The sequence below is a fragment of the Podarcis melisellensis genome, assembly GCF_964234715.1.
Source record: "Podarcis melisellensis genome assembly, chromosome: 3".
In the NCBI taxonomy this organism is placed as follows: Eukaryota; Metazoa; Chordata; class Lepidosauria; order Squamata; family Lacertidae; genus Podarcis; species Podarcis melisellensis.
In genome coordinates, this window is record NC_138530.1 from 32,687,000 (window position 1) to 32,823,278 (window position 136,279).

At 43.3% G+C, this 136,279-nt stretch overlaps 1 protein-coding gene and 2 long non-coding RNA genes across 5 annotated transcripts; 2 read left to right on the plus strand and 1 right to left on the minus strand.

Annotated features, from left to right (window-relative positions):
- Nucleotides 1-5,612: 5,612 nt before the first annotated feature.
- CAPN13 (calpain 13) lies at nucleotides 5,613-90,792 on the plus strand. Of its 3 annotated transcripts, XM_081903984.1 has the most exons (23): nucleotides 5,613-5,989; nucleotides 15,153-15,407; nucleotides 27,587-27,662; nucleotides 29,712-29,830; nucleotides 37,984-38,117; nucleotides 42,471-42,645; nucleotides 44,506-44,574; nucleotides 49,818-49,903; nucleotides 54,877-54,951; nucleotides 55,631-55,779; nucleotides 58,736-58,890; nucleotides 66,583-66,746; nucleotides 67,972-68,008; nucleotides 71,206-71,262; nucleotides 72,896-72,958; nucleotides 74,743-74,800; nucleotides 75,548-75,621; nucleotides 78,830-78,898; nucleotides 79,179-79,257; nucleotides 82,250-82,366; nucleotides 86,199-86,254; nucleotides 89,537-89,590; nucleotides 90,374-90,792. In XM_081903984.1, the coding sequence occupies exons 1-22, from the start codon at nucleotides 5,951-5,953 to the stop codon at nucleotides 89,561-89,563; spliced, it is 2,133 nt and encodes a 710-aa protein (XP_081760110.1). In that variant the 5' UTR covers nucleotides 5,613-5,950; the 3' UTR covers nucleotides 89,564-89,590; nucleotides 90,374-90,792. The 3 variants fall into 3 exon arrangements, 2 of the variants coding, with proteins under 2 accessions (XP_081760110.1, XP_081760111.1); XM_081903985.1 differs by lacking the exon at nucleotides 15,153-15,407; XR_014166244.1 differs by lacking the exons at nucleotides 78,830-78,898; nucleotides 79,179-79,257; nucleotides 82,250-82,366; ... (1 more) ...; nucleotides 89,537-89,590; nucleotides 90,374-90,792 and adding an exon at nucleotides 77,037-77,906 and having other exon boundaries at nucleotides 75,548-75,712.
- A 150-nt stretch (nucleotides 90,793-90,942) lies between these two features.
- LOC309366116 lies at nucleotides 90,943-98,796 on the minus strand. Its single transcript, XR_014166519.1, has 3 exons — nucleotides 98,751-98,796; nucleotides 95,538-95,655; nucleotides 90,943-91,631 (listed from the first exon to the last, which is right to left on the minus strand). It is a non-coding gene; the product is annotated as an uncharacterized lncRNA (long non-coding RNA).
- A 21,649-nt stretch (nucleotides 98,797-120,445) lies between these two features.
- LOC309366236 lies at nucleotides 120,446-123,889 on the plus strand. The gene is made up of 2 exons (XR_014166600.1): nucleotides 120,446-120,649; nucleotides 123,553-123,889. It is a non-coding gene; the product is annotated as an uncharacterized lncRNA (long non-coding RNA).
- Nucleotides 123,890-136,279: the final 12,390 nt, after the last annotated feature.

The following is a 136,279-nucleotide window of genomic DNA, read 5'->3' on the forward strand; positions in this document are numbered from 1 at the left end:
TAAAGAATTCAGCCGGTGCCTGAACAGATAGGCACATACCTCAAGACGGGCTAGAATTACAACAGTGGTAGCAGACGCCGGTTGCTGTTTTCATCGACCTCTGCATCAAGAAGTGGCCTCCATGGAAGCCTGAGGTGAGAAGGCTGATTCTCTGCAGCCAGAAGCTGACCAGAAGAATCTGAAAGCCAAGCAACGGAGCCCAGGTATGAGTTTTTCGGGCTTAGAAGTGTGAATGCAGATTGAGTTATTCTCTGCTTCGAGGGAGAAACGTTTGGCAAAACAGCTCCAGTCAAAAGAGAAACCGCATTCCAAACATTCCTGTGGTTAATCCTGTCCAAGGGATGGAATGCACTGTTGCTAAGCGACGCCCTTCAGTGAAGGCCATGCCTCAGAGAGGAGAAGTGAAAGTTAAAATGGAATGTTTTGACTACATAGTCTAAAGAGCTCTTGGAATATTCCAACGCAGCCAGCGTTGAGAGCTGCCAGGTGCACAGAGTGTAAACAAGCCAGCTTTTGGATTTTAGAGGCTTGTGTTTGAGAGTCAATGCAAGGACTCAAAATGGATGCCAAGAGGGGGGGAGGCCTGCCTACTCCAGACCTTTTGACCAGTGACAATTATGCATCCTGGTCTATTAAGATGAAGGCCCTGCTGCAGAATCAGAGACTGTTTGGGGTGATTGAAAACCCCATTCCAGCAGCACCAACGCGTGCTTGGGAGTCACAGGATGTGAAGGCCAGAACTGCTATAATTCTGTGCGTGTCAGATTCGCAGTTGATCCACATACAAGATTTACTCCACGCGAAAGACATTTGGGACACGCTGAGACGGACACATCAGAGAGATGCAGGTTCTTCAGCGTTGCTGTATTTTGAGAAGCTGACCAACCTAAGGCTTGCACCTGATGGAGATGTTCAAGCGCACCTGACGGAAATGAAATTTCTGCGTCAGCAGATGGTGGAACGTAATTTCCGTCTGGATGAGGAAGTGTTTTGCTTCATGGTGATCAACAGCCTGAATCGGACTTACAGAACAGTTGCCAGTCAGCTGGGGTCTCTCCCAGCAGCGGATCTCACTTCGGAGAGGGTCTTTGCCGTCGTGTTGAATGAACATGACAGACTTGCCGCCCTGGAAGTCAAGGACAAGGGGAGCAAAGAACGGAGTTCTAACGCCCCTACTGCTGTTGCTACTGGAGGAGACGCTGTAGCTTTAAACGTTGTCCGATGCTACAATTGTGACCAGACTGGGCATCTTCAGCGGTACTGCAAGAAGCCACGTAAGAACAGAGGAGCTAAGGCGAGCTCCGCAAAGTCTGAGGCATCAGACAAAGGTCACACCAAGCCAAAGGTAAAGACTGCAAAAGCTTTGATGTCGCTAAAAGCCACACCAGAGGTGGGAAACTTCTTTGTCCTAGACACGGGCGCCACGGTTCACATGACAGGACACAGAGGACTATTTTCTACGTTTGAGAAACAAAGCTTCGCGGTACAACTAGCCAACGGTCAAAAGCTGGAAGCGACCGGAATTGGGACTGTGTATCTTAAAAGTCTGAACTTGACTATAAGCAATGTTTATTTGGTTCCAGAGTTGAAGTACAATCTGCTCAGCGTTTCGCAGATTGCCAAGAAGGGACTAAAACTGTCCTATGATGCTGAGAACTGCGAGATCTACAAAGATGGAGAGTTGTATCTTTCTGCCAAAGAGAAAGATGGACTGTATTTGTTGACTTTTGATCAAAGTGATTACATGAAATGTAATTCTTGTGATTCTAACATGATCTCTTTTACAGGTGTAGCCAAGGAAAATGCCAAGCAGGTCACCTCGAGGGTCGACAGGGCATTTCAGCGGGTGTATGCTGATGTGATTGGTCCTTTAGCACCATCTAGAGGCAATGCAAAGTATTACCTAATATGTGTTGATTCTTTCACAGGTTTTGTCTGGATTTATCTTTTGGAGAGACCGAAAGAAGCCTTAGAAAGGTTTAAAGAGTTTTGTGACAAGGTTAAAAACATGCATGATGCTGACATAGATTGTCTTTGCACAGATGAGAAGCCAATTTTTCTTTTACAGGAGTTCCAGAGGTTCCTGAAGAAAAAAGGGATAAGACACAAAACTGCTAGTTCCGAACAAGCTTGGAACAAATGTGTTTGTGTTAGGGTGAACAAAGAATTGCAAAAGGGAATGCATGCGCAATTGCTTAGTTCACATCTGCCACATGAGTACTGGGCTGAATCGCTAATGTCATATTGTTACACGTGGTTGAGAAAGTTTTCAAAAGAGTTGGGATGTTCTCCTTTTGAGAAACTGTTCCACAGAAAACCTTCTGTTGCCCATTTCAAGGTTTTTGGGTCTCATGTGAGGACAGAAGCTCCAGGTGGAGTAAAGAATGCCAGAGGCATTTTTGTGGGTTATGAAAAGGGTCTCTACAGAGTAATTTTGTCTGAATCTGGAAAGGTGATTCTCACAAAATTTCTAGAGAGTGCTCCTGAACAGGAGAGAGTGATTGTTCAAACATTTCCCACAGGTGATGATGATTCTGATGATGATGATGATGAGTTTGATCTTATTGAGTTCAGTAGTACTGATGATGACAGCGATAGCTCAGACAGCTCAGTTGTCACAGTCATTGAGAGGAAATCTCACATAATGACTAGACCCTCAGAAGAGGAGGATGAACCACTGATTAAGCTTAGTACTGGTTCTCCAGAGAGTCCAAAGGCTGAACCAGAAAGTAGAGAAGAGCAGCACCTCTTACGTAGGTCTGAGAGAGCAACGAAGGGTGTACCACCCAAGAGGTATTCGCAAGAGTTTGCTAACTTAGCTGTTGCTGTTGTAAACGACCAAGGTCAGATTGAAGCTGTGTCTGAGTCAGAGACAAAGGCACAACAGAGAGTTGTTAACCAAGGTAATGCAGATGCACTCATTCCTTGGAAGTCACACAACCAGAGAGGTACATTGGTAAAACCACTGGCGGGTAGTTCCAAGGGTGGAACTGAAACAACAGGGGAGTGTTATAAGTATAACAACTGTTTGTTTTCTTCTCTGGATGACGCTTTGCCCGCTGCACGCATTGATACTTTAGGGGGAGTATGTTATTCTAAAGCAGCAATGCGACAGCAAGCAAAGGCTATAGCAGCCAAGTCTGCTGCTTGTGGCTGGAAAGCCAAACAGGAAGTTTGTGACTGTTGCCATGGGAACAAAGGGGCAGTCCATTCTGTACTGAGCACCGGATGTTAGCTCAGTGGGTTTGTCATATGACCTGTGCTGGAAGGACATGGGTGGAGTTTATTCTAACTGCTGATGAGTGCAGACATGTTTTCTCTGTACTGAAGAAAAAGACAGGAATAAAAGATGTAAATAGATTTCTGTCTGCTTCTTTCCCCTCCCTGGGGACACCAAAGGGGAGGAGGAGCAGTTGGTGTGTTTTCCTCACAGCCTGAGGAAAATCGCCGGAACGGACCTCGCGTATGTTTTATCCTGCCGGGAGTCGCCGGAGGGAGGTCTAAAGAATTCAGCCGGTGCCTGAACAGATAGGCACATACCTCAAGACGGGCTAGAATTCCAACAATTGCAACATTTGAGGAAGGGGTGGGCTTCAGGACATATTTTGGCCCTCCAAAAGTTCCCCCTTCACCCCCAAACTCAAACTGTGAGTGGCAGCCCTAGTACTTTTAAACCACCATGTAAACGGACACATCTGTATGGACCATCTATGGAGATGCTGACAATCACAAAATGGAGTCATGCTGTACTAAGTGAATCCCCTGCCAGGCTGCTGATGGGGCTTTCTAATCAACTTTGCAATGAATATTTCTTAAATCATGTTAATCCACCGTTTAAGCAGAGATATCGGTTCCAGACAATGAATCACAGCACCTGGAGGGGAATATACCTGCCATTTCCCCAGAGAGCCAGTGATTAACAGAGCGCACATGCTGTCAAGATGAGCTGGCAGCAGCTCTGGTGTTTATCACCTCAGAGCTCCTTGCTTGGAATGAAGGAGGCCTGGCTTTCACGCTCCTGGTGCAATCAGCTTTTATTTATGTTGCATTCGCGTGAAACAGCTCTCTGCAGGAGTGTGGGGGAGAAACACCTGGTTTAACCCTGGGGGCCCAAATCTGCTTTTCAGATATAGGCCCCCCTAGAACCAAGCAAACGCTTAATAGACACTACAGTGTTGAGGAAGAATCCAGCTCACCAAAGGTAATTCACATGTAATAAATTTGAGCTTGGGGAAAGGTTGGCATATTTATTACCAGTTGACACTCCTGTGCCTTTCATGGAAGGGAGGAATTGAACAGAAGCAACTACTCTAAGCAGAGCGCTGCAGCAGTGCTGGGAGATGCACTGCCAAAATGCTGCCTCTCTCTTAAGGCACAGGTGTTCTGTCCCTTGATGCACCTGGAAGCCTTAACAGGATGGTTTCTGGTCAACTTGGAAGACTAAGGAAGTTGCTTATATTAGTTCAAGCCAAGCACTTTCTACTCTGGTTGGTTATTGTGAACCGCCCAGAGATCATATGATGAAGGGTGGTAAGTTAATAATAATAATAATAGGTGGATATCACCAGCTGTCCAATTCCTTCCTTCTTTCCTAATATAAGGTCATGACAGGAATTGAACCAGGGACCTTCTACGTGCAAGACATATGCATGCTGTTTATTTATTAACTTACATTTGTATTGTTATCTCATATTTCCTCCCAGGAGCTCAATGAGGCATGCATTTTATCCTCACATCAATTTTTGAGGTAGGTTAGGCTGGAAGACTGTGACTGGTTCTAGGTGCCCCAGTGAGCACTGGTCTCCTAGGTCCTAGTCTTTTTGTTTCTTTGTCAGAACTGTCAGGAGTTCATCCTACACTCAAGTAGGACCCTGGCAGAGACACATGCCTGACTGGCATGTTCCCTCCCTCCTGGTCGATCGTTCGGGAGTTTCAAAAGCTTTCTTCAGCCCGAACATCACAGCAACCGATGCCAACCAGCACAGGCACACTTAGGGATCCGCAGAGTTTGCACAATTTGCATGTGACAGACCTCAGCAACTCAGCATTTTGGCTAATCTGCTTTATTTACATATAAACACACATGGAGCACTGTAACATGACTCCCTCTCTCTCTCTAGCATCAGACAGCAAAGAAAAACAAACCAAAGGACAATAATCCTACGTCACAGAACACAGTAACACAAACATCCTGTTTCTGTCATTTCCCACTCTGAGAAGTCAAAACATATACCGCCATGTGAAAGACAACAATCCTATGATGGCAATCATAGATCAGGAATTCTAACATGAACATGTCTATTTATGAAGTGTATTTGGCGGAATCAGGGGGTTGTTTCTTGTGGGTTCTTTTGTCCAATGACATGATAAATCCATTGTTTAGTGTACAGATTCATAAATATTTCTTCATTTCCTGGTAGAGCTTTGAGAGAACCATGAAAACGAATATGAAACAAAGGCTGGTGTTTGCTAACAACATCTTAAACTCACAAAATATTGTGAGTGGTGAAACATTAACCACCGCAGGATAGGAGGGGCGAGCTACCTGTGGAAATCAGGTAAGATAACACCTGAGAGAAGCAGGAAGTTGTATACTGTTGGTCCCAGGCTTGGCTCTGACTTCATGTTCAATCCGGCAGGTGTTTACTTAAGGGGGTGCAGCATGCCTGCTGAAATACAAATCAATATAAGAAAGCTGAAGTCATCTCGTTGGATTTAGCTAGCAAATATTCATTTGACAGGGTTTTTATAGGGGGAAAAACCAGTTTGCCCTTCTGCCTCTGAAGAGATAACAGCATAAAAAATCAGAAGCACGGATACTGGAAGATCACCTTCACAGAAGCACTGGAAGTGTTTGGCTTTGAAAGAGGACAGGCCGTTGGGAACTGTGCTGCCTGGAGAGACTTTGAGTACAGAAAAGGAGAAGAAGCAATGACTTGTTGGGATCTAGATGGGGCTAGCCTGCTGTAAAGAACCTTCCCATGTAATGGTAAGTTTTCAGAAGTAACTGGGCATTGCTGAAGAAATGGGAAGGGATACAACTCTCTGTATGTGCATGTAGAGGAGGGAAAGCAATAGGGAATGTTGGACGGTCTGGTACTTCCATCTATCTAGCTTCCCTTTCTGTTTCAAACAGCATAAGAAGAGAAGAGAACTGTGGCCAATCACCAGTTTTCCTAGGACATGTGTTAGGCTAACTGGCCTGTAATTTCCAGGGTGCCCATTGGATCCCTTAAAAATACAGTAAAATAAAATTGGTGTTGCATTTGCTACTTTCCAGTCTTCAGGTATGGAAGCTGGTGTGAGACAAGTTACCTACTTCCGAGTTATTTGAAAGCTCTTGTGCGGATGCCAGCTGGACTCGGCAATTTGTCGGTTTTTACTTTGTTTATTAGGCCTAGAATTTCATCTCTCGTCACCACTATCTGCTTCAGTTCCTCAGACCCACCTCCTGCAGAGGTTGGTTCAGGCCCTGAGATCTGCCCCGCATCTTCTATTGTGAAAATAGATGCAAAGAATTAATTCAGTTTCTCCACAATCTCCTTACCCTTCTTTAGTATTATTTTGATTTCGTTGTCATCCGAGGGTTCAAACATCCCCCTTGATGGTCTCCTGCTACTAATATATGCAAATAACTTTTGGTTGTTAGTTTTAATGTTTTGAACAATGTGCTTCTCGAAATCTTTTTTTCAGCATCACTTATTGTCTGCTTGCACTTCTTTTTTTGCCGAACTTTGTGTGTGTGTGTGTGGGGGGGGAGTTTGTTTTGTTTGTTCTCTTCAGTTTTTTGAAGGAAGCCCTCTGCTCATGAACAACCCTGGCATTCTCTTGGTACTCATGGTGCCTTTTCTGTCTGATCTGTGTTATACACTCCTTTTGAGTTTCTAATGTGGTTTTAAACAATTTCTAAGAATTTCAACATCCTTCTTACCTCATTTTGAGGATGTTTCCTCTTTTGAAACCAAATGGGACAGTATTGAATTTTCTTGGCATTTGCTTGCAAAAATATGAACATTAGTCAATACTGCATACAAAAAAATGTGTTTGGGGAAATTTGTACAACAATGCTGAAAGATTTTCATGAAGATGCTTTGATTTTTTAAAAAATTGCAAATTGCTACAGAAATGTGTACAGCTGAATTTGAGATTTTAAAAAAAATGAGAAATAGGGAGAACTGAATTTGACAGATTCCTCCTTCCCTAGTGGGCATATGGAGATATGTGAGAAAGTCCTGTGTTTGCCATCCGCAAATGGCTTCTATGGGGACATAATATAACACACAACGGCTATATAACACACAATGTGTGACGGGGTGTGTAAAGCATCTAAAAAAGCAGAAAAAGAGACAGGACCAGTGGTTTTTTTTTCTGGGGATGGAAACGGGAGAAGAAACTATTTTTAAAAAAAAAAAAAAAAAGTTTCTTCTGTAGCACAGTGAATTGTCAGTTCTGTTGCTACCCCTGATGGTGGCCTCATAGAAGATACTGGAAGTTACATGATGTCGGCGGATACTGTGTTGGACACCTCTATTATAAACAAAATAAAAAGCACTGGAGGCCCAAATGAATTAACGTTCTAAGACAATTATTGAATCTTTCAGTTAAATGCTGTGAGGAAAGGTAACTGTTTTGCATATGAAATGGAGCAAGCAACATCTAATGAATAAAAATCAGGAGAAAATCCCTTCTAAATTAATAGGATTAAAACCATGAACTGCTGAAGTGGGGTGCATGGCAGCAACGCAGCCACATCTTTTGCTTGATCTTGATCTCCTGAGGCATTAATGAAGTGGTAATTGTAGGAGCAGTGGGTTATTTACAGCTTTCACCAAATAATAGATAATTAGGTGAAATAGCATAGCCTTAACAAACAAAATAGACATTAAAACTGAAAATTAGAACTAAGATTGTTTTTAAAACAGGGTGTGACAGAACCAAAGTACAAAAATGTTGCATCAAGCTTTAATGAACATCTCTCCAGGATTATTTAGAACATATAACTTATATGAACTTCCTTACTAACTGTGCTAAACAAGCACCTGAAGAGTCCAATAATAACCATGCTTATTGGAGATGTTCAGTTAATTTGAATGGGCATTAATTCAAGTAATTATGCTTAGGAATTATAACTTAAATTGAAGCAGAACTGTTTTCTCCTTAAGTTTGTTTTTTAAGTCAATGGGCTATGGCTGTAATCCTGTATCTTGGGGGCTGCCAACCCAGTGCCCACAAAGGCCTCCATTGGTGCCCCCAGTCAGAGTTTCTTTCTTCTCTTTTCTTTTTAAGTAAGTCTCTAGCTGCCCTAGAAATAAAGTTATGAGGCAAAATGTACAGGTATCCTTCTGAGCCTTTTCTGTGAAATGAGTCAGCCTGGCTACTTCAGCCTGTCAGTGAAGTCAGATATGTGATTGAAAAGTGAGTTCTTTGGACACCAGGCAATAGGAATCCCACAGGTACTAAATAGGTGCTGTTTTCTTCTCTTGTTTGGTGCACTTTTCCTGCTTGTGTCTTGTTTTCTAGTAGTCCTTGGCATCTCCATAGTTTGCCCTTTTTTACCCTATGAACCAGGGTGCATCTTTCCTTTGGTAGGTTTGTCTGAGGTCAGGTACTCCCTAGAAGCTATTTTCTGCAAATATTACTACACACTAAGTGCAGGTGCATGACAAGGTGTTGCGGGCAGGGTGGGGCAGGGGAGAGAATTCGGTTCCTTGTCAGTGGATCAATAGGAACTGTTCAAGGGAGGACTCAGAGATGTATTTTTTATTGAAAAATCTAGAATTTAAATTTAAAAATTCCTCCCTGCTTTGGCCCTACTTAAATCCAGTGTGTCTATAAGCCACTACAGTGATACCTCGGGTTAAGAACTTAATTCATTCTGGAGGTCCGTTCTTAACCTGAAACTGTTCTTAACCTGAGGTACCACTTTAGCTAATGGAGCCTCCTGCTGCCGCCACTGCCCGATTTCTGTTCTCATCCTGAAGCAAAGCTCTTAATCTGAGGTACTATTTCTGGGTTAGTGGAGTCTGTAACCTGAAGCGTCTGTAACCTGAAGCATCTGTAACCCAAGGTACCACTGTATAATAGTGGTATTATAATAGTGGTATTTCTTCCATCCTCTAGGCAGCTTTTATTTTCCACCTCAGTGAAATTATTTTGCAAAGCATTGTAATTTCTCTCTTTCTGTCTCTGCCTTCTCATCAACTTTTCACCCTCTTCCTTTTGAAACTGAAGCCTAGCCCATTAACAGGCTGGAGATAAACTTCTTGTATGCCACTTTTCCTGCAAGGAATGTATAAGGGCATTCATGATTCTCCTCTTCCCCATACTTCCTTCACAACACTCCATTGTAGAAGGTTAGGCAGAGAAACCGTCACTGGTCCAAAGTCACCCAGGAATTTCAACCCTTGTTTGCTAGGTCATAGTCCACTTAATACCATTTCAGCTTATTCTACAACAGGCCATTTGTGGGAATAGTGTACCCCCACCCTCTGTGTGTGTGTGGGGGGGAGCCTATTAGTTCCCTTGTTAACAGTTCTGTGTGGCACCTTTAAGACTAATCAGTTTAGGGTGCAAACTTACACATGCTTACCAGGATCATGAAGTAATTCCAATGAAATTCATTGGGACCTACTTCTGAGTGAACTTGGGTAGGATAGTACAATTACTGTGGCATCAATCTGCCCCTGCCCATATAATGTTATGTCAAACTAAACACAATTCAGTGTGTTTGTTAGTTGTTTGCAGTTATTGCAAGACACTTGTTTTTCAGTCACAATTTTAATATCAACCCTTAATGGAGCTGTCTCCAAAGATTCTTTCATCGCTTTTAGCTCTGATGATAGTTACAGAACTTAAGTGTCTGCTCCATCGTTGTCCTTCAGCCGCGTTTGATTTCTGCCCAGCAGAGTTTTTGCATCAAACTCTCCAGTTTATAATTGCGATTTCCAGATGTCTTCTGAAATTTATCTGCTGCTCTCCACAGGATTTCCTAGCCATACAGATCTGCTGACTTGCACTTTGGGTTGCAATAAACAAACAAAGATTTTTACAACTGGGCATCTCTTTTCATTTATTTCGGCTATAATGGCTTTTTTTTTAGATTGGCTACAGTTTTGTTAGAGTAATATAGACGAGGCTAGGGTGAGCAGCTAGGAACGGGAATGGGGGAGGGGAGGACCACTTCAATATACAATTTGAAGAACCATCAGAAGAATTTTGTCAAAGTGATGGAAAGGGGATTGAGCTGTATAACTATAATTATAGAAACAAGTTCTCAGTCTTTGTTTGCTGTACATTTCCACTGCCACGTCGAAAATGAACTGAACAATCCATTGGATATATAGCAGATGGCTCCCTGGTACCTGCAAAAACTGCTATAGCAGAATGAAAAGGCTGTGGGGAGGGAGGGATGGCATATGGGTGATGATGGGCTCAGTTGTGCGTGTCTGCACATACGTATACACGTAAGGTGCCCTGGTTCACGCTCACGCTATTCAGTACAAAAGATGGATGTTAAAAGCAATCACCTACAAATAGGATTGTTGCCTAATTTGCAACTTGGGGGTTCTACCTTATTCCCCTGTTGTGTTTTGAGTCATAGGGAAAGGAGTATATGACAGGACTGGGGTGAGAAAACAGATGGGAATTGCCTCCTCTGCCAATTCAGCTGCAGATCTCAAAGTGGGATGCTCCAAGAGGCCATAGCTCCTTGGGAGAGCATCTGCTTTGTACGCAGATGGTCCCAGGTTCAATCCCTGGCATCTTCAGATAAGGGTGGGGGAGACCTCTGCCTGAAAGCCTGGAGAGCCACTGCCAGTCAGTGTAGACAATACTGAGCTAAGCAAGAGTCACCCTGGATAGCTCAGTTGGTTAGAGCATGGTGCTGATAACAGCAAGGTTGCAAGTTTGATCTCCGCACTGGGCAGCTGCATATTCCTTCTGTTGCCAGAGGTTGGACTCGATGATCCTTAAGGTCCCTTCCAACTGTACAATTCTAGCATCCTATGACTCAGTCTAAGACAGGTGCCTATGATCTTATCAAGCCTTCCTGCAGGTTGCAACCCATGAGTGACTGTGCTCATTGCATACTGAGGCAAAGGGTGTGTTGGTGTATTTATTCATTTTCTTTTTTTATATTACTTTTTTTCCTCCCCCCCCATCAATTTTTTATTTGATTTTTCAAATGTAGAATTATAACATAACCAAATACATACCCCTATCTAGAGATTTCTCCAAATCTCTAGACTTTCCACCTTCCTCTCCACGGATCCTATTATCCACCTTTTCAACTGCATATTATTTCATCATCCAGGTTTTACATCTCTCCATTTTGTTCATAGTAATTTTTACATTACAAGTGTTATTGCAATCCTGCTAATGTTTTCATCTGCTTACAGTGGTCTCTCAAGTAAATTGTAAATTTCCCCCATTCTTTATTAAAGTTTTGGTCTTCTTGGTTCCTGAGCTTTCTGGTAAGTTTTGCCATTTCGGCATAGTCCAACAGCTTAGTTTGCCATTCTTCTCTGGTAGGGACTTTGTCTTCTTTCTATCTCTGGATATCTTACCTTTTTTTCCATTGTGGCACCCAAGGCTGTGTACATGTGGTCCCCAGGCTGTCTCCCATCTAGTCGCTGACCAGGCATCCTTAGTTTTAGCAAGCTGGTGGCCTCCTGTGCCCTCACACGATGCCTGGGCACTCAGGCTTCAACTTTCGTATGACTTTATAGGATTCCCTGTGTGATAACAGACAGCAGAAGCACTGAGCATGTTGAAATGTGCAATCCCTGGGAACCGGTTGCTTTTTCTCCCAGCTTAAGCCGCTGATCTGTACATAACACAATATAATCTCTCCCGTTTGTGTTCTCCAAATTTACTTTGGCATCTTAAAACACACACCCATTTGAACAATATGTTGACCTGTGCAGTGTTCAAATATTCCTTATCTGGTAGCATAGATGGTGGGCTTTCTTAACCAACTCCTTTATTCAGGTAACACCGCACAAGATTAATTTTGCATATGTTATAGCAATTGTTCTGATCTCAGACATGATTGTGTGTGTGTGTGTGTGGACTCTGACAACCAGTTCCCTGGCACACACCAAGCGCTGGTTTTAAGATGCTGTTATTTCCATGGTGAAAACCCTTTTATCAGTTCCAGTATTATGAGCTCTGCTGAAATTTTGAGGTAGGCCTTGTTGCTCATTGGATCTCTTCAGACCATCTACTTCTACTTATTCTTCAACACAGGGCTTTTTTTTTTCAGCTGGAGCTCAGGTGGGAGCCTGAGTGGTAAAATAAGGCACAGCAAAGGCACTGTGTGCTAGTAGCATCCCACTGAGCTAAATCTCATAGTTTATCTGGTTAGCCCCTGTGAGAACAGGATGCTGGACTAGACGTTGCCTTTGGTCTGATCCAGTGGGGCTCTTCTTATGTTTGTTGCCTTCTCGGTTTCTGTTGACAGGTGTCCACCTTAAAACAAGACACTCAATTATACATATAAAATATATAATTCAGAAAGGGGCAGTGCAGTAGACAATGGGAAAGAACCTCTGCCTGTGACCAGAGGGAAGTGGTGGCAATTCTGGGCTAGGCAGACAAATCTAAGTCAGCTTCCTATGAGCCTAAGTCATAGCTGTCAACATTTCGCTTTTTTTAAAGGAAATTCCCTTATTCCGAATAGGATTCCTCGCAAGAAAAGGGAAAAGTTGACAGCTATGACCTAAGTGCAAGTAGCACAAGAGAACGTATTGCTCTGATGTTCAAGCACACACTTTGCGGAGCATATCTCTCCCGCTAGCAGTGAATTTTAATCATGCATAACAACTGCTTTTACATTTGTCCGTGTACATACCCAGACACCATTCTGATGAAGCTGACGAAGCTGTTCTGTGGAAGGGAGGAGAGCTAAGTGCCTTATTTTCTTCACTCCACTTGCTAAATTATTCCCAATGTGTTAAACAATGTAATTAAACACACACGCTCACATGATAAAAACTCTTTGCTGTTCCCCATCAGCGCAGGGGGTGAGAGGGAGAGGGAGGGAGAGAGAAGAACGAACACATGTGTCAGTCCCAGCCTTCAAGCTCTGCTAGTTTTAATTTGAGTTGTGGAATTAGTAATCAGTTTTGCTGGAACACTGTTGCAGGAAATAGATCCTTGCATGTGGCGGGCTTGAGCACTGTTGCAAATGAGTATTTGTTAAGGGGAAACCATTCCCTTGTCATGTTATGCTACATTACGTAAGATTTATTTCCTTTGTGCAGAGAAATGGAAGCCAAAAAGGAACGCTCGCTCTTCGTGTCAGTGGAAGGTTATTTCTGAATTTCATCTGATTCCCTCTTTAAAAAGAAACAGTCTCTCTTAATTAAACAGCATGTGCAGAAATGCTCTTGGTTTATAGGGTTTGTTATTAAAATGAGAAGCAAGGCCAGGAGCTAGGAAAAGGGAGAAATTCAGTCCAGGCCACAGAATATGCAAACTGAAAATGTAGCCTTTCTTCAAAAATGCGCACAGCTCTGAACTTTGCAAACAAAAAAGAAAAGTGTACAAAAATGTATGTATTCTGGGAATGTGTGCATAAAAATGCACATATTTTGATGAAAAGACCAGAAAAATGCATCTTTTTAGGAAAAATTGCATACAGAAATGCGAACACCAGTAGAAATGTACACCAAAGCACTGACAATTCCTTTTTGAGGAGCCTTTGAAAAATCATAAACTGATGCTGAAATGCATGACTAACACACTTTTTGTATGGAAAAAAAGAGAAACTAGGAAGAATGGAAATAAGTAGCCCTCTGAAATTGGGGCGGTTAAGCAGTATGCACCTCTGTAGGCAGAGAGTTCCACAGCTGTGGGTAGAAATATGATGGGAGGATTTAAGACTGTGAGAAAGTATCACACGTCAATGTGAAAATGCAAACATGTTTCACAGTCAGTTATATTTTTATGTTTTTATATCCTTTTGTAATTATCATTTTACAACCCAAAGGTGAAGGAGCAGGGTATTACATCGTTCCATATACAAAGCAAACAAACAATAAAGAATAAGAGAAATAAATGGTAACACCCTAATCTAAATCAAGGCATCCATATTTCCCAAGATGGCATAGATGGGCATCTAAGTTCGAAGCATAAGAAATAAAATCCCAATAAAATAAAATTTAGAACTGTGAAATAAAATTTAGAATTGTGTGCTCCGTGCTTGTCACGCATCCCAACGCCTTTCCCCTTATTGGCCAGAACATTAAAAAGGTGGAGCTGGCTTGAGCCTTATGGAGCAATTGAACAGGATACCTCTTACTGTCTCTACAGCTGAAATATCTGCAACCATAGAAGCCATCAAACTTTGCTCTCTTCCTCCTTCTGGGCTTGCATGCCAGCCTTTCCTCCAATGGCACACTACCATCAAGCCCTTCTCCAGTTGGCAGATTATTCTAGCTCAAAGGAGGAGCAGGAGGGTTCCTCTGAGCTGTATGGCAGTCCACACTCACACCAAGTGGGATCACACTCTCCTTTGTCTAATTCTTTTCAATGGGAGTTAAGCTCCATGGAAGGAACCTGGAATATACAAAGGCTCCACCGCTTTGTGTTTAATCAGTCCCTTTGATGTTGACAATCAGAATTACAGGATTGTGGTGTGACTGCAGTTGGCAAGAGGTGACCAGTTTTCTTATAAAATGTGAGGAAGGAACTGGAAAGCAAATGTTCTCATAAATCTCAGGCACACTTTTAATAATAGCCTCCTATATTGAATTTTGGGCCTTGGCTATCTCATAGATCAACACAATGTTCTGTGAAGTTACTGAAATCAGCAGTGTCAAGAGGGCTTTGTCTGGAAACTTGGGAGATTATCAGTGGAAATAACGAGGAACAGAGCCATGAGAGATTTTAATATGCCTTGAGACAGCAAGAGTGAGGAGCAGCTCAGTAGCTCAGTGAGCCTTTGTTAATTTTTTGCTCCGGGAAGGTTTAAATTTGGGGGCACAAATACATTGGTAGCACTTGTGGAATTCCAGACATCTCCACATAACTTTCCAGATAATGAGGTTTCACTCACTGCCCTGTGGTTTGGGAGTTCTACCTTCTTGGGCTCCAGTCCTCAGACATGGTGGTTAATGATATTCCTCACCATTATCATTTCTTCATTTCAGGAAAGGAATAGGAACCCAGCTCCTGAGATGTACTCGAGGAATCCTGCGCCAGATGTGCCAAAGTCAGAGAGAGCAGGAAATGTGACTTCCACTGTGAAATTTAAGAACCAGGACTTTGTTCAGTTGAGAGACCACTGCCTGAATCATGGTGTTCTTTTTCAAGATGAGACATTCCCCGTAAACCTCAGTTCCATCGGACCCTTGCCCTTTCTAAAGAAGCCATATATGCCGGTAATTGAGTGGCGGAGACCAACTGTGAGTAGCTACCAAGTGTTAGCAGACCTTGCAGCTTTCGTAAATTAGAGTGGAATAACCATCTATAGTTTCTGGAGTTCAAAGGCTTTATTCATGCAGGAACTATTTCCAGGATGAGCAGAGATGAAAAGAGAGAAATAGCAGACATCTTGTCTCAACAATAAACAGTAAACAAATTTTTGCTCAGTTTTTAGAGGTGACATTACCTTAGACAGAGAGCTACAAACAAGTGCTGGCTGGCTAGCTACACAAACAGTGCCCTCTGGTAGTTCAAAGCAATGCATGCCTCAATTATGAACTCAAGAGAAGGAAATATATTTGCCTTTCACCAACACCAAGTTTTACAGCAGACTATTGGCTTCATGTTCCTAGTAAAGTAGTTTAACTCAACATTTAACTCCAAGCTCTGGTGTGATTAGCCCTTGTCAAGCATTCTTTTAAAAAGTGGAGTGGAAAAAGAAGATTGTGTATGTTGTTTCTACTTCCAGCTGTGACAAATTCATTTGAAAGTTAGAACAGTACCTATGTGCATACAACAGTATGCACATTAGAATGTAAGAGCCGACCGGATCAGGCCAGTGGTCAGTCTAGTCCATCATCCTGTTCTCACAAAAGCCAATCAGATGCCTATGGGAAGTCCATAAGCAGGCTCTGAAAGCAACAGCGATCTCTCCTGTGGTTTCCAGTAGATGATATTCAGAAGTACACTGCTTCCAGCAGTAGAAGTAGAACATAGCCATAAGGGCTAATAGTAGCCTTAAAGGTAAAGGTAAAGGGACCCCTGACCATTAGGTCCAGTCATGACCAACTCTGGGGTTGTGTGCTCATCTCGCTCTATAGGTCGAGGGAGCCGGCGTACGGCTTCTGGGTCATGTGGCCAGCATGACTAAGCCGCTTCTGGCGAACCAGAGCAGCGCACGGAAATGCTGTTTACCTTCCCGCCGGAGTGGTACCTATTTATCTACTTGCACTTTGACATGCTTTCGAACTGCTAGGTTGGCAGGAGCAGGGACTGAGCAACAGGAGCTCACCCCATTGCGGGGATTCGAACCGCCGACCTTCTGATTGGCAAGACCTAGGCTCTGTGGTTTAACCCACAGCGCCACCCGCGTCCCTTTAGTAGCCTTACCTTCCATGAATTTGTCTAATCCTCTACGTTGGTGGCTATCATAGAGTTCTGATCATGCAGACAGATCTATATTTGTGGACATGATAGACCCTGTTCCAATTTTCAAATGGAAATTTGAGGTCATATCATCATACATTGAAAGAATCATACATTGAAAGGAGCTTTCATTAATTCTGAATCAGAAAGGGGCATTTCCTCCTCCTCCTCAGGTTGCCCAGTGTTCCTCGGAGGAGAGAATAAGAAGGAGGAGAGGGAAGAGGGAAAGAGAGGAAGACCCCTTGCCACCATGTCTCAGCACTGGTCACAGAAGATGAGGAGGGGGGAAGGGAAAATAATAAATACAGTGGAACCTTGGGTTATGTACTGTTCTCCTTACGAACGCTTTGAGTAACAAGCTTCTCTAACCTGGAAGTAGGTGTTCTGGGTAGCAAACTTTGCCCCGGGATGCGAGCGGAAGTCGTGCACTGGCAGTGCGGTGGCAGCAGAAAGCCCCATTAGCGAAAGCGTGCCTCAGGTTAAGAACGGTTTTGGGTTAAGAATGGACCTCCAGAACGAATTAAGTTCGCAAACAGAAATACCACTGTACTGCTGAGCTATGGTCCTTCCTCTGTATGCATTTAAAGGCTTTATCCTCAGACAACATTGTGAGGCAGGTTACTATCAAGCTTCATGGATGAGTGGGGATTTGAGCCCTAGCCTCAAGAGTCCTAATCCACTGCTCTAACCAGTACACAACACTGATTAGACATGGAATACCTTCTCCCTCTCCTTAGCCCAAGTTGTTGACATCACTGAAATGTGTGCTACTGAAGGCAGGGTGGGGATTTTTTTTAAAGGGTGTAAGAGTCATTTCCCCTTTGTTTTATAGTGTAACTATGAGTGTGGGGTATGCTTGTTTTTTGAAGTTTAGTAACAGTCAAGGGACTATGTCACATTTCAAAGGCTATGCATGTAAATCTATACAAATTAGCAATATCTTGAAATTAATTTTAATTGCAAGCCCCAATAAGCAATTTAATGAGCCCACTTTTGTGAGACTAACACTTTTGCCTTATGGCTATATCTTTTCTTAGCTGCCCCCCCCCCCAATTTTGCCAGTCATTAATGGTTGGTTTAGCAAACTGACAGTAAAGAAAAATTGCACCTCAATCCAAGATGTCTCTGCTTGTTTTGCATCTTCTGAGTCATGCAGTATCTGGTTATTTAAGTGACAGATAACTCCCCCCCCCCCCGCTGTCACCATTCCAGTTCCAATATAGCAGCTGAGGAGTGAAGCAGGCTTCAATTTTATCTCAGGCATCAACAAGAGAATTGCCAATTACGTTCAGAGTCTGGGATCTTTATAGCTGGTGGTAATGCATAAAGCAGAGAGAACACAGCTTGATTTGCAGATGCCAGGCAGTGCTGACAGCTAGAAACAACTTGTTTTGACTTGTAAAGTGAGCCAATTTGATAACGGGAGTCCCTGAAGGGGAACAGGGTTGGAGCACAAAACTGTCATTTTTGATGCCCTTCTTGAACCTGACATCCATGCCCTTTACCACTTGATGCAAATTACTGAATGCATTGTTGCTGAATTTACTGAAATCCCACTCTTTCTTTTTTAGAATGGCTTTTCTGAGGCTCTCAGAGCAATCCTAGCCAGGTGATGATGAGCAGTTCCACACTTATTAACTTCCATGGCACTCCTTGAGCTTCTGGTCAGTCTTCATGGTAGGGGTGTGGAACCTGTGGTCCTCCAGATGTTGTTCGACTACAGCTCCCCTGATCCCACCTCACCATTGGCCATGCTGACTCTGGATAATGGGAACTGGAGTCTGACAACATGTACAGGACTACAGGTTAGCCTCTTCTGCAGTATGGTTTGGGAATATAGGGCTAGGAGAGGTAGGGGTTGCCAGCTTTCTACTGGCTCCTATTCCAGCTTGATCTGTTGATGTTAGCAGATGATAATATTGAAATTTATGCCATGGGAAGTTTCGCCTCTATATCTATAGATTAAATCACAGTTAAAGGTACAGGAGCAGCTTTCATTCTGATCAACCAGACACTCTGCCTGAAGCTCATCCAGTCCATTTGTCTCCCATTTGTGCCAGAAGAGCTCGCAAGCAAGGCCAACTCAAGCAATCTTTTGGTTATGCCTCTTAGTTAGGTTCTCAAAAGGAAGCAAGAGCAAAGTCTGTAGATCTCTATGGATCTGGAGTCTAAGATCTTGCACATAAGCAGGCACCATATACATTGGGGGGGGTGAACCTGTGGCTCGCCAGATGTTGTTGGACCTATATCCAACAAGCCAGGGATGATGCAGCAATAAACAAATGACGACACCTTCCCTGTCCCTGATGCACCATCCTTAATGTTGCTATCAAAGGGTTAAAAGAGTAGCAGAAACGCTCTAATCACTGAGCAGCTGGAGGTCATTAGGCTTCCAGGAACATGAGTCTGTATAAATAGTCCCCCTGTTTGTTTGTTCTCCCCCTTCTCCCTTTTGGGTGTGTGTTTTTGCTGAGATGTGTGATTCGTCGCCAGGATTGTTTTTTGGTGTCTTGTAAATAAACCTTATTTTTTGATTTACAAACCGCATGCTCCAGGACTCCTTTTTGGGAAGATGCTGCCTCTCCTGCCCTTCTTAGCTGCTGCGCGAAATCCTCTGCCGTGGTGAGACTTTTAAAGAAGGAAGTGCACTGGGCATTTACATTAAACTAATTAAAGTTTAATGGGACAGGTTATGGACAGGTTATGGGTGTTTGTACGTCAAGAAGGAGATAAGGAGAGCAGTTCAGAGTGATTTATGCAAGGACTGGAGTGAAGACAGAAGCGGTTGCCGACAACGAAAGCCTCCAAAGCAGCTTGAGTCCTGCAACGTGCCTAGAAAAGTTTTAAAGAGGCACTGCGCAGTTTGTACTCGCTGGAAGACGTCTGATTCCTCAAGGAGCCACCTCAGCAGCTGGGAGACGGTCTACAGGTGTGTGAGTATCGTTCCTAAGCCCCAGGGAGGATGGCAGAGTCCCAGGAAAGTTTTACTGTCCCGTTTACGCGACTCAATGGGAAAAATTGGCAAGATTGGAAGGCTAGAGTAAGGGTTTGGTTGCAAGCAAAAGAGTTGTGGAGCTGTACTGAAGCACCGCCTTTACAGGCAGCTGCAGACGCGTCTGCAGAAGCCAAAGCAGCAGCAGCAGCTTCACAGAAACGCGACAGGAAAGCCCAAGGTCTACTAGTTTTGGCAGTGGGACCAGAGCAAATGCCTTATGTTTCTGAGTTAAAGAACACGCATGAGGTCTGGACGGTTCTGCAGCGGTTAAATTCCAGAAACACTGCGGGGGCCAAGATCCATGCTACAAGATGTTTGTTTGATTTACGTCTCCAACCGGGAGCGTGTGTGAAAGAACATATTGCCAAAATGGTGTCTGCCTTTAATCAACTAAGGCAGCTGGGCATTCCTTTCTCTATGGAGCAGCAGTCATACATATTGTTGTCTTCTCTTGATAAAAGCTATGAGACTCTAGCTCTAACTTTGGAAGCTATGCCTTCAACTGAATTAACCCTTGAATACATTTCTTCTCGGCTTGCGGATGAACAGGATAAAAGGCAAAGAGAAAGAGGTTTGTCTTTAAAGGGGAGTTATGCTGTGCCTAAGAGTGTTGATGCTGAGTTTGAGCACACAGTAAATGCTTTTGCAGCTAGACACTGTTTTCGCTGTGGTTCCCCTTCCCACCTAATCAGGAATTGCACACGTGAACCTGGTCAAGACAGCAACAAGGCCGTTACCCCTAGTTACCAGACAAGGAGTTCCAGGGGACGTCGAAGAAGAGGAGGAGGTCGTGGCTACTCCCACAGCACACAGCACATGGCTTCAGCAATGGCGTTGATGCAAGGGCGTGGCCAAGGCAGCAATCTACGCTGGTTGATCGACAGTGGTGCATCTCACCACCTGGTGGCGCCATCTAGTGTACGTTTGCAGAATTGCAGACATTTGCAAACCCCTAAAGTTGTGACAATGGCAGATTCAACTAAACGTTCCTTAGAGACTGTAGGCACAGTGTTCTTAAATTGTTTGCAAACAGAAATTGATGCCTACGTGCTAAAGGGACTGAAGGGGTGTATTTTGTCTGTGTCAGAACTTGATAGAAATGGGTTTAAAACTGTGTTTGAAAATGGGGTTTGCACTATTTCAAAGAATAACGTATCTCTTTTGCAGGTGGAATGCAGAAATGGGTTATATTATTTTGAGACAAGTCCAGATGAAGTTGAACAGGTTCATGCTGGTTGTGTGAACACGCCTACCCATAATTCTTGTGTTCATTTATGGCACCGCCGTTTAGGGCATATTAATTTTCAGTATGTTAAAAGGCAACCTGAATTATCAGAAGGGTGCAAATTGAACAAATGTACTAAGTATTTGGATTGTACTGCATGCAAAAGTGCGAAGGTTCATAGATGCAGCTATCCCAGTTCAGATAGGAAACCTGACAAAGTATTCCAACTTGTGCATATGGACCTGTGTGGCCCAATGCCTGTTGCTAGCATGGGAGGTTCAAAGTATGCACTGTGTCTCTCGGATGACAAAACAAAGGTTACATGGTTTTTTCCTCTCAAAACAAAAGCAGATACTGCAGAAACAGTTAAAAATTGGGTTCATGCGGTAGAACTTGAATTCGGTACTAGAGTACTTGCTTTTCAGACAGACAGAGGGTCAGAATTTACCGGGTCTGTGTTGCAGAATTTCTTTAAGAAAAAGGGAATTAAGCATCGTCTGTCTACACCTTATTCCCCCCAAGAAGGAGGCGTGGCCGAACGTAAAAATAGGGTTCTGCAAGAGTTGGCAAACTCTATGTTGTTTGATGCTAAACTTCCTCAGAGTTACTGGGCGGAAGCCTGGCAGGCGGCTACTCATATTCTGAACCGAGTATATAATTCGGTAATTGATACTACGCCTTATTTTGCTTTATATGGGAAGAAGCCCAAAGTTAATTACTTTCGGGTGTTTGGATCTCAAGCCTATGTACTTATCCCAAAAGCGTTAAGGAAAAAGGGAAGTCCAAGGGCTAGGAAACTCATCTTTTGCGGGTACGAACCACATGCCAAATCTTGGAGGTTTGTGGACCCAGGTGGGGATACTACAAGAGTGGTCCTCAGTAGGAGCGCTGATTTTTGTGAGCAGTCCGGATGGACTCACTTACACGCTAACCCTGACATTTTGAGAGATGATTTAGGCATTCATGCTGAGAAAGAAAGTCCAGAGAGTGATGAGCCAGAAGGGGATGGTGCACATGGTTCAGATGCAGATTCTGATCACGCACGAGGTTCTTCTCCTAAGGTAGAAAAGCCAGAATCTCGGAGTGTCCCAACTTCGCCAGTCAGTAGGCCTAGCAGACAGCAAAAGCAAAGCAGGTCACCTGCAACACCAAGCCCAAGGGAGGTATCTAAACGGAGGTCTTTATCCCTAGAGGCACGTCCAGATATAAAGTCTGAGACAGATTCTGACAGCCAACGGTCAGAGGGGGCACAAGAGGAGCAATTGCGCAGGTCAAGTCGTGCAACGAAGGGCAAGCCGCCAGAGCGGTTTAAGGTGACAAGTGTATACGTAAATATGGCACAGTGTGAGCCAGAAAGCTATATGGAAGTACAACAGCTTCCAAGCTCAGAAGCCGTAAAGTGGCAGGAAGCAATGGAAAAAGAGATGGCTTCAATGAAGTCTCTCGGTGTGTTTACAAGTACAGAGCTTCCGAAAGGGCAACAAGCTGTAGGTTGTCGATGGGTATATCGTTTAAAGCCCACAACTACTGAAGAGTTGCAATATAAAGCCCGGCTAGTTGCAAAAGGGTTTTCGCAGCGCAAAGGTGTTCACTATTCTCAAATCTATGCCCCTACTTCAAGATCGGAGTCATTAAGAATGCTTCTAGCCTCTTCAGCTAAGAAGGGAAATAAGCTGTTTCATTTTGATGTCAATGTGGCTTATTTAAATGCAGACTTACAGGAGGAAGTCTATATGACACCACCACCAGGTTTTGAAGGAGACAAGCCAAACCAGGTCTGGCGCCTACACAAATCCATTTATGGGTTGAAACAGTCCGCCCGTAATTGGAATTCCTGCTTAAACGATGCTCTAGAGAGCATGGGGTTCAGAAAGAGCGCAGCAGATGCGTGTCTTTATCTAAAAGGCTCGGGATGTGAACAAGAAGCAGTTTTGATATTTGTTGACGATTTATTATACAGTGGAAAGGATGATAAACTTGCACAACAATTTGCCACAAAGCTTGGAGAAAGGTTTCAGATAAAATCACTAGGCAATGTATCTGTTTATCTAGGAGTTAAAATTCAGCAAGATGAAAATGGTAACTATTGGCTTAGCCAAGAAGCTAAAATCCAGCAGTTGCTGGAAAGGTTTAAAATGAACAACTGTGCTGGTGTTAAAACCCCAATGGAGTTAAGTTACACAAAGGATGCTCAAACTGAGCAAAAGGCAGAGTTCTGTAATCCCGGGGTTTACCAGTCAGCGATAGGCAGTCTACTCCACATTGCACAGTGGACTCGGCCCGATATAACATATGCTGTCAACATGCTGTGTAGACAAGCTGAAAAACCATCAATGCATGCTTGGCAAGGAGTAAAAAGAGTTTTAAGGTATCTCCAAACTACCAAAAGCTTTCGCTTAAAACTATCAGCAGAGGGCAGCACACAACTTGAATGTTGGGCCGACAGCAGTTGGGCAGATGCTGGACCAGATAGAAAATCAGTGTCAGGAATGGCGATAAAATTTGGAAATGCACTAATTGGTTGGAGATCAAGAAAGCAATCACTTATAGCTTTAAGTTCAACTGAATCTGAGTTCAATGCGTTATCAGATATATGTAGAGAACTGGAATTTTATAAGCAACTGGTACAAGAATTGTTTGGAGAATGTTCCCTACCTATCAGAGTGTGGGAAGACAATCAACCTTGTATTAAACTAGCTAAATCAGGTCAATTCAAGGCGCACACAAAACACTTGGATATCCGTTATCAAAATGTATGCCAAAGTGTAAAACAAGGTTTAATTGAACTAAAGTATTGTCCAAGCCAAGAAAATCTCGCAGACGGTTTTACAAAAGCTTTGAGTCCGCAATCTCATAAATGTTTCTGTTCAGGTTTAAATTTGTATTAAGGTTGGTACAGCTCAGTGTTACGAGCGAGAGGGGGTGTTGCTATCAAAGGGTTAAAAGAGTAGCAGAAACGCTCTAATCACTGAGCAGCTGGAGGTCATTAGGCTTCCAGGAACATGAGTCTGTATAAATAGTCCCCCTGTTTGTTTGTTCTCCCCCTTCTCCCTTTTGGGTGTGTGTTTTTGCTGAGATGTGTGATTCGTCGCCAGGATTGTTTTTTGGTGTTTTGTAAATAAACCTTATTTTTTGATTTACAAACCGCATGCTCCAGGACTCCTTTTTGGGAAGATGCTGCCTCTCCTGCCCTTCTTAGCTGCTGCGCGAAATCCTCTGCCGTGGTGAGACTTTTAAAGAAGGAAGTGCACTGGGCATTTACATTAAACTAATTAAAGTTTAATGGGACACTTAACAATGTAGCAGAGACCACCCAGATGTCTAAAAAAAACACCAAAAGAACAGGAACATGCACCATACCAGACAAAACAAAGAGATTTAACAATGATGCTCCAGTTGGTTCAGTCAAGATTGCTGTGCTGCATATTGTAGGGAAAGGTTAACAAAATCACAAGAGATTTTCTGACAATCAAACCTAAGGGAGAAGTTTCTACTTTCTTTGGATTATGCCTTAGGAAAGGAAAACCAGCTCCAGTGCAGTGAGTCATGCCCTTTCCTAAAGGTCTTGTGCCACAGACGCAGAACTCGTGCAAATGGTAACTAATGTTGCTTCTCCTTGGCACACATCAATTACTGCCGAAATCTACATCTAATTCAATCAGTTGACTAGGCAGTGACACTTCTCTTATTAAGCAGTCACAGGCAGGAAATGCTGTTTCCATTTCATTAAGCTGATTGAATACAAGCAAACAAATGGACTTTTTTCCAGTAATACTGAGCGAGGGAGGACCTTAGGGTTCAAATCTCCAGCGACCTCCATAAAAACACATCCAGTCTACTTGCCAACACTGACAAGAGGAAAAGCAGCTTCCTGTGGTGTTGAGAAATAGCAACTTGGGGTGCCAAAGAGCTGTGAATCACGCAGAGTAGTTATTATTAGCCCAGTCTTCAGATTCCTTGCACAATGTTCTCAAGTGTAATCACTGAGATCCCAGGGCATGGCTTGAAGGCATAGGAGGCCACCACCTTGCTTAAAGGTTATGCCCAAGGGATGGATGGGGTGATCCCCTGGGAGGTATGTCACCTTGGATTCCAAGAGGGAAGAAGGCAGCATGGAAATGTAATAACAGGAAAAGAAGAAGGATATTGACAAGCTGGAATGGGTGGAGAGGAGGGTAACCAAGATGACCAAGGTTCTGGAAACCAAGGCTGTCACATGGAAGATGGAGCACGGCTGTTTTCTGCTGCTCTGGAAGGTAGGACCCAAACCAATGGATTCAAGTTACAAGAAAGGTGATTCAGACTAACTATTAGGAAGAACCTCTTCTGATAGTAAGAGGTGTTCAGCAGTGGAAAGAACCTCAGATGGTGGTTGGCAGGTCCTTCATTGGAGGTTTTTAAGCAGAAGTTGGACAGCCGTCTGCCAGGGATTCTCAAGCTGTGATTCTTGCCTTGCATGGGGTTGCACAAGATGAGTCTTTGGTTCCCTTCCAACTCTACAATCCTATTATTATTATTATTTAATCTAAAGAACAGAATAGATATTGTCCAAGTGGAGTTTTCTGCCCTGTGCTATTTATAACACTAGGGCATAAATAGAAGAGTTTAGGCTGGTGCATATGGCTGTTCTACCTGTGGCAATTATTCCCCCTCTAGGAAGGACCATAGCCCAGTGGTAAGGCATTAAAATATTTTTTTTCCTGGGGGTGAGGGGATGAGGATAAGGTTTGTTTGCTTTTTTAAAAAAAGCAGATTGACATTTGCCATGGCTGCTGTACATAAAGAATTTCCTGCCTTAGAGAACAGGGCTGGATAACCCCAGAAGTCTCTTTCAGTTCTGATAAACTGAGTTGTTAAGAGACATGCAAAGCACTACTTTTTCTGATATAGTGAAATGACCTTAAAACAGAACTTGGGCTTTTCTGATTCTCAGTTGCATCCTCCTCCTCCTCCTAAATTGGACTGTACATGTCACTGGAGAAAAGAATATGGCCAAAAGCATGCCAGTCGCAAAACACCTGGGCTACAGAATTTCCCTGGAATATGCAGCTCGCTGACATCTCTGTAGGGTGTTTGGTCTCAAATCAGTCTCTGCAGACAATCAGACCATGCATGCATCTAAATGTCTTCGAAGCTTTAAAGCCATATTTCAACATCAGCTTGTGTATACAGTATGAAAATGAAAAGAGTGACAAGTTATCAGTCAAACCTGTGAAGGAGACCGCAAAATCAATGTGTGCAAGAAAAATGCATTAAGGAGTTGGTTCCCAAATTTCCTGATGTGTTTTGAACCTTCCTCAGAGAAAATGACACATCTAAATTAAAAGGAAAAAGAACAAGATTCTGATTAAATTCAATCTCCTACAGGTTACATCAGAGGAAAAGAACTTTGTAAAAAACAACAACAACAATACATTCTTCTCTTGAGTTTACTGGCCACAAAGGAATTGTTGCTCTCCAGAGTTTCATTCAAAGTGGGTTGGGAAATTTGGAAGCTTGATTTTAATAAAATTTACTTGTCGCTCATTGGTCTTGACTTCTTGTTATTCTGTGCAGCCCTCTTTCTGGCTGCAATTTGCTATATCTAGCAACAGTAGTAATTACTTTGTTTTCTAAGCTTGGGACCATGTTACGGTTCATGGCAAAAAATAGAGGCACAAAACCACAGGTGGACTTGCATTTTCACTTTCTGATGTGAATTCTAATATGCAAAAGCAGAATGTGAACTTAGGGATAGGGGAGGATGAGACTTTGTCTGCATTTTAGTGATGAAACAACCTGACTTGCACTTCTCAGGCCAGTGCAAAATTATCCTTTGAAATCCACACTTTTCTGCATTTTATTACACAATTATTCAACCGAGTGTACAAAAATCTCCAAGAAAGTGTGCATAAAATGCATATAACCAGCACTATCTTCCTAGAAAAGGAGGTGCTGGAACTCACCATGAACACCTCCCTCATTCTCTTAAAATGGCAATGGAGCCCTCCTGAGAGGTGAAGGAACTGAGTTCCAGCGAGTTCTGGGTGGAAAAAAGCATTGTATAACATACAGAAAAGCGTCATTAGGAAAAGTCATTAGTAAAAACATGTACTTTCGTCAAAACTGAATCCAAAGTGTGTATCGGAAAAATCTGCAGTAAAACGCTAGCAAATTTTCTTTAATATAATATTCAAGAAAATTTACGCTGTTATTTAAAAAAATGCAAAATTCTGCAGAAATGTGGAGAACTGAATTTAAGACTGGGAAAATGAGAAACCAAAAGAAACTGAAATGGACAGATTCATTCATTTCTGTCCTCACTTTTCATAGGAGCAATGGATGAGCTCTTCCTCAATCTGTGATGGTATATTTTTATAGAAGGAAAGCGCACATGTCCCCTTTAGCTCATTATGGTGAAAAGTGGAAGCATTTGTCCACATGTATATTGGCTTCGATCCTAAGTTAGCCACCCAGAAACAGATATTTGCAGACAGGGTGAAAATGTTTAGTATTTTTCATTTGAGCAAAGCAAGTTCAGGCCATGCATAGGAGCTGCCACATTCCTACTGAAGGCTGCAGATCTAAATGCACCTACTCAAAACTAAGGCTGCAATTCTAATTCCATTTACATGGGAGCCAGTTCAATTGCATTCAGCTGGAGTTATAGGGGAGCAGACATACAGAGTAACATGAGTACAAGGACGGAGGTGTCAAGTAAAGTTAATCAAACGGTATAAAGAAATGAACGTAATTAGCAGCTATTCATCAGCATTCTATTAAGTAACAGAAATGTGTTTTATTCTCTTTTAAAGGAGATCCTCTCATACCAGAGGCCGCTTTTGGTTGTGGATTCTGTGAGCAGATTTGATATTCTTCAAGGCCCTATAGGTAAGATCCAAATTCTACGTTAGCACTTGGGAGTTTGCAGGCCTGCAAACCAAGAGTGCACCTGTTACAATAGCCTAACAACATCTACTTATTTTATTGCAATGCTATAGAAATCATTGTTTTCTGCATTAATTGTTTAAGGGGCTATCTGTGTCTTGAGATAGCCTGTTTCTACCTTATCTGTGGGGAGAACCATTTCTCTTATATTTTTCATGGAAATGAGACATTCTCCAACAGTTCATTGCGGGGTGGAGCTCACTATGAGCAGTGGCCGAAGCATAAGCCCCCCCTCACCTGTTTTCGTTTGTTTGTTTGTTGTCTGTGAGGCTGTTTTGCATCCTGCGCATGATGCACACCTTGTATAGCTGTGGGGCATTGTGGGAGAAAAATGGCAGCCAACAACACCCCCAAAACAATGGTTGAAACTGTTCATAGAAAATACTGTAAAGTGACCTTTTTCCAGGGACAGGGATGAGAAAAAGAAAAATATCTGAAATGGTCTCGGAGAAATAAAAAGCCTGCTGAGAAATTTCAGCTCAGCTCTAATTATAACAGGCTTGTGAAGAGCAGAGGTTGAGAGGAGAGAAGTAAGTTGGGATGAGGGAACAGATAAAGTTAATGCAGTTGCCTTAAGAGAAAACAGGTGAGCCAGGGCCCTGCAAAGTGATGCTGACTGAGTCAGTGCAGAGACTGAAAGTAAGGGGTCATTTGGTCACTGTGATGGAAGAGAAAATTATTGCAACAGATGGAGGAGAGAAACTAGTGAGCAGAAAATGGAGTAAGTCTACATGAGAGATGACCTGGATATGCAAAAGGTTTTTAGCAACCGATTCCGAAAAGAAAAGGCAATTTTTGTACAGGCTGCAAATGAAGGAGTGAGTTGAATGATTTAACAGCAGCCTGGATTTGGGAAGAAAATGAAAAAGAGTAGCCAAAGATGGCCCCACAGTTGTGCTCGGTGAAGGTAGGGGAGATAATAGGATTTTTCAACAGTGACAGAAAAGTGTGGCAGAGAGGGAAGGTCTGGATAAGAAGGCAGAGAGTTCAGTTTGACACATTGCTGAGATGCTCAGGCGGAAATGTCAGCGAGGGAGCTAGTGATTAAAAAAGATTGTCCAGAAGGGAATGAAAAATAAACCTGTGAATCATCAGGTGGTGATCTGCAGCCTGTCTGTGCTGGTTCCCTTATTTTACATGTATGGGAGAGTGATATCTGGCTCTTTTGTGCATAGGAAGAGATGGGGATGTGCTTCTTTTCCCTTCACTATATGTTTAATCAGTTTTAAATCCTATTTAAACATGCAGGATGCAGGCTGCAAACCTGGGTGGTTTGAAATCAAGCCACGCAGGGAAAGACACAGGCAGGGTCGTAGGAAGGGGGTGGGGGTGCGCGGTTGCACCGGGTGTCATCCTTGAGGGGGTGACCAAATGGCACACCACAGGAGGCGGCACTTACTGTGGGGCCTGGCCTACAGTGCTCATGAGCCACACGTCTCTCCTGGGAGTGACGAGGTGACTCAGGGCCCTGCGCTGCCCAAAATGGCAGTATGGGGCTTGCGCCCACCAGGCAGCTCGGTGTGGCACCCCCCTGGGCAGATCACCATGCTGCCCCCGTGCGCGGATCGCCCCACCCCCGCTACTCCAGGTGCTGGAGCAGTTAGCTATGCCGCTAGACACAGGAGTTTTTAGGCACTGCCAATTGGTTGATCAAACCCTTCTTTTTGGCAAGGAACCGTGTCCTTACTTGCCCCATGGTGGACTTCATCTATGACAACAGGCATAGGGCAGGAGGACATGGCTTTGGGAAAACAGCCTCATGGACTAAAATTAGGATATCTTCTGGGCCTAATTAGACCTGAATAGAACTCCTGTGAATAACATTTGAGGGAAATGTTTCTCAGTTAACAAATATAGACAACCATTTCAAGTTGTACAATTTATGTTCTAAACCAAGTAATTATGAACTTTGGAAAAATCAATGCCTGCTAGGAGAGGGTGTAGTTGATTGATTGTGGAATTAATTACAATCCCCGTCTTATCTTTTCCAAGGTGATTGTTGGGTTCTAGCAGCTCTTGGTTCGTTGACCTTACAACCAAGGTTCCTGGAAAACGTGATTCCAAGAGAACAAGGATTCCAACACAATTATGCAGGGATTTTTCATTTTCGGGTATGTAAAAGAGTATGTTGCTGTTGTGTCATTTTGTATTATGTTTTCAGATGAAACTCCAGAACCTAGAGCTGCTCGTGGTTAAAAGTAGTGTTTTATTTCATGCTTGCTACATTTTGCCTTAAAATATGGCTTTGCCATATACTGAAAAAATGTTTGTTTTTTTACCACTCCCACTCCACTCTCCATCAATTAATGAGGAAAAAGTTGCAGTAGAAAATTATCAGAGAAAGAGCAACAACAATGAAGTTCTGATAGGCTTGCTGCAGAATTTTAACTGAGCCTTCCCCACTTTCAAGATGGCTGAGCATTTTAGTAAATGCCCTTTTCTTTCATGCAACAAGACCTCTCCTGGTGGGCTTACCAGTAAGCACAGGAAAACAGAGTCTGCCTGCCTTGTGCCTGACAGCTATTTGTTATTCCTGCATTTCTTTAATGTGAAATCTTGTTACTTTCATTACAATCAGTGTAGAAAGGTGTTTTTTTAGGTGCAAAAGGAGTTCCTTCAAAAACAAAATCAGTGAGTGCAGCACTCTCAGGCAGTTGGTATCTGGCACCCTGTGCTAGGTAAAGCAAGACATCATGATGCAATAGTGGTCTTTTCAGATCAGGAAGACTGAGCAGCCAGGGAGGCTGCAGGGCAGTTGAGAAATGTTTGATGCAGGTGTGGGAACCTTTAGCCCTCCAGATGTTGCTGAACTACAGCTCCCATCAGCCACAGTCAGCATGACCAATAGCCAGGGATGGTGTGAATTGTAATTCAGCATCCTTTGGCGGGCCAATGTTCCTCACACCTGGTTTAATGTAAATTAAAAGGCACACACATGCACCATCTTTGACTACCTCACAATGATAAGGTGCATTCCACTCACCAAAATAATTATTAAATTCTAAAACACCCTGTGAATGAGGCAGAACCACAACAACTTTTTTATTTGTACCCTGCCCGTCTGACTGGGTTGCCCCAGCCACTCTGGGCAGCTTCCAACATATAGTAAGTAGCCTCTCTTGGGAGGAAATAAAAACTTTTGAGAAACCAGAGGTTTCAGCACAACACGACTTTGAATTACTCTCTCCAATAAAGGTTTAAAATAGACTCTGGAATTACTTCATGAAAAGCTTGTACGCATTATTTAAGAGCATTCCAGTCTTCTTATTAAGAAGCAGAATTTATTATGGTATTTGAAAATATTTCCCACTACCCTCTTATCAGGAACTCAGTACACCTGCATCTACTTTTCTTCTGACAAGAAGATCAAGCTAAACCAAACAAAGACCAACCCAAACACTCCTACCCCTGAATCAAACATCTTTGTCCATAATGTTCTTAAATTATCTCTTCAAAGTTGCTGCTAGCGCAGCACAGCTTGATAATTAGTTTTTATGCAACTTGGTAAAGAATGCACCATTTCCTCCCACAAAGAGATAAAAAAGCCTATTTTCTATTTCAGTCATAGTGCCAGCCATTTCTATATTACTTCAAAGGACTTTGAGAAATTGGAAAGCACTGATTTAACATCCCCATCCACAGAGATTAGTCATAAAGCACCTGATGTATTTTCATGCGTATCTTCGGCGGGTGGCAGTGAGGCGCAGACGGGGTCGCATTGCTCACCTGGCTTCCCAACCCTAAGTGTAGATGCAAGTTACTGAGAGGGAAAGAGGTAAGGTGCAGGGAACTCAACCTGGTGGAGACATGGCAGCAAGGTCAACAAAATGCCCCTGCTGTGCTAGCCCTTCTCACCTGGGGATGTGGAGGGAGAGAGATCTGGCCCACTGAACCAAAGAATTCCCCCAGCCCTGCCTTAGGGGCAAAGCCATTGCTTAGCTTGGTTTCATTGTTCTTGCTTGTAGTTCATTATGCCCGGCCAGGAGCTGAAAGAAGCCTAGCCTATCAAATTCTCAACCCCTCTTCCTCTGGGGTTTTGTGGAATTGTAGCAATTTTATTGGTTCACCCTTTTCATTAGATCACATGGCGTGCTTTTGAAAAAACAAGAAAGAATGGTAGTGGCAAGTTTTGCAATTAACCAATTAAACAAAATTGTGTAGCTCAAGGGATCCTAACAGCTTCACAGCAGGGTTTTCCTTTCCTTTGTGCGAAACAGGAGAGCTTGAATTAATCACCAAATAAAAGGGGGATTTCTGCTTTATTGTGAACTTTACTCTTGATCCTTGGAAATCTTCCAATATCCAGATAAAATGGCTGCAATCTCTTGAAAGACGCCTTCTTGTTTGCACTTTAGCCCCTCTGCTTTCTGCGGTGTTTGAACAAAGGTGCATTGCAGTTTCAACCTTAAACCTTCATAGTCAATAGGCCAGCAGCCTCGTGCTACTAGGTGTTTGGCATGAGCTTTTGACTGACGAAAGGGAAAAAAAGCCCGCCAGCATCAAAGAGCCTGGAAAGATGGTACTCCAAGTGTCTCCATGCATTTGTTCTCTGCCAATCAGCAACAATGATTAAAGGTAAAACAAATTGGATTGTTTTTCCTGGCTTGAAGCTGTGCTTTCACTTTGATGGTTCAGATAAATGCAAGTTGCATCCAAAACCTTTCTCGCTCTTGTTATGCAAAATTTAAACTTGGCTACCTTGATCACCGTTTCAAGCTGAAAAAATAATTTGGGAGGCATAGAAGGTTGGAGAGACATCAAATGCTGCCTTTTGTTTCAAACTTCAACCACTCATTTTTGGTAGATGATTCTGGAGAATATTAAATCAAAAGAGCATACAGGCAAGAATAGAATTCTTACTATTCAATAGGGTTTCCCACACTACATTTAAATCAGATACCCTAGGCAGTATGTCAGGCAGTGGGCACCCCTTAGATCAGGGCCCTTGGCCAGTGACACCAGCCATAACTATATTCTTGCAAGCCACCCCAATCACCAATGGTGTGAGATTCCAGGAGTTCCAGGCATGTACCCAGAATCCGGCTTGCTTTGAATGAGGAAAATAATAATAATAATAATAATAATAATAATAATAATAATAATTTATTATTTATACCCCGCCCATCTGGCTGGGCATCCCCAGCCACTCAGGGCGGCTTCCATAGAAACCAAAAATACACTAAAATATCACACGTTAAAAACTTCCCTGAACAGGGCTGCCTTAAGATGTCTTCTGAATGTCAGGTAGTTGTTTATCGCTTTGACATCTGCTGGAAGGACGTTCCACAGGGCGGGCGCCACTACCGAGAAGGCCCTCTGCCTGGTTCCCTGTAGCTTTGCTGTTCCAGCTCCTGCCAACCTAGCAGTTTGAAAGCACACCAGTGCAAGCAGATAAACGGCATTTCTATGTGCTCTGGCTTCCATCATGGTGTTCCATTGTGCCAGAGGTGGTTTAGTCATGCTGGCCACATCACCCAGAAAGCTGTCTGCAGACAAACACCTGCTCCCTCGACCTGAAAGCGAGATGAGTGTCGTAACCCTATAGTTGCCTTTGACTGGACCTAACCATCCAGGGGTCCTTTACCTATCCAGATCTACCTGGAGAAACTGGACACTGAACCGGTGACCGTTTGTCTTCATGTACTACCTACACATACTACCACTGAGCTATGGCCACTTTCTCCAAAATTACATTTTAACAGGGAGCAGAGGAAGGGGAAAGAAGATAATGCTACAAAACACTGAGTATAAGGAGTGGAAATTATTACTCAGCATCAACATTAATAACAGATGTGGATTCAAAACCAAAACAACTCCAATGATCTACCCTGGGAAGCTTACAATCCCGTTTTTCTTTGTACTTCGGAAACAGCCCGGTACTAGAACCATGATTTTAGGATGAGTTGGATATTGTGGCAAATATTCACAAAACTGCATTTTATTCAGATGATCTCTGCTTAGGAACATGGTGTTAAGCAAAGAAGGAATGAAGCATCTGACAGGATTGCCCCAGTATTCCTCATTTCCCTGTCATGTTGAAACATGGCCATGTTCTGTTCACCCTTGTTCCTTTCCTTGGAAGTTATAGCCACAACTGTGACAAATTTATCCCAGACACATCAATTTATATCTTGATACTGCAACTATGGAGATTTTGTCCCATGCTGTTAGCAAAGGCATGACACACTACATTAACCTGCTAATGATTGCAAAAATGGATCTTTTGGTTTGTCCCCAGCGAACTCTATCTTTGCTTTCTTTCTTGAAACACTTCAGCAAATTCATTCACATGAATTTGCTAGAAGCGCACCTGTACTATCCAGCTGCTTAAGTGGCCAGCAGACTCCTTTCCAACAGATAGAGGATAGCTTACTACAGCAATCTTATTTTACAGTAGATATCATTATTTGATGGGCTTTTGTTCTCTTTTCTTATTTAAAAAAAACTGAACAGGAATATTGTCCCCCCCCCCCAATAATTTCAAAAAAGCAACCTTTGGAAGCTAAGGCCCGAAAAAGACCCAATATGGAAGCCTATTGGCCAAAATATTGGGAACTGTTAGAAAAAGACGGAGATAATTGGAAATTGCAGAGTATGGAGAAAATGAAAGATAAAGTGCGAGACTGGTTACACTACGCTCAGATTAAAGAAATTTTTAAAAGTGATAAAAAGCTAGGGTTCCAGGTGGAGAAATCGAAGTTGGAAACAGAATTGTTAGAACCTAAGACTAAGGTACTTTCAAGAATGTATAACTTGCTGTTGAAATGGAATACACAAGACGAAATGGTTAAGTCGGCTATGATAAAATGGGCACAGGATATTGGGCATAACATTATGTTTGAAGACTGGGAAAGGTTGTGGACCACTGGGTTGAACTTTACTGCATGTAATGCTTTGAAAGAAAATGTAATGAAAATGATATACAGATGGTACATGACCCCAGTTAAACTTGCCAAAATATACCATTTGTCTGATAATAAATGTTGGAAATGTAAAGAAAATGAAGGAACATTCTTTCACCTCTGGTGGACCTGCCCTAAAGTGAAGGTCTTCTGGGAAATGATATATAATGAGTTGAAAAAGGTATTTAAGTATACCTTCACCAAGAAACCAGAGGCCTTTCTTCTGGGCATTGTCGACCAGAAGGTGTTAAAGAAGGATAGAACATTTTTCATGTATGCAACAACAGCAGCAAGGATACTACTCGCTAAGAACTGGAAAACTCAAGATCTACCCACACTGGAAGAATGGCAGATGCAACTGATGGACTATAAGCAACTGGCGGAGATGACTGGCAGAATCCGAGACCTGGGAGAAGAAAGGATCGAAGAAGATTGGAAGAAATTTAAGATTTATTTACAGAAACATTGCGATTTAGTGGAATACTAAGAAGGATGCTTGGTTATAAATAATTGGCCATCACTAAATTGGATTAGAATTTGATGATAAGAGAGATCAAGAGAAACAAAATTTGTAGGAGAATTATTTTATTGTATTTAAATAAGTGGTTATAAAATTGAAAATAAGATGATAATTTGCTTGACAAAAACTTATTAATGATGTAAGTGGGAGCGGGGGATGTGAGGAAGTCTAAAGATGTTATGAAATTTTGTAAAAACAAAGTAACGCTGTTTATTATTTCTGTATTTCTTTCATTAAAAACTCCAATAAACATTTATATAAAAAAAAAAATTTCAAAAAAGCAAAGGAAATCAGAAAGCAAATTATATGTAATCAGTAGTTAATTGCAATGGAGGATCAACAGAGAACTGGGTGGCAATTGACCTTATTGTGTGAAAATAGTTTGTCTCCAGCCTTCTCTGAGAACTTGTGTATTATTGGAACATTACAGCTAAGTAAATTATACCTGTGAATTCAGATGCACAACATCCCTATGATGTCAGGGACTGTGCTGAGGAGGAGTGCACTGAAGATGAATGGTAGGAGCCGCTCCCTCCCCATGACCTTGAATCTTCCCAGGAGCAGGAGAACAGTAAAGATTTTAAACAGTGGCTTGTAGAGGGGCATAGTTCAGAAGGCAGAAGCTAGGAAATACTGGGTGGGGGACAGCTAGCAGAAGAAACACTGGAAGAGAGAGAATTAACAGATTCACAGTCTCTGGACAGCATTCCCCTTCTCCCACCCCCAAAGAGCTCAGAAATCATTAGAACAGAAAGCGTAGAGGGTACAAGCTCAGATTACAAGACATAGGAGTGACGTAGATTAATAGGGACGGGAGGGTGTGTGAGCCTTAATTGGGAGCACCGCCATTCTAGGGAGCCGCTTTCTTTTGTCTCTCGCTGTGTTTATTAAAGAAACTAACTGGTAAGACTTTCATTTGATCTGCTTATTTACTGACACGACACGGGGGAGGAAGCCGATTTCCCGAAGCCTGACATACGAGGTGGCTTAGACTAAGAGAGGCTGCTTCCCCTTTCTCCTCAGCCTGTAGGAATTATTCCTGCTATGAGACAGTTGAGGGAAAGTGGAACCTGATGGAAGAGGTCTTGCAGCAGAGCAGATGGGGCAACCTTACTCCTTTCTGTCTCTAAGGAAGCATGGTTTTGCAGAACCAGTAAAAAAGGGGATATTTCCATTTTGTTTTCTTTCTATTAGTGTTTTATTCTTCCAGACAGATGTCATAATTCTGAATCTATCTGAGTAAAGAAATCTGGCAATTTCAAATACCTTGCCTCCTGCCACCTAGTTGGCAGAGGGACAGTCCCCTTAAGCTCATTTTTCCTTTTAATTTTCATTGCTTCTTACAAATCAATGAAATGCTCCACAAAAATAGTAATTTTAATTGCAATTAGAAGAGCTTATTGACAGGTGGAAAAAAACCCCAGTTTAAAGAATGAAAATGGTATGGCACTTTCAAAGCTACACAAGCTCAAACAAGCATTCCAGTATTGAAAATAACATCACAATTTGTCAACTGCTTCTCTGTCCGTAGGAGGCTGAGAAACAGACTTTCTGAGCTGGTTGTGGTTTGTGTGGAGGCTGAACTGGATCCAAAGAGGCAGCTATAACACACCATTTGAGGCAAATGGCACATGGGGCATAAAGGGCCCCATGGAGGAAGGTTGCAATTCAGTGGCAGAACGGATGCTTTGCATAGAAAATGTCCCATGTTCAAGTCCTGCAATCTTCAGGTAGGGCTGAGAAAGAACCCTGTCTGAGATTGTGAAGAGTCATTGCCAAGGGATGGAGAACCTGTGACTCTCCAGATGTTGGCCATGCTGACTGTTTGATGGGTGCTAGAGTTCAATAACATCTTGAGCACCAAATGTTCCCCATCCATAGACCAGGAGTAGCCAACAATGTGGCCTCCAATTGCGGATTACAACTCCTGAGCCACCATAGCCAATGGTAGGTGAAGTGTAGGTGGGTTCCCACAAGGCAAGACACAGTGATAACAGCAAGAACCTTTACTGAACTAAGAGAACTGGACAGCAGGGTCAAAACAACTGCTTATATACATTTCTGAAGGCCTGGGCCACTCCTACTTCCAATGTGATTGGCTGTCTAAACTTCCAAGCTGCGAATCATGACTCAGAGTTTAAGGGCCAATGGCAGAGGCCGAAATCCTGAAATGTTCTGTGGTTGGATATCATGTATCGAATCAGAACACAGGGGCTCAGAATCTGTACTCCAGACTCAAGCTCAGGCAAACACAGACCACTCAATACATAACACCAGGGGTGATGGAGGTGCTAGTCCACAGGATCAGGAGAATACCAGGTTGACTACCTCTGAGGTAGACAATATTGAGTGGGAAGAACCAATGGTCTAGTAGAACACAGTTTACTGTGTACTTATTGGATTGGCATGTAGAGTTCTCAGTCAGAAAGCTTTCCTGTGCTGGGAAAGTGCTAGCTGTGGACACCCCACACATGCTGTAAGGGTAGCTTAACTGTACGGCACTTTTTTCTAGGATAATAAAATTAAATAATAAATTTATTTCTTATACCCTGCCCACCTGACGGGCTGCCCCAGCCACTCTGGGAGGCTTCCAACAAATATACAAATCAAACAAACAAAATCAAACATTAAACGTATGGGGAACCATTGGCCCTCCAGGTGCTGCTGATTACAACTCCCATCAGTCTCAGCAAGCATAGTGAATGGCCAGGGATGATGAGAGTTGTAGTCCAGCAACATCTGAGGGACCAAAGGTTCTCCACACCTGGCCTAGAAGGAATTCATCTTCTTAATAAAAGAAGCTTAACCTTCTTCTATTTTTGTTTTTGTTTCATTCCCCAAGTTCTGGTGCCTTGGAGACTGGCTGGATGTGGTGATAGATGACCGACTGCCTTTTGTCAACGGAGAATACTTATCCGTTCATCCCCGGAGCAGAAATGAATTCTGGCCGCCACTGCTTGAAAAAGCCTATGCCAAGTAAATACTCATAGAACCTTTCTCTCTTTCATGCTCTGTTTAATGATTGCGACCTCCCAGCGATGGATGCTTTAGGTAAAAGGAACCTGCCTCAATGTGCCATGCTTGAGGAGGATCACAGACAACTATTCTGTGGTTCGTATAAGTAACAAACACTCGCAAAGTATATCTGCAGTGGCAGAAGGTGTAGTCAAATGTTAGCTCCACATGTTGTTGGTGTAGTCTAGTTGTCTACATGTATATTGAGTTCAATGGGGTTTAATCTCAGGTTATGTGAGCATAGGACTATAGCCTTAGTTACTGGAATGGGGATGAAAAACCTTTCTTCTGGTTATATAACCACCTAATCCCTTTCTTGAAATCTATGCCTGTATTTCTTCTCCATCTCCTATCTTTGCCAACTCTGGTGCTCTCCGGAGGTTTTGGATTACAACTCCAATTAGCCCATCCCTGCAAAACAACAAAGCAGGGAGTGTGGCAGCAGCACAAAAGGTCAGGTAATGAGCTGGTCTTAAAGTGCTGATTTTGAGAGACCGAAGCATTCTTTAGAAAGAGTTGACTCAGGTACCACTTTGCTGAGCAGCGTTTTCATTCCAGATCGCTATTTCATTAAGATGGCAAGAGATGCTGTTTATGAGATTTTCAGCAACAAGGTTTCCCCCTGTGTATACTGTAAATGCCTTTCTTGTCAGTCTAGGTTGAGAACATTATTTTAAAATACAATTAGCCATGGATTTCATTTTCCGAGTCTCTGTGTTACTCAGATAGTGTGCTTACTGTGAGTTTAATGCCATGTACTCTTGTTATTTACAGTCGCTTCTGATTTGTCTTTTTCCTTTCCTTCCCTTTTTCTTTCTTTTGTTCTTTTGTTCTTTTTTTGCATTCACAATCAAAAGCCCAAGATAAGACAACAAGGCTTGAAAGATGCCTTCTGGTAGCCAGTCTTGTTACTATCTGATGAACGCTCAATGACCTGAACAACAACAACAGGGAAAGGAATCTGAGATTTGTGTTCATGTTGTACATATATCTGCCGTGCTTAATTTCAAACGTTGCTCGTATGCTTTCTCATCTCTATCAGATCTCCTTGCAACAGTGGCAAATTGTTTTCGAAGTTAGAAGATTGCAAATATGCCACCAGGGTGGTTGCTTCAGAATGCGGCATGCAATGGGGAGTTTGTGTGCAAAATTTCAGTACAAAGCCTGCCTAGGGATGAATTCAAGATTAAACTGCAGAACAAAACACAAAAGTATCCCCAAACACAGTGTATCTTAGGACCATTTTTATGATGCTTTCTTTATCTTTCTTCATGCTTCATGAAATTAGTGTTATATAACCATAGGACCAGGTTCCCATTTTTCAGAATTGTTATTTTATAACAGTTAGAAAGAAAGAGATCGGGTTTTTTATAGTTATCACAGATTATCTGTGTCACTTTCCCATGTGTCCATTCATAAATCCGTCCCGTCCCAGTTTCTACATTTATCTGCTTTTTTAAAATTCTCATTTAAATGCATGTTTTAACGTACTTTCTCAAAAAATATACATCTGTAAATGTATTTTGTCTTATACATATTTTAGCTCAAAATATGCGTTTTGCTGCTAAAGCATCGCAAAATTCAATTAAGTGTGAGATCTGAAGGATATCTATGTTCTGATTTGTACATTTGTCTGGGCGGTATAGATCAGGCCAGCTAGTATCCTAATCCACAAAGAAAGGATAATTTTGTTTAGTTTGCATTTTTTAATAAGAGAACCAACCAAATTTGCAAATCTAGACAAAATCACAGATTAGAATATAATTTCCCTTTGAATTCCACTCAGTCTTGCAGTTCTTGGGTCAAAAAAGAAACAGTACAATTTCTAATGGATTTCATCTTAAACTGTTTCAATACCATTTGAATTATGGATTTTCATGCATGTTTAAATGCTATAATCACAAAGTAATATGGAATGAGAATGGAAGGGATTTATAAATGAACAAATAGGAAATTGACAGCGACCAGTAATGGACTGATGTGTCAGTTCCTATCCTGATTTACACATAGTCCAGTGCAGGAATAGGGAATCTCACGCCTGGAGGCCAAATGCAGCCCTCAGGACTTTCCCCAGGCCATACCCCTCATTGGTTTACTGCACGCCAGGGGGTTGGACTAGATGACCCTTGGTTCCCCTTCCAACTCTACAATTCTATGGTCCTGTGTTGCACCCTGAGTGTTTTTGCCAGGCCGAAATCAAGACTAGAACTCTGATAATGTAAAAACAAATGTCAAATTCAAGCACTGGTTCTAAATTTGAGATGTCCATGGGAGCCAGCTCATAGGGCCAATATTGCCTCTGTGCAGAATAGTTTGAGCCATTCTTAATTGCTCAAATACCCATGATCCCATTGAGAATGTAATACATGTCCTGGTGTGGCCACAGATATACAGTCTGTCATTTAATTCTACTCAATATTGATCCAGAGCAGAACTCAGATTTATAGTTAGCAGAGTAAAAAACTTAAACACGTTGCAGGATTCCCAAAAAACAGACCAGAGGCGATTATATTTCATACAGCAGAGCTTTACTGCGACTGAAGGCAAATGAGCATAATGGTCAGAAATCGAATACATTCAGGATTGGCACTGTCCATAAGAAATCCAGTTGCAGCAGACTTAACTTAAACTTACAATAACTTATAATAAGTCTACAACTTAACGCTAAACATACTGTGTACAGAACACCACACCAGAAGGAAGAGAGATAGAAAGTGAAAGTGAAACCCAGGCTCCTTCTGGCCTTATTCTGATAGTCAGCATGACCTTGACAGAAGAGATAAGAAAACCAATTCAAGCCAGCTGTACTCAGCTTCTATGAAGGTATAACCCAAACATCATGAACCTTCTGCTTGTTTCTTTCACACACAGAAGCTTCCAGAGCCCTCTTGAATTTAGTACAATAGGAGCGATCTCTACACATCAGATCAATGCTTTATGTACTAAGAAATGCAAACTGACACAGCCATGGTGATCTGGTAGCTGAAGAGTTTCTGCAGCTGTGGGATGTGGTGCTGTGTGAGGGAATCCCTCTCCCATTCTGCCCCTTCTTCCTTTCCACCAGCTGCAGGCAACCTGCTCCCTTTGGCAGCTTCATATTCCCTTTGCCAACCAGGTTTTCTAATACGCCTGCATTAAATTGGCAATTTAAGGATAAATATTGCTTTGAACCAGAAATCTTCATCACAAAACAGTTATCTGTCATTCCTGTTTTCCTATAAAAAAATTGAAAATGTCAAAATTGTCCTTTTCCCATTTGCAGTTTTTAGATTACAACTCATTTCCTGATGGGGAATATTTTTTCCAGCCGGTTTCAAACAGCCCCACTCACTAACCTTGCTGATGTACTTATTCACATGCTACAACAAAATGGTTTTTTTTGGGGGGGGGTGCAGCCATCGCCGTATACTCCCTTCCCTCATGCCTTTGTGCCTTTAAATCACATGCTGTGAAATGTCCCTGTAAAAAATGTATCTTCTCCTTGCCTCATCTTCTCTATCCATCAAACCTAATCTTTCTTTTATGACCTTACAAATAAATAAAATGAAATAACCTTCTTTCCTTTCCAGCTGTCCAGGCCTGGCACCAGCACCCAGCATGATTGAAAAGAATGGGTCCCGGGCGGGTGGGGGTGTAGTACTGCCAATTTTCTTTTCATTTAAAAACTTAAAAAAACAAAAAAACTAGTGCAGTGAACCTGAGACTGCAGCATCAGATCCTCCAAGTGTCCTTATCTTCCAGGGACGTTCCTGATTTAGAGAAGCTGTCCCAGTTTCTGATTTGATCCCAGAATATCCCACTTGACCTTAGGTCATCCCTATTTTCATTGGAGAAAAGTTGGAGGGTATGGTAGGATGCCCCTATTTTCATTGGGGAAATGGTGGAGGGTATGCAGTTATCCAATCCCATAGTCGTCTGAAGGCAATCCTGTATAGGGAAGGTCTTTTTAATAAAATGTTTTATTATGTTTTTATATATGTTGGAAGCTGCCCAGAGTGGCTGGGGCAACCCAGTGTGGTGTGTGGGGTATAAATAGTAAAATTATCATTATGGAATGGGGCGTCTCTATTGTCATCAGAGAAATGTTGGAGGGTATGCAACCGCTCACCTTCTTTTCCCCATCAGAATGCCTCTGGGCCCCAATACATGGGCATTCTGACCAGTCTTGACCATTTCCTCACCTCACTGTGCACCCAATGTTAAAAAACATTGGCAAGCTTAAAAGGGGGGCATGTTGGTCTTAGAGGGCACCTTTCACAGGGCCTTCTTAAACCTGGTACTGGCCTAACCTCAAAGTCTTCTCTCTTCTTCCAGATTGAACGGTTCCTATCAGAAGTTGCACATGGGCTACATTTCTGAGGCTTTAGTGGACTTCACAGGCGGGGTCCAGATATCTTTGGACCTTCCTCGCCCTTCCTCTTATCTGTATGAGGTAGTGAAGGCTGCTGCCAAGTCAGGTTGCCTCATGGGATGTGTCACTCCTCCAGTGGTAAGCTAGAAGTTTTGTTTTTTTCTAGGAACTGGAATATAAGAAGATGCAGGAAGAATCGGTCTTGTTCACCTGTTCCCCTCAAAATTGCATGCAGAATCCCTTTGCTTTGTTGGTTTATGGCCAGACTTGTAATGCTTTCCCCTCAAGCAAAGTGTCATACAGCCATGCTAAGTAAACCTGGCAGCCAGGTAGTGTGTGCCACTCAATTTTCACCCCCATTTCTATGGTTCTGGAGGAGGGCCGGGGACACAGACTCACGGGCCTTCTCTGTTTAAATGCTCAGTGTCATGGGCTGCAACAGTTCTTACAAGACACGGTGCTCTTATTATTATTCCAATTTATTACCCAAGGTCCCAGGGCAAGTTACAGCAATTAAGACACAATTCTAAAAACAGCTTAGAACAACTTTAAATTGAAGAAATAAGGTGGGTGCTAAAAATAAACATCTCTCAACTGTCAAAAGAGGTGTGTCTTCAGCATTTGCCGAAAGCTATATAATGAAAGAGGGACGCAGGTGGCGCTGTGGGTTAAAGCCTCAGCGCCTAGGACTTGCCGATCGAAAGGTCGGCGGTTCGAAACCCTGCGGTGGGGTGCGCTCCCGCTGCTCGGTCCTAGCGCCTGCCAACCTAGCAGTTCGAAAGCACCTCCGGGTGCAAGTAGATAAATAGGGACCGCTTACCAGCGGGAAGGTAAACGGCGTTTCCGTGTGCGGCTCTGGCTCGCCAGAGCAGCGATGTCACGCTGGCCACGTGACCCAGAAGTGTCTCCGGACAGCGCTGGCCCCTGGCCTCTTAAGTGAGATGGGCGCACAACCCCAGAGTCTGTCAAGACTGGCCCGTATGGGCAGGGGTACCTTTACCTTTACCTTTTATATAATGAAAGTGCCCAGCGTACCACTCTGGGAGAGGAGTTCCACAACCTAGGAGTGCCACAGAGAATGCCCTTTCCTGGGCCACCCCAGGCCACCAGCTTCTGAGGGAGGTTGAACAAGCAAGAGGGTCCCTTTCTGCCGATCTGAGCCCCCAAGGGGGTCTGTAGGGAAGCAGGCGTTCTTTCAGGTAATTGGGGCCTGAGTTGTTTGGGATCTAGACACACCATTAAGATACAGAGATACAGAGAAATAGGCATCCTCAAGTGTGAGCTACAATCCAGCCACATTTCCCCCCTGGATCTGCAGGACCCCTTTGGCCCCAGTAAGGTGTACCCATTAACCCCTGCCCATGTTTGGACCCTGCAAAACAAGAGCTCAGTAAACCTCTTGTTTTTTGCTGCCTTTGACAACAAAGCCGGGAGGTTGCCAAGCATCTGGCAACAAAAGACCATTGGTCTGCATTTAGCTGAGTATATGTCAGTCACAAGTTGTGCAGGCTGTTGTGTAGCAGCAGCATCTCTAAAACAGTTGTGACTGAGCTCCTTCTGTTAAAGGAGATTCCATCGGGGCGGTCCTACCATTTGGCAGAGTGAGGCAAATGCTTCAGGTGGCAGATGCTGGGAGGGCTCTGGTTTGGAACATTACTGTTCCTCCTGAGCGCCCCCTGAATGCTTCCTTTGATTGGAGGACAGAGCTATATGTACCACACAGCCTGCCTTGTACCCCACTAAACTAGCCTGCTGCCCTCAAGTGCAGAGGAGGACATAGCGTTGAAAGAAATAAAAGAAAAGTCCACCGTCACCCCAGTCAACTTTTGTACATGGGAATGGGTGAGGGGCACTGTCGTGTCCTTTGCCATCAGGTAGCAAAATGTATTTGGCTGGCCCTGGTTCTCCCCTCATCAAACAAACCACATCCATTGGATCAAATGAAAATATGTTTGCTAATGCTTTTAGAGAGGTTATAGCTGTCCTTTCTCCATTCAGAAAAATAACGTAAACGAGAAGAATGGAATTGTTCAAGGTCATGCCTACACTGTTGTGGAGACTGCAGAGGTGAGAGAGGAAACATTTATTTCTGTCCTTCTTAATTGTCTTCTTCCCACAGTCCTCTCTCCTAATTGGCAGCTGGCCCGCTGTTCTCCATCCCCATGTTCATAATTCATTGCTTTTAGGACCAGAAGGTAACATTCCGTTGATCTAATCTAGACCTCCATGCGTCACTGAGATCACATAATTTCATTCCTGCCTTCCTGAAATGTCTGAAACCCGGTGGCTTTATGTAGAAGTAAAGAAATGATAAAGTTAGCAAGGTGACACAGCCAGTTAGTCGTTTTTAAGGGAACTATCAAGAATGATGAAACACTGAGCCCATAATTAACACTCATTGGTTCAGCCAGTGATGTGGCAGAAGATAACCCACTTACCAGAAAAAGGCCTCAGGCAAGTTTTAAGAGGCCGAAACAAATTAAATGAACGGACACTTCTGTGGGCTGAATCCATGGAGTTAATTTAATTCTGAGGTATAAAGTATTGATGCAAGAGCACCACCCGATAGCATTAAACACAGTTTACCATTTCTGCAGATAATCCAATATGTTTAAAAAAAACCATAATTTTTAAAAAGGAAATAGAAAATCCAGGTTAAATAAGGAAGGAAATACGGGGCAGTGTTTTAATACGGAAAGTGTAATGTGGCGTTTTGTACAAAACTGAAAGGCATGAGCAACCTCAAGTCCACAAAACGCTTGCTGTAGGAAAGAGACATTGCTCAGAATATGCTAAAGTGCAGGGTCAAGAGTTCACAGCTGGATGAAGAAGTCATTTTCTTCACCTGCGAGGTTTATCTTTCCCGAGCGTACACCCTTCCCTTGCCCCAAATTTTAATATCATCTTCTGGGGAAGGAGATCAATTTGGCAGAAAGTAATAATCCAGCAATGGCAAAAGAAAGCAAAGGATTTACTGCAGTAAGTGGGTCTGCCTTCAAGGTGAGTGCAGTGCTCATCCCCCAGAATCATCACTTATGATGCTCATATCAACAAGGACAAAAGAAATGGCCAAAGCGGACAGTGACCTTGACTAATCCTCTGGCTTGCCTTCCTTCTGCAGCAGTAAGAATGCTCACTAACATGGTGTGTAGTTCTTCCGGGAACTACAACATTTTGCAAAAGAGAGAAGGGCTGTGTGATGGAATACCTATGCAGAGCTAAACTGGAGATCATTATTTTGAACAAGAGACCTTTGTGCGTTGTTAAGCATCTGCATTACTATACAGATACCTCTCTTTGCAGGGCCCTCAACTAAATGATCTGTGCCAGGCCCCTTCCTACACTTGTGGGCTTAACTGGGGGAGGGAGTGGTGGTAACTGGGGGGAGGGAGTGGTGGCTGGGTCAATCTCTGCGACGGGGTGAGCTCCCATTGCTCGGTCCCTGCTCCTGCCAACCTAGCAGTTCGAAAGCACCTCAAAGTGCAAGTAGATAAATAGGAACCGCTCCGGCAGGAAGGTAAACGACAGTTCCATGTGCTGCTCTGGTTCACCAGAAATGGCTTAGTCATGTTGGCCACATGACCCGGAAGCTGTACGCCGGCTCCCTCGGCCAATAAAGCGAGATGAGTGGCACAACCCCAGAGTTGTCCGCGACTGGACCTAACGGTCAGGGGTCCCTTTACTTTTAATGCCCTACAGGGGAAAACTTCAAGACCATTAAACTGAAAGCTCTTGGACCTGGTTGTCCAAAGGGCACAGTGGCTGTGGGCTTTGCTTGGACCCTGTCAGCTGCCCAAGGGGACCAAGTGATTGCATAGGACATTCCCTTGCAACTTTAGTCCTCCTCACATCACCACACAAACACATACGCTGCCTAAAATTGCTTATGAATGATATGTAGTTAATAGGTGCCATAATGCTCACACCCATTTGAGAAAGAACTGGGAATCAGGTGGTGTAAATGCTCCATAGAACAGGGGTTCCAACTATTTCAGGCCTGGGACCACCACAAAATCACCATTTCACAGGAGAAAACTGGGTAATGCTTAGATTCCCTCCCAAACAAAACAGGCAAGACACTCCACCCCAGAAATTCTACTAAAACACGAGTGAAAAAGAAGGCAATGTACAACTAACACACAGCTCTCCCAACCCTCAAAAAAGCCAAAAACCTTTCTATAAAAGAATTGATAGGGTGAGGGGGCTTTGGCAGGCACTGTGGGGGGTGATATGAAGAAGCCATGATGCACCACACTGGAGACCCCAAACATAGACTACTGTTTGGAAGGAGCACGAATCACACCAGTGGCATGCAGAGTGTTAAATAAAAGAGATAATTGCGTTCATAGTGTTATGATTTAGCCTATTCTATTTTTAATATAAAAACCCTTATAATTATAATGACTTTGGTTAAACTATAACCTTTGGTGATAATGCATTAACCATTAACTATAAACTAGGAGCCAAACTGGTTCAGATAATATGCCCATGATTTATCTCAACAGAGATATGAAAACAAACACTTCATGATGCTCTTGGCTTACTCTAACCCAGGGATGGGAAATCTCCAGTCCCCAGGCTAAATGCAGCATTTGGAAGCTTCCCACTTAGCCCTTGAGGCCCTGTCTCCTTGTTTTGCCCCTTCCTCAACTTCCTTAGATAATTGTGCATTTGAGAGTCTGTTGGTTAGAGTCTTGCCAGCAAAATATCCAAGGCAAAATTACCTACGGACTTGCACAAATGGTTGCATTTCCCCCCATGTGATCTATTTTGTGTCCAGGGGTTGCACAAGTTTTGCATGAACTGCATGAACTGGGCTATGCATGAAAACATCCTGCAGCCCATTCAAACCTGCAGCAAGAGCCAACAGGACTGCATAAATGGCAGCAGACTGTCTTTGTATCCTGAACATTCTCCATGCAATATCATCAGAAAACCAGGGAGTGGGGCGGGGAGAGCAGTCAAGCTGCATGTCTGATTTGGCCCTAAGGAAAAAGAAGAAGAATTGATTTCATGATTCTTGCTCCCAATAATTGAATGGTCTGAATTTTTAGCCTGTTTCTCCCCTATAAGACAACATTGGCACTGCATCATTTTATGGGGAAAAAAATAGATGAGAGTTCAGTGACTTAAACCAGCTGTAAGATTTTGTGGCAACTTGAAAATGAAATGTATGGGAAAAGAGTAAAGTCTCAGTAGGGAAAGGCACATCAAGACTGAACAGACATTATTTAGTTGGCTGTTAGAGGCAGAGATACTTGTTAATATCTAGCTGAGAACAGAACCCAGAACTCAGTGATTACATTTCAAGGTGAGAACCTTCTAAGATTTATGGAAGCTTCTCGTGTTTCGAATTTATTTACAACTGGGAGCACAGAAAGCAGCATGTCTTAAAAGAAGCTACAATATAGTTTCTACATATTGATGCTGCTTCCTTCCTCCTATGTGGGCTATGTGAAGGTCTTAATTTCCTGCTCGTGTCTGTAGGTTATAATTGGCTTTATTTGTGGCCTGAAGAAACCTGATTAGGAAGCAGAATGCTCATACCCAAAGCCAATACAGTGGTACCTCTGGTTACAAATGGGATCCATTCCAGAGGCCCGTTCGCAACATGAAAAAAGCGCAACCCGCAGCGGTGCATCTGCGCATGCACAGGTTGCGATTCGCTGCTTCTGCGCATGCGTGTGGTGTCATTTTGTGCGTCTGTGCATGCGTGAGCAGCGAAACACGGAAGTAACTCTTTCCGGTACTTCCGGGTCGCCACGGAAACCTGAAAGAACGTATTAAAGTAGTGCTCCCATCCAGGGCATCATCAGAACATAAGAAGAGCCTGCTGATTCAGGCCAATGGCCCATCTGGTCCAGCAGTGTGTTCTCACAGTGGCCAGCCAGATGCCATGGGAAGACTGCAAGCGGCACCAGAGTGCAACAGCACTTGCCACACTGTCAGGGAACTGCCATCGGAGCTAGAGGTGGAGGCAAGGCTCCCAAGCGATGCTGGAGAAGGATCCAGCAGGGAGAGAGGCAGCTCATCGGCTGGGGAAGGAAATCAGCGTAACACCAGGGATAAAGGGGGGGGAGATGGGGGAATCGGCGAGGGGGCTCCAGGACTCCTCGCTGGAGACCAGTGGGGAGAGCACGGGTCCTCCGCTGCCCACACCCACCCTGCGCAGAAGACTTCCGCACAGGGAGAGTAGGCGGAGACTTGGCGTCAAAGAACTTCTTTGCTGGAAGAGGTTCAAGAAACGCCCACTGACAGATTCTGCTAGCGACTGAAACAGCCACGAAGTGAAGGGCTGTCCAGACAGAAAAGGTTTAACCAGGCAACCTAGCCAGGAGTGGTGGCAACTTACGCACGAGCAACCCCTATAACCATTACACACACATTTGAGTTCTAGTAACTGGCATTCAGAGGCCTATTGCCTCTTGAGGCAGAACATAGCCATCATGGCAAGTAGTCATTAATAGCTTTATGCTCCATGTTAATAAGCAGGTAACTTGCAGTTAAAGATGAATGAATCTGTCAATTTTAGTTTATCTCAGTTTCTCTTTAATCTTAGTGTCATTTCTCCTGATTTCTGCATCAGTTTGCAATTTAAAACAAACAAACAAACAAAATTTACCATTATTTTGGTCGCATTTTACCTAATATACACATATTATTAGGAAGCCCAGCCACCAGATGGGCAGGGTATAAATAATAAATTATTATTATTATTATTATTATTATTATTATTATTATTATTATTATTATTATTAGCTGTTTTCACCAATAAATTCTCTTAATATACACATTTTTGTATGCACATTTCTCCCAATATACAAACATTTAGTTGAAGTACTGCATCACAAAATTCAGAGAAGTGCAGATTTCTAAGGATAGTTGTGTTTCATTTCACATACTGTTTCCATAAGTGTGAATAAGGTAGTTTCAATCATGCTACAACAGTGTACAGGACTTATTTAGTGCTTAATAAGTGCTCCAGGACTTATTTTTATTTTGCTCCCATGTTTTACTAGGCAGTTTTTGTTTTGTGTATTGCAAAATAATGCATTTTCCACATACTTAAAAAAACAAGCTGCATTGCCTACCATCTTGTGCATAGTAAGGCTTATTATTGAAGGCAATGGGATTTAGGCAACTTCACTGTGTGGCCATTCACATCCTTTGTTTCTTAGATGCAGACAAAGTTGGGAACTAAAGTGAGCCTCCCAAAATACTATAGAAGAAGCTTTTACACGTCTCTTTCCCCCACAAAACATCCCCAATATACAAGATGCCACTGTTGACTTTTTCTTTCTTCTTAATAGGTTCCCTATATGGGTATGAAGGAACGTTTAATTAGACTTTGGAATCCTTATGGCCATAAGGAGTGGATTGGAGCATGGAGCGATCGGTATGGTTTCAAAAGTTTTATTTCATTAGGGGCTGCTGCCCCTGCTACTTTGGCTTGCCAACCCTTCCCTGTTTGCCTTAAAGCGCATCCAAACTATGCACCTTTTTTCTTGCTGATTGCCCAGATTGTGACCCAGACAAGCCTCGGGGGAACAGGCAGGACAGACTGAGGCAGCTCCCCAGTGACTCTTCTGCTCTGCTACAGCTTCCTTCCTTGGCCAAAATGGCGGCATCCATGTGAGGTAGGCAGTAGCAGCAGAGCAAGATAGTTGCTGGATCTCACCTGAGTTGTACTCCACCTGCTCACTTGCCATCAAAAAGGACTTCATTGCTGCTGTTGCTACCACCACAGGCAGTGGCCAAGCTATTATTTTTTAAGATGAACAAGGGAGGGGGAGAAAAGCTGCCTCTGCTGGCTGCCATCAAAGTAATATGATTGTGCCTCTACTGCCCAAAACCATTTCAAAAATGTCAGCTCCCCGCTGCCAAATTCACTTTCCATTTTGGGGGACCCCCATTGGCCCTAGTCAACACCTCCAAAGTTCATCTTCTGCAGTTTATGTTCTGGTCATAGGAACATAAGAAGCTGCTTTATCCTGAATTAAACCACCCAACTATCTCTCTCAGTATTGCCTACCCTAGCCAAAGCTCTCAAAAATTTCAGACAGGGTTCTCTCTCAGATCTACCTGGAGATGCCAGGGAACCTGTAACCTTCTGTATGCAACATCAATCGCTGTTCAACTGAGCCATGGCCCTTCCCAACCAGCTCTCGGTTTGGGTATGCTATTTCCTTTTTCTTCTTTCCTCACACCTAAGAACAATTCCCTAGAATTACCGTGGGTGCAGTCTATCAAAATTAAGCACTTTTATGTCTCATTGATTCCACTACGAATGATTTAAGCATGAAATGGTTGAGATCAATAAGACTTAAAAGAAATTACCAGTGGTTGGGTGGTGTCCCATGATTTTGCCCTCACCCACTACCACAGAGCTAAAAATCTGGAAAATATGCTCCTGTACATAATCCTTTATTTTTCATTTTTTTCTCTTTGTTGAATTTGCAAATGAAAACTGAAAAACAAGAGCAGTATACGTGCAACAGTATACTAGTTGCTTTACGATTTTATATAGCCATCTTCTTTTCCTCTGGGCTTCTAAAATAATCTTTCCTGAAAAGTGTTCTTTAGTATCTACATGCTGGTGTGACTGAAGCTGAGCTAAGAAGGATAGTATAGTATAGTATAGTATAGTATAGTATAGTATAGTATAGTATAGTAATTTCCCAGGTTTTGCAAAGTTTAATTTTAATCTCAATACAGTTCAAATTTGGGTGGAGCAGGCTTAAACTGCATGGATCAATACAATTCTTGAGTTCTGCTTGGTTAATGCTCTGCATACAACACAATTATCACTTAATTATAAAACTGCAGCTTGAGAATTAACACAGCTGGATAGCTATTGCAATGTCTGTGTGGTGGTATTGCTGAGAGGTAATATCAGCAGCTAAAGATGCAAAGAATTATTTCTTTATTAAAGTACATCCAGGGTCAGCCGTACCATTAGGCATAGTCAGATGGTCACCTCAGGCAGCTGGTTTCGGGTACTGTATCCTGAAAAGTCAGTACATTCTGAGTTATTTATTATTGTTGCATTTTTATTCTCGCAGAGGGAGAGAGGTGCTTGTAGGAGTTTCTGCCTCAGGCACCAAAATGATTTGGCAGGTCTTGGCTACTGTGCATCTTGACTTAGGGGCAGTGTGTGTGTGTGTGTGTGTGTGAGAGAGAGAGAGAGAGAGAGAGAGAGAGAGAGAGTGCACTTGAACCTGAGTGTGTGTGCATGTGGTGTGTGCTGCTTTGACTTTCGCAGCAAAATGCCAAAGTGCCATCCAGGACTATTGAAACCAACAGAAACTGTTTCATTCTCTTCATTGTATGGCATTCTAAGCACCAGAACAAAAAAGTTGCATGATCAGGACATAAGAATGAAGTGTGCAGCTTCTTACTCCTGGCAATTTGTTCAGTGCCCATTCATGGCTGAATGTTAAGCTTTGGGGGAAGAACTAAGCATTGAAAGAAACGAGTTACAGATAGGTAGCCGTGTTGGTCTGCCATAGTCAAAACAAAAAAACAAAACAAAACAAAAAAAATTCCTTCCAGTAGCACCTTAAAGACCAAGTAAGTTAGTTCTTGGTATGAGCTTTCATGTGCATGCACACTTCTTCAGATACATGAAAATTTTTTTGTTTTGACTATGGCAGACCAACACGGCTACCTATCTGTAACTGGAACTATGGAAGGCACCACATTGAGCCGCATGAAATGAAAGAAACGAGTGATGCTTCTGAAATTCACCCCATCCGAATTTCCTCCTTAGAATTTGTATTTCTGGTCTTCTTTCCAAAGTAGAAGTGATGCATATGTACTCCTCCACCACTCTCTCTTTCTTTTTTTAATTTCTGAATTTTATATTGAGCTCTGTTCATAGACTGCAGCTTTCAGCTACATGACTGTTTTTTGGGCAGTGTTTTATCAATCCGTTCATGCATAGCGGAACCAGGGGTGGGAGACAAGCTAATGAATTTATTCCCCCCTCCCCTATTAGATTTTCCCTGCCCCCGGTACTGATACACATATGCACATTGATAAAATGCTGCCCCAAAGCAATCACAATATCATACATATGGTAATGTACATATTGCAGTCTTCATGTGATTGAGCATTTCTATCAAGCTTCTCTCTTTTTTTGTAGCATTTTATCAGCGCATCAGATTCAGATTTGTTTACTGTATTTTAGCAACCTGCCATCAAGCAGCTTCGGTGCATTCAGAACATTCAAAGTGATCTGTGCCAAGTTTTAATCCAAAATAGAATCACACATTCGAAAAGAACAGCAAATGCATGACACATAGCAAACCAATGCAAGTCTGTCAATCTAATTTGCTTGGACCTGGGAGACCAGAGTTCAAATCTTCACTCTGCTATTAAGGTCTTAACCTAACTTACCTGTTTGTGAGGATAAAATGGAGTGGCAGAGAGAAGCATGTTGGGGATCTGAGGTGAGACCAGGGCCGTCTTTATGTCCTGCAAGGGGTGTAGGACACCCAGGTGCTGAATTCTGGGGGGCGCCAGGCGCCCGCTGCTGAAGCTACCTAAGCTCTTAACTATCTCCTGTTATGAAATAATAAATAATTTTGATCAAGCTAGAAAAACAAAATACTGTACATATATACAGTGGTACCTCTGGTTACGTACTTAATTTGTTCTGGAGGTCTGTTCTTAACCTGAAACTGTTCTTAACCTGAGGTACCACTTTAGCTAATGGGGCCTCCCGCCGCTGCGTGATTTCTGTTCTCATCCTGAAGCAAAGTTCTTAACCTGAGGTACTATTTCTGGGTTAGGGGAGTCTGTAACCTGAAGCGTATGTAACCTGAAGCGTATGTAACCCGAAGTACCACTGTACCTAAGTATTACCAAAATGTATACCTACTGTTTCACTAAAGGACTTCCGACTTTCTGGGCTCATTTACCAAAGACATGCTACGCTGGTGCTAGCACTTGTCATTCACAATGGCGGCACCTGTCAGACTCAACGACGGCGTTTGTCATTCTCAACAGCACCGTGCACGCGAAATTAACTCTTACATCAAATTATTATGTTACATATTGTATTGAGCTGCTATGTGGCAGTGGGATCAGCAGCACCTTTGACACAACTGATGTTTCTTCTAAGTAGGTGCCTAAACAATACTTAGAAGTTTAAGTGTGGTGGTGTTAATTTGGGGGCTAAACTAAATTTGGGGGTGCTGGGCAGATCTTTGCACCCCGGCGGTGCATATGCTAAAGACAGCGCTGGGTGACACACCCACGCAGTGGAAGTTGACCCCAGTTTCAGTCACCACACGGAGGCAGCGTAAGGTCCAAAATGGTTTACTGCTATAGAAGATTAGGCTTCAGTAATACAGATCCAGACATTTATAATTTGCATACAGCTTGTTGGCTTTTGCCAGTCACACTTTTTGAAGCAACGTGTGAACCAAAACACAACGATCTTTTTGCAATTTGCACTTCACTAAATTTTGCGCTACAGTTCTTCAATCAAGCAATGTGCCAAAAAAAAAAAAATGTGCCTGTTAGGAAAACGTGTGCATAAAAAGGCCCATCTTGGTGAAAATAGCAAAAAGGATGCATTGCATTAGGGAGAATTGAATACACAAAAAATGTGTATATTAGGAGAAAAATGCCTTAAAAGGATGGCAAGTTCTCGTGAAGTTTTCTTTTTAAAAAATAAAAATAAAAAAATGAACTGATTCAATCGCAAACTGAAAGATTGCGAACTGTTCTTTAGTAAGATGTGTTTTAGACCACAGGAGCCTGCTTCTTGGAATTTTAAAGCAGGACTGTAGTAACGTTTTCTCTTAAACTGAGTCACCATGTAGTTAAGACAGCTGGGGAAATGTAGTAAGCTTTAACTAGAGGGCTTGTGGGGTTTAGGTGAGCCGATGTAGGACTTAGCAATGGTTAAGCTGTTTATTCTTTAGCTGTTTATTGTTTAGAGCAATGTTTAAAGGTTAAGCTGCATATTCATATTCTATTTTGTTTTCCATGTAACCCTTATTTGTCTACGTGCTCTTGATTTCTATTATGCTCGTATGTGGGTGTGGAGAGCTCAGTTGGTTAGAATGTGCTGATAACGCCAAGGCTGCAGGTTCGATCTCTGTATGGGACAGCTGCATATTCCTTCATTGCAGGGGGTTGGACTAAATGAACCTCAGGGACCCTTCCAACTCTTTGGTTCTATGATTCTGTGTTTCATAAACCAAAATGTGTTCACTGCTCTTCTGGTGGTGTATTTACAATGAACCTTTCCAAAGGGATTCCAGCTTGTCAGGCCCTGCTTGGTCACACCCATGTCACTCATTTGGGCAAATTAGGAACCTAATTTTTAATTTCATATGGCCTTGTCCTCTTTTGTAGTTCCATGGAATGGGATCGAGTCCCGAAGCAATACAAGAAATCTCTGTATGAAGACAAGGATAACGGCGAGTTCTGGTATTTTCACAATTTGTCTTTCTGTGATTCTCTGTGCTCTAGATTTAAGGCCCCCAAGCTATAATAATCTCCATATGTTGCCATCTGGGCTTCTTCGGGAGAAAGTGTAGGATAAAAATTGAATTAATAATAAATAATCTTCTTGCAGTGAGCCACTCTTATTTTCAGGGCCCTGCTACACTTATATTAAAGATGAGAGGCTGTATTCAACTCAATAAATATCTGTGTGGAACAATTTCAACTTGTGCAAGGGGACTTTGCCCTTCCTCCCACAGCACATGACCCATGCCATCCCCAAAAATGCTCCAGAGAGCCGGGAAAAACCTTAGAACAGATTGCAGATTGGGGAGGAAAGGAAGGAAAGTACAACTGCACATGCAGAAGTTATTCCGCTTTCAAAGTTCTATTTAGCAATAGGTTGATGAATGCAACCCCAGACTACAATCGGTAAAGTTTTTTTTCTAAGAAAAGGACCGTCAATCTATAGGCTGTTCACCACAAGCAACTGCCAATTGTTTTTGCCATTCGTTTTCTAGCACCATGCAAATTCCACTTCTCCATTTCAAAAATATTTCAAGTCCTCAGGGCTGCAAAACCAGGATTGAAAATGTATGTGTAGTTGTTGTACAATGTAGAAGTATGCAAAGCCTGCCTGAAAATTCATTTTCTCTTCCGTCAGGATGTCATATGAAGATTTCCAAGAACATTTTTTATTTTTGCATGTTTGTAATAATGTGCCAACCTTCCTAGACTTTGGAGTGCAGAGGAGCAACACGTGGTCTGTGCAAACGCATGTCGACAGATGGGTTCAAGGGCTCTCCCCAGAAGGTAAAAATAAGTATCCTTCCTTAATTATTTCCCTATTCTTTTTTCAAACAGTACATTTCAAAATAGTAATTTCTTATCTGGACCTGAACTGAAAAAGTAAAATTTTAAACATAGCAATGTTTTATATTTCCATATTGCACCAATATTTAATTAACACAGGCTTGATTATAAAGACGTAGCACAATATTACATGCTCATAGTGGGTGGTAACATATAAATCTTGAATTTTACACTCTGGAGACAGACATCTGTAGATGACAATTGCCTATGACCTCTGTCCTTCTATAATCATGAGGTCCATCAAGCCTCAGCAGAACACTTGATCTGGCAATAAACCCAGTTTGTTTAATTGAGTTTTTGATCCATGCTTGTGAAATTAACTAACTGCAGTTCCCAAGGTTCTGCTACAATTTCCTCTTCCACATTGGATTCCCAAATAATGTTCAGTGTTGCAGGGCAGTTGCTGTTCAGCAACAGAACCTACAGCTTCAATCCCAGACCTTGTTTTCTTTGCAAGATCTCAAATCTGAAATATACACATCGCATAAGAATTATGCACAGAATTAGGCACGCTTAAGCCCACTGAAATCAACCTCCTATGCTATTATTTACATATTCCTATCCTTTTTCTGCTTAGTTGTCCCAGTACTTAATTCGGTGGGGATCTAGTACTGTATCTCCAGCCACTTTCTGTAAGCAGTGCCAACTGTTTATTTACGGATGTCCTGGTTATATGGCCAGGGGTGTAGCAAGGAGGCTGCAGTAGGTGCAGCCCACCCCTGGTGTCACCACTGAAGGAGGTGACAGAATGGTGGGCAGCACTCACCGCAGGGCCTGTAGTGTGCTTGAGCCACGCATCTCTCCTGGCAGTGATGCGGTGGCTTGAGCGTCCACAGGCTCCGCGCCTGCCCCAAAACGTCCGCCTGTTGCCTCCCCCTCAGCTGTAGGGCGGCTGAGTGGGAGGAGGCAGACAGACTCCTTGGAGACCCAGCAATGCCCCTGTGGGCAACTGGCCCCACCCCTGGGCGCAGGGCACATGCGCCGCCCCAGGCGCCCAATTGGTTTGCTCCGCTGCTGTATATGGCAAGTCTGGAGACTGACCACATTTTGAATTGTATTTGATGATAGCCCATGGATTCTCTTCAAGTTTTGCTTTAGGATATTTGGAATAACTCTGTGTGGCTTATTTCCATGAAAGTGAATTTAGGATTGCAGCCTGAGCATGTTGTCTATGCATTGTGCGAAAGGGTTTCTATCTGAAGTCTAGATTCGTTAAACTTGTTATTATTCACCATATGAAAACAAAAATTAAAATACAGCATGTGAAAACATACAAACAGCAAATGTCTTCACAATTTATATAACATAACAGCCCTTTCTAAAATTGGTGTATGCATTCTGTTGTGGAATCTGAACCATTTTCTCTCTTCTTCAGAAAGACCACACTTTAATCAGTACAGCTAATTTGCACATAATCATAACCATGGAAACTTTACACTTCTCTTCAATCAGTGTTGCTTTAGAATTTCCTCAGTTCTTTGCTAACATAATTTTATGGCTTGCTAAGAAATTCCTGTTTTCTCACCAAGTATATATATATTTTTTATGTTCATGCTTTACAACCTTTATATACTATTTTCAGTCTTGTAAGAAATACATTGGGGCTTATATTTTATCCATAACGTGTTTTATTTTGTACTGTTGTGCTTCTTTAAAATTAAAAAATAAAGTTCTACTACTTGTGGTGTAAAACATAAGATGTTTTCATTTTTCTTACGTGCAGTTCCTCCTCTATCCAGAAATTTATCATTGTTTTATGCCGCCACCAGATTTGCAAGAATCCAGCAACTAGTTATTTTTATATAGTAATTGTATAGAATTTAGTCTAAGTTGTATTTGTGCAAGTGGAATAGACGTTCAATTTCACAATAAGACTTTGCTTCTCTCCCTGCCCCACAGAGCCTCCTACTGCTTCAAAATATGCTGTGGGGCAGTTGGGGGTCCTTCAGAGGAGATCTTGCAAGCACATGTGGCTGCAGGGTGGGGAGGAGTGGGAGAAAATGCTGCGCAAGCTTGTGGCGTAATCTGCTAGGGGTCATGTTCTGGTTTCTCTCACACTTTTCTGTCAATCCGTTGTCTTATCCTACCCGTTCTTCCCCTTTGTCACCTGCATGAATTAGGCCAAAAGATGCAGATTGCCTCCACCTGATAGATAAGGATTGCAGCCTGCAACAATGCTACTGCTTCAGGAATCTCTGTTTAGCAAGGATCTCTGGCTGTATGCAGAGAATGTATTGCCTTCCCGTATTTGGTAGAACTGAGGATCAGGGCTTCTTATAAAGTAACCACTAATTGAATGTCCAAGGGACACGGGTGGCACTGTGGTCTAAACCATTGGGCCTCTTGGGCTTGCCGATCAGAAGGTTGGGAGTTCGAATCCCCGTGACGGGGTGAGCTCCTGTCGCTTGGTCCCTGCTCCTGCCAAGCTAGCAGTTCGAAAGTACGCCAAAAATGCAAGTAGATAAATAGGTACCACTCTGGTGGGAAGGTGTTTCCGTGCACTGCTCTGGTTTCGGTGTACCTTTGCACCAGAAGCGGCTTAGTCGTGCTGACCACATGACCCGGAAAAACTGTCTGCAGACAAACACTGGCTCCCTCGGCCAGTAAAGCGAGATGAGCGCTGCAACCCCAGAGTCGTCTGCATCTGGACTTAACTGTCAGGGGTCCTTTACCTTTTTAAATTGAATGTCTAGCTTCCTGCAACAGGGCTGGTTAAGTGCCTGCTAGAGACATTGACAGGCTGGAGGAATTGCCTTTCCCACAGGACCACAATCCTATGAAGGCATGCATGCAGCAGGCAGATGTAAAAGGAAGCGATAAAGGAGGGACGTCTCACTTGATCCACACTACTCTGCTGCATGTGTCTGATAACAGAAATCATTGTTTTTCGCAACAGGTGCCTTTTCCAGAAATCCTCGGTATTTAATCCAGGTGCAGGAGCCGGACATGAAAAATTCCAATGTTGTGGTATCACTGACACAGAAACTTGTAAATGATACAAGGAGTCCACAACCTTCAGAACCTCCAGGCATTCGTTTTGTAATACTCAAGGTAAATAACACCAGACAAGAACTGGTGTTCTGCTCATGCTTGAGCCTGGCCATCTGTATAAATTGTTCTACCCTCATGTGCTGGATTCAGCCGAAAACCAGCCATGTTTTGTCTCAAGATGGCTGGGAAATTCCAGGTTGCAATGGCAGGGAAAGAGATGAACAGTGCTACCTCCTACCCAGTGCCCTAAACTATCCTTCCTCCCAAATGACAAGCGCCACATCATAGCTGTCAACTTTTCCTTTTTTTAAAGGGAGATTCCCTTATTCCGAATAGGATTTATCACAAGAAAAGGGAAAAGTTGACAGCTATGCGCCACATGCCCAGCTCTGCCCACATCTCTTTGCTTTCCCCCCTTGAGAATAGCTTTGCCTTTTCCCAATTATTTTCAAGTGATAGCTTTAGCACTGTCTCTGAAATGTAACGAAACCTATTTTTGCATTTCCGGGTCCTTCAGAGGCTGGAACGAGAACTGTTTTGTTGGCTCTGTCTCTCCCATTCAACACCCACTGCAGAACTCCTGGATATTTTGGCAGGAGATGTAGATAAGATTAGCCTCATTTACTCTGCATTAATTAATCTAGAATAACCACCACCACCACACCCCCGGCTTCCATCCTCAGAATAACTCGTATGGATTCAAGCCACCGCACAATGTGTAGTGACTTACTTACGTAGTTTGGATATGGTTCAAACATGCTATAGAAAAGAAATTACCTAAATTAATCAATATAGGACTTGTTTCAGGAGGGAAAATGTTTAGGATGGTAGTTTTAGTGTGAAATATACCATTATTTTTATTTCTGAGATCTTAACACATCTCACCCCACCGCTGAAAAATTATGGTGCCATTGATCTACTCCCCTTTTCCCTTAGCTACAAACATCCTATCTCTTTCCATCCCCTTCTGCAGCCATGAGAAGGTTCAATATATACTTGAGTTTTAAAGAATTCAGAAGTAATAATGTATACCATTGCCTCGGGAGAGGAGTTTTCTTGAAGTAGTGGTGCTCACACTACACATTTAAAGCACATTTATACCACTTTAGCAGTCATGGTTTGCCCCCTAGAATCCTGGGAAATGAAGTTACTCCTCATAGAACTACAATTCCCAGCACTCCTAACGAACTACAGTTCCAAGGATTCTTTGGGGGAAGAAGAAGAAGAGGAGTTTGGATTTGATATCCCGCTTTATCACTACCCGAAGGAGTCTCAAAGCGGCTAACATTCTCCTTTCCCTTCCTCCCCCACAACAAACACTCTGTGAGGTGAGTGCGGCTGAGAAACTTCAGAGAAGTGTGACTAGCCCAAGGTCGCCCAGCAGCTGCATGTGGAGGAGCGGAGACGTGAACCTGGTTCCCCAGATTACGAATCTACCGCTCTTAACCACTACACCACACTGGCTCTCTCAGCTATGGCTGCTGAAATAGTTCAAGAGTGCCTTAAATACATAGTGTGGATGAAGCTTCAGGTTAGGTAATTTCTCTCCCTACAAATAAAGATGCTTACACAGCCTCAGGTGTGCACTTCATTCCACGCTTAAGAATGTTAATTCAGGAATATACTGCTCTTGAGTGCAGCTTGCAAGGCAGAGCAGAATCTTTCCTTAGCCATTTGGCTGGAGGTTCTGATTTCTGTTGGTTTGACAAAAGTTGAAAATTGTAAAGTGAAGTTGCAAGTGGAACCTGTGGCACATTCTAGAATAAAAGACCTCAGAAAGTGACACACAAAGTGTAACATTGAACAGCCCCTAAAAGCACCACAAAACAAAATTTAAAACATTTTAAAGCATGGGTAGGCAAACTAAGGCCCAGGGGCCTGGATCCAGCCCAATCACCTTCTAAATCCGGCCTGCGGGCAGACAGGGAATCAGTGTGTTTTTACATGAGTAGAATGTGTCCTTTTATTTAAAATGCATCTGTGAGTTATTTCTGGAGCATAGGAATGCATTCATATTTTTTTTCAAAATATAGTCTGCCCCCCCCCATAAGGTCTGAGGGACAGTGGACCGGCCCCCTGCTGAACAAAAATGCCTGACCCCTGTTTTAAAGCATTCAAAACTGTTATAAATACAGCATATAGCCAGCATGTAGACAATCAACAGCCTGGTTTATGAACGTTTGAAGTCCTGAAAACCATAGGGCTCTTGCTTCCCAGTGTCCTGGTTTTGACTAAAATGGTGCCTGAACTCACCACCTGAGTTTGCTAATAGGAGTAAAATGTGTCCACCTTTCTTGAATTGACCAAAAGGGCAACACATTGGAATTAAGTAGATTGACCTAGTCTAATCTACAAGGTACTTGACCCCACACCACAAGAACGAACAGCACAGACATTAGGAAGAATGTGTAAAGCATAGAGGAAAGTAATAACCCAATCTTGTAGGGAATGGCTGAGCAACCAGGCCAGAATTTCCCAACCAGTCAGAAGCTCAACTGGCTGGAACTTTCCAGTAGTTGAATATGTGCATTCTAAGAGTTGCACAGTTGCTGTTAATTAAGCAGGCCGCCATATTGACCTTGAGCTACTAGTCACTGCCAGATAACAGTTGCACTCAATCCATGTTCTCATTCTCATTACTAAGAGCCAGAAACCAATTTTCTCTGCTGCCCGGAGGCCTGCAGAAATCAAACTTTGGTCAAGGCAGAAGCAGAAGAAAGGCTTTTCTTGACACTCCCTGTTTCCAATATTTTAAAGAGCCAGTAAGCATAATCAATAGGGATGTTCTAATTTATTTTGTCTGTAATACTAGGCCTCATTGACCACTGGTGGGGTTTGCTTCCAAATAAGCATCCCTAGACTCAGGATGTTGGGGGGAGGAAATGCAACCAATCCAAAACATGCCTATAATGGTGGGTTAGAAGCATGAGACATTGAACTACACATTTCCACAAAGCTGGACTTTAAAAGGCAGTTAAAGGCATGTTTTCCTCACACGTCTCGTTGGGATTACACTAAAGTAGCCTGTTTGTAGCTTTTCTTTAAGATCATATTAGATATCAGTCTCTGGGAGTGCTCTTGGGGTGTCTTTTTCAGAATAATTATGTCTCTCCTGTTGTGCATCTCCAGCCAGTGGCATAGCATGGGGGGGTTCAGGGGGGGCCGGCCACACCGGGCGCAACATCTGGGGGTTAGGGTTAGGGGGCGCAAATCCACGGGTTAGGGGGCGTAAATTACTTGCCTTGCCCCGGGTGCTGACAACCCACGCTACGCCACTGTCTCTAGCATCTCCTACTTTTCATTGTCAGTATTTATTTTCACTTAGAAAATGCTAATCTTGCCTTCAGGCAGTTGCACTCTCAACTGGATTTACTGAGGCCTAATCTATCCAAGTAGTTTCCAGGGGTGGTACCCCATGAGGCAATTCTGTTAGTGAAAGGACTGTTAGTGAAAGAACCATGGCTGCACCATGGAACTTCTCTTCCTCCTTCTTCTCCCTGTACTCCCCCCCAGATCTGTTCTGGAAGTTCCCTTAACCCTAAGTAGCAGATTTGGGGAGGAAATGTGGGGCACACATGGAGAGGAGAGCTTGCCATTGTTCCTGCTCCAGTGTGCAGTCTATCCTCCAAACACAGCCCATGAGGGTCAAGGATCAATACAGGTTCTTTGTTTGTGAACAACTCAGTTTCATTCCTACTTATAGCCTGCTTTGAAAGTAGCCCCTTGCAGTGTCTGATAAGGGGCTTCCAAAATGTGAGGAGACCTTGGAAGTATCCTCTGCCATAAGAAGAGGGGCTTGGACAAGAAAGGTTGAGGAGAGTCTCCAGCACACAGAAATGAGTTCAAGAACCCAAGAGGTAGCTTAAGATCTCTGCACAAAAGTCCTTGTCCATCTGTCTTGGAGGCTTTAGTTGAGAATTCCTGCATTGCTGGGGGTTGGACTAGATGACCCTCGGGGTCCCTTCCAACTCTACAATTCTATAATCCTTAGGTGAGGTGTTAGCACAGCCGCCTATAATTTTTTAGGTTTGTATATTAAACACGTCTGCTTGATGCTAGTCATGGGGAGGAAACAGCAAGAACCAGCACAGAGTAAACAGGAAATGTTATCTGATCCAAGAGAGGTATAATTAGCACTAAAATAATTAATTGAGTAATCAATTTCGTTAACTTATTCATTAAGCACAGATTAAAAATGTGGGGTTTTAATTAGATTTTAACTGGACTATCCCCGAGAAGGATATTTAGTGCTAATAGCATTCTTGTAAATGTTCCATGTCTGGGGGTCTCAGGAGCATTTTACCATAGATTTAGTTTCTCCCCCCGAACCATAGTAAGAGCCCCGGCTGCCTTAGAGTTCACTCTTACCAAAGAGGCAAGTGCTATGTTATGAGAACACATGACCCAGTTGATGTGCCCAATCTGGCTAGAATCAATGTGGGTGGACAGGGGGAAACAGCAAAACAATACCCCTCCCTTCCCACAGACACATTTAAAAGGAAGCCACTATAGAGAAGGTCCGTTCTCATGTTGCTACCCTCCGGACCTCTCATGGAGGAGGGGCACATAGAAGGGCCTCAAATAATGAGCGCAGAGTCTGGGACGGTTTATATGGGGTGAGGCTGTCCTTCAGATGGTCCTTCACCAGCCCTTTCTGTCCACTGGGATTCTCCTCAGGCCACCTGCCCTCTTTAAGCACTTTTGTGTCCCTGTCTGATGCCTCTTTCATGCCTGGAAGGAGAATGGAGAGGTGTGTGGCATGTCTGTGAGTAGAAACCTCTGACCTTCTTGCATGGCTGGAATATAACTCCCTGCAAGAAGGTAAGACTTGCATCCATTGCCCTGCCCTCTTACCATCTGGCCTAGCCCTTATTTGTGGCTCCCAGAAGATTTCCCGCAAGAGGTTGCATCCCTTGTGCTGAAAAGCTTTCTCCACCCCTTCTTGTACATAATGCATACAATGTTTTTGGTAGCACAATGGCCAGTATATGTGAGAATAAGACTCCTTTAAGAACTGGGCTGGAAGGAGTAATAATAATAATAATAATAATAATAATAATAATAATAATAATTTATTTATACCCCACCCATACCTAGCCACTCTGGGCAGCTCCCAACTGAGTGTTAAAAACAATACAGCATTAAATATTAAAAACTTCCCCAAATAGGGCTGCCTTCAGATGTCTTTTAAAAATAGGGTAGCTGCTTATTTCCTTGACATCTGATGGGAGGGTGTTCCATAGGGCGGGTGCCACTACCGAGAAGGCCCTCTGTCTAGTTCCTTGTAACCTCACTTCTTGTAAGGAGGGAACCGCCAGAAGGCGCTCGGCGCTGGATCTCAGTGTCAGGGCTGAACGATGGGGGTGGAGATGCTCCTTCAGGTGTACAGGACTGAGACCATTTAGGAATTTAAAGGTCAGCACCAACACTTTCAATTGTACTTGGAAACGTACTGGGAGCCAATGCAGATTTCTCAGGACCGGTGTTATATGGTCCTGGAGGCCACTCCTAGTCACCAGTCTAGCTGCCGCATTCTGGATTAGTCCCTAACAAATGGCATGATGTGGCTGCTGTAAAGATTGCCTTTCTCCACGATGTTATGGATGACAATAACACAATGGATGACATTGGACTCTGTGTCCAATGAATAATTATTTCACGTTTCATCCTAGACAAAGATCTTGATCTTTCCAATTGCCTAAAAGATCTAAGACATGGCAGGTTTGGTTAGTGGGGGAAATACAAAGGTGTGATGATGCATGTACTGTCAGCTGCTCAGTGCAGGGGACTTGGAGAAAAGATTTTCTGTTTGTAGCAATGATTCCTGTGTTACAAAGACATGGGGCGATTGGTTGAAAACATTGTTATAAACATCATTATAAAGGCACTCTGAATGTCTCAATGACAAAAGAAATTCTTAAATATAAATGACTCCATTAGGTCCGAAAGAAGTGTCTTCATTTAGGTTTGCTGAAGTTTTAATCCATCGTGCCTCGAAGTCCAAATGCCTGCCATGCTCCCCTAAAAAATAAAAAAAGGCTCCCCCCGCTTTCTCTTTGCAAGGCAGCAGTTTATATTCTCCCCCACCCTTTCCAAAGGCATGGCTCATAAATTATTGTGCCACACTGTGAAACCACTCTAAATGGGATTTATACACTCCAGTGTATTTGTAAGAATATGTTTAGTAAGGGTTTTTATTATGCTGTCTTTATGTGTCATCACAATAATAGCTGTTGCATTTTATTTATTGCTCCAGCTTGATGAAAATATTGGAACAGCAACAAATGTGACAGGATACGACATTTTCTTACGAGAATGGATATCAGGTTCATAGTCTGTGCCAGAGCTGTAGCAAGCATATGGTCATGGAATCTGTGTTTGTGTGGGTTCCATATATGGAGGTTCACCAAAGATTTCCGGAGTTCAGCAATGGAAGAAGAATTCAGGTTGCTTCTCGTGTTAATGCAAATCTGCCTAATTCACACTTCCAAAAGCAGTGCACACCTAAAAACGTAGCCACCCTTTGAAATCCACGCTTGTCTGAATTTTGCAGTGAAATTCACCACCCCAATCCCCTCCCCAACAAGTACAAAAATACACATATTAGGGGAAAGTATGCATGGTGAAATAACAAACCCAAATTAGAAAAAATGGCTTGCGGAATTGTGAATTTCTGGAGGAATGCCCATCAAAATTATGGTACATTTCTGAGGACTTAAAAAACAACAACCAAGTATACAAAGGGATATTGAAATGTGGTCAACTGAATTTAAACTGGAAAAATGAGAAACTGAGAGAAATCAAGACTGAATCATCCATCCCTAGTTCAGTGTTTTCCTTTTTTTATAAGATATTTATTAAGATTTTTAATTTTATACAAACTAAGAAAAAAACGTAAAAAGAAAAAGTATTAAAAACCCATAAAGTTCAGAACTTAATTTCAATAACATATTTCCCTGACCTCCTCATACCTCCCCTTCTTGTTTTCTAGTTCAAATTATTTGTCCAGCAAATCCTTATCTCGTAGCATTACAGCTAAATAACACCTTATTTTCTATCCAACATCTTAAGTTATTGAAGCTTAAACTTTTACTTATAAAAAACCATTTTTCCATATTCTTTTAACCATTACAGCTAGAAACCACTTAATTTCAATCCAACATCATTCAACATTCATTAATATTGCAGTATTTCTGTAAATAGTCCTTAAATTTCTTCCAATCTTCTTCTGCCAACTCTTCTCCCTGGTCATGGATTCTGCCAGTCATTTCTGCCAGTCCCATACAGTCAATCAACTTCGTCTGCCATTCTTTCAGAGTGGGTAAATTTACCTAGTTGAGTGTTTTCCCTATGGGACCATGAATTCAGTTCACCAGCACTCCTGCTGTTTACTCTTGGAGGAAGAACAACTAAGTTAGGTGCCTCTGATCTTGCAGAAGATTAGAAAAACAGAGTTGAAATGTACCTTGAAGGTCATCTAGTGTAGTTCTGTGCCAACGCAGGAAATCCTCTCTGTTTCAATATCTTTGATAAGAGGCCATCCAAACTCCATTTAAAATCCTCCCCTTTCTGAGGCAGTTTGTTCTTCTGTCTAACAGTTTGTACTATCATCAGCAAGTTGTTATCCCTTCTCCAACTCATTTCTACCCTTGATTGACCTGCATAATATATTTTAAAAATTAGAGGATGACATTCTGTGATAGTTTCTCCAGAATTCCTGCTCATTTCTTCTCACGTTATATTGCTTCTCAGGACAGAACCACCGTTTACAACAAGGGATTCATAAAACAACGAGATGTCACTAGGATATTTCAGTTGAGACCTGGGACCTACATCATTATTCCAGAAATATCACAAGGGGGGCAAGAGTCAGAGTTCATTCTACGAATCTTTCTAAAGAACCAAAACAACTACAGGTATGTAGACAGGCATTCAGGCCTGTTCTTGTCATAAGCCAGCATCTCTTTATCAATGTTTTCTTATATTCCATTCCTCAGTTTATGGGTGATCACTTTCACCATGCATGCAGATATGTCCCTGAAACTGAGCTCATTAACAGTATCTATTGTTTAAAGGACTCTTGTCTTATTTTTTATGGGGGTGGTGAAGGGTGCTCTGAGCCATAGCAGTAGGCAAGACCAGATCTCCCCCAGGAGTGGGAGATTATAGCTCCCTAGCTCTCTTTCTCTGAATCCTCAGTGCTAGGTTGTGGATTGTGACCCAAGAATGTGACAGTAACTTCAGACTGAGCAGAAGACTGTTGGAAGAGAGCTGGTTGTTTCCATCCCAGCCATTTGTCTGCACCAAACCCACCCATCCCAACTGCTTTATTTCCAAGAGAAAATATACACTCACACTGAATCTTTACGCTCTTGGGGAGAAAAGCAGCTCTCTCTCTCTCTCTCTCTCTCTCTCTCTCTCTCTCTCTCTCTCTCTCTCTCTCTGTGTGTGTGTGTGTCTGTGTGTGTGTGATTTTGAGCCACCAAATGGCTGGGAAGAAGGACCCTCTCTTAGATCTACCCCCGTCACTGGTCCTCTGCATGTGCTTTATCTGAAAAATAATGCCCTTGATGAAATACCGTATATACTCGAGTATAAGCCGACCCGAATATAAGCCGAGGCATCTAATTTTACCACAAAAAACTGGGAAAACTTATTGACTTGAGTATAAGCCAGTTCACCACATCACAAACCTCTTGGTGTCAGCAGCAGCAGAGGAGGAAGAACAAGCAGCCCAAAAGGGCTGCTTTTGGGCTGCTCATTCCTCCTCCGCCGACAGCGGCAAAGGCGGCAGAGGAGGAAGGAACAGCCCGAAAGGACCCTCACTTGAGTATAAGCTGAAAGGGGCTTTTTCAGCATAAAAAATGTGCTGAAAAAGTCAGCTTATACTCGGGGATATACAGTAACCATGGGTTTAATTTGTAGGTCTACCTGTGCTGCATTCTGGCATGGTAAGTTAACTATGCACCATAGAACACAATTTCCAGACTACTCCAGCCTTCTTTTACCCTAGAAAAAAGTATCTCTGCTGCAGGCCTGCCAGGGAACCTGAATTCAGTATTCAGTGTTTAACTAGCAACACAGACATCTTGTTCTATCCTAATGCAGTCCTCTCTTTTTCTTCTTCCTTTTGTTTATTAGGGCACCAAATACTGAGCTGAGTCCAGTGGTAACAGAGGTATGTAGGTGTAGAAAGTGGTTTTGCCTTTAAATGTGAAGCAGTGACATACGCTGTGTGCCTTCTACTTATTGGAAGCCTGGATCCAGAACTGAATTGACTCAATCTGGCCCAGTTTGGATAGTTCAAGACAGCCCTAGATCAACCTGCCATGGGTTGGCCCATTAAGACCTCACCAGGGCAATCAAAAGGTAGGGCAGTCAGCTGGCAGGAGAGGCAGGTAGCCTGTGCAAGGTTTGCTTCAGCCTTGGGAGACCAGGGTTCAAATCACCACTCAGCTGTGAAGCTCATGGGGTGACCTTGGGCCTGTCACCATCTCTTAGCCTCAGGGCTGTTGTGAGGATAAAGCGAGGAGGAGAGGTATGAACACCACCTTGAGCTATAATAATAATAATAATTTATTACTTATACTCCACCCATCTGACTGAGCCTGCCCAGCCACTCTGGGCTGCTCCCAATGGAATATTAAAACACGATAAAACATCAAACATTAAAAATTTCCGTAAACATGGCTGTCTTCAGATGTTTTTTAAAAGTCAGATACAGTGGTACCTCCAGTTACATACACTTCAGGTTACATACGCTTCAGGTTACAGAGTCTGCTAACCCAGAAATATTACCTTGGGTTAAGAACTTTGCTTCAGGATGAGAACAGAAATTGTGCAGCAGCGGCTCAGCAGCAGGAGGAGGCCCCATTAGCTAAAGTGGTGCTTCAGGTTAGGAACAGTTTCAGGTTAAGAACAGAACGAATTAAGTTCTTAACCCGAAATACCACTGTAGCTGTTTATTTTCTTGACAACTGATGGGAGGGCGTTCCACAGGGCAGGCGCCACTACCGTGAAGGACTTCTGCCTGGTTCCCTGTAATCTCACTTCTCGCAGTGAGGGAACCGCCAGAAGGCCCTCGGGGCTGTACCTCAGTGTCCAGACTGAATGACTGGGGTGGAGATGCTTCTTCAGGTATACAGGGCCAAGGCCGTTTAGGACTTTAAAGGTCAGCACCAACACTTCAAATAGTGCTCAGAAACATACTGGTCTTCAAAGGTAGCCCCATGTAGGGCATATTGAGTAGTCCAAGTAGGAGATGACTAGAGTATGTACCACTCTGGCGAGACAGTCTGCGGGCAGGTAGGGTTTCAGCCTGTGTACCAGATGGAGCTGACAGACAGCTGCCCTGGACACAGAATTGACCTGCACCTCCATGGGCAGCTGTGAGTCCAGAATGACTCCCATGCTGTGCATCTGGTCCTGAAGGGAAGGTGGGACATAAATGTAATAATAAATAGAATTCTTCTGTCTGCAGGGGTCTGCTTTGCCAGCGTGTTCCACAAAGCAAAGCAGCACCCAATAGGACTGACTGTTCCCCCTCCAACCTCCATTCCACATGTTTAATTAATTTAGGAGTTTAATTTAAACTCCTAATTAAACATGTGGTGGGGGGGGAGGGCACAGCATCTTCTGTTTCCCCTGCTCCCTCCAAATGGCATATTTCATAAGGGTTTTAATCCCTGACAAAGCATGCAGTTGTGTGTGGGGGGGGGGAATGGAGCACCCCCTTCTTCCCCTACCTCCATCCTGACCTTGATTTTATTCGTGGTTTAAATTAGGTAAGGGCCCCAAATTCATTTGGGTCCAGTTGGCCCTTGGGTGGATCAGGGTCTATGTGAACCATCAGATCAGGCCCTAGGTTGTGAGCGTCTAACTCAGGCATAAGCAAACTCTGGCCCTCCAGATGTTTGGGACTACAATCCCCATCATCCCTGACTACTGGTCCTGTTAGCTAGGGATGGTGGGAATTGTAGTCCCAAACATCTGGAGGGCCAGTTTGCCTATGCCTGGGCTAACTGAAATCTTACCCATTTACTCTGCTACAACTAATGGGCCATCAGGAGTGCCATCTTGGCCCTGTGACCGTGGGTGCCCAAGGCCATGGGTGCCATGTCCTGGTAGCAGAATATGTGGGTTCCTGGCCTCTTCATGGGTGCTCAAGCACCCAGGGCCCCAGGGAGTTGGCACCTATGTGGGCCATACTGTCATACCTTCCAACATGTACCAGAGGCAAATCGGGGCGTGTGTCTTTCGGGGCTGTGATCTCGCAGGAGTCAGGTGACACAGTCCCCCAAAATGGGATGTCCCGATTAAATCAGGACAGTTGAGGGGTATGTACTGTATACCAGGAAAACAGATTCTATGGCCCTGCAGACGTTGGTAAACTATACCTCCAATCATCTTCGACCACTTACCATCTGGAGGGCCACAGGCTAAATGCCATGTATTTGAAGGCCCACCTGTGATACTCAATATCTAAGAAGAAAATATAACACTTTTAGCATTGTTGGGGTTGCTCTGAAAAACACAGTGTCTGGATCTTGTTAAAGTCAAGGGACCTGCTCCAAATTTGTGTCAAGTATATTCAAATCTTTTTTTCCTCATCTTTGGAAGCATTTACACCCCCCTGAGAGAAAAATAGGTTAAAGAGCTGATTTAAGATCAACAGAAGAAAGTTCAAACTATGATTTGGTAGCTGTTTAAACTGCTTTACAGGGAGAATTCGCACTAGAAGTGGAGCAAGACTCTTCCAAAGAGCAGAATGTAGCAAAAGACAAGGATATGATGGCTGTGTTTGGACAATCATATCATGGCTTAGAGAGCTGGGGTATAAGTGAGCCTTTTGGGTGTGCATGCAGCCCCTTCACCTCTTTCCTTCATGCAAGCCAAGAAGTCTTCAGTTAAATGTAGTGTCCCATTTCATCCAAACCATGGAACCATAGAACAATGGTTAACAGCTTTGGAACAAGCCAGAATTATTAAGTCATGGCCACAGTTCTTTAAACTCTGAAGTATTTAATATGTCAATACATGATCCTCTGAACATGGCCTTTAAGTCCCTTTGATTTCAGTGGGAGAAACATGCTCAAATTCCTTCAGTTGAAATCACAGGGTCTCATGTTCTTAACTTTGGGTACATCATGCCTATAATTTAGCTATTGAGGGCACCTCAGGGAACCATACCACCAAAATTGTTCTCATTGCCTTACAGCTCCCTTATCTGTTGTGAAGCAAAGCAAAATGACCCTCAAAGGATGATCACTTAAACTGTTTTCAGGTTCTCGCCGTACTAATTCTTAGTTGAATGTGCTGTTCTGCAAATCTCTATGACGGGCTGTTTAAGATAAAAAAATTGAATTCCTTTTGCAGCACAATCCTATGTACTCAGAAGTAGGTCCCAATAAGGAAGCTGGAACTTACCGCCAGGTCAGTGGGTATAAAATTGTAATCTAAAGCGTCTAAAAATGGGATGAAATGTGCCACAACAAATACAGGGGAGGGTGTTGTGAACTGGGCATGTGGAAAGACAGTCACAAACATGACTACTAAGCAATCACATGTCTGTTCACAATGTGCTGAACTCTCAGTGAGTCCACTCAACTCATGTTCTCAACATGCCAATTAATTTATTTACATTGGTTAAACTGGATGATTAATCTAATTTAGGTGAAGCAAAGGAAACTACCATATACTGCATCAAGCAACTGGCTCCATCTGGGCATCTTTGTGTAGGGAGATGGCACCAAAATGTCCCACTCCACCAAGCCCCCAAATTGCAATGAGCCACCACTGAAAGTCCTCAGCCATCCCCATGGCCTGGCTTCAAAGCCCCTTATACCCCCATTTTATGAGCACAATGGGGAGGAAGGGGAACCTACACAACATGGCACCCACACAACTGCTCGGCAGGATGGCTGTGGAGAACACACAGTCCTTCTAGGATGAGGGTTCAGGACAACCCGAGGAAGGGGAAAGACTCTTCTGCCCAAGCCATGCAGCAAGGGAAACAAAAAAACACATTGGCAGCAGCAGCCTCCAGTGGCTCGCTGGCTTTGCCATTGTGGTGCCCTGCAGATGCTTTGGACTACAATTCCCATCAGCCTTATCCAGTATGGCCAAAGGGAGTTGTGCTCCAAAATGTCTGAAAGATACTAGATTGGTGGAGGCTGGCACAGGCTGGGAAGCAGGAGTGTTCCATTGTCGATGGGGGCATGGCCTTTTTTTTTTGGTCGATGGGGGCATGGCCTTGAAGGGGCACAGGATATAGCATTAGTATGCCCCTCCCCTGTACCACCCATAAAACGCCCCAATCTGTGCTGAGTCAACATGCCAGTGAGGTGTTGAACTGGTGTCGTGTGTGTGTGTGTGTGTGTGTGTGTGTGTGTGTGGTAACAGCATTTGTCTCGTGCTCCACAGGCACGGCAGGGCTTCCATCAAACGCTACAGCCCCTCAGCCAGTGGAAAGCATTCTGCCCTAAGTCTCCCAGCTTTGATAGTTCCCAATCTTATCCTTTTTGTCTCATTTCGTCTTTTGTTTTGCTCCATAAACCTGGCACATCCTGCCAGTGAAAGACTGCCAATTGTAGTCATCCTTGGGGCTTTCGTTTCTGAAGCCTTGCTGTTGCACAAAACCTTCATAAAATAACACCAATTTCTCTTTCTCTGCTCCCTGCCTGATTAATACTACAGAGCAACCTTCTCTGTCCTCTGCCCACGCCAGAGCTTGCACATCCAAATTATTTGTGGTTAATCTGAGTTTAGATATAGGAGGCATGTAGTTTACATTTGCCAGAATTAACATGGGGCCACAGGGGGGAATTTAGTGAATTCAGATAATAAAGGAGGGATAATTGACAATCCGAGAACAGAGTTCTGTTGTATCACATTTCTTCCCGCTTTCGTACTTTTGAGGAGGTGACTGAATCTCCTTTTGTGCAAATGTTGCTAACTCTAAATTGCCTGAAACATCTGTGGGTCGTTTGAATAAAAATAAGATGCTGTCTCATGCCGACTGATTTTTGTGACTGATTTTGTACGCACACACTTCCCTTTGATCCAGGTTGTGCCCAAGTGGAATCAAGACAACTCCTATGAAAACATCTTCCTAAGATATGCTAATCAGGTGCGTTGAATGGGGAACGGGGAAAAAATTGTCTGCATCAACATGGCATGTAGAATTGGGAAATAAAAGTCTCCCGTCTTGCTCTTTATTCAGCTTTAGCAAATGCAGATCTCAGGTGGGTTTCTCAAAACTCTATTGATTTGCCAGCTGCTGTAACAAATAGGGCAAGGAACCCGGCTAAAACATAATAGATGGCTGGGGGCTGATTGCTTGAGGGGAGAAAGGTGTTCCTTAAACAAGCAATTAGCAGTAACCCTTGGCTACAAATATATGTGGGTATGTATATCATATTTTACTGTGATCAGAATTACTTCCAGTTTGCACTTGCTGCGTTTGGAAAGCAGACATCAGTCAATGTTTGGGTAATTGATTCCCATTCTTTCTGAGCTGAGCTGCATGTGTTCACAGGAGATGCTCTTAATGGCTTAATAAACTGTTATAAAGGACTCCTTGACTTAGTCAAGAGAAAAATTTGCTGCCAAAAGCCTCTGCACAATAGACCTCTCACAGCTAATAGTTATATCAATGCATAAAAGGTGAAAATGACACTGCCTGCTGCGAATAATGCGCAAGGTTTGTCTCCGGGAGCAGCGAGGGCAACGAAGGAAGTTTCTCCATGGTTCGTGAGTCAAGCAACTCCAAGCTGCAGGGGCAATAGGCCAGATTCTCAGCTCTTTTTACGCCATGGCGTTATGGCAGCATTGCAAAGGCACAACTCCATGCGATCTCATCTGCGGATACCAAAAGAACAGTGCAAAGCATTATATTTCCTTAGAACAGGGATGGAGAACCTGCGGCCTCTCATAGCTTGTATTGATCTCTCAGTGTCCCAGTATGGCCAATATTATTTACTTTGTCTTATTTATTAGATTTCTATACCGTCCTTTGCCGAAAGATCTCAGGGCAGTCCACAAGATAAATAGGCAATAGGCAAATGGGAGTTGTAGTCCAATGAACATCTTGATCGCCACAATCCCGGAAGCTGCCTGCAGCTAGTGCAAAATGAGACAGCTCAATTGTTCTCTTTGGGCTGGTATATTACCATCGTATTACGGCACTTCTGAAAAGAATTTCACTGGTATCCCATTAGTTACTGGACTAGGTTCAAGTTGCTGGTATTGGTGTACAAAGCCCTATACAGCTTAGGGTTAGGACACCTAAAAGATTGCTTCATTCCCTACATTCTGCAAGGGAGTACATTCTGCAGAGATCATCCTACACAATACTGGAATCAGGCCCTTAGTGTGCTTGCAACCCAACCAATTGGAACTCCTTCTGTTGTATATCAGACAGTCAAGTGCTTTCTCTCTTGTCTTTGGGGCACTTGCCATTTCTCTTTCAACAAACCTAAAACATTGAAAATATTTGGTATCTGTCTTGGATTTGAATCCATTTTGTGTGTGCACTGTTGTTTATTTTATTTTTTTAATGCAACTGTTTTAAATAGGTTGTTCTATTGTAACTTGCTTTCATGGGATGCCTCCTGGGAAGTCATTCATAAATGAAATAAATAATAAGAATACTTCCCACCTCCACCAAACTCCCCAAATCTCAGAAGGGAATTATCTAAGAATAAAAATTAAAGCAGAATCAAGCCATTTTTTGTAGAGGTAATGTAAGTGCTCAGCAGCCTTGGGAATGAAGAATCACTACCAAGAATGGGTCAGGTTGCCCAGAAAAACCTCTCAGTTCTATATCTATGAAGAAACAGTTTGTTGTTGTTGTTTTAAAAAATATACAACTTTTGTAGCATTTGTAAGCCCTTCTCATATGTTCTTTATTAGGCCTCCTACTTGGATGCCTCACAGCTGCAAGGAATTCTGAATGAAATAGTCAAGAAAGGTAAAGTTCATTGCTGGTAGCCAACTAATTTCTTCAAGTTCTTTTTTCTTCTGTCTTGTATCCTGAACAGTTGCTAAAACACACACAAAGAGGGACATATTTTGAATGTGCGAGAATGTGAATGTGCATATTTTGAAGTTGCATTCAAATCGTCGCATTCAGGCATTAGTTTGTAATTGGGTTAAAAACTGTGGTGTCGAATGTGCATAGCGTAGGATAACTTGCAAACATTCTCCGTTTGGAGGGAGAAGGAGGCCTTTGGAGAGGCAGTAGTCCAAACACACTTGTTCTTCAATCAACCTTTCTTTTTCTTTTTTACACACAGGAATAACCATAGACACATAATTTTCTTAACAAACGATAAAACATAAATTGGTCTTAAGACTAAAGACCCAACCTCCTGTCTATTCCATATTTCAATTTCACATTATTTATTGCCAATACACACTTTTATCATAATTAAACTTTTTCTTAGTATATCTTAATTCTTATATATTCCTTGCAACTATTACTGAAGTTCCTCGAATGCTGCAACAGAGTTTAAATCAACCTTAAATAATCCAAGGCCTAGTCCTTTTCCAATTGCCCCTCTGGTATATTTTGCAAAATGTGACGTGTGAAACAGCATGCAGTAGTGGCACTTTGACTCCAAATTCCACGGGTTACAAGTGGACCGTTTCATGCCTGCCTCCTCCCCTAACCTCCTTATTCTTTGTCCCTGTTGCTTTCTGATTTATCCGTTTATAGATCTAATGGCCAGTCGGGGAAGCGGAGATGGATTCAGCTTCGATTCGTGCAGGAGCCTTTTAGCTCTGATGGATGTATCTTTTCAACAAATGCAATAAACCTTCCTTACGCTGCCCTTCCCCGCTTTGAGTTATGGCTGTGCTTCCCACTGCAGGAGCCCCGCAAGTAAATATTTGCCATGAGATCTGCCCACTGCATATGCAGGGAATCTATAAGTGGCCAAACTCTTCCCTCTAAGGTCCCCTTTTTGATTAAATGTCAGGTAGGAAAGACAAGATCAAAACAACCCTCTCCTGAAACACCTGAAATGTTGCCTACTTCTGTAAATCACTTCCTATCAGGACCTAGATACAGTCCAATCTTCCATCCAAGAAGACTTTATGTTGCGTAGAAAAGCCTAACTATCTGACTACATTTCATGCCCAGACTTGTTTCAATGTCTAGGAGAAAGGGAAGGCAAATGTGATAGAATTTATGCTCACGCCAAAGATCCCTTTTGTTCTACATTTCCAATGTTGTCTTGTTAACAGTAAAATCGCTGCGTGAACTATCTAAATAGAAGACGCAGGTAACACAGGATGAATAATAGCTATAGTTCACTAGATTGTCAATACCACCACAACCATCCCCTGAAAAACCAAACAAAAAACTGTGAAGCGTGTTTCTCTTTTACATTTGCCTGACTTTGAATTAGTTGCCTATTAGAACTGGTCACCATAGCTGCCTATTTCCTTTTGGGGCGAGGAGTATGCAATAAAGCACATTGTTAATCTAGTGTGGGCTCTCACAGCCAAAGTACCAGTTCAAATATCAGGTACGACAGCCCTTTCCAGACTGTTGCATTTCTACATATGAATCAGAAGAAGGGAACTTGCATGCTTGAACATTCTCCCATGTTAAAAAAAAGCAACAACCTGCAAATGGAAAGCAAACATGCCAGACAGAATCTAGCCCAGTCTTTTCCTGATGTGCTAGATTTCTGAGTTCAGTGAGGAATTCATCATACTTTTGGTGTGCATTTCTTCTAATAAGCACATTTTCCCCATATTTGCCTAATATATTGCAATTTTGTATATGTATTTTTGTATTCATTTTTCGGCTGGAGAACTGCATTGCAAAATTCGGACAGATGTGCATTCCAAAGTAAGGGCAAAATTCAATTCACATATTGTTTTGAGAAGTGCTAATTAGATACTTTTGCATTAACAAACAGAACCAAACTTCTCTTCCATCCCTAGACAATGACGGAAGCCTTTTCTGTGGCACCTGAGAGGAGTTTGGGGGGAAAGAAATCCAAATAATCAAGGGACCGTGTCCTTTTTGTGTTTCTAAATTTGTGGTTTTCAATTTCCCATTTCTATCTCTTGGGCTATGACAAGGCCCAAAGGGCATTATTGCAGGGTTTGAAAGATGCTCTGTTCCAAAGTAATTGCAACAATTATTTATTTCTGTAAATCATGTTTAATATTCAACTATCATTCATGTCCAGGTCCCTTAATATTTTGAACACTTGATGCATAGAGAACTAAAGATTGCCTTTAAACAAACTTGTTTGAATCTGTGTCCCTCGATAGACCAGACTTGGAATGCTAAGGTCTGTTTATGTATTTAATTAGCAGTGGAAGATCTTACACATTTTTTAATGGCGTGTGAAATATATATGGAGATACAAGCTAAATATATGTTCCCATTATTGTTAAAATTTAGAAGGAGATTCAACCATAGGAAATGAATGTATTTACTGCCTAAGCAAAGCAGGTGTTTCACATTCAAGAAACAAAATTTATTGTAGCAACTTTTTTTTAAAAAATTGCTTGTTCTAGATTTTGTCAGCAAAAACAATATAGAATCGTGTGGCACCTTGAAGACTAACAAATGTAATCTGGTATAAGCTTTTGTGGAACATGTTCCACCTCATCAGTTACATGAAGTTCTATCCTGAGTTATAGGGGAGTATACATGATTTGGGGGATTGCAAAAGGTGAATCCAGAATAGTCTCTGTGCAAAATAATAGACAAAAAAATTGACACCATCTGACTTCAGAAATGACAATATTCCAAAGCAAATCAGGGAACAAAGGCTTCTAAAATATTTTTAAAGTGACTTTAAAGTAGCCATTCTGAAGCAAAGGAACCTCAAACTTCAAATGAAATCATCGTGTGAATTACAATGAATCATTTATGTGAATTGGCTTACCAATGCCAGGATACCCGTGTCATCAAAAACTGTTTTGTGAACTACCACAAAATTTAGGTACAGTGGTACCTCGGTTTAAGAACAGTTCTGTTTACGAGCGAGTCGTTTTACGAACTCCGCAAAACCGGAAGTAGTGTTCCTCGGTCTAAGAACAGAATCCGAATGGTGAAAGGGCACCGGTGGCAGGCAGCCTCATGACGGAAAGTGCATCTTGGTTTAAGAACGGTTTTGGTTTAAGAACGGATTTCAGGAACAGATTAAGTTTGTAAACCAAGATACCACTGTACTTTTCTGCATTTGTTTTCCCTCTAACCTCAATTTTTACACCCTGCAAAGAACAAAACATTAGAGTATATACCTATAACTCAGGATAGCACTTTATACATCGGATGAAGTGGGACTGTAGTTTCTTAGTCTTTGTGGTTTTTGAAATTTAATGGATTTTAGTAATGATGTACTTGTGACATTTCTCAGCAAATTGAGCATGTCAGACAGGTTCTAATACTGCCTTTTCCTGATGTGTCCTATGTCTGGGGGGGGGGAGGATTTCTCCTTTTTTAATACAGTGGAAGCTTGGGTTGCGAGTGTGATCCGTGCGGGAGGCACGTTTGCAACCTGCAGTGTCCGCAACCTGCAGAGCCGTGTGTGCACACAAGCAGGTTGCGATTCGCCACTTCTGCGCATGTGCAAAGCGCAATTTGGTGCTTCTGCGCATGCGTGAGCACCGAAACCCAGAAGTAACCCTTTCCGGTACTTCTGGGTTTTGTCGCATCTGTATCCCGAAAATGTGCAACCTGAAGCGTCTGTAATCCGAGGTATGACTGTAGAGGAAGCCATCAAATATGCCACACACACACACACACACACACACACACACACCTATCATCTGATTTGGTACAATTCCGAAAGTGCACTACAGCACCATATTTCTGCTCAAGCCAGGCAAAACATAAAGCTTAGAGAGGCAAATCATAGATACTAATGTTTTGATCGTTTCCCCACTCTGGGCCACCAGCCAGTGCGCAAGTTGATCTGTTAACATGCAACACAATCAAAATGTATTTAAAACTTGACCACATCTACAGGCCAGTAATAATGGAAGACTCACGTTGCAAGAGTTTGGAAAGCTTTGGCGAAATCTCTATAAGTATAAGGTATGACTGAACTGTGTGAATCCAAACTCTCAGCTGCTTCCCTCTTCTTTCTTCTGGCCTTTTCCTGTTTTCTTCCTTTTCGTACTTTTTAAATAGTTAATGATCTCATTTTCCCGAGAAGAGAGGTTTTCACCCTATAATAACATGAAACCCTCACTGCACTGTGCCACGCTGTTCTAAATGGATTTATAAACAATTTTTGTAGTTCTGACCTTATCAAACTTTACATACAACTGAGTTGCCTCTAGTACATATTATCTTGGGTTTAAATATTTTCCAGGACATTTTTGAAAGAGAAGATGAAAATAATTCTGGATTCCTATATATTTCCAATTTGAGAAGAGTAACAGAGCAAGAAGGTATGCTGACAAACTCTGAATGTATTTTCAGTTAAGGCCAATTTATGTTTTGAAATCTGATACATCTTTGTGGAAACGTTTCTGAAACAGAAATATAGCCGGTGAAGCTTTTCTCCTGATATGGAGATTAGGAATGGAAAAAGTTTCACCTACTAAATTGGGGTGTGTGTCAGGTTGCTGTGACAGGTGTAGTTCATTTATTTATTTATTTTAAAATAGCAAACAAACCCTGGTCACAAGCCCTGGAAGAGACAAGAATGGGGAAGATAAGCTAGAGACCTTACTATCACGAATTCCAATTCTGGCGCCTTCTGCAGAATGTTGAAGATTGTTTCTTTCATGAAGTCAGAATCCATTGAGTTCGCAATGACATCTGCTGAACAATCCTGGAATTGCAACCAAGCCTCCAACCTTAACCCTTAGCTTCCCCAGTTCCTGATGTTTTTCAGCAGAGTCCTTTGGTGGCTAGATTTATATGTGCCAGGGTTACCAGATGTCCCCGTTTCCCGGGGACAGTCTCTGGATTTGCGAATAAGTCCTCGGACAAATTCCATCCCTGGAATGTCCCCAGATTTCATCTAACGTCCCCAGGAAATGCAGCAGCGGCAGTCTCAGCAGCCCAGAGCTGTTGGCTCTGGCTGGCTTCAGGAGCTGCTCGGAAGTCCCCATATGATGGCAGTGCAGGGGCTGTAAGATGCAGCTTCAGGGCTGCTTCCACCTTCCCTGACCCCAGCATCTAAGCTGTGAAGGGAGGCTTCATGCTGCCTATCAGAGCTTGCGTGCAAGCAGAAGGGGACAGGGATCTCTCAGTTAAGCAACAGGCAGCCTCCCTTCCCAGCTGAGGGATCCCTGCCCCTTCCTGCTTGCACGCAAGTAGGAATGGGATTGGGACTGCTCCGATGGGAAGGGAGGCATTGTGCTGCCTGAGAGATCCCTGCCCCCTCCTGCTTACACGCAAGTAGCAGTTGGGATGGGGCTGCTCTGAAAGGCAGTGTGAAGCTTCGCTTCCCAACTGAGGGATCTCCGCCCTCTCCTGCTTGCACGCAAGTAGGAATGGGATTGGGACTGCTCCGATGGGAAGGGAGGCATTGTGCTGCCTGAGAGATTCCTGCCCCCTCCTGCTTGCACGCAAGTAGCAGTTGGGATGGGGCTGCTCCGAAAGGCAGTGTGAAGCCTCGTTTCCCAGCTGAGGGATCCCTACCCTCTCCTGCTTGCACACAAGTAGAAATGGGATTGGGGCTGCTGCGATGGGAAGGGAGGCATCGCGCTGCCCGAGCCTCACCACCGCTGCTGCTCTTGGCCCTCCTTCTCCGCCTTCCATGCCTGACCCACTGCACACTGCTTCCCCACCACCACCGAAGAATCAACAACTCAGGGGCTGCCCAGGCTCATGGAGAAAGGAGATAGAAGCCTGGGAGGAAGGGGAAACGTGGCGGTTGAGGTCAAGGCGGCAGCCACCCCTCTGCCACCGCCATCACTGCAGCATCAACGTCCCGAACATAGTACAGTGGTACCTCGGGTTAAGTGCTTAATTCTTTCCGGAGGTCCATTCTTAACCTGAAACTGTTCTTAACCTGAAGCACCACTTTAGTTAATGGGGCCTCCTGCTGCCGCTGCACCGCCAGAGCACAATTTCTGTTCTCATCCTGAAGCAAAGTTCTTAACCCGAGATACTATTTCTGGGTTAGCGGAGTCTGTAACCTGAAGAGTATGTAACCTGAAGCATCTGTAACCCAAGGTACCACTGTAATTAATTAATTAATTAATTAATTAAAGTGCCCCCAGATTCATTGAAAAAAACCTGGTAACCTTAATATATGCAATCCATCACACTGCACAGAGGAAGCTACGATCCAATAACGCTGCCTTAGTGACGAGCATTTAGATTTTTAGATAGCTGCTTAAGCTGCATTATGCCCTTAACATGTTAATTCTTTTTCCCCTCCCCTGGGTGGGGAGTGAAAAAGAAAGTGTGATCAAATGACAGACGCAAACTTAAGTGAGATTGCTCAGAAGGAGAGAGGAGAGGAGAGGAGGGGGGAGGGGGGAGTTAGGTGGCCTCTAGAGACTGTTACGATTCCTGGTGCGCAATTGGAGTGGGGGCAGATGCTCTCAATGCCGCTATCTGGAATTTATCACTAATGTGCCGCATAAAGGAAGGTGCGAGGAAGGTATGGTGATAATAAAGGCAATAAAGTGTAACACAGGGAGGAAAATTGCATGCTGTGCAGTCCTTGAAGGCAAACAGCAAACAGTACAGGCACTGAACAGAAGAAAGGGAGGCGTGTGTGTCTTTGTAAGTAGTATGAATATAAATATGGCAAAGTCAGCTTCTTTTGCCCCAAGAGCAGAATTCGGGGGAAAGCATAACCCTCTTTAAGATGTGCGGCTTCTTCCTGTACTTTACGAGTCAGTAGATTCTAGGTTCCTTTGGAGAGGTTCCTTCAACCCTATAAATCCTGCATCTAATTACTGATATGCCGAAGTCAAATGAATTGCAAACATTTGTTTCCGGGCCCAGGATTATATCATTCATTTCTCTCTCTTCCCCTTTGCCTTCTAAGCAGACAGGAGAGAAAATACTAAGCAGCACTTTAGCACCCCAGGGATTCCTGTTGCCATTGTGAGCCCTCCTAAGGTCCTGTTCCTTCAGCCAGAGACCCACATGACTGCCCCGTGCCATGAGTTTTGTGTTTGAGTTGCCTAAGGCTGCATCCTATTCCTGGTTACCTGGAAATCAGTGAGGCAGAGAAGACATTCCTGCAAGTGGGCTGTAAAGCCGTGACTCTTGTTCACCCACACAATGCTCTTTCCAGATTCTGGGCTGTTTTATAAACCTTTTTCATATATATATATATATATATAGGAAGTGGCCCTGATTGGAATGTTTGAGGAAGTTGACAACACTCCATTGGTGAACATTACTGGACAATGTTTCCTTTTTAAATATATTATAATCTCTTCCTTTGCCTACTCCTGTTGCTGTTTGCAGGTCTGTTCATCGATGACACAACCCTCCAGCTGATGACCGTGCGATACGGTGACTCCTTGATGAGGATAAACTTTCCTGATTTTGTGTGCTGCATGGTTCGTCTTAAGACCATGGCAAGTAAGTTACACACATTGGATGTTCGTAAAAACATTTCCTTGGTTGCTAATACGTTTTAAGGATTTTCACTTGATGCAGTAGTTTGGCATCCATTGCTGGAGAAGTGACTCACTGACTGAATGTTCTGAGGATCAGAAAATGCACTTTGGCCTATAGGCTTCCACAGTCTCTGACCATCAGACCATCAGCCTGGGGCTGAGGGCAGGTGGAGTCCAACAACAATTGGAATGTAGATTTAAATAGACCAATGACAAAAAATTATTATTGTTGTAAAATAGAGCATAATTCGAACAACTCCATCCAATCCAACCCCATTCCCTAAAACATGTTGTGAAGTATAAGCTCTTATTATTTGTGTGAACATGTGTGTGTTTTGAGGAACTGCTTCACGGTGTGTTGGTTTGCCTGCCTGCCTGAAATAGATAGGCAAAGCACCTGAATGTCTGACTTCAAATCAGCTATTTCTATTATTTTATTTATTTTTAAAGTAGGAATAAATCCAAGGATGGAAACATCCAATGCAGAGAGTGACCTTCACACATTTGTTTTCTAGCTTTGACCCAGCTCTAGGCATGCATAAACAATATGTTAAGTGTGACATTTGTGTAAGGATGTTGATGAGATGTGCATTTGATTGCACATCCAGTTCAAAGGGACACAGCACAAATGAATGCACAGCTGAAAAGTGCATCTGTCATATGCCAACAATTTCAAATAAAGGAAGTATCATGTATGCCTTTTTATACACCTGGAGCTTCTTAGCTGGTTTGCAATTACCAAACACAAAACATTCCTTTCCTTCCTTCAAAATTGGTCTCTTCCAATAAAGAGGCAAAATAAGGGGAGATGGTGACATGAAGACATATGAAAGCTGCACGAAGACCTATATGAAAAGGTTCTCTTAGTCTGAAGTGTGAGGTTGGAAGGTGCCTAGGGAAACTCACATGGACAATTTTCATATCGCTAAAGAAACAAGCTACTGTCTGGAAAGCGGCTTGTCTCTCTGGAAAGGGAACATGCAGGAGCAAAGCAAATGCTCAAGCTGCGTGAGTGATCTTTGCCATTGACTGGATCTTACCAGATACCTCTGGAAATCCAATGAGAAAAATCTCCAAGCTTTATTGGCAGAAACGTTTAAAAATAAGAAATCAAACTGCAGGACACTGTTCATTTTCTCTTTTTTTCTTTTAAAAAGTTTTATTAAAACTTTTCACATTGCAATTAACCCCACCCCCCGAATCTAAGCAAAAAGCAGTAGAAAAGAGAAAAGAAGAAAAAGAAAAGTGCTAGAAGAGTACAGGGTCCTCTCTCACAGATATAGCCTAACTTTTATCCCATACAGAGAAAGATGCACCCTCTAATCACTCACCTGGGAACATTTGCCTCTTCCCTCAGCCTCTCACCCTGGGAGATTTCCCCTTCCCTGCCAGGACACAGGACATTTCCAAGATAGAAGATGCTAAAATTTAATACAATCCCAACTTAAATTATACACGTTTGATAAAAGCATTGTCAGCGGAGGAATAAAACATAACAATTCAAAGTGTTGGTGCTGACTTTTAAAGCCCTAAACGGCCTCGGTCCAGTATACCTACAGGAGCGTCTCCACCTCCATTGTTCTGCCCGGACACTGAGGTCCAGTGCTGAGGGCCTTTTGGTGGTTCCCTCACTGCGAGAAGCCAAGTTACAGGGAACCAGGCAGAGGGCCTTCTCGGCAGTGGCACCCACCCTGTGGAACGCCCTCCCACCAGATGTCAAAGAGAAAAATAACTACCAAACTTTTAGAAGACATCTAAAGGCAGCCCTGTTTAGGGAAGCTTTTAATGTTTAATAGGTTATTGTATTTTAGTGTTTTGTTGGAAGCTGCCCAGAGTGGCCGGGGAAACCCAGCCGGATGGGCGGGGTATAAATAATAAATATTATTACTATTACTATTATTATTATTATTATTATTATTACTTATTTAAAAGTCATTGGAAGAGAAATCACAATTGCAAGAATAAGAACGTGGGGGGGGGTTGGGGGGGGAAAATCCACTGATAATCTTTCTGTTTTTATTTTACTGAAATTTTAAAAACATATTATACATTTTTTCAAACACTTGAAAGCGCTGCCAGTGAGATTTACTCAGGAGATGATTACTGATAAATGGAAATAAAGGGCAGCACATCGATAATACGAACTGAGGACAAATAGTTAAATAAATAAAGAGGCTCGTTAGACCATTACTCATGTTCCCTGGAAATCCACAGTGATAACACCTAAATCAAAAGCATCTCCCCCTTTATAACTTGCTGTAAAATGGAGGTGGAGATTAAATCGCAGTTAAGACCATAACATTAATGTACCGTTTTACTCTGAGAATACTAGGTCTCCTAAGCCTGCAGTTTAGCTAGAGGCAGGAAGAGGATGGTTACTATATTACTGCAAAGGCTGAATGTCCTTTTTTGAGTCCATCTTCCATATCGCCTTCTAGCTCACTGTGACTAGTAGAAAGCCACAAACAAGGCCAGCTGCTCCTTTTTCTACGCTCCCCACCCCCTTTCTCACAAAGGATGTTGCAAGCAGAATTTGTTTCTGCAGCACACATAAGTGGACATTACTTTACACAAAACGCTAGCAAAGAGAGCATGTGGCATTCATACACAGCAGTGCTTTGTTTTGTTTTTTTTTTGAGATACTGGGTACTTTGCACAACACGCGCATTTGTCTACCTCCTTTGACACAGTGGCCCAGTTCAGACATCGGTTTAAATGATGATTTATTGAAACGAAATCAAAATCAAGCCATGGTTTCGGATCCTAGCTTTCTTCAATAAGCCATAATTTAAACTAATGACACATCCTGGTTTGGACATAACAGCAAACTCTGCTTTTTTAAAAAAAACAACAACCAGGTGAATGTTTCCATTCTCCTCCTCATGGGTGAACTTGAGAAAGGGGGGAGGGGACACACACAAGCCCAATGCTGGTATGAATCCCAGTTCTGGGTAGTGAGAGTGCTGGTGCACTCTGGGTCCTGATTGTAGGCTTCTCATGGGCTTCTGGCTGCCACTGCAGGAGCAAAATGCTGGACTAGATGTGCAATTCAGTAGGCTCTTCTTATGCTTTCACGGCTTGCCAAGACTCATTTGCCACTAAACTATGATTTAGCATCATGCATGAACTTGGCCAATGTCTCTGAGAAACAGCTGTCCTCTTAGGATATTTCTGTTCATTTCGGTGGTGCCTGAACACACCTGTGGCTCCATTAGGGTCGGAGTCCAGGGTCCAACTCCAGGGCCCTACAGCCAGCCGCTCCCCCTCTCCCCACAAAAAGCAAGTACCTGAAGAGACAGATGGTGGAGGCAGGCATGACGGGAGGCTCCACAGTACAGCGGGCCCACCTAAATGAGAAAGAGAGAAAGAATGTCTGAGAGAGACAGGGCTGGGTTAACCATTAAGCAAAATAAGCACGGACCATATGGTGTAGCTGAAAAAAAGGCTCCCACAATAACAGACTCTCCAAGTGTCCCTATTTTCCAGAGACAGTCCTGGTTTTACAGAAGCCGTCCCAGTTTCTGATTTGATCCCGGAATGTCCCGCTTTTCCTTAGGACACCCCTGTTTTCATCAGAGAAATGTTGGAGGGTATGGAGTTATGCAACTGCATAACCAAGGATATAAGTAATTATACAACCTTTAGAAGACATCTGAAGGCAGCCCTAGATAGGCAAGTTTTTAAAATGTTTTATTATGGTTTTATATATGCTAGAAGCCACCACTTTTCCCCCCTATAGTTTTACAAACTATTCTATTTTCTTGCAAATTGAAGTTTTGTTTTGTTCTCTCTAGAGGCATTTCGCAATTTATCTGCAGATGGGAGAGGAATCTATTTCACTGAAGATCAGGCAAGTGGTGCTTAATTCCATTTCCCTCTTTTCCGTTATTGTTCGTAGTAGCTTGTTTTTATCCTTGGAAACCAAATGCCTTTCCTTCTCAAATGAGATTGAAACAGGTTTATTAAAAAAAGGGGGGGAGAGAAAAAGAGCATGAAACACAAAACCTAAACTGGAATAGGCATTCATAGCAGATTTTGAATGCATATTTCATTGTGTCTGGAGGTATGGATTCACATTTCAGGATTTGCCAATTCAGAAAGAACTATTCATATCAGCAAGTCCATTAAATGAAGGCAAAAGGGGGCTTAGCAACAGATTTTTATTCTCTCTTCGGTACTTAATACTTCAGAATTGAGGTTTTTCAAATGCAGAACATGATGCTTTGATGAGGTTGCTCAAGAGTGGAATTCTCACTCCAAAGTATCTTCAGTAATACCTCTAGATATCTCTGTACGTTTATACTTTAAGGAACAAATGAGAGAGATTTAATGTATTTTTAATCTCTGTTGGAAGCCACCCAGAGTGGCTGGGGAAACCCAGCCACATGGGCTGGGTACAAATACTAAAATAATAAAAGAAGTAGAAGTAGAAGTAGAAGAAGAAAGATTTAAAATAAATAAAAAATCACCATATCTGGTGAATTCAGCATTGAGGGAGAAAATTGTGTTTTCAGTGTGAATGTTGCATCTTACAAGCCACCAAAGATGTTCTACAAAGACATGTCAATGCAATTCACTGTCAATAAACAAACAAAAGCCCCCAAATCTTTGACTAACGGTGGCCAGTGTGGTGGGGCAGAGTTTACCTTCCAACGCCAGCCACTGTGACTTTCCTGGATGGGGCTAGAATGGGTCAGGGTGGAAACGAGTTGAGGTTGTGTGGATGCACCAACCTCAGCACTGGATTGGCTCTGCCAGGATATTCACACAACTCCAACCTCAGCACTGCCCTGCTCTCACATCTGGGGAGGGGAGGCTTAAACCTCACCTTAACAATCAGATAGAAGGTCTGGCTCATTAAACAGCAAAATAAAACGGTCACGCCCAACAGACTTAAATAGATGTATTAATCCATTTAGAACACCGTCTACTGACATTTTAGCTGTCTAAAGAATAGCGCTGAAGAATCATAAATCACACACTGTTTATTTAGATCCAGATTATTCTATGGTTCTTTATATGTGGTGGAAATATTATTTTGACATAGGTTTTGTTTATAGACTTATCTGTTTTTGTTATTACATTACAGAGTTTTTATATTCTGGATTTTTGTTTCTTCCCATCTTTTTTACTATAAGGTTCGGCTCCATTTTTATATAATAAAATTGTATTAACACATTTATGGGCAGCACAGATACTAGTTTTTGTGTATGCATAGTCTGATTATTAAGCTTATTTAAGTCTGTTAACTTCCTTTTGTTCATTTGTTTGTTTTACGTTAAAGCTCTCCTCCTCAGCACCGATGCCTTTTATTTATTTTGTGTTTCAAAAACTCACAATGCAATTGCTAATCACATTGCCATTACTGTAATATATATTTAGGCTCACTGACCTGGTAAAGGCAACTTCTAGTCTCCCCTGTAGCAGCCGGTCCAGTCCACAAGCGCATGTGATTACAGTGCTAGACGTGACTATTTTGAGTGTGGAGGAAAACCATCTCAAGCGTGGCAAGGAGGGGAAAATGTGCATCATTAAGGTTTCAATGACAGCCTCAGGAAAGTCACAGGCTATTGAACTAACGTTGGGCGCTGGCTCAGCAGTCTCTATGCCACCTGATTCAATCTACTTTCATTACTTAAGAAATGCACCATTTACTGAACTACAGTTGGGCTGTTACTTGGGAAAACGGGTTCCTGTGTGCAACTACCTGCTTCACATGTAACGTTTGGTACGTGCTGTGTACCTGCAGAGTTTCACGTTGCCCCTAAATGCCCTCTTAACCTTGGCAGAGATTTATTTCCTACAATTAACCTCAAGGGTGTTAAGAAGCACTTTGGTTCCCCTCAATCACAAAATTGTTGTTGTTTAGTCGTTTAGTTGTGTCCGACTCTTCGTGACCCCATGGACCAGAGCACGCCAGGCACTCCTGTCTTCCACTGCCTCCCGCAGTTTGGTCAAACTCATGCTGGTAGCTTCGAGAACACTGTCCAACCATCTAGTCCTCTGTCGTCCCCTTCTCCTTGTGCCCTCCATATTTCCCAACATCAGGGTCTTTTCCAGGGAGTCTTCTCTTCCCATGAGGTGGCCAAAGTATTGGAGCCTCAGCTTCACGATCTGTCCTTCCAGTGAGCACCCAGGGCTGATTTCCTTAAGAATGGATTGGTTTGATCTTCTTGCAGTCCATGGGACTAGTCATTTTTTTTTAAAAAAAAACACATTTTAATTTTCATTGAATTTTTTTAATGCAACAAAACGAGCATCCAGAGCAACTGTATACAGAGTCTGAGTTTCATGGCCCTATAATAGCAATACTCATAAGACTGAAACATTGAGAATGGATGCTTTTCAATGGGACTTAAACAAGAGTAAGGTCACAGCCACACCATTGGTGAAATGTAATGTCGCACTAAGAAGATGGTTTCACCAGAACATGCACATTTCTGCTTGCCAGAGAAAACACTCTCCCAATTCTGGGAGTTCTCCTGATCCTACAGATGATTTGTGAGGTATACATGGTGGAAGAGGGGAAGCGGAGAAGAGGAAACCCTAGAGATCCACAGGTTCCCCATCCCTGCTGTGTGATATTTGACAATACATGTGAATTTGTCCACAAAGTTAAAATGCAACATGTGACAGCTCATTGTCTATTGCTGCCACCATTTCAGGAACCTTGTCCAACTAAAGGTCCCCCGCTAGCTGCATAATACTAGACAGTGGTCTCCATTTGGTATTGCTACCTATAATTTCTTAATGCCTGTTTTTGATAGACCTGCTTGAGCAGCAATTAGTGTCTCTTAACAGAGGGAAATACAATATTGCCTTTAATCAACAGAGCTTGAAGCACTGTTGGTGCGAGATGTGGTCGTCTAGAATTATTACAGGAAATCAAGTCAGCAGTTATGAGGGGGGAAATCAGATAATGGCAGAAAAGTAAGACTGAAGAGGGAAATGGTCTCACAAATAACAGGACTGAGGGGAACAGTTTCCACCACCACTTTTGAAAAATCAATTTCTGCTTTAGAATAAAAATATGTTGACATTTTATGCAGCCCTATTTTTCTTGCTACATTTTACTGTGAATTTATAAATGCATTGATTTCCCCCTCTCTTTTTTTCCTTCCCTTTCTCCTAGTGGATGACGATGACAATGTACTGCTAAGCAAGTGACAAGGCTCTATAAATGCTGGTAAGCATTTAAACAAATGCTGTTATATATAAAGTTTCCCTTCCAAAACCTCTTTCTCAAAGGCTTTAATATCAAACAGCGTATTGGGGAAGTACACTTTTTGCAGAATTCAATCTGTTAAATAAGAAGTCCTAGCATGGAAAGTTCATTTCCTGATGGCCCCTGCTCACTTTCTTTGGTTGGCTGTTCAAAATGCATGCTACAAGTTGCTGAAAATATAAATCGCCACCTTCACCACATCCTCCACCAACAAGAAGCTCACTTAATATGGAGACCCGTTATGTTCTTACCACTCTGACGGAAGCCCCAGATCAGAGGCCAGGGTTGTTGCCCCCATTTCCCCTTCCCGGACAAGGTGCCATCCCAGTACACTTGGAGCGAGGGCGAGTCACGTAGAATATGCACATGTAAATAAGTTGCCATTGTTGTAGACAATTAAGGTGAAGAGCATTCATAGCAAGATTCTAGTCTATGGTGGGAGTCAAATGGGTGGATCGAAGGAAATCTGCTGCATTGGCCATTCTCAACGGATTCCTCCGAGATCCCTACTCAGCAGTGCTACTTGATTCAAGTTGCCACCCTGTGCACACTTACCCAGAAAGAAGTGCTACTGAATGAAATGGAATACATATATTTCCAAACAAAACATGCCTGGGATTGTGCTACCCACCGTTAATGAACCCTCTCCGTAATGCGGCCTGATCCTTTCACCTAGAATGAAAATCAGGAGGGACTCTTGTGTACACTTCAGGTGTTTATATGTTGTTCTTTTTCTTTTTCAAGCTGAAGAGGTGTGAAGAATGACAAATGAAGAATGACAAGTGAAGTGGCCGTGTTGTCACTGCAGCCTCTCTACGATGGCGGGGCGGCAGAGGGAGTAGCCACTGTTGAAACTATGGAGCACGTCCAAATGTAGTGCAGAGGTTAAACAGCTGGAATCAACCAGCTGATGAGGGATGTAGTTTTCCTGCTCTTTTTTAAAATAAAGTTTTTTTCTATTGGTTTTATACATTTTAACTTTAACCATTTCAAACATTAAAATAAAAGGTTCATTCGAACCTTCGGACCTCCTTCCCTCCCTCCATGGGTTCCATATTTAAAATAAAAATTTCTGCATCTTTTACCATAATCCATCTGTTATATATCTATTGTTACCATAATTAATTCCACATTACAAATGTCATTACATCCTGCCAATGATTTTAACTGTTTACAGTGGTCTTTTCAATAAATTAGGAATTTACTCCAAACTTTTGAAAATACTTGATCTTCCTGGTTTCTGATCTTCCCCGTCAGTTTCGCCATCTCTGCATACTCCCATCAGTTTTGTCTGCCATTCTTCTCTTGTTGACACTTCTCTTTCCTTCCATCTCTGGTGTTTTCCTGCTCTTTGCTGGGATGAGGCAAGGTGGCTTCAAGCTCAGGGCATTGTGGGTACTCTGGCAAAGCCAATCAGGTGCTCTTTGGGATGTGCCCAGGAAGCCTTGGCCTCGCTGCCACCCTGCCCCACACCCTGAAGCCGTTTTCATCCTATTAGGAGTTACGCTCCTACTGCATAGCTTCAAGAGTCAATTTTCTTGTTTTCCTCTTATCTGCTCTCCCCATTCCCTTGTTGCTTGTGTGTCATGTCTTTAAGATTGTAAACCTGGGGGCAGAGGTTCTCTCTCCTTTTTATATTGATCTGTAGGCTGCTCTGGGAACCCTTTAGTTTAAAGGTGTGTGTGTGTTTGTGTGCGCCTGCACATGCATGCATACAGTAAGAGGTGGTTGATTTTTTAAATACTTTATAACCTGCTGCATTGCATACCAGCTAATCGGTGCAGAAATGCAGTTCCACAGGCTGCCTGTGTAATTTGCACTCAATAATCCATGGCGAGCTTACTTTGAAAGCAAATAAACAGAAAATTCTATAGAATTTCATTAAAATTCCATTAAAGCAGCAATGCATAGAGATTCACGGAGATTCACCTGGTTCCAACATTTAACAACTCAGTTTGTGATTTTGGGGCTTTTGCTGCACATCCCTCTGCTCCCTCTTTTGCTGCGGAAGGAAACAGGTGGGCTGTTATGGGTCACAAAGTGGAGACTGAAAACATGCATGACGATGTGGTACATCCCTCTGTCTCCAACCCTGTTAGATCAAGGCACTCTCGCGCCTTAAACCCTATCCAGTTCCAGGGAATTGCTGGTGGGGCGAGTGCTGTTGCACTCAGGTGCTGCTTGTGGGCTTCCCATACACACCTGGGTGGCCACTGTGACAACAGGGTGCTAGATGGGCCTTTGGCCTGATGCAACAAGCTCTGCTTATGTTCTTATCCCAGCGGAGTGGACATGCCTCTAATAGTGACAGCACCAAAGTGCAGAAATTGAGGGTCCTTAAATGGTACCCGGAACCGATTATAAGGTAAGCTCAAGTATCAACAGAGCTCAGAATCAGCTTCTGGGCACCACAAGCTGCTCCTTTCTCCTAATTGTGAGAAGGAAGAGGTGCTCCCAGAAGACACTGAGCAAGGCCTCTCTCCCACCCCAGAAGACTTGGGACCTTGCAACAGCAGCATCACAGTATAAAGCTAAGATGAAACCCAAATTTAGTGGCTGGGTTTGGGCTCTGTGCGACACGTGTCTCACACTCCATTCTACAGCGTAGTTTTGGTGTCTTCTACAGCATGGCGGTGGGACGCGGGTGGTGCTGTGGTCTAAACCACAGAGCCTAGAGCTTGCCGATTAGAAGGTCGGCGGTTCGAATCCCCGTTACGGGGGGAGCTCCCGTTGCTCGGTCCCAGCTCCTGCCAACCTAGCAGTTCGAAAGCACGTCAAAGTGCAAGTAGATAAATAGGTACCACTCCAGCGGAAAGGTATATGGCGTTTCTGTGTGCTGCTCTGGTTCGCCAGAAGCGGCTTAGTCATGCTGGCCACATGACCTGGAAGCTGTACGCCGGCTCCCTCGGCCTGTAGAGCGAGATGAGCGCCCCAACCCCAGAGTCATCTGCAACTGGACCTAATGGTCAGGGGTCCCTTTACCTTTACCTTTACAGCATGGTGGCAGTGGAACTGCACTGGTCACGCCACCCTAAAATCGCCTCTGATTCAACACCACATTACAGGCAGAGGATGTGCAGGTGGGAAGGGGCTCCTCCTTAGTTTTCCAAGGGTGTGCAAATTCTTTGGAAGTTTTCAGGGAAATTCGCTTTGTTTCTTTGTGCCCAAGTGGTGTAGAAAAAATAATAAATCACCACCACTTTCTGCCAAAGAGTTCACACACAGAGAAAAAAAACCTTTCTACAAATTCCACTGCTCCCTAAAGTTTCAGAGGCTCAGAACCATATCACCAAGTTCTTATCTACTTGAGCCATTCCCTGTGACCCAGTTATAAATTGGGCTGTCCAAGCTGCAATTCAGTAGAATGAAGATGTTGTAGGAGGCAGTCATTGATACAGTGCTTTTGCCCTTTCTTATTTCTGTATTTCTGTGGTGGGCTAGCTAGAAAGTAACATAGTTAGGGGTCGTATATTCCAGTTGAGGTCAGTGGCACTGCTCACATGCATATCGCTTAATATCTGTGGTAAAGCTATTCCAGGTTCTGGCCCCTACATGTGAATTTGGATTTCTTTTCCCATTACAGACCTGAGATTGCGTATTGCAATTTCTCAGTGGCAGGAGCTAATAATTCATTAGAGCCAGGCTGAGCATGGCCGCCTGTGTGCAGAATAAGACAATTGGCAGTGCACTTGATTTATACCTCCAGCTTAGCTAATTAAGCAATAATTCAAGGGGAATCCATCATTGTGACAGCTTTGTTGATCAACCATCCCCAAGCAAAGTCAAAGGTGTTCAGTAGCTTGGGGAGGAAAACCCAGGTCAATAATGAAAGCTGCTAAGATGGGAGTGTAGAACATACCAATGATTGTGTGTGTGTTTAAAAAAAACAATGGATAGAAGTTTAATGCTTTCATTTATATAAGCACGTCTTCCTATACGCATAAAAAATGTAAGGCTGTTGTCACACTGCAGTTTGTGTGGCTGCCAATAGGTGGCCCTGCCAACTGCAGTATTTCAACAGAACAACAGGTGAGTGAGCAAGCACTCTCTGAAGTCCCCCCCCTCTTTTAAAGGGGGTTGGAGGTTGGGGGGAACTGGGGGGGGGAATGGGATGGGGAGGGGAGGTTTAGGTGAGCTATGAGAGGCTAGGTGAGTGGGATAAAGGGAAGAGGGATTGGCCAGGTGTGAGGGAAGGTGGTTGGTGAGTAGGCAGGGTTGGTGAACAGAGACGGCAGTCCCTAGTGCAGGCTTCCTCCACCTCTGCCCTCCAGATGTTTTTGGCCTATAACTCCCATGATCCCTAGCTAGCAGGACTAGTGGCCAGGGATGCTGGGAATTGTAGTCTCAAAACATCTGGAGGGCCGAGGTGGAGGAAGCCTTCCCTAGTGCATCCATATATGTACAGAAACACAGCCTGTTTCTTACATTTATATACCTTTCCTCCATGGAGCTTAATGTGGCCTGCGTGGCTCTTTTCCGCTCCATTTTATCCTCAGAAGAACTCCATGAGGTAGGCTAGGCTGAGAGGCAGTGGTTGACCCAAGGTCGCCCAGTGAGTTTCATGGTGGAGCAGGGATTTGAACCCTGGTCTCCCTGCCCCTAAGTCCAACACTCTAACCACTACACCACATTGGCTGTCTACAGCAACAGAGTAAGGATATATTTTCATGGGAGCGTCTTGCCGGAATGGGTGTAGAGAAGCAGCCATAACACTGCAGATTTCACATGCTGTTTGCCGTTTACACATAGTCTGAAATCCCGTTCAATGAATGTCTGGAAGGTGAACAGTATTGCACCTAATATCCCAATCCACAACTGCATTCATTCACTACCACTTTATACACAGAAGCTGCGCTTGTACAAACAGTATATGCATAAGCTGGTCAGAGATGCCAGTTTTTACAAGATCCAAGACCACACATACAGGGCTGCACAGCTTGTAGGCTTCATGCACAGAACCATTCAGTGCACAGAGGTCAGAGGCCAGGACACCAGCAAAATCCTATTTTCCTCTCCCTGTGTTCATGGCTTCACACTGTGCAAAACAGTGTTTTGTGTACAGTGGTACCTCGGGTTAAGTATTTAATTCGTTCTGGAGATCTGTTCTTAACCTGAAAATGTTCTTAACCTGAAGCACCACTTTAGCTAATGGGGCCTCCTGCTGCCACTGCGCCACCGCTGCAAGATTTCTGTTCTTATCCTGAAGCAAAGTTCTTAACCTGAGGTAATATTTCTGGGTTAGCGGAGTCTGTAACCTGAAGCGTATGTAACCTGAATCATATGTAACCTGAGGTACCACTGTACCTCCAAACAGTCAGCAGCAATTATCATTGTAGCCCTGTTTTGCAAAGCTCTGTGGACCTTTGTGAGAGTTCATGCATCTTATATTTGCATGTGTATTTTCTGACCTTGCCAAAGGCACCTCACTACCTCTCTACACACATTTTTTAAAAAAAATAAAAACACACAAACGGGGGAGTGAGGCAAACCTCTCTCTCTCTCTCTCTGTTACCCGGTGCTTGTGTGGTGTGACAGTGACATCTAGTGAATTTTCTGCCAACCACAGTTGTTGCTTGCTGATTTTCCAGTCAAAAACAGCCTTTGCTATTTTTGGAATGCCAGGATTGGATGGAGCAGTGGACTGGCACTGTGGAGCCGCCCGGACTCACCCTACCCTGTCAGCTGCACCTGCCTAAAAACAGTGAGAACTAAAACTATGCTGAGTACCATATTAACCCATCAATTCTGAGACCAGGTGTCCCATTAATCTTGTAGGTGTCTCCAAGGCTCTGTTTTCATAGTAGGCCTCATTATGTTGGTGCTACGTGCCCTTTTACAGTGACATGGTCACATTTTACACAGGCAAAGGATGCCCATCTACAGCCTAGTGAATCACAATGAAGCTTACCTCGGGGCGTGCCGTGCTTCCAGAGATCCTTGTGGTGGCTCCACCATGGACAGAACCGACACCAAATTCAAATTGTGGAAGCATTTCCTGGCCTCCCTATTGTTTGGGGTTTCAAGACCTGGAAGGGATAAAGTTCCCATCACAGTATTTAAATCAACCTGTGGTGTTGGAGTCAAACAACATCAGCAGGGCCACAGGTTTGCCAGCTCTGTCAAAGGGATGACAATAAGAGTTTGGAACAAGAGAAGGGGGGGGGGGAGTGAAGTGACACCAAAACCCAAGTAATGGTATACCCACCCTATGCTTTCTAGTTGTGTTTTGAAGTGAACATTCCCAGCATTCTCTTTGAGGCATCCATCAAGCCCACTGTTGTGTCTACACAATTGTTTTACTCATGGTTCATGGTGAGCTGCTGCTGCTTAGTGTAACCCAATGTCCCATCTGTGAAATGTTGGTGGGAATCTCCTGGCAGCTTATAATGAATAATATTTTTTTTATTTATACCCCACCCTTCCTGGTTCAAAAACCGGGCTCAGGGCAGCTAACAACAAATTTAAAACACTTAATTATAAAAGCAGCATAAAATACAGTAAAAAAACATGAATAACAATAAAATTCAAAAATCAAAAATCAATTTAGGGGAAATAAGCATTAGATAATCCCCAGGGCTAGCTGGCTGAATTGGTCCTACTTGGGCCAGGGGAGAATTAGCTGTGGGGTCTCAGAGTGGGTGATCTTCATAAAAGGGGAGAGGGAAGGAAGAGAAGGGAAATAAAAGATCAGTCTGAATTCAAATTAAAGGCCAGACAGAATAGCTCTGTCTTACAGGCCCGACGGAAGGAGGTTAAATCCTGAAGGGCCCTAGTCTCATGGGACAGAGCATTCCATCAGGCCAGAGCCATCACTGAAAAGGCCCTGACCTTGGGGGAGGATAGTCTGACTTCCATAGGGCCCAGGACCTCTAAACTATGGTTATTCATGGACCTTGAGGTTCTCTGTGGGGCATACCAGGAGAGGCAGTCCCATAGATATGAGGGCCCTTAGCAGATAAGATGTCACTAAAGCAGTTTAAACTAATCCATCCAAATACGCTCATTACAAGTGCACATAAGAGACCAAGCCCAGGCCATAGCTTTATGTGGCAGGTGCTGGTTAGGTATCACAGAATTGTAGAAGAGTCAGAAAGGACCTTGAGGGTCATTTAGCCCAACCCCCTGCAGTGCAGAAATACACAGCTGTCCCGTACGGGAATCGAACCTGCAACTTTGGCATTATCAGCACCATGCTCTAACAGACTGAGCTATGCAGAGGGAAGAAAGGGAAGTGGGAAAGGTGTTTGCACACACTCTGACAACGTTGCTTCTTAATTCATCCTGGCATATGCCTAAAGAAAGCAATGTAAGCACATCCACTTTGCCCAAAGCCAGCTCCATCTGGCACCTCCTACCTCTGAACTGTGGAGGCTGGTCATTGTAAGAACAACAGTTTAAGAATTGAGGCCTGAGTTTGATTCCCTCCCCACATTTCATTCCCTGTCCTCTTTCCCACGTGTGTCATGTTTTTCTTAGATTGTAAGCCCGTGGGCAAGGACTCGCTTGCTCAGAGGCAGCCCAAGACATTCCGGCACCTGAAGCAAATCACAAAATGGTGTGTCTCCACCCATCCACCCCCCAGGAAGAAGATCTACACCAGGAAGAAAAGGGGGAAAATAAAGATCAACTTCTAGAACAGGGGTTGGGAGGAGACGAGCAGTGCCTCCTGTTGTCAGGCTTGGGGAATCAGATCCCTCCCACGGTGGCAGCCCAGAATCAGAGAAAGGATAAAAGTTCTTACCAAGCAATTTGTTCAATAATTTACAGAGAATGACGAAGGAATGCAGCCTTTCTATTAATGGCGTTGCTCCAAGTAAAGTCCCACCGTCCTACGTCTCCCTTATTCAACATCACTCCTGCCTTGGTTAATCTGAGCTTTCTGCTTCTGAGCTCTCTGTTCTAATACCCTCGATGCACGTCTGGTCTTGGGGGGGGGGTCAGGAATGCTTTCCATGGACACTGAGTCTGCCAGCTGTCTCTCCCCTGGTGCTTCTCCTTCTTCCTGCTGTTCCCCTTCCAGCATTTCCCAGCTTCTGCCCTCTGCAGCCTTGGAACTATGCCCTTCTGCAGACCACTGTTCTAAATCTATACTGTCCATCACTGTTCTAAATCTATGCTGTTCATCAAACTACAGAAAGGGATTATTGAAAAGGGCATTCTAATAGTGGAGCCAATATGGCAGGATCAAGCTCTCTTTTAAATCCTGTTGTCAAGATGCCAGCTGTAGAGAAAAGGCAAGGAAGGGGTGACGTGATAGAAATTAAGAAAATTATGGAACCTGCTTACACAGGAGGCAGCGATGGCTACCAAACTGGATTGCTTTAAAAGATGGACAGGGCCTAGCCATGATGGCTAGGCTCTGTCTCCACAGTCAGAGGCAGCAATGCTTCTGAAATCCAGTTGCTGGAAACCAAAGGAGAGGGGAGAGGCCTTGGCCCAGTATCCCTGAAGGAGCATCTTCACCCCCATCGTTCAGCCCGGACACTGAGGTCCAGCTCCGAGGCCTTCTGGCAGTTCCCTCACAGAGAGAAGTGAGGTTATAGGGAACCAGGCAGAGGGCCTTCTTGGTAGCGGCACCCGCCCTGTGGAACGCCCTCCCATCATATGTCAAGGAAATAAACAACTACCTGACTTTTAGAAAACATCTGAAGGTAGCCCTGCTTTGGGAAGTTTTTAATGTTTGATGTTTTATTGTGTTTTAATATTCTGTTGGGAGCTGTCCAGAGTGGCTGGGGAGGCCTGGGCAGATGGGTGGGGTATACATAAATTTATTATTATTATTATTATTATTATTAGTTCTCAAATCCTGCTTACTGATTTCCCACAGGCATCCAGTTGTGGCAACAGGATACTGGACCAGATAGGCTGTTGGCCTCATCCAGCAGGCTCTTATGTTCTTTTCAAAAGCCCTGAAAGAGATTTCCTTTGAGATGCAGCCAGACTCAACACAGTAAACTGTATAATTCCCTTGTAAAGTAGGTATGTCCTGCAGATGGCAGCCTAGAGCTGGGGAATGATTACCAGGAACCCATTATATTTTAGGCAAAGGACGACAGCTAAGGTGCCCTATCGTGACCTAATTTTGCTCAATACTTCCTTTTTCATGAAGTCATGACTATACCTTTAAAGCATGTTCAAAGCACCTTCTTTGCTTCAAAGAATTCTGGGTATTGAAACTGTCAAGGGTTGCTGGGAGAGGTAACTCTGTGGGGGTAAATTCCAGGGCCCAGAATTCTTCAAGGAAAAGAATGTCATGGATACTTTAAGTTGAGGTTCGAGCATTTGAATCATAGAATTGTAGATCTGGAAGGGACCAGGGGGGTCATTGACTTCAAGCCCCTGCAAATGTGCTTCAAAAGTGTATGTATATGCAGCCTGTATCTGCAAATTCCAGTGCTGGTTGGTGCCCATTGGGAGAGAGCAAATGACAGAAAGCACCAAATGATTCAAGTTTTGCTCTCATTTTCTTTTTCTATTCAATTTTCTTTTTCATTCATTACATACATCTCATATCCATAATATTTACTATGCATTCCTTCCTCCCTCCCCTCCTAGGCTTCCCCCAACTTCCGCTTCTGATTTGTTTCTCCTTTCACCCATCTTGCTACCTCCTAAAAGAAAAAATACTAATTACATATTTATACAATAGCATCTAACCTAAAAACATAAAGATAAAAACAAGTACACCATATTTCTCTATCTTCTACACATTTTCTAATACCAATGATGTGAATGTTTATTTAAATCCTACCATCAAGTCTATAGACTTTCTTTGTTTCTGCAAATATAATATAAATGGAAATTTTGCTCTCATTTTCTTCCTTGCTGAATTCTACAAAGGACAACACTTAGAATAAGGAGGAAGCATGGGCGTAGCCAGAGGGGGCATGGGGCAGCTGCCCCCCCCAATAATCAATAAAAATCAATAAAAATACTTAACTAACTGAGGTTCTTCCCCCCCAACAAAAGCCTGCTGTCCCGTAACAAAAATCTTGGCTACGCCCATGCCCCCCCCCCCCGGACTGGTCATTACTGCCTTGGAGCACAGTGTTGGGTTTTTCTTTCTTTCTTTCTTTGTTCATTTCACAGTTCTGACCACCCTCTAGCTGTTCACACCAGCGCAGTTTTAATAGTGCCATATTCTTTTCTGTTTGTGAGCACCCCAGGTGGTGTTGATGGGATGCAGATGTCTTCAAACCTTGGCTATGGCCTCTTTTCCAGCATGCATCCTCATTTCCGTGAGTATGTAAAATGAGAGTCATTGTAGTGATCCATAGTTAAAAGTCAGCAAATGTGCCCTCTTTTTTGCTCTTCCAAACACGACACCCCCTACTAATTAGGAAAGGCTGGAGGACTTCAGCTGGTGTGAAGTCGGTTTGAGAAACAACCTGTAGAACAGTACCATCAAGGCACAGAATACATATGCATTTTGGGCAACGTCATATGAACACAGATTAAGACTATACCTCATACCTACAGGACCGCCTCTCCTGGTATGACCCATGGAGGACCTTAAGGTCCATAAATAGCAACACCCTAGAGGTCCCGGGCCCTAAGGAAGTCAGATTAGCCTCAACCAGAGCCAAGGCTTTTCCAACACTGGCTCCAGCCTAGTGGAACGCTCTGTCTCATGAGACCAGGGCCCTGCAGGATCTGATTTCTTTCTGCAGGGCCAATAAGACAGAGTTGTTCAGCCTGGCGTTTGGCTTGGAATCAATTTGATTCCCTCCCCCTCTTTCTTTTTTCCTTTCTCCTCCTGTGATGAGGCTGCATTTTAATGTTTTAATGTTGTATTTTAATCTTGTTTTTAAGTTGTATTCATTCAACTCCTTTTTATTATTGGTTGTTAGCCACCCTGAGCCCGGCCTTGGCTGGGGAGGCTGGAATATAAATAAAATTTATTATTATTATTATTATTATTATTATTATTATTATTATTATTAAGAATCCGGCATCGGAAATGCAATGAGTACTGTGAACCAAGCAAGCTGTTTGATATCTAAAATAAAAAAATAAGTGAACTAGGCAACAGGTTGTGTTGATTCCAGCTGTCATGTGCAATGGGGAACAACCCTAAGAACAATTCGCCATTCATTTCAGCTCCAAGACACATTTCAGAAATTGTGTATTCAACCCACATGCAACAAACACTTATTAATGTACGGGAAGGTGATGCTTCAGGAAAGGCAAATGACAAAAGATTTCAAAGCCATCCAGCAGCAACTGAATGATTACACTGTGTTTAAGGGGCATTTATAGAAGTCTATATTTAGCATCACTTTCAAAACAAGTCTGGGAATGCTTCTATGATACTCCTCCTTGGAATGTCTCCCTGGAATTTGGAGGTTAAATTACCTGGCCTTCTTTATGTAGTGCAACTTGTGCATTAAGGCAGCTTCCCCCAATCTGGGGCTCTCCAGGTTTGGAGTTTGGGATTACAACTTCCATCAGCCCTGGTCAGTGTGTAGCAGCTAGGAATGATGGGAGTTGTAGTCCAAAATCTCTGGAGAGCACTGGTTAGGAATTCTCCATTATTCCATTATTTAGTACTGGGTCCTATACAGAGCATTGCACATAGTTTGCTGCAGTTCCTCCTTCTGCTTGTGGTTAACGCTTAGCTGGAATGAAATATTCAACGCAGCAATAGAGAAATTAAAATAATAATTTATTTGTCAGACAAATAAATGAGAGGCTCAGTGGTATATGGTTACCAAGCTCTGGCCTGGCCTCCTGCCATTCTGGCCAGCACTTATATTCCCTTAATCCAGCCCCCTTTGCTCCTCCTGTGGCTGCCTCTGTCCAATCAGCCTGGTTGAAATTCCTATTGGTTGTTTGCTAGAACCAATCACAATAGATACACCCACTTCCTTCTGTCCTTATATGGAACACAAAGAGCTATATATTGTTACATCTATAAATGACAAATAAGTAATAATATATCTTACATGGAATCTTAATTACCAGCTCACCTCTTGCCCTCCTTGCCCTATTGCCTTCTAAAACAAATGGTTAATCTTAAATTTTATCTTCAAGGATCTTGAGTTCACATCAACATTGAAAGATCTCCTTCATTGAAGGTTTCTAAACAAAAGGCCTGACAACTATATATCAGGAGTGCTCTATGGCGTCTCCTGTCTGGCAGGAGGCTGGGCTCATTTGCCCCTCTGGTCTCCTATTGCAATATGACTCTGAGAATCTAGCATTTCTTAAATCCTTTGCATAATTACATTTAAGCCAATATATTTAAGCTAATATATTTCATACATTATCATAGGTAGCCTTTTAAAAGGAATAAGGCCTTTGTAAAGTAAAAAGGAACTCAGTAAAAAAACAGCTTTAAAAGAAGCCTCTTCAGTTTACACCCCTCCTTTCCAGCCTCAAAATAAAATAGAAAGAAGCTTCTTCTTCTCCAGCCAAGCCAGTTGCCTTTTTCACTGCTCTTGGCCTTAGAAAATACAATTCAAGTTTTAATGAGAGGCCCATGGTATCATTTTACTATTTGCCCATTCCTAATTGTGTTTTCTCAGCCTTTTTTATCTTCTGTAATATGTAGGGTCAGTGTCCTCGCTCTTAGCCTGTATTCCCCTTTTTTAACGACTTTGAGAATTGTTTTTCCTGCTATAAATCAGGGGGCCCCTTGTCTTGGAGGAATTGCCAAGGTTCTTTCTAAGCAGCTGGTCTTCTGCCTGGCATGAAACATTTGAAAATCTTTTTTTAAGCTCATTTTAAAATACAAGCCTTGATTGAAATATATAAGCTTTGATAAAAATGCAGGCTTATGATTAGATGCCTCAGAAGTGCGCATAAAAATGAATGTATCAGTGGAAAAAGCACACAGAAATGCATCGCATATGGGGAAACAACTTGCAAAAATGTGTACATTAGTCAAAACTGCACATAAAAGTGTATTTATTCAGAGAAATTCACACAAAAACGCTGATAATTTTTCATGAGCTTTTTATAAAAAAATAATAATAGTAAATTGCTGCAAAATATGGAGAACTGAATTTAAGATTGGAAAAATGAGAAACCAAGAGAGGCAAATAATAACAATAACAACAACAACAACAACAACAACAACAACAACAACAACAACAACAATAACAATAATAATAATAATAATAATAATAATAATAATAATAATAATAATAATTGTACGCCACCCATCTGGCTGAGCCTCTCCAGCCACTCTGGGCAGCCTCCAACAAAGATTAACAATACATTAAAAAGTCAAAATTGACAAATCTTTCCTAGCATGGGATAATATTTACTTGAGACAACTTCTTCTAACCTCACCTTAAATTAATCAGGATGAACATTTCTACTGGAAATGCCCTAATTTATTCTGTGCATGTGAGCCATGATAAAACACATAAGGTGATATTCCAGTGAGTCCTGTTACTGCAAGGATTTCTGCTTGCGCAATAGGACTTTCCCCTGCTCGCCTTCCCCTGCACAATTCCTGCGCCCTCCCCAAATCTGCTCTAGGGGGTTGGTTTCTGCTTTCTTCTCTGTGCAGCGAAGTGCTTGTCACGAGACAGGTGTTTACATTCCACAGAGTCTGTACTGTTGGAGGTTTTCCCACGGGAACGGGAGGCTGGATGTGACGTACACTGGTTTCCTGTTTTTCACTGTTTCTTTGCAGTTTCAGTTTTGTGATTCTCTCCGTGCCTTAGAGGAGAGAGGATGACGCTTTCTCTGCTCCGGCAGAGGGAAGATGTTTTTCTGTAACTTACCAGCTTTGAACTGTAAATAAAGTAGTATAGAGCATGTTGGCACATACTTCTCATCATTCCGCTGTGCACTGGACACTGCTTATCCCCAACATTTGGTTCCGGGCCCAGAAAAACGCAGTGTTTTGAGAATGGACTTCAGAAGTCGGGCTCCTGGCAAAGGAACAAAGGAGCAAAGAAACGGAGAGCCGGCAAAGTATCGGAACAGCGGCAGAGGACGGAACGCACGGTATCTGCTCTGCGCGTCAAAATGATTGATGAAGGTATGTGCTACTGCTCCGGGCAGCCTGCCAGCTTCTAATTAATGGCTTTATGGCTGGACTTTGAACTTTTAATAGCCGGTTTTGCCGTGGCAAAGGCAAATGGCTCAGAACAACACTTTCCTATGCTGGGGGAAATCGAAAGTAACTTTTACAAATGCTGTTGGAGCAAAGCAGCTGCAGATGTGACGCAGCATGAATTTAGCGCAGCATAGAGAAAGCACTTGGGGACTTTCGCTTTTGAACTTGCTTTTGGAATGCAGTTTGAAGCAGCTGCAGATAAGCAAAGAGGCTCAGGCTCACAAGCAGAGGCTGTTTTGATTTTGCTTTTGGATTGAAGCAGCTGTACACAAACACAGCATGTATAAAGCAGTCTGATTTAAAGCAGCAGAGATGATGCAAGAGGCAAATGCCAGAGTCATGATGGCTAGCTGCAGAAGGCTGGATGAGGCAAGTGGGGGATTTGATACCACTGATCAGCCAAATGCTCAACTCACAGTAGCCTGTGATACTGCCATGATTCAGAATGAAGCAAATCGGCGGGGTGCTGGCTGCATGGGAAATGGGGAGACTTCACAGACGTCATCCCATAGTGCAGTGGAACCACCAGATGGCGCCAAAGCTTTGAAGGCAGTGAAATGCTACTCGTGTGGACGTCTAGGCCATATGAAGAGGGAATGCAAATATCCCAGGGCCAAGACAGAGCAGCGCAGCGAAAGCTCATTGCGTGGAAAAGGCCAGAGCAAAGGCAAAGGTCCGGTGTCCAGGACAACGCAGCACAAGGCAATGGTCTCACGCTTCGCTCCAAAAGTTGCAGAGGTCCAGAAGACGTCTAGATCTTTCTTCGTTGTTGATTCAGCGGCGACCCACCACATGTGCAACGATAAGAGTCTGTTCGTGTCTTTTACACCGCAGGAAGGTGCAATTCACCAGGCGGATGACCACACAATCCCCAGTAAAGGCTACGGAACTGTTGTTCTTCACAGTTTGGACTTATCGATACAGGATGTTCTTTATGTGCCGGATGCGAAACATAATCTGCTCAGCGTTGGACAGCTGATTGAGAAGAAGATTGACGTTTCCTTTAAAAACAATAGATGCATCATCACCAAGAAAAATGATTATCAATTGTATGCTGAATTTGTTGGTCGTTTGTTTGTTTTGTATTATGATGATGTTGTGCAGGATGACACTTGTTGCATTGCAGGTTCTAACAAAAGTTTGCATGCAGAATGTATTCACGATTTTCACAGGAAATTTGGTCATTTGCATTTTGAGGCAGTATCTAAAATGCCTGCCTTGGTTGAAGGTATGACTATTAAACCCTGCAGGTACCACATGAAGTGCAAGGCATGCGCAGCAAACAAGGTGAAAGTGGCTGCGAAAGGTAAGGTGTCTAGTAGGCAAGCTACAGAACCATACCAAATTATTCATGCTGATTTGGTTGGACCACTAGCGCCCTCTTTGGGTGGAAATAGGTACTTCATGGTTCTCCTTGATGCATTTTCCAGGTATATTTATGTGTACAATCTCAAGCAGAAATCAGAGGCTTTTCCTAGGTTCAAGGAATTCTGTGCTTGGTTGGGAAATGTGCATGGTAAGAAGATAAAGATTCTTTTCACTGACCGGGGGGGAGAATTCACTTCTCAGCAGTTTGAAGCTTTTCTGGCTGAGAAAGGAATTCAACACGATTTGTCTAGTCCTCGCTCGCCATGGCAGAATGGACTTGCGGAACGAGCAAATCAAACATTGCTTCAAGGGTTAAAAACCTTGCTGCATGATGCAAATCTTCCAGAGAGTTATTGGGCCGAAGCTCTCTCATGTTTCACTTACAGTTATAATCGCAGGTTATCTTCAGCGATTGGTTGTACCCCCTATGAGAAGATGTTTGGCAAGAAGCCATACTTCAAACACATGAAAATTTTTGGTTCTGACATGTGGGTTCACTCACCACAAAACTCCAAGTTAGACAAGCGTGGATTGCATGGTATCTTTCTAGGTTATCAGAAAGGGTCTTACAGAATAATGATGACTGACTCTAAGGAAATTAAGCTCACAAGAAGTGTTGAGTACAATGCCAAGTGGGGGGAGAATGTGGGAATTTTCCAATGTTATCCTGATGACAGTGATGAGACTGAGGATAGTCAAAAGCAACCGCAACAACCCACACCCACTGATGAAGGTTCTGATTCTGAGTCTGAAACTGAATCAGGTGATTCAGAGGATTTCAAGAGTGCGAAAGCCTCTATGCGACCCTCTGAAAGCTCTGATCAAGAATTGGAGGAACCATTGTTCACAATAGGTCGCTTTTCTCCTAAGAAGGAAGAGGAGAGTGTTGAAGACTTAAGGCTAATTCGTAGGTCACAGAGAGCCACAAAAGGGAAACCTCCAAAGAGATTTGCTGATGAGTATGCTAAGATAGCAGTAACAGCTGTTAAAAGCTCCAAGAAGGTATTTGAACCTTCAAGTTTCCAAGAAATCCAGGATTTGGATTCAAAGGAAGCTGAGCCATGGTTAAATGCCATGAAGGCTGAGCTTGATTCCTTGGAAAGGAACAAAACATGGGACCTAGTTCCAGTAGTTCCAGGAATGAAACTGCTTGGAAGCAAATGGGTCTTCAAAGCGAAGACTGATCAAAATGGCAAGATAGTCAGACACAAAGCCAGATTGGTAGCCAGAGGATTTGCACAGGTACCAGGTGAAGACTATCACGAGACCTACTCACCTACAGTGAGGTATGAGAGCATTAGGCTTATGCTCAAGCTAGCTGCAGAGGAAAATCTACACATTAGTCACCATGATGTGAATACAGCTTTTCTGTACGGATCTCTAGGTGAATCACTTTATATGCTTCCACCTGATGGCGTACAGGTAAAACAGGGATTTGTTTGTGCTCTGAAAAAGTCCCTTTATGGTCTCAAACAAAGTGCACGGTGTTGGCACACAAAACTCACTGAAGTGTTGTTTTCTCTAGGTTTTAAGCAAGGGAAATCTGATCCATGTGTATTTGTCAAAGAGGAGGGGCAAAAGAAACTGTATTGTTTGTTTTATGTTGATGATCTTTTATTCTTTTGGAAAGATGTCACAATGTACAATACAGCCCTAGCTCAACTGAAAGAGCACTTTGACATGAAAGATCTTGGTCAGGTAAACAACTACCTATCTCTGGAAATAGAGAGAGATCAAGATGGTAACCTTCTAGTACACCAGTAACGGAAAATTGCTGATGTGTTAAGCAAACTAAACCTGATGGATGCTAACCCTGTGGACACACCGATGATAACAGGTTATCAGGTAGATGACACTGAAGAAGCATTTTCTGACACTACACTGTACAGAAGTGTGCTAGGCAAGCTAAACTTCATTGCCAGATGTTCAAGACCAGACATTGCTGTTAGCTGTAATTTGCTAAGTAGACAAGTCAACAATCCTACTGTTAAGGATTGGAAAGCTCTGAAACGCATAGCGCGGTATTTGAAAGGCACTATGCATTACAGACTGAGATTTAACAATCAGAAGTCTGGTGGTCTTGAGATATTTGCAGATGCAAGTTTTGGAAGTGATACTACAGACAGGAAAAGTACGTCTGGAGTTTGCTATAAGTACAATCAGGGTCTATTTGATTGGTCATGCAAGAAGCAAACAACAGTTAGCTTAAGTACTTGTGAAGCTGAACTGAATGCACTGTCTTATTCACTTAAAGATTGTGAATGGTTGTTACAATTGTGCAAAGACATGAAAATTCCTGTCAAATGTCCAATCCAGGTTTACTAGGACAACAAAGCATGTTTGGCTTTGCTAAATTCTGAAGGTTGTAAGCAAAGCACGAAGCACTTGCAATTGAAGTTGCAACATGCTAGGGAACGTATTCAGAAGGGACTCGTAACGGTGTCCTATATGCCAGGTAATGAAATTCCTGCTGATGTATTGTCCAAGATTGTATCAAGGGATCAACACTGTACCTATGTGCAGAAGTTGGGTTTGTACTGATATTGTACGAACACGCTTCCCAGAGATGTTCACAGAAAGGGGGAGGATGTTGGTTTCTGCTTTCTTCTCTGTGCAGCGAAGTGCTTGTCACGAGACAGGTGTTTACATTCCACAGAGTCTGTACTGTTGGAGGTTTTCCCACGGGAGGCTGGATGTGACGTACACTGGTTTCCTGTTTTTCACTGTTTCTTTGCAGTTTCAGTTTTGTGATTCTCTCCGTGCCTTAGAGGAGAGAGGATGACGCTTTCTCTGCTCCGGCAGAGGGAAGATGTTTTTCTGTAACTTACCAGCTTTGAACTGTAAATAAAGTAGTATAGAGCATGTTGGCACATACTTCTCATCATTCCGCTGTGCACTGGACACTGCTTATCCCCAACAGGGAGCACCCCTAGAACAGATCTGGGAAGTGCACAAGGAGAGGAGAGGAGAGGAGAGGAGAGGAGAGGAGAGGAGAGGAGAGGAGAGAGAGAGAGAGAGAGAGAGAGAGAGAGAGAGAGAGAGAGAGAGAGAGAGAGAGAGGTTTCTGTTGTACCAGCAGGGAACTCTCTGTGCTGGCAGAATGATTGCTTTAGCACCCCAAGGGATCTGATCACCCATGAAAAGGCAAAGTTGATGGAATTGTACATATGAATACATAAAGAATTTTTTGTGTAGTATGTTACCAGTACAGTTGTACGCACTTATGAAACATGGGGCTTATCATTTTTAGAAGGCACTTAGGGTGCAATCCTATACATATCTACTCAGAAGGAAGCAGTTTTGACTTTTTGCAAGTTCAATAGAACTTAGGTCGTTTCTAGGCAACCTGCCTATTGAGCATTCACTCTGATTTGTTTACAGGGAGGTTAGACGATGTCACACCAAATGTTATCCCACACTGTCTTGTGCATTCTCCCATCACTTATCACCAGAAGTCCAGTCTTGGGAAGAAGCAGTTTTGTTGCGCAGGAACTTCCAATCAGCTTTCTTTGCACAACCTGAACTTCCTGATAAACATTTGAACCCCCACCTGAAAACAGTGGCAGTCTGGAAGCACCACCTAGATTATGGCAGCCTTTGGACTTAAAGTTGGTATGCAGCTTCAACCTTTGCTATGCCAAGTCGCTAAATTGTTAAACCTCAAAGTGATAACTGCCTATACATTGAAACTTAAATGTATTGAGTCCTTTGAGGTTGTTAAAAACATACCTTCCTTAACTCACCTTAGATTCCTTCCTCTTCCTTTTCCCCACTATATGCTGCTTGAATTCACACTAATCTAGACTGCTTATTTTCCCCCCTGCAGATATAATTATCTAATTATAACCTGATTAACCTGCCTAATCACAGTTGCTTTCTCCAGGGGATCATGATATTGTGAGCTTATGGAGATACACAACTGCATTCAATAGTTAGTTGAATAAGACCACCTGCTTGAGTTGTATCACTTCTATTATGTAAAAGATCTGATGGGTGCCTTTTGCATTGCTTAATCACTGTGTTTATTTATTATTATGTAAAATCCACAGTTAAATGTTAATAACAAATACATAAATATCTCTGCTGATTTGAGTCTGTTTGTGAAGATCCTAAGCAGCAGAGAAAAGCCATGAATTAGTTTGTATGTGGTATCGTGTTCAGGAAATTATCATGCTTAAAGTGAATGACACAGTCTTTAGAAATGTAGTTCATTTGAATTGTTTGGTGACTGCAGCCTCTCCTTTTCCCTTGAACAGACCCACTTTACAAGATGCATACGACTGGGTCGTAACAGACATTTTGGGTCATCGTATATGGATACATCTGGGGATACAGGAATAACTTGATATTTACAAAGTCAATTATGAACTGATCTGCTCCCTCTTTCCCAGACTGAAGCGCAGATGAGAATCCAATTTATCCATAGTCTTTCATACTTCCATGTTACATCCTTGGCTCAATAATCATATCCAAATAATTTATTTAATTTTACTTAAAAAAAATTACAACCTCTGTGCAGTTTCTGAAAACATTTAGATTCTCGATAAAAACAAATATTTTAAAAAAATATTCAAAGGGTTATTAAAATCAGCAGCAGCTACATAAAACACATGTAACTTCTACATGTCTGGATAGGTTTGTCTAACCAGAAATGTTTTGTACATTGAAGGCTGGATGTCAATAGGCAGGAAGTTCCAAAGTTTAGATGCTATAACACTAAAGAGTCAATATCTCACAAGTGCAGGGCAAGTAATACATGGCGCCTGGAACAGTCTCAGGTCCACAGATGTAAAGGATTGAGTGTGCAAATGTTTGGGGTCAAGTAAACTGGTTCCCAAGTGGTTAAGGGCTTTATAGCAAACATCTTGACCTTGGGCTTGGTAATAAGGTTAGAAATGTGTGTTTTGTGAAAAAAAAAATATTATTTTTGAAATGCCTATTTAAATACTATTTCAAGGAGGATTTTCATGCAGAAGTGAAGCAAACAGATCGGCAGTTTCTGCAGATAAGGAAAAGAGATCTGCACAAAAATAAAAATCCAACAAAAGAAGAAGTGAAGCTTGGCCTTTTCTGAAACCATTTTTGGTTCATTTCTCTCACCCACTGAATCTTCAGAAGGAATTGAGCTCAGCTGACCACAAAGGAGAAATCATGACTCTATGAGCTGAATGGAAGATTGCACCATGTTTCCATTCCAACAACTGATTTCAAATGAAAAGGGCTGGTCAGTTGCCCTGGAATTGCCCAAAGCTTTGGCTCTCTCTACCACTGGACCTATGGCAAACTGTCTTTCTTCAGGGATCTAGGGAGGTTTTAAAGGCACTTATTTTCCAGCTGGTTTCTTGTGATTTTGCATAATTGTTATTTTTATTGGCCAGAGTACTGTTATGATTACTATTGCTGTGTGAGAGAAAAATACTTTATTGGTTGGGTGAGTATGTCTTATTGGTTCTTATTTTTGTGTAAAAAAAGGTTTTACCTTTTATATTGTTGGTGTCCTCTTTTTGTGCTGTTGGTAGCTGCAAACCATCTAGATGGGTAAGGTCCAGAAAGGCATCCCAGATATATTTCAAAACAAAATGAACAATTTGAAGGACAAACATGTATTGATAAAGCTTGTGTTGAAAAAATGGGTCAACATACCAAATGCAAGGGATCAGCTACCTGCACAAAACAACAAGCAGAAAACCAACCAAGATGTATGAACCCAGGATGCCCATCAAGCATAGGAACAATTGGTGGGGCGACAGGTACAATTTTTTTTACAAGCAATAATATTACTTAATTATTTTATGTTGATGTGTTAGCATCTACTCTTGGGTTTTCATTTCTTTCTGCAGCAGAGTTACTTTTTCAGAAAGGTTTTCCTGCATCTTTTACTTCTTTACAGCAGCAGCACCCCAGCTCTTAGTGAAATCCCCATTACAGGAATAAACAACCTTTGGTTCTTTTTTTCAATGTTTTTTATTATTTGCAAAACTTTACATTGGTCAAAAACAAAGAACACAACAGAATCTTTTTCACTTTTAGCCATCCTAATGCTGACTCATTCCCATGCTCATTTACACTGACCCAGTTACAGATAGGTAGCCGTGTTGGTCTGCCATAGTCAAAACAAAAAAATTCCTTCCAGTAGCACCTTCAGATATCTGAAGAAGTGTGCATGCACGCGAAAGCTCATACCAAGAACTAACTTAGTTGGTCTTTAAGGTGCTACTGGAAGGAATTTTTTTGTTTACACTGATCCAGACTTAGTTGATCACATGCCCTAATAAAGGCACCTATTGCTGGGGAAATTTTTCGTTGCCTAGCGACTTCTTCAGGAACATTTTCAAATTTCTTCTAGAATATCCCAACATTTTATACACTGCTTGCAGGCCAAAATGGCTTCTAAGCTGTTTACAAATATCAAATCAGTTCTAAAATATCCATGTGTCATCAAAAGACACACTAATGCAATCCCATCATTCCAACATTAAAAGCACACAGGATTAAAATATACAATAAAACAAGCCTATTAAAAAGTATAACAATTAAAAGAGCTAAAAGAGCAAAAGAAGGCTGATCGCCAAAGAATTGATGCTTTTGACTTATGGTGCTGGAGGGGACTCTTGAGAGTCCCATGGACTGCAAGAAGATCAAACCTATCCATTCTGAAGGAAATCAGCCCTGAGTGCTCACTGGAAGGACAGATCCTGAAGCTGAGGCTCCAATACTTTGGCCACCTCATGAGAAGAGAAGACTCCCTGGAAAAGACACTGATGTTGGGAAAGATTGAAGGCACAAGGAGTAGGGGACGAGATAGTTGGACAGTGTTCTCGGAGCTACGAACATGAGTTTGACCAAACTGCGAGAGGCAGTGGAAGACAGGAGAGCCTGGCGTGCTCTGGTCCATGGAGTCATGAAGAGTTGGACACGACTAAACAACAACAACAAAAGAGCAATTACAGCAGTCTTGGGGGAAAGTGACCAGCAACACTGCAGCTGGCAGAACTGAAGCATTCATCTGTAAGGCAGGCACTACAAAATGGTGACCCTGTGAGAATTGGACTTGCTGGCTCTGTGATCACCTATGTGTTGTATTAAACAAGCACTGGGCTATTTTGATACATCAGAGTTATGGATTGAGAAGGCCGAGTTTCATACACACCTGGTTAGCTAGAACGAAATGTTTCCCGAGGGTAAGCCGGGTCAGTGAGGTGTATATCTTGGAACAAAGCAGAAACCAATTAGAGCAATCCAGTCCTTCTGCTGAGGGAAAAGTGACTGGTAGGAATAGATATATATATGGCACACAGAACAAGGGATGGAAGGAAAAAACATTGATTTTTTTGAAGGAAAGAGTTACCATTTGAAGGGAGGGAAATAGAATGACTTGCGTATAAAAATATCTTCTCTGCCTCTATAATATTTGACTTCACCCCCAAAGGCACACTCCTCCATTGTCTCCTGAGACAGGAGGGTGCCAACAACAACCATGTTGAATGGATAACTTCAGAAGTAATTCTCAGCAACTGGGACTTCTTTGTTTAGAGAAAAGGCGAGTGTAAGAGGTGACAAAATAGAAGTTTATAAAGTTATGCATGGCTCAGAGAGAGTAGACAGGAAAATTCTCTCCCTCTCTGCTAGCATGAGAACTCATGGGCGTCCCATGAAGTTGCATGTTGAAAGAATCAGGACGGAATAAAAGAAAATACTTCTTCATGCAGCACAGTTAAAACCATGGAACTCATTCAAATTTCTACATGTTTGATCTTTGTGGATCTTATTTTAAGAATATTTTTTTATTAACCGACCAATCACATCAAATCAAACCAAATTACATAAATTCCAAATTACACAGCTGAATTTTAAATTTTTGTTGGGGGTACCCATATTTCAAGTTCCGAAGGGATCCAATCAACTTCTTGCTTCTTACTGCTGTTTTAATGACCACAAATCTAACCTTATGATGTTCACAGTACTATCCAGTCCTTTCTTATTATTTTTCACATCTCGTTGTTATTTTCATATATTTTTCCTTTCTCTTTGTGACCTCTGATAGTCTCCGCAAGCTGGTTAGAACAGTTTGTAATCCTGCGTGGATATTTTTTTTTATCCAGTAGCCATATCCAGACGTTTTCCATATAACATCACTTCCATACATCAAAACAGTCTTAGCGTCATTAATCTTCACCAATCTGCCTCCTTTCTCAAAACCTCTGAGGAGATTCACTAGGAATGCAGTCTGAAAACAAGTCTGTTCTTCCTCCCGGCTATAAATCCTTTGGCAAGATGGCGACTCCGAATTAATTGCTGCTCCATTCCCAAAAGCTCTTATTGCTTCTCGGTCTCCATAAAGCATACTTTTGGTTAAAGTTTATCTCCACACAGACCTTAATCATCCTGCTTGGGTCAGTTCAACCGACGGTTCTAATGAGGAGGGGTTCTTGTAAATCACATAGAAGGAAAGTAAAAAAGGTTCCCCCCCCATTCAGCCTCGTGATCTTTGTGGGTTCTGACATGAATTGACCTGATCCACACCTCCGAGAAGAATGGATGGATCAGAACATCAAATTTCAGCACAGTTCACACCTCAAATACACACGCACACATTCAAATCTATTTTATTTTTATCTATTTTTGAGATAAAATACATTTAGACCTGTATTTTAGGAGAACATTTAAGATACACACAGATTTTTAAAATTTTCTTTTAAATGCAGAAATAGGCTGGGGGAGATTTATGAGTGAACAGATGAGAAAGTGAATCGGACCAAAGAAGGTGGATGCTTCTGTGTTGAGGACTGGTGACTCCAACAACTAGGCGGAGGATTTCTCCACCATCCTGAAAATTCTGATTGGTCTCCTGGGTCTGAGGAGAGATTAAAAGATTGTTTACAGCACACACAGCCTTGGTGAAGCTGTGGAATACAACAGGTGACTCCAGTCTTAGAATACAGTGGTACCTTGGGTTAAGTACTTTATTCGTTCCGGAGGTCCGTTCTTAACCTGAAACAGTTCTTAACCTGAAGCAGCACTTTAGCTAATGGGGCCTCCCGCTGCCGCCATGCCACCGGAGGATGATTTCTGTTCTCATCCTGAAGCAAAGTTCTTATCCCGAGGTACTATTTCTGGTTTAGCGGAGTCTGTAACCTGAAGTGTATGTAACCTATCGTGTATGTAACCCGAGGTATCACTGTACAGTGGTTCCTCGCAAGATGAAATTAATTCGTTCCGCAAGTTTTTTCTTCTTGCGAGTTTTTCGTCTTGCGAAGCACGGTTTCCCATAGGAATGCATTAAAAATCAATTAATGTGTTCCTATGGAGACCGCTTGCCAGGCTGGCGGTGCGGAGAAGGGCTTTTCTCCCCACCGCAAGCCTTCAGCACAGGTACGGGAACAGAGGGGAAGGCGCACAGCGCTTCTCCTCTGTTCCCGGGGCTTGCGGTGGGAGGAGGGTTTTTCCTCCCCACCGCCAACATTCAGAACAGCATTCTGAATGTTGGCGGTGGGAAGGAAAATCCTCCTCCCACCGCAAGTCTTCAGGACAGCCTTCCGAAGGCTGGCGGCGGGAGGAGGTCTCTCTGCCCCACCGTCAGCCTTCGGAGCAGCCTTCCGAAGGCTGCCGGTGGGGCAGAGAGACCTCCTCCCACCACCAGCCTTTGGAGCAGCCTTCCGAAGGCTGATGGCGGAGGAGGTCTCTCCGCCCCACCGCCAGCCTTCGGACAGGTACGGGAACAGAGGGGAAGCCGCGCAGCGCTTCTCCTCTGTTCCCGGGGCTTGCGGTGGGAGGAGGGTTTTTCCTCCCCACCGCCAACATTCAGAACAGCATTCTGAATGTTGGCGGTGGGAAGGAAAACCCTCCTTCCACCGCAAGTCTTCAGGACAGCCATCCGAAGGCTGGCCCGGGGAGAAGGTCTCTCCGCCCCACCGCCAGCCTTCGGAGGAGCCTTCCGAAGCCTGGCGGGGGGAGAAAGGCTCTCCACCCCACCGCCAGCCTTCGGAGCAGCCTTCCGAAGCCTGGCACGGGGATAAGGGCTCTCCGCCCCATCGCCAGCCTTCGGAGCAGCCTTCCGAAGCCTGGCGCAGGGAGAAGGGTCTCCGCCCCACCGCCAGCCTTCGGAGCAGCCTTCCAAAGCCTGGCAGGGGGAGGAGGTCTCTCCGCCCCACCGCCAGCCTTCGGAGGAGGTCCGAGGACAGTGGGGAAGACGCGCTGCACTTCCCCGCTGTCCCGGAGATTTCCCTATGGGCTTTCGTCTTGCGAAGGAAGCCCATAGGGAAATTCGTTTTGCGAAGCGCCTCCAAAACAGAAAACCCTTTCATCTAGCGGGTTTTCCGTCTTGCAAGGTGTTCGTCTTGCAGGGCACCACTGTAGTACATCTTTTGGTAGGTATGACCTACAGATGCTCCCTTCATTGTGACAGGTTGGACTTGTGGGGTAGGTGAGGAAAACCTTCGCTTTTCAGATAGCTCTGGGGAGGGTGTGAGAAACATGGAAGGGTTGTATTTTAGTAGCAGAGCATCTGCTTTGCATGCATAAGGTCCCATGTTCAACCTCCAGCAGCTCCAGATAGGGCTGGGAATGGCCCTCATCTGAAACCCCCTAGAGAGTTACTGCCAGTCTGTGTTGACAATACTGTGCTCGATGGGCAATGGTACTTTCCTATGCTCACTCCTCCTGGTAGCTGGAACATTGGTTTGTTGCACACTGGTCCTGCTGGCAGACTTCTCATAGGCATCTGACTGGCCACTGTGAGAACTGAAGACAGCCTTCTGGTCTGATCCAGAAGGGCTCTTTTTATTTTTATTTTTGCAAAGATGTGTACCTTGAGCAAAATTGCACATAGAAATGGGCATATTAGGATAAATTTGCATTAAAACACTGATGGATTTTCATACTGACTTGTTTTTTAAAAAATAAAAATAAATGGATGTAGAAATGTGTAGGACTGAACTTCAGATTGGAAAAATGAGAAGCTTGGAGAAATAAAAATGGTCAGATTGGCCCATCCCTTCCTACTACTGAAAGCGCCATCCCACGACTGTGATAGCAGGCATACTGATCCAATGAGGTTATTGCCAGTACAGTGGTACAGACGCTTCAGGTTACATACGCTTCAGGTTACAGACTCCGCTAACCCAGAAATAGTACCTCAGGTTAAGAACTTTGCTTCAGAATGAGAACAGAAATTACACAACGGCGGTGCGGCGGCAGCAGAAAGCCCCACTAGCTAAAGGTTCTTAGGTTAAGAACGGACCTCCAGAACGAATTAAGTTCTTAACCTGAGGTACCGCTATATTCAGTGGGAATCCAGGAAATCCAACACCCTTCTCCTACTCAGAAATGGCCACAGGATTTCAATTTCTCCCTCCCTCCCTCCCTCCCTCCCTCCCTCCCTCCCTCCCTCTGTGTGTGTTGGATTGGGATGAATAACTAGAACCACCCACTCAATTTCTCATTTGTGAATGAGACCAGGAAAGGAAAGCACTGCATCATTCTTCCCCATCTCTTCTGCTGAAGTTTAAGAAACGGAATAACAGCTGCTTCCCCATTCTTGAGTGAACAAGTGATTATCCTTTCAGCTCTCTAATTGCCCAATCAGTGTTACATCAAGCAATGAAATCAAGCCAATCAATGCAAAATTCAACTTTAAACATACCCTTTCGTTTGTATATTTATATATGTATGTACAAAACTGGTAAACAAACAACAGCACCAATGCTGGAAATGGCATGCAAACATCTTAAGCGAGGAAGAAGGATACAGCCATGTGCGCTCTCCACACTGTGGCTGAATCAGAAAGCAGTGCTGCCTTGCAGTCATCCAGAATGTATTTTCTGAGCCTAAGCTCTGTTAATCATACCATTACAGAAGGTGGACCTCTCTGCCTTTGAGAGACATAAGAAGAGTCCTGTCGGCTTAGACCAAAGGCCCATCTGTTTCAGCAGCCCGCTTCCCACACTGGCAAATCAGATACCTAGGGGATACCCATAAGCAGAACATCAGACCAATAGGCCGCCTCTCAGTGTTGTTCCCTGGCAACTGGTAGCCAGAAAGGCATAGTGCCTCCAAATCTGAAAGCAGGAACATAGGAAGTTGACTTATACTACATCAAAGCATTGGTTCATCTAGCTTAGTATTGTCTACAGTGACAAGCAGCAAGTCTCCAAGATTTCAGACAAGGTCCTCTCCTAGCCCTACCAGGAGATGCTGGGGACTGAGACTGGAAACTTCTGCATTCAAAGTAGAGGTAGTACAACTGAGCTACAGTCCTTCCCATCCATATAGTATGAGGCAGTTCAATCCCTGGCATTTCCAGGTAGAGTTGGAGATAACCCCTGTCTGAATGCCTGGAGAACTTCTACTAGTCACTGCATTGGTCCAAACTGACCAATGGTCTAACTCCACAGAGGGCAGCCTTCCATTCTCCTCCCCAGCATTGTTTTTATAACATCAGCAAGTAATGGATGTGTATTTCATGGGACTTGGATGGTTCTCAGGTTCTGTTGCCCAGCGAAACTGCAAAAAAGTAAACAATAAACCTTTTCCTAAAAAAAAGTAAAAATAATAATGGTAGCAATTCAGGCTGCCAGATGGTAAAGTTTAATGGCTTTAACTACACATAAACTGGAAACTGATGGGTTTCTAAGAAAGCAGCCTCCTGTTTGCAGATCTTCCTTTGCCGGCACTGCTGACTTCAATTACACAGGTGCTGCTTATTCTTTTTTTTTCTAAGTGGCAACCCAGTTATGTAAGAATTCCAGGAAATCAATCAGGCAGAAACAAAGGAGGCAATTCAGAGGCAGAATAGTTCCCCACTCCACCATCCTTATAAAAACAGCAGCAAAATCCAGCTCCCTCCTAAAAATATCAGAGCCGGGACTTGGTTTCTGTCTGTCCCCAGCCAATCCATTGTCACTCGCAATGGGAAAATGGTCTCACCCCTGGCATTCTGTGAATGAGTTGGAGAGGAAAGCAATTAGACAGGAAAGAATGAAACCATTCATCCCAAAATACCTGCCCTGCCTGCTGTAAACAACTGGGTTTCATTCCCGACTTTTGCAGGCATTTATCTATTTTGAGAAGCATTGCAAAGTCAGTGATTCATGTGTACATAATACTGCCTGTATAATTAGAGACAAAAGGGACCCTCTTGGGAAGCAGCCACTGAGATTTGGGTGCCTGTATAATAATAAGGCTAAATGCCATGAATTTCATAGCACTCAGGCAGCTAGGAAGCACCACTTGATTGGCTCCACAAGATGCCCAGGCCATGAAGTGTAAAATGGACCCCAGACACTTACATGTAGAATAGCCAGCCTGCAATTATGGAGGCAAACAGTTCAGCCAATCGACACTGTGCCAGAATCTTGCTTAATACTTCTTATTCAAAGAAATAAGTCCAGAGACCTTCCCTCTTCCCAACAACTCAAGACACTCTTTTTTACACTAACATTCTCCACCCAGGTGGAGAACTTTTATAAAGCTGACAGCTTTTGCAGGTGTGTTGCAAAACCCGATTCCCAACTTGGGGATCTTTCTTTAGGGGGGACATTATAGTACTGTGACTTAGAAATTGTGAATCAGGAAGTCCCTGATTTGAATCTTAGCTCTGCCATAAACTCATGACGTGGCCACTTTCTCAAGCCTCAGACCCCACATCTCCAATATGGGGGATAATAATATCTGCTGTACCTTACATGGCTATTGTTAGGAACTCTAATGAGAGAATGATAGCTCATCAGAAATTTGAAAGTGCCATACAAATTTAAGTATTGTGGTCATCCTCAACATCTCAGCCAAGGGTTGAGTCACATCACTAACTTGAACCAAGCCCTGCCTGGCATCTATGCCAACCGCCCTCCCCTGCCAAATAGGTGCTGGATGGAGTCGATGTTTGTTGGGCATGTAACTTGGAAGGGAAACATGAACACTTGTTTGCTATTTTTAGAGCAATTTGCTTTTTACTATATTGGGGAATGGAACAGAAAGCAACCAAGCCAAGCCTGCTAAACAAAGGTTTCACCATGCACAAGCTTCTGCTTGTTGAACTCTTAGCTGTTTTGTACTCCCTTTAATATACCTTGGAAATTGTCAGAAAATGAAGCCAATCTATTGAAATGCAATGGATCAATTCATTACAAGGAAGAGGATTGATCAGTTATGCATTGTAACTTTGCATGGCCTAGATCTGAAGCTACAAATGAATGGATTGTTTTTGTTTTCAACAAGAGGGGCTTCACCCACAGATTCCCTTTGGATGGGGCTTGGCTGAGACCTTCCACAGAAGGATGAACAGAGGAAAACAACTCAAAGCTTATGAGAAAGAACCATATTCATCCTTCTTACTTCTATCTAGTCTTCACTCCATACTTGATGCTTTTCTACTGTGTGTGTGGAAGGGAACTTCAGGTAAGAGTGTCTTCCAGTCAGCATCACTGTATACTCAAAGCATCCTTCACCTTTTAGCGCAAACAATGGATGTGACTTCCTCCACTTATTTAGGGAAACCATTTTCATAACCATCATTCCTGCTGGTAAACCAGCTGATCCAGATCAGTGTAGCATCAGTGACCATGGACCACTCAATAGCCAACTGTGAGAGATTTACAAATCACCTTTTTTTGGAGGGGGGAATTACTCAAGTTCTGTGCTGAACTTGATTCCAAAATGGGTTTAGGAGTGTTGGATGTCCCTGGAGCACAGTCGAATTACAGGTCATGGGATTGGTCTCAGTTGCTGCAGCCCAAGAATGCAGACAGGACACTTGTGTAGCAGTGAGGCTGACTCCATGTCCTCTTGGTCCCTATCCATCATGGCTGGTAAATCTGGGCAAAGGTGAATGAATGGCTGGAGGGGGCCAGGGTGTGCTCAATGCCTTGAAAAAGGTGGGGATGCAACCCCTCTTGAAGAGGTCCTTGGATCCAGAGGTTTATGAAAACTACTGTCCAGTCTCTAATATTCCCATCCTGGGCAAGGTGTTTCAGAGAGGGCTGGCAAAGCAGCTGCAGGTATGCCTAGAAGGAGCAGATTATCTAAATCCATTCTGGTCTGGTTTCAGGCTTGGTTTTGGCACTGAAGCATCCTTGGTTGTCCTGACTGTTGACCTCTTGTCAGGTGAGAGACAGGGGAGTGTGACCCTGTTAGTTCTCCTTAACAGTGGAACAACTCAAAAGTAAGTTGAAGAGAACATAATGTGTCCCTCTTGTAGTGCAACCCTCTACTCTGAACAAGTCCCAACAAACAACAGTCACCTCTGATGTCAAGGCACAGTCAGGAGATGGGAAAGGAGTTCTCAACAGCCCTGATTCCACAGACACATCAGAAACGACAAGCAAGCAGGCAAACAAACAAACACTTTGCATCACCCTGCATTGGGTTGTTAAGGGGACTGGGAAATCAACAGCTGTTGCTATGGCGATGACAGTTCATCCCCATTCAGTGCACAGACCTGAGAAGCACACAAGAAGGAAGTGATAGAAAAATGCAGGCAAATGGCAACAGGTTCCTCTGGGTCACAGAAGCTCATTTAGGCCAAAGGAGCAAAGGGAACCTTAGTCCCCTCGTGGCTCTTTTGGATGACAGAAGATGGGAAGGTACTCAGTCTGCTGCTCATTTCTGTTTCTGCTGGCAAATGCTTTGACTACAAGCTGGTGAGGCGGTTGTTGTTTGAGGCCTTTTCCCCCCTCTCTTTCTGGGCTTCAGCCCAAGGTGCTTCAACCTGATCATATTTACCTACTGGGGCATCACACATAAGGATACGAAGAAAGCTCTGCTGGACCAGGCCAAAGGTCCACCTAGTCCAGCTGAGTCACAGTGGCCAACGTATAAGAAACCCGTGAGTACCATTAGTGAGAAGAGCAACAAACAATTAAATAGATCACAATGTATTACAGCACAATTGCATGGAATGGTTTGCCATGCCTATTGGGTGATTAGCTCCATGCCACCACAGAACTTTCTTTCAGAGCCATCTGGTAAAGCACCAAGAGTCTCAAATCAGGGATTCTGGAAGGGAGAACCAAATCGGGTTATTTTCTGTGCACAGTGAATGCTTGTCAAAGGAGGAGTGGCTGCTCATCAGCACCACTGCTGCCAATGAACAGAGCCAATGACTTAGCTCACCACGCCCAGGAAATAGACACCTGGGTGTAAAAGGGTGCTGACATTCTTCTGCCTGATGTACCAAGAGCTTTGTCTCATAACACCACCAGCCCTGGCCCACTTGTGAAGCTATAGAAAACTGACTTATCCATGTGGTGAGCCATGTTTCACAGCATGATAAGGACCACTGCTGCATGGAGCAATGGGAAGCAGCTGGCTATGTCCACTGTTCCTGAAACGAGGCAATAGGGCAGATGTCCCCAAGTCTTCTGGGTCTTAAAAACAGAGACATCCCTCCTTCATGTCTTTCTTTCTTTCTTTCTTTCTTTCTTTCTTTCTTTCTTTCTTTCTTTCTTTCTTTCTTTCTTTCTTTCTTTCGTCTTTCTGTCTGTCTTTCTGTCTGTCTGTCTTTCTTCCTGTCTTTCTTTCTGTCTCTCTCTCTTTGTAGCAAGTGGCTCTTTTTCAGTTTTACATTTTGTAAGAGTGACGCTGTTGGAATATTTATTTAACATGACATTATCTGCAAGAAGAAACTTCACTGACTTTTATTTATTTTTGCTCATAACCCCATTTGCCATTTCAGTCTACCTAGCAGGTATTGTCTCAGAGGAGCCAGAGTGGCGGTGGGATGGCGGGGAGGAGGAAGTGAAAACATGTTAGCCCTTGCCAGTGGATGCATGTTTAGTGTTGCACCTGTGCTTTGTGGTTTAAAAATATCCCTTCAATCTCCATTAATAACTGCTATCAAAGTCCCATCTAAACCCTGGTACAATTTTGCCTCTCTTTCCCACCACCAGAGAAGGATAGAACACTGTCATTATGTGTCCTTTAGATCTCTGTGCGGCTCTTTGTAATTTGATGGCATTTGACTCAGTCGATTGAAAGAGCAAAGCCCAGCCTGCATCACAAAGTCTGGCCTCCTCTTTTTTTTTCCAGAACAGGAAGGGGAAATTGCTGGCATTACATAAAAGCTTCGCAAGCACATATTCTATCTATATTTATTTCTCTTTTGCAGTCTGTTCCCCACCACCACCACCACCACAAAAAAAAAGGCTGGGCTTACAAAACAGTTGCTGCTTTAGTTTCTCTACCACCTGCTTTGTATATCTGGGAGAAAGATTGCAACCACAGTCATACCTCGGGTTAAAGTCGCCTCAGGTTGAATGTTTTCAGGTTGCGTCCCGTGGCGACCCGGAAGTAATGGAACGGATTACTTCCGGGTTCCACTGCTCACGCAGATGCTCAGAATAACATCACATGCATGTGCAGACACGGCGAATCACGTCCTGTGCACACGCAGACGCACAGACATGGGTTGCCTTCTGCTCATGATGCAAACGGGGCTCCGGAATGGATCCCATTCGCATCCAGAGCTACCACTGCATTTGTTTCATGGAGAATATGCCTATCAATGGATACAGGGGCGGACTTTGGTCTTTCAAATTTCAGCAGCGACCTGTGAGAGGTCAAAATTCAGCAACCCCTTGCCTTCTGTTCTGCTCAATTCACTACGCAATAGTTGTGATGCCCTGCAGCGCTCCCTAGGCTCAGTGCCCAGTGTGGCAAAACTGGTTGTACTGCCCTAAATCTGCCTCTGATGGCTCCTAGCCATGATGGCTATACTCTACCTCCACTGTTGGAGGCAGGATGCCTCTGAGTGCCAGTTGCTGGGAATCACAAGTGAGGATAGTGCTGGTCCTGCTTTTGGACTTTCCACGGGCATCTGTTTGGCTAGTTTGAGAACAGGATGCTGGATTAGTTGGACCATAACCCGAAGACAGCAGGATAGAGAGTGGGATGGGTCTGAACACTGCCCAAATACCAAAGTTTTTAATCTTAAGCAGCAGCAGCAGAAAATTCCAGTTACATCAGCCCCGAAACTAAACACAACAGCCATGGACCACCCAAACTGGTACCACCCAGCAGGGAAGCAAAAAGAAATGTTTCTCTACTTTGGGGAAAAGAGAAAATGTTGTCAAGATGGTCATAGCCCTCTGACCTCCCAAGGTTGCATTCCGGCACATATTTACCAGGATTGAAGTCCCAGTATGCTCAATGGGTCCCAAGAGGAGATTTGTGACTGTGTCTTTGCCAAAGAAGCACATCTGGGATGGGGCTGCAAGTGCTTCAAAGGGCAACAAAGCCAGCGACTTGTGGGAGGAGGAGCTCCATTAGAGCTCAAAAGGCTTGGAAAAATATCCATACAGATGGTAGTGGGGGGGGGGGAGAACTCTCCCCTGGCAGATAGTTGCAAAATGTGTTATATTTATTGCTTCCAAGGAGTACAATTGACCACAACAGTACAGTCACTCTGTGAATGTGTGGACACTGTCTGATTCACTGGGAAATTATGTTAATCATTTTCATTAATGTTTGTTTTTTCAAAACAAAGCAGAAAAAGAACAAAACAGAGTTAGTTGCAGTGTGTGCAGCAAACACCTTCTACCACCTGTTGAACAAATCTTTGCCTTGTTTGTCTACGATGCACAGTGTTCAGTCTGCCAAGACAGTTATTGATTCTGCCGCAAAGCCATCCTTGATTTCTAGACTGTTCTTCCAGCAATATGTGAGGGACACGTGACCTCTGACTCGACAGTTTCTTTTATTCCTAACATGGTTCCCAACTTGTTGCTCTTCTCCGTTTACAACTTCCTGGCATAACCTTCATGAAGAGGCAGCCACTATTTATGGAAACAAATATGTCCATTAAATTTGTGACCCTTTGTTCAAAACATGTCAGCAGTATGTGGGTTTGGCACTTGTTTTCCAAATCCACAGTTCAAGTGGAAGCATCTTGAAGAAGCAGATATTTCCTTTCCAGAACACACTTCTTCATTTTAACAGACTCCAAGTCCAAATCCCACCACTGCGCTTCTCTAGTGGTGGTGGTCCCACAAATACTGCCACCTGCAGGATAGACAATCATAGAATCATAGAGTTGGAAGAGACCACAAGGGCCATCGAGTCCAACCCCCTGCCAAGCAGGAAACACCATCAGAGCACTCCTGACATATGGTTGTCAAGCCTCTGCTTAAAGACCTCCAAAGAAGGAGACTCCACCACACTCCTTGGCAGCAAATTCCACTGTCGAACAGCTCTTACTGTCAGGAAGTTCTTCCTAATGTTTGGGTGGAATCTTCTTTCTTGTAGTTTGGAACCATTGTTCCATGCCCGCTTCTCTGGAGCAGCAGAAAACAACCTTTCTCCCTCCTCTATGTGACATCCTTTTATATATTTGAACATGGCTATCATATCACCCCTTAACCTCCTCTTCTCCAGGCTAAACATGCCCAGCTCCCTTAGCCGTTCCTCATAAGGCATCGTTTCCAGGCCTTTGACCATTTTGGTTGCCCTCCTCTGGACACGTTCCACTTTGTCAGTGTCCTTCTTGAACTGTGGTGCCCAATGTTGGGAGCCAGAACAGACCCAAGATGACAGTAGGCACAGAGATCAAGTGGATGCCTGCCTGCCTCCTTACACAGCCACGTGGTTGCATCCTTGGGCTTTCTGAGAGTTCAGGGGCCAACATGGCTGCTAGAAAACGGCTCTTTCATCTTCCTTTCAGAGTGGCCATCCTAGCAAGCATAGGCAACCAAACGAGGTTGACATTTAACGGAATGGCAAAGATTACATTTCTGAGATTATATTTAATATGAGCAGCCCAATTAGTCAAGCAAAATCAATACATTTCTACTGAATAATAAGCCTGGCACACTCTAATGCAGGCTCCTTAGGAGGAGGGGGAAAATAGCCTTATTTTTCTACATTCATTTTCTGTTGTGACATCTCTGGCTGCCTCAAATGATGCATAATGTTATTTTCATCTCTTTCAATTGAATTTTAGTACGTTCCCTTCTTTGATCTATCAATTTCAATATTCATTCATCAAAGCATTATCAAAAGGGGACAGGAACAGATGTAGGTGGAGAAGTCGTCTGTGCCTTGCCCAGCATCACCCAAGGTTTGTACAATATTCACTGCGCAGAATCTGTTCATTTACCCTTTGCTGAAAAATGGGAGTTCGGTGGTGACCTTTGTATGGAAGGTTTCCTCTGAAGGAGACAGTGCAGGGGTCTTTGTGCTTTTGCTGATTGACTGAGAAGAAATCACAAAGATGTAGAGGCGAACGCTCGTAGGATGTTCACACTGGTGACTTAAAATGCGGTGAGATCAGCCTCCTGCCCTGCTGTGTCCCAGGCCACATTTGCATGGTGTTGTGCGCATCAGATATGGGGCAGGGATGCCTCCACCCAGTGCACATTACCCTTTTGGGTTCCTCATGACTGTAACACACACACACACAAACCCCTGAATTTCTATTCACGAAGCTGTCATTTGCACATGCAAATGTCTCAAATGCATACAGTGGGGGTACATGAAAGGGTTTCAAAGGGCACACACCAGTAACTTTTATTTTGCTTTCTCATAGATAAAATAGTTTTATTAAAACTAGTATTATTTTCATGTGAGGAGTAGTAAGTATCACTTTGGGAAACAATGCAGTAGAGCATTAGGTGAAACACATAAGGGAAATTATGTTTTATTTATGGTACCAAAGTGTTTGGTACACAAGAATTAAAAGGCTGCAATCCTAAATATATTTCTTATGTGGAAGTAAGCTGCTTTGGAATGGACTCCCTCAGAAGGTGGTGGACTCTCCTTCCTTAGAAGTTTTTAAGCAGAGGTTGGATGGCCATCTGTCATGGATGCTTTAGTTGAGATTCCCCCATTGCAGGGGGTTGGACTTTATAAATTTCATAGAATCATAGAATCATAAAGTTGCTTCCTGTTCAAGATTAGGGTGCAATACATAATCATCTGCCCAGTGCTGCTGCAGATTGGCTCACATCTAGTTCCACTTCTCCAACTCTGGCGGGGGCACTAAGTGGCTTATGATCACTGTTCCATTCATAAGAGCAGTGCTTTTTTCTGGGGGGATGCAGGGGTATGTGTAACCCTAAACATTTTGTGTTGCCCCAACCAACCAACAGATGGACCAACATGCCAGCTGTCTCCGCAATAGCAGCGCAGACTGGAACTCTGTCATTCTCCCCACCAGTGCCCAGGGAGGGAAGTCTAGGGCGGCCTCAGTGGAGGCGATAGCGCTCCTCCTCCTCTTGCCAGGCTACAGCCAGCCGGTGAGCACTCGCCCCTTCTCACTCAAGCCAACCCCGCCATCACCCTTCCTGTCCTCTCAGTGCCACTGCTACCTCGATTCCCTTGTCCAGGGGTTGGGAGGCAGTTGGGGGGAGGAAGGGGGCGAGGGCGAGCAGGTAAAATGAGAGTACCCCTAAACAATTTTTTAGGGGGGGGGGAAGGACTGCATAGCTTTCCAGTCAATTCAGTTAATCTCATGGCTGTGGCCTTGAGGCCCCACATTGGCACAAGGTTCCTGCACTGCAGGGGTTTCGACCAAATGACCCTTATGGTCCCTTCCAACTCTGTCCTATGATTCTATGAATCAGTCAGTCACCGGCAGGAAGTACGTGATAAGCTGAACCAAATTTAGTAGTGAGCTATTCCATCTTCATAGTTGCTGTTGTTGTTATTTCTATATTCCCCTTCAGCTGAGGATCAGCGTGTGGTTTATGATATAAAAACACAAAAATAAAATACTGAAAGATCATGTGGATCATCAATGACGAACATATCACTGAAGGATATATTGACATCATTGACATTGTGATGGCCACACACAACTGTACATACTCTCTCTTTTTTGGAGGGCTAACTTGGGTCAGAACTTGACACTGTATGACTCGGAGTGTAAACATCAGGTGAAATCAGCAGAGAGGCTGCATTTTTCAAATTTTCTTTATCCTAGGATAAACTCTTCCAGTTGTCGCCGGGCTTGGGTGAAAGCAGCCTCCCTCCTCCCAACTTCTTTATAATGAAATGGAACAGGAGGGGCGCTGTTGTTTGCTCAGGAAGACAGATGCCCACTAATGGAGGAGACCTTTCCCCCTTCTCCGCCTCCTGCTGGAGAATAAAACCCGAGGCTCAGCTGCCTATTCATAGGGAGGCTACTTCCTATGACTCGTCGCCTGTCAGGCGCGCTTGATGAGCAGAGTCGCTTAATCAGGAGACGGGGAGCTGCAGGCGAGCGATAAAGGGGGATCTTTTGTATCTCGGTGTACAAAAATAAAAAGCAATTTCATCAGGCAGAGCCGGGAAGAAACAGTCTTTGCAATTTCATGCTGGGAAAGAATGAAGGCAGCGGGAAAGGAGTGGAGAGTGAGACGGAGAAGCAGGCTCTGTGTGACGGCTCGCTTCTCCAGGGAAAGAAATGGCGGCAAAAAAGGGTCCCAGAGAACTCTGCCAAGAAAATGAAAGATCTTTCCTCCAAATAAATGAGGTTCTCTGAGAAATAACAAGCCTACAGGAGGTCTGGCACAGTGTTGTTGTTTACTCTTGGCTTTCCTTTCATTGCCATGGTGAGGTTCATCCCATTTCTACTCTGCCACATCACCCCAGACTTCATTTTGGTGCAGGATTAAACCAGGGTAAGAGGACCCTGTTTAGCCTTATTGCCCGGCTGATGCCACTGAGGATGCCGAACAAAACTAGCAGTGCCATTTTCTCCAGCACTTAGGCCACTCTCCTTTTCAAACTGTCTGGAGAAAAATATCCTGGAGAAAATAAAGGAGATGCTTGTTTTGTTTGCTTGTGTTCTGCATACGTATACTGCCCCTCTGCCAAGGCCCACACAAAGGCATTTTATTATTTTAAAAAGCTAAAACCAATAAATGATATTAAAATGGAGAGTGACAGAGTGCCCTCAGGCTGATTATATACAAGAGACCTGGCCTGGGCTTCCTGGCTTCTGCCTCCCCTCAGGGCATGTCCGCCCTTCAGTAGCTCCAGGGAAACCAGAGGTTGCTGCCCTGACTGAACAAGCCATCAATGGATCTGTCAGGAGTGAAGGCAATATGCTCCCTGGCCTTGTCTCCCATGCTGCTCAAGTGATAAACCTGTCACACGCTCCCATTGGCTAAAATGGATCTAGGTATGAACAACTGCTCTGTTCACAGAACTGCTGTTTCACACAACCACTTAGAGGCACTCCCATCCCTGCACTTGCTGGTCATTCTCCCCTCCTTTCCCAGCTCTCTTTCCCTTCCCCCACACTTGCCAGCCATTTTCCCTTCCCCCCACTACCCTCACCTAACCTCTCCACTTTCTCTGCCACCACAACCACTTTTAAAATAATCTGGGCCACTTTCCCCCTTTAACACCGCCGCTTTTACCTCCTGGGTGACTGAGCTACTCTTCTGTGGACAAAGGGCGGTATACAAATTTAATAAATGATCAACAACAACAACAACATTGTCAGAGATCAATGAAACAACATTGTCAGAGATCAATGTGGAAGGTGTTGGGAGAAGAGAAGGGAGAGACAGAGACAGAGCAGCCAGCTGCGACATTATCACAGGAGAGCGTGTTGTTGTTGATCAGTTAATAAATGATCAACAACAACAACAACAACATTGTCAGAGATCAATGAAAGGACTCTTACTGAGTCCATGGATTAGGCCTTACATCGGGGGTGGGGGTGGGGGTGGGTATGTGGTCCTTGCGATGCTGCTGGCTGAAATTCCCATCATCCCTAGCCCTTGGCTGTGCAAGTCCAACAACATCTGGAAGACACCAGCCTGTGGGGGGCTGGAAACTTGATGCTTATAGACCGCATGCCACAGAATCCCAGTAGATTGGGGGGGGGCAAAGCAGGCTGTTGGCATCAGTCCTTGCCTGCGGTCTTTCCAAAGGGTTGACTGCTGTGGGAAGCAGAATGTTGGAATAGCTCCAGCAGAGTTTTTCTTCTGTTATTAATTCATAAATGACACTTGATTGTTATTTTTATTCCGTTGCACTGAGTTGTGTCCCATTGCATAAATATGCTGGGCAGCACGGACCAGGCTAGAACGGGGTCACTTTGCTGTGTAATGCAAAAGGTTTGACACCTTTGTCAAGGTGGGCCTTCATTCTGTAGGATGGCCACATACACATCACAAAAAAAAGACAAGAGGGGACACAGATTGGCATAGAAACGGCATGGGCTAGTATATATGCAGAGATGTAAGGTTAGAAATCGTTGTGACAAATTAAATAGAAACATAGTAAATTTTACCCAGAAGCATACATAGGCTCCCTTGTTTCCCTGGCAAAGAGCTGTATCATTGTGTTCCTCTGTCTCTTGACAAGGAGATGTTGGGTGTCCAGAGCAGCAGAGTTTCTGGTTTCAGTGAATTCCAATCCTCCCCCCTCTCACGGCAGACAGCTAAGGAAGTAGATGGGAAGCTCTTACCGAGTCTTCAATATTCACAGCAAGAGGCCTCTGTACGCTGCCTCTTAGGTTAATGGCGTTGCTCCAACTGAGCTCCTCCCTCCTCCTTTCCTAGCAAAAGCACTTCCCCTTATGGTGGCTGCTAGGGGCTAATTGTCTCTGAGTCCTCTGCTCTTCCACTTTCAATGCACATTGGGTTCTGGGAGAAGGGGGAGGGTCAGAAATGCTCTCCAGTGATAACGTCTCAGCTGGCTCCTCTGTCTCTCCCTTCTCTTCTCCCAACACCTTCCACATCTTCTGTTTGCCTGTCTCTGAGCTGTGACCTTCCTCAAACCACTGCTGTAATTCAATACTGCCTTCCTCTTTTCTGGAAGATTCAGTCTCGTCCCCCTCAGTCCAGGCCCTGACACAGAAGAGTGGCCTGGGGATGGCATGGACAGGCAGGTGGGCTCTTAGCTGCTCAGAGCCAGAGTGAAGGGGTATGATATTTGCATACCCCCTGGGCCTGAGCTCCAGTGTTATTAAGGTTGCAAGGTTTTTAACTGGGGCAATCAGAATAAGACCCACTATTTGACTATTGATTCAAAACCCTAAAATGTATTTTATATAATTGACTTTTTATTTCTATTCTTTGTATATCGTATTGTTGTTTTATTGCTATGGCCAATGGCCGATGCAAATAAAGTTTCATTCATTCATTCATTCTAATGATATGAGACAGGGACAAAAACTTTTCTCTACCCACTTTCTCTATGACATGCATAATTTTTATAAACTTCTATCGAGTCACTCTCACTCACCTCTTCTCTAAACTAAAACACCCCAACCCAGTGGCGTAGCGTGGGTTGTCAGCACCTGGGGCAAGGCAAGTAATTTGCGCTCCCTAACCCGTGGATTTGCGCCCCCTAACCCTAACCCCCAGGTGTTGCGGCCAGTGTGGCCGGCCCCCCCTGCACCCCCACACTACGCCACTGCCCCAACCCGCTTCAGAAAACACCATGGAGTGGAGGGGGAATAACTGAAGGCCGAGAACGGCATTGAAATGTCATAGCCATATATTGTTGGCCCTCTTCACTGTCTCTCAAAACAGGCTTCAAGCAGTGAGTCGTCAAGATGGTTTAAATTACTAGTGCCATGTTGAACTTGATATAAGCCAGTCTAAATGTCTTTGAATAACTACACACAGAGAGATATATTCACAACTAATCCCTTGGGACTGAAATGATGTTGAATTTAGTGAAGTGGCTCTTGAGTTGAGATGGCTGTAGGAATTACCAAGAGAGGGTCATGCGGATCTGCTATGCATTTTGAAGGTTCTTTCCCCCCCACCCCCAACGTGGGGAAGTTTCATAGGAGAAATCCTTCAGGGCTCTTAACTCCTAGTATGAACACATTTGAAATGTCAGTGGCTTTCGGTAGACGTTACTAGGTTGCACAATGCGTCATTCCCTCTTTTTATTTATTTGGAAGTAGCATTTTTAAAAATAAATGTTATTATAAAAATTAATTTCTGAAGTACACGGATTACTCTGATCTGTCTTCTGGTCATATACATTTTTTGTGTTTTACTATGCAGTAGCTTTCCATATGGTTTGCCCGTATCTGAGTTATTAGCCAGTACCCTATGGGGAGGAGTGAGGGCTACAATGGAGGAAGTAGAAAGTGCCATCTTTCCCATTAAGAAACTTGTGATACTGGTCTAGTATAGAATTTGAGAGCAGGGGAGCTTTTCTGGATGTTTAAGGGACAGAGCAAGACTCCTCCTGTTTTGTAAGTGTTGAATCAGTCCATCGTATTTCTAAATGGTTGCTCAGGAAATGCTCACAAGTTTTGGTAGGATGGGCCCTTGTCAATTTAATGTTTTGCCCATAGTGCCAAAAAATGACTAAGGCCAGACTTGGCATGGTAGCAGGTAGCTAGGAAGCTGTCTTAGTCAGTCTGCTATACTGACTCTCAGCTGCTCCTCAGAATTTCAGACAGGGCTCTCTCCCAGTCCTACCTAGAGATTGAACCTAGAGCCTTCTTCATGCAAAGCAGATCCTCTACCACTAAGCAATGGCCCTTCCTCATAATTCACAGGGTAGTCAGTTTACTTTAATGACTACAGCAGCCTTTTCCAACCTGGTACCCTCCATATGGAGACAGGAGTGCTTGGCGTGCTCTGGTCCATGTGGTCACGAAGAGTTGGACACAACAAAACAACAACACCCTCCAGATGTTTTGGACTACAACCATGATTAGCCTCAGTCGACTTATCTAGAGGACATCAGGGTTGTTCAATGGCAGTAGAGGTAGTGCTAGATTGGTTCCACCAGTGTCCTGACTCCCACCACTGCCCTACCTCACCACAGGCCCATCCATATAAGATGAATTATTGCTGGGGACAGGAGGGTGGCATTGCGGCTCCACCCCACCCCACGGGCTGCAAATGAGGTCCAACTTGTATTTACTTTTGGAAACCCTTAAAATATTTTCCTCAACTTTTTGATAGGTGCATACAGGAGTTTACAGGCAACACAACTTTAAACTTTTATTTTTTAAAAGCAACAACAAGGGAAGTCTATTACCTTTTCTTTTTGTGCAAAAATTGAATCCAATTTCCAATTTGGAACGTGAAACCTTTCCCCAAGTCACCCTGATGCTCTCTGTAATTCAGGCGATACCCTGCTCTAATGCCCACACCTCACCCACACAATAACCCTAATACATATCACTGTTTAAGGATACGGGTTGGTTTTTTTAAAGCCACAGTAAGCAGGAATACATTAGCCACATATTTATTTTATTTAATGTATTCATACCCCATAAATACATTTATGGTGACCTTTTACAAGGTGTCTCAAGGGCAGTAAGTCAAGTAATCAATAAAATTAAGAAGAACAGGCCAATGAAAATAAAAAAGCGACAAAGAGCACCATATGCATTGAATAATATACATCTTTGATGTTTGCCTGACAAACATGGCTCCTTGCATTTGCTTTATGTCTGGCTTGAGCAACTATTGAATTACCGCCTCTTAACATGACATTTTTATATGACATGAAAGCCCAGCCAAGGATCTGATAATAGCCACCCTTAGCATTTCTCTTGTGCTTTTTCCTAAGTGGTCAAAACACTTCATGCATGTTTTCAGTGATCGTTCCTTACAATAGGAGGTGAGTCAACATCATTCTCCATCACTGCTAGGGTACTGAATGTTCCTAAATTAATGATATAGCAGCTCAAAAGTGGCTTGTAAGGACCATGTGGTCTCAGACACCGTAGCCAGTTCAGACCTCCTCACATGTTGAGCTTCTCAGGTAGACTGAAAGGGAACAAAGTCTTGATCACCTAGACCCTCCCTAGGCAAGTTAAGCCTGGCAGGACAGCTTACTCTATGGTCTTAACCCCTTCATACATTAATTAGACTTAAGCATGTTGGCTATATGAGGTCCCATGGGATCTTGTGAGGGGTAGAGTGGCCAAGAGCTTAGAAGCCCCAGTGGCAAAGAAAGGGAGGATATTTTGCTCATATGACTATGCCATAAATCAGAACAAATGCTAAGAAAGACCTAACCTCTGAATAAGTAAATCATGATGACGGCTCAATGAACAGGACATCTGGAGGGGCCTGAAGAAAGCAGAGCATTGTGGTTATTAAAGGACCCATTTTTCTCACACAGACAACTCTGTGACAGCCTGTCAGCTAAATATATGCTCATTTTTAGGCCATCAGCTTTGCTGACTCCACCTATGACACTAGCAGTTCCTGAATTGACCTTAGATCCACGTGTTATGCAACCTTGATAAATATAGATGTGTTTTGATTTCACTTCTTACCCAGCCTGGTGAGCAACCTCCTATTTGTGTTGGGCACGCGTATAAAGTACTTACGTCACAAGTGAAAAACGATGCGTCACCTTCTCCTTCTTGTTGTTGTTTTAAATTGTTTCAGTATCTTAGTCTTTTTGTGACTTCCTGTCACATTTACCTAATTAATGACTCAGTAATTTCAGTTGTCCCTGGAAGAACTCCAGGTTCCAAGTAATCTTACTGCCCTGTGCATCATTGAGAGAGCTTAAGTCTGGAACCAGACCATGAATTCTATAAGCTGATTGACTGAGCTTAAATGTAATATAGGGTCACAGTTAGGGGAACCTCACAGCTCCCCATACACACAGCTTTCCCTAGCTGAAGCTCCTTCTGGGGCTGTTTCGTCTCCCTGACCGTGTCCTCCGTGGGGCGTATCAGGAGAGGCGGCCTGTTCCAGGCTGGGCTCTTGTGTTCTAAATGCAGCCCCGTTTCATCCAAGGGGAGCCTTGGGATCTGCCAGATCTAAAGTCCCCCTCAATTCCTAGACATGCCCCCAGAACAAAGGCGAAACTATGCCAGCACTGGCACTTGTGCGGTTATTTCCACTTCCGCTGGAAACAATGGGGCTGGGGAAAGGGGTAGTGAAAAATCTACAAGGAAAAAGGCATAAATTACTGATGGCTTATGATGATTTCACACCTAACTCAAATTGTAATACCACTTTGTCTCCATTATACTGAATGGAGAGAAAAAACACCACAGGATGCATTTCTAAGCCTCAGGAATGCAGAGAATTAGCTGCACCCCTGTCACTGCCTAGCAAAGTTTTATATTTACCGGCTCAGGGTGCACACCATCTTGCCTCAAAATGGTCATCCAAAGAAGAAAAACTACACTCAGACTGCATCAAAGACCAAACATTGGAACTGAATAACACGGGAAATGTTGGCTGATAATGTTGTGTCATTTAACAGAAAACTTGTTTAGAGTCTTCTCCAGCTTAAAAGGCCTCTGGGTCTGTTGTGAACACTGAAGAAGCAAATAGGAGACACACAGTAATTTTGATGACTGCAGTTAGGTAATCACCCATTTTATAGAGCAATTGTGCAAATCAGTCCATTTGCAGTCTGTGTCACTTTTTCATATATTCACCCATCTTGTTTCTGTATTAATCTGTGATTTAAACTGTCAACAGAAAAATACATTTCAAACCTTTCTTTTGAACTGCTGAAATGCTCTCAAAATATTCATTTTAAACATATTTTTGTAAGCCTGATAATGCCTGAATAGTCCTAGAGTACAGTGGATGCTTAGGTTGCGAATGTAATCCGTGTGGGGCGCACGTTCGCAACCTGCAGCGGTGTGTCTGCGCATGTGCAGGTTGCGATTCGGCGCAAAGCGCGATTTAGTGCTTCTGCGCATGCGCGACCCCTGAAATCCAGAAGTAACCCGTTCCAGTACTTCTGGGTTTCGGTGGGTCCGTAACCCAAAAAACACACAACCTGAAGTGTCTGTAACCCGAGGTATGACTGTATGCCAACCCAAGAATGATTTTGGCAAGAGCATGGTATGGAGAAAGTAGTTAGGGGGCAGTTTTCCTCCCTCTCTCATTAGACCAGAACTCAGAGGCATCCTGTGTGGTTCCATGTTGGAAATACAGGCTAGACAAAACCAATTACTTCTCCACACAACACGTAGTTAAGACTATGGAATTCATTCCCGCAAGGGAAAGCAATGGCCACCAAATTGTCTGGCTTTAAAGGATGCTTAGACAAATTGATGGAGGGTAAGGCTGTTGATGGGTTGATGAAGCCCAATGGTTATGTTCTCCCTGCACAGCTGGAGGTCCTATGCTTCTGAATACGACAGGAGGGGACAGTGCTGTTATGCTCAGGTCCTGCTTGTTGGCTTCCCATAGGTATCTGGTTGGCTTCTGGGAGAAGAGAAGGTTGGACTAGCTGGGCTACAGGCCTGATCCGGCAGGCTTTTCTCATGTCATGTTCTCACCCTATTTGAATTGGTCTGCTGTTATTATTCTGCTACGATGCAATACCACAACCTCTTTAAACCTTTGAGTTTGGATGCCTCAGTAGTAAATCAATCTCTCAGTAAAAGGCTGCAGACAGAAGTAATGTCTTTGTTTTATGAAAAAGGGACTAATTCACCATGGATATTATACCAAGGAATACAATCACACCAATGTGCATTTGAAATTCTTTTATTGTTGCTGTAGAATAAGTTTGTTCGTTTGTGGCTAAAACATTCTAACAGTTTGGTAAAACCTGAAAACTGAGGCTAGTCTGGAGACCTTTTGTACCCCAGTTGTCTCTTAATACAATTTATTTATAAAATGAACCTATAAAAATGCATTGCAGAAGCAACAAGGTTTGAACGAAGACATGGAAGCAGACATGACACTTAATGAGATCAACAATGAATACTTAAGTGTTGGCTTATGACAAATACAGTCCGTAGAAAGAGTTCACTGAAATTCTAAGAAAAAGTGCTGGGGGGGGAAGTGCTTAGTCAACAGAGATGACGTATAACTAAGCTAGGACATTTCAAGGAATACATGTAGCCTCAAGTCACTAGACAGAGTAGGGAACTTGCTTCTTAGCAAGTGTGGGGTTATTTCCAGAGTGGCCAAGAGAGTGAATAGAGAAGGGGCAGCCAACAATTCCCAGGCCTACAATTCCCACAATTCCCAGTTATCACAGACAGCAGTCAGGGATATTGGGATTTGTAGTCCAACAATATCTGGAGGGTCACAGGTCCCCCTTCCCTCTTCTTGCTAGAAACCTCTCCCCTCTAATAGTTTGCATGACAGCAGCTCCCCCATTTATTTTTATGTCAAAAGCAAAGGTAACAGATGCTCTAGAAAACAGGAAGCAGTTCACGAATCAAGCATATAAACCAGAGTGTCTGAGACACTGAGAATGGTGACCTTCCAAGACCACAGAAGGTCCAACCGGCCACATGTTGCGGCCTGCCAGGGGCTTGACAACCTGATTTTGTCTGGCAGGCAGCAAACACAAGATTTATCAGT

Excerpts from the sequence above, each read along its gene's own strand:
- CAPN13 (XM_081903984.1), top strand. The coding sequence starts at position 5,951 with ATGGGGCTAGCCTGCTGTAAAGAACCTTCCCATGTAATG. Across the intron at positions 74,801-75,547 it reads GAATGAAATAGTCAAGAAAG|ATCTAATGGCCAGTCGGGGA; the intron begins GTAAAGTTCATT and ends ATCCGTTTATAG. Across the intron at positions 75,622-78,829 it reads GCCTTTTAGCTCTGATGGAT|GCCAGTAATAATGGAAGACT; the intron begins GTATCTTTTCAA and ends CCACATCTACAG.